Genomic DNA, 144,179 nt, shown 5'->3' on the forward strand with positions numbered 1-144,179 from the left:
TTCATTGTGCAAGGGATCCTGCTGAAAATAATCACATGATTAGTATTTGAGAGAAGATGTGCTGAGGTTAAATGCGCACGTTGGTCTGGATGGAGGATGCTGCCAGTGAGCATGGGGTGGTCCAGGCTGCCTGCAGAGGCAGGAGACCTGATGATAGACTTGACTTGAGGAGATTTCTAGGATCCACACAGGCTGCTTGAGCCATTTGCTTAGGAGAACGGCTGGTTTACACCTGAAGCAGAGCAGCAGAAGAGAAATCCAAGTTAGAAGACCAAAAGACTATGGGTGGGTTTCATTCACACAGATAGGAGCAGAAAGCAGAGGACTAACCAAAAAGTTATTTAGAAAGGTTGCAATTGTCCTCAGTGAGGTTCAGTTTTGCAATAAAGGCTGGTGCATCTCAGTCACTTATGAGTTTCCCAATAACAGACTTTGCCCGAGTGAGAAGACATGAAGATGGGGCATCATTCAGCCTTCCTCTTGGGGAGCAGTGTTTTTTTTGTTTGTTTCTTTGTTTTTGTACTACCTTGGAATTAACTACAGTGGGTTATGTCTTCAGAAAAACTAATTTATATGCCTCAAGTAGAAAGTGGATCTTAAGTGCTCTCTCTTTTTATACAGAGCCACTGCTATCAGCCCACAAGGCAAATCTAGGGAGGTTTCTGTTTTCCATTTATCGTACTTTTCAATTGATTGGTCAGTGGTGTGTATCCTTTTTCAGTTTCTTTATTCCCTCTCTTTCAGACTTGGAATATCACTGCCTGAAATCCTGAGGGTAACATTATAGATTTCTTTTTCTTTCACACAGAGAACTTTAAACACACAACATACCTGAATTGCCATTCCATCTGGCTTTAATTCAGTCTGGGTGTGTAGCCCAAATCACAAATTGAACACTGTAATATTGCTTCTTTATGCAATTTAAAAGGATACACTAAAAAGGAAACAATCCTCATCATAGATGTGCATAATAAATATAGCATGACAAGAGATGTAAGAATGGGAAAATATATTGATATAAGGTGTTATAAGCAAGTTAGATTTATAATTAAAAATTTCATGAAGAAAGAAAAACTATATAAAGCAAGAGGATCGTGGCAAGGTATATGGGAAAATAAAATTGGAGTATTCAAATATAAAGTTTTGTAGCTGGAGAATTATACCCGGTATACCAAAGATATTTATTTGGGATAAATATAAGAGCAGTTGAAACTGTTGAAGTGCATGTATCAATCATCTGTAAAATAAAGCTGGTTGGGAAGATTGAAAGATTAGAGAACAAAGTGAAGGGTGTAAGCAAAAAGGTACAAAATAAGTCTGTGCAAAGGGGTAGGATAAAAGATTTTCTGAATACAAAAAGAAACAAAGTGAACGGAGAAAGCAGCAGAGTTTCAAACATAACAAAGGTAACTTACAGAAATGTATTTCAGATGTTAAACATTTTGACTCAGTTTTCTCAATGAAGATAAGGATAATACAAATAAAGGAGACACAGAAACAGAAAAAGAATAAGGAGTTATTCTAGTTTCTGAATACTGACAAAATCCAGGACATTAAAAGATCAACTCAGATTTCTGGGAGAAGTTAAAACATGCAGGGGGAGACATGAAGATGCTGAGCATGTCATGGGAAACAGTGGCTTGCTAGAAATGCCTGATGACTTGAAATATAGTTGAAGTCTTCTAATTCTTGGCAGATTTTAAGTCATGACGTGTTTCATATAGTCTGTGGTTACAAGAGCATAGTTATGCCTCCTCAGTTTTGGACAAAGCAGTTGCCATTATCCTTGTGCACTATGTGCTTTTTCCTAGTTTGTTGTAGAGAGAAGGGCACAAAAATGGGACTGAGTTACGGCTGGTGCAGAGGTGTATTGAGGGAGAGGACACGTCCTCATTGCTTCTAAGTGGAATACTTAACGACAAATTTAACAAGTCAAGCAGTCCAAAAGGAGAAAGATTCTGCCAAAGAAGATCACCCAGTGCTTTGTTAGTGCTCATAGTGTTGTGTTCATTGCGTTCATTGTGCCATACATAATCTAGCCCAAATTCTTCCATTGTAAAAAAAAAAAAAAATAAAAAAATAAATAAATAAATAAATCAGACATATGGAATTTCTGTACAGGCAATTTTGGATTGTATAAACTGTTTATTGATTTATATCCTATGATCCCGTACAGTTTTCCATACAGTCGATATATGTTAATCTTCCCTAAGAAAGAACATAAAGATATGTACAATTACTTTTTTTTTTTTTTATGAGTAATTTTCAGAAGCTGAAAGAAGACACGCTGAACAGTACTTTAGAGAACAGAAAAGACCATGACCTCACAATTAAGTAAAGAAAGTATAAAAATATGTTTTCGGAGACTAGGCAAACCAACTGGCAGATGTAAGGCTGAATAATTCTTAACAACAATAAAAACAAATAATATAGAATCAGGGCAAATCATGAAATGCAAATAAAGAGGCTTCACCTCGTCTGTAGTTTGGTATCAGTGAGAAATGACAGTATTGTGATAATGCTCAAGAGGCCAGTCTCCTATTCTAGTTGTTAAAATATAAAAATAATAAATCGTACAAACAGCAAAGGTTCAAAACTGATACTAGTATGATACAAGGGCAGAGAGACCTTCGTTGTTTGTTGAAGTTAGAGAAAGCAGGTCTGTAAATTAAGAGGTCATCTCATTGAGTCGAAGATAATTCTGAAAGGAACTGGCAGAATAAATGCTACTAGGCTACTTGAACTCTTCTGAGATGCAAGAACAAGGGAGTGTGAACTAAGACATGTATGTCAAAAATATTTATTTGGAATTTCTTACACAAACAGGGAACAAGTACAGATATAAAATAATTCATTAATGACAGCAAGAGGAAGAAATAATTGAAGCAATACTTTAAAGGTTTAAGGTACCTACATTTTAAATATAATGACTTTTAACATTTGCAGTTCCAGTGAGCTGTTATCTTTGTAAATAATTATGCATGTATATATATATTTGCAGTACAGCTCTATTTTAAGAATTAGTAAAAGAAGAGAGAAAAACTTTGGGATAGGGATTTTAATTTAAAGGTGGTTATAATTCAGGATTTTGGACATTTTCCTGCCACAAATTCACTAGCCACACAAACGTGTTGCGTGGAAAGAGGGAGTAAAAATGGCTTTTTGCATCTACTATCTACCCTGCTTGAAAACATTTATAGCAAAAGGGATTATATGATGTCTGGGTCATCAGATTATTTATTTGTTCTTTTTAAATTTTAAGTCACACATCTGTGCATACAAGTACACAAATGCACACACCCACTAAAACACAACCCAGGAATTTGCCTGTTGTATCTCTGAGGAAAAATGTGCAAGCACTTCAGAGAGGGGTGCTTCCTGAGAGCCGCCCTGTTTAACACTTCGCTTCAGCTGTTGTTCTCTTTGGTAGCACAGTCCTTACTGGAAAAGTACTGACTGAGATTTGAAGTAAAAAGGGAGACATATGTTAATCATATAAGAGCAACAGACAAACTCCTGTTTAAATGACAAAACGGAGAATTCTGTCTGTATTTGCCACAGACTGATATGTGTGGTATTTGTTGTTACACTCAGGAGATGCTCAGAAGCTCAGATGAAGCAGTAGCATCTTGCCTGGCAATGGGAGCCTTTCCACCACACTGATGATGGATCATCAGATTCAGTTTATTAGAAATCTTGCTTTTGAATAACTGAAGCTCAGGTATCGTGGAAGACCACTTCTGTTCATCCAAAGATGACCATTGGCATAGAAGCTGTCAGCAGAGGTCCCTACGGTCTGCTGAAACCTGCATCTTCCATTTTTCTTGTCCTTGAGGATATGAAGATGGGCAAAAATGTAAGTTAACACCAAATTACAAAACAAACTGAAGAGTGGAGAGTGGCATGTTGTTGTAAAGATGAATTAATATTGAATTGTTTTACATTGATGTAGTTTGGAGCAATGATTACTGTTGGTTTTAAATGTTAGAGGGAGGGGCATCCAGTACTCAGGACCTGTGCTTCTAGTATGTTTGCCTGAAAAATGAAATAAATGTGCATAACCCTAGAAAACAAAACAAAATGAAAAACATAGACTCAAAGCCATTCCTGAAGCATGCGTGGACTGGGTTCTGCTCCACTAAACTCAAAGAAAAGATAGGGTTCTCCCTCCTCTTGCTTCTCAGGCAAAGTGGGCCCCAAATTGGTTCAAATCCTGGGAATCCAGCCTGAAGAACTAAATATTCCTGAAAAAAATGGGTATGTTGCCTACAGTGCAGTGCTATCCCAGGGGCTGCCGCTTGTACAGGCACATCCAAGCTGGCTTTAAATTAGGTTGCTCAGCCAGTAATGTAGCCACAGCAGCACAGAGCCAGTACAGGGCAAGCTGTTTACCCAGTTTTTCAGCCATGGAACAACATTCACATCAGTGAATGCAGCGAAGACATACCCAGAATAAGAATGTGATTTATTCTTTCAATGTGAGAAGCAGCTATATGTTCAACAAAGGCTTTCCTGAGACTAATGGCCAAAGTAGGCCCCAGTGCAGCTCCTCTATAGAACGAGAAGAAAGGATTGTTTGTTGAGGCCCAACTGTCCCCAAAAAATAGTCTGCTTAGTGGATTCCGTCATGTATGAGTTCTCTGCTCGCTTCATTGTCAAGGGTGTTTCCGCAAGTCTGCCATGCACAGCATAACTGGGGAATTTACTATAGCAGTAGCTGATAGAGCAAATAATTCAAAGTCCTGTCACATCTTGAAAAGAACAGATGACTACTATAAACCAGTTTAATATATATAAGATATTGTTTACCGATAGAATACACTACAATGTGATTTTCTATAAAACCTCTCCTTCTCAAGGAATGGCAAAGCATTTAATGAAGGAGCGAGTTAGAGTTGTGGTTGTTCAGGCCACGGCATGGCTGGTTTAGCGTTTCAATGCAAAATCATTGTGTGCTCGGCAGTGGCTGTGGCTGGTAAGGGCCGTCGTGCTGAGCCAGGGGACACTGGCCCTGACACTGTCTTTGTCCTCTTGAACTGTTCGTGGTATTGCTTACCCTCTGCTTTGATGGGAACCAGAGAAAAGAAGGAAACTTTTGTTAATTCTTAGCATTTCCCTGATACTAGTGGTGGTAACTTTGTTAGTATAGCACCTTTAATGCTTAATTGCAAGGGCAGAAATCGGCTGAGCCCCACTTTCTGTGTAGGAACTCTGTTCTCCAGAACTATTTTCTTGGTCAGCATGTGCCTCCTGTATGTTTGTGAAACAAGTATGTGCTCTCCTGCTCCAGTGCAGGATGCTACCTTTCCTGTGTAGTTGAAGCAAAGAAGTGGTAATAGTACGCAATGTTTTTCCTGGGGGACCTGACTTCAGACAAATTTGAAAGGCATTTATGCATCTAATTCATGCAAACTAATGCTCCTGAAAATTGCTGCTTTTTAAACCAAGTTTATAATATCACTCATTTTGGACGCTAATCATTTCCAACCATTTGGAATGCTGTTTTTATTTGCATATCTCCATGTATGCATGCTGATCATGACTAGCATTGATTCTTGGATGTAATACTGCTGTGTTCTTTGCCTGCCTTAATATTCAGTTTACTGTTACAGAAAAGCCAGACCACTCTTCCGAGCAATGAGGTGTGTCTCACCGATGTAATGCAAGGACATTCAAGTAAGTGGTGCAGAGCAAGAGCTGTGCTTGCACAACCAGCTTGCATGTCTGAACTGCACATTTAACATGGTTTTGGTGCTTGCACAATCTGCAGTGTGCTTGTCTGCGGGTGTAGGATGGCAGTAATTTATCTAAAATAAGGGTGATCAGCTGAAGAAGGCAGCACAAATCTGGGAAGCTTGCAGAAGAGAAAAAATGCATGCACTGTTGTATTGGGTGAAGCCTGGTTCTAAAGCACAGGCAAGAACATAGCCCAGTGCAAAAAGGGGTAGAGTTGCTGAGCCAGATCACGCTGTTTATGTGTAACATGGAAAATGACTTTGCTCTCTTCTACTGCCTGCCATCTCTAAATAGCCCATGCAAGTTTTCCACTAGTGTGGAAACTTTATTTAGTTGGACTAACATTGTTATTCTTCTGTCTGTAAATAATATCAAGGTGGCACTGAAGTTATTGGGTTTAGCCTTTGGGATCTATGTGGCTTGAAAATAATGGAAATCGCTTTTTTCCTGTCCCCGGTATCAGGGACACTCAAATCACTCTCCTTAGCCTGTGATAGACTGGATAGTTTTTATAAGACTCTGGGAGACTGAACCACTGCAGTGTGGGTTCAGCAAAGCCTATCTAAGCCTGGCTGAGCAGATGCACAGCCTTGCATGTGGCAGGCAGTGTGGCAGAGTATCTGTGTGCATTTAGCCATGGGATGTCCCTGTAAGGGCAGCTTGGCTTTCTGTTGGCAGCATGCTGTAGGGAGGTGAATGTTGGGTTTCAAATGGAGGTGGCTGGAGGCAGAGTTTCAGTCCAGAATGCTCTGCAGCTTCTTGTAGTTGCTATGGTCTTAGTGAATTATTAATTAGTGCAGTATCAGTTTTCTGGTAATTGTTTAAATACAAATTAAAAAAAAAAAAAAAGAAAATGCTCCATTCCGCTTTTTCTAATGCTTCTACTCACTAATCTTTCAGGCAGTTTGCAGGTATCGTGGAGCTTTGTCTTGAACAAATACATAACAATATAGTATTTACAATATTCTTTTACTTGTTTAAATCATATATTGAGCTTGTAATAAAGCAAATGTGGGGGAGCTAATAGACTTCTCCTAAGAGCCCTGAATTTGTTCTGCCAGGAATGAAATTCTTTTTAAGCTCAACTTCCACAAATGCTTCAATGAGTAAGTTTGAGGACAGATACTAAACATGTAAATTTAAAGCTGCTTGTTAGAGAATATTCATCTAGAGTTTATTCTGAATGGCTAAATGTGAGACTTTGCAGAAGACAATCAATTGTTTCCACTTATTCCTCACAAAGAGGAGGTGACTACTGAAGTCATTAAAAGCCAACAAAATGAACCCAATCTAGGCTTTTCACGATAGTCATATGAATATTCACAATTTATAGGTCAACAAGGTCTCATACCTTCAGCACGAGTCACGTTAATGGATCCCCAGCTTTGCTCTCACCATCCCTGTGCACGTGTGCTGGTGGCTGGGACAGAGCCACAGCCCTGCTCCACTTGCAGGCCCACCTGTGCTAGCCCATGAGGTGGGGGCTCCAGGCTCCACAAACCAGAATTTCTCCTGGCTTCCACTAGCTCTCAGGGTTGGTGTGCAGGTTCTCTTCCTCCTCCTGGTTTGCCACGCAGGGCCTCACAGGTCAGGGTTTAGAAATGTGAGTGGTCTGGTTTCGATCCATGGGGGCAGATCCAGGTTTATTGAGGAGACCATACTTGTAAGTGCTCTGATGCAATCAAATGTTTGTGCATATCCCTCCCTTCAGCGATGTGGGCCATTTAGTTTTAATAATCCATACATAAAAAAAAAAAAAACACAAGCTGTTCATGACACTTCGTGAGCACAAAGTGAGGCAGTGTTCATCAACTGTTTTTCTGCTGGAAATTATTCATTTAGGTCAACCTTTTACAGTAAAAGTATGGGAACAGGCGAGCTGCTGAATCAGTAGAAGCATGGAGTTGCTCCATGGCATACAGAGCCTCTCCTGTGTAGTCCAGGGGAATGGCTGGGAGGAAATGAGCTGCTTCATCCTTGCAGCACGGAGTCCACATTAACATGCTCCCATTGCTGGCCTGGTGGAAGAGACTGACCTCACCGTACCTCTCTGACATTTTTGCCTGCCTTCCCTGTGCTGTCCCGTGACACCAGCAGCCCTCGGTGCTGCCCTGTGGGTATTGCAGGTGGAGCTGCCCTCCTCAGCCCCCTGCCCCACGCACTTCGCTGGGAGCAGAAGGGACATTTGTAGAGCTGAGGTCCTAATTGGCATGAAGGGTCTTGCAGCGTGCGTCAGCAGCTGGATGGATGTCATGGAAAGTGAGAAAAGGGGGGAAAAAAAAAGGCAAACAAGTTTTGGAAAAATCCTTGTCAAACAATACCTGTTGTGGGCACTGCTTTCAGTGAGATGCAAATGCGTTATCCTTTCATTTCTGCAACAGTTCTGAGTTGCATCATTAATAACAGACTTGTTTTAGAGAGTGACAAGATGGGAACCAGCACTATAATTACACACTGTTCTTTTTGCGAGGACTGCCACAAAAACAACTGTATGTTCTCATTACCTCCAAAGACAAGCAGTGAAACAAATTTCTAACACCTTGCCCTCCATTACAGCTGGACACTGTTCCACAATGACATGAATCATTCAAAAGTGAAAATGTAGCCCATAGAAATGTTATTCAGTAGACTTTCTACAAAAGACGGTATTTCTGCTTGCCTAATCAAAGGATAATGATTTTTTTTTTTTCCTGTAGTAGTTGTGGAAGTACATTACTTTTTTTCTCAAGTCAGATCATCATAGCACAAAGGTTTTACAAAGGAAAAATGCTTCCTTGTCTTGGAGGTGGGTAATTAAAAGCTTTTTTCCTGACCACTTCACTGAAGACAGAAGAAGACATTTTCCATGTCTCTTTAGTACCTGGAATTCCATTTTTTTTTTTCCAGTGGAAAAGCTGTAATATAGTGAACTAACACACACGCGACTTACCTGTGCTCTTTAAATAAAGCAATGATAATCTTTATCATCGCACTCTTGACTTTGTTTCAACATGCTTTTTAATGCAAATTTCCTAATCTAACTTGTAAAACATTTAATATTTAGAATATACTCCTTTAAAATCCATCAAAAGAGGCAAAGCTGCATAACAATGCCTGGTGCTGGCGCATTGTGAGCCTGCTACAAAGGAATGAGGTGATTCTTTCTTTCAGGTCAGAAGGTCAGGCTTCACTGCATTAATTTTGCTGAGTCTCTTTGTTATTTATAACAAACAAGGTCATTTATTTTCATTTCCTTGTTTCTAATTGCATGCATCTCCTTTGGAGTATGAACTCAGTAAACAGGTGGCTGAAATGCTGGGGAAAATGCTTGAAGCTGTTCCAGAAAAAAGGGCATGTCCCACACTGGTAAAGCAATTTGATGAGTTAGAGATTTAGTCATAGCAGGATGTGCACCTGCTTGAAAGCAAACACGCTTCTCTTTGGCACACACAGATACATGCAAATTAAAAGAGATTATTTCACTCTGAATAGTGGGTTGATATTTGATCAAATTTAACATTGTATATTTTAAATAAAGCCTTGGTGTATATTAGTGAAACACAATCTCTTTTCAGCCGCTTTTGATTTTTTTCCACTTCTCTTTGATGAGTATTACAAATGAATGATATTTCTTCACTAGCTGAGCCTACAAAAAGAGTACGTCTCCAGAGGAGAACTTTATCAGAGAATCTTTATGATGAGAACTAACTCTGTGCACTGAAAAACGGAATAATGAAAAGCTGCGATGTTTGACTGACAAGGAATAAACCAGACCTTAAATTTTTAATTCTAAAATGAATTCCCACAAATTAAAGGGCATTCTACTGGTGTGAAAGTAATATGTCTTTTTAATCCAGTAAGAGCTACGCTTCCCAAACAGAAACCCTAAATATATTCACGGGCAGCTTTTGCATAGGTAGTTACTGATTTGGCATTAGAAAATACAGGCCCTGTAGAGATAAACTCGTTCTGCTTTGTCCTGAAAGATGAGATAGATTATGGACTACCTTGATTTCAGCGGCAGTTGAGAATATAGCAGGAAGCAGTAATTGTCTGGCATGACTGAGCTTTTGTTGGTGGTAGTTGAAAATAGGACCAGGGCTGAATCCACAAGGGAAACAGAGGGAGCTTTTTTAGCAAGATCTGTTTCCCCAGAGAAGGGGGGGGCACTGTGCCCAATGTCCATAGGCTCTGCACAGAGCTCTGGGGCTTAAGAAACTCCCCCTGAGGAAGGGGAAAATGTGGGAGGAAAGCTGGAGAGGTGGACGTGCCACTCCATGGGACAATTGTTTTGTCCATTTTGCAAGATTGGGCATTGGGGGGGGGAGGGAGTTTGGAGGAGGCTCTGCAAGGTCACGAATCCCCCTGCTCTCCCTGTCATTTGTCTGCAGATTATTTCCTAAGAGTGGGGCAGGGAAGGCAATTTGGTTGTAAGGATTATGCTAGAGCTTTCATTGTTTAGGATGCATACTGTAGCCTTTCTATGAGAAGATTACTGTCCCGGGCTTCTCTTTCCATGCATATGAAAATACACTTTGTAATTTCAGGGAGAAAATGTCTTTAAAAGGTATGTTGAAGGAAGAAAAATATTTTGTATCTCTAAAAACAGATAAAAATCCCAAACCTTTCTTTGAGCAAAATATTTGTTTTTTGAATGTAATTATAAATGTCATTGTACATTCTTCCTGACTTCGATGCTTATCTTGAAGAGTTCAGTGAAAATAAATTGTTTTCATGAAAGCAGAGAAGCCATTTGATAAACACGCTGTCTCAGAAAATTGTTCCTGAAGCAGAGGTCGTTCTCTCACTTTAGAAGAAAGAGAATATGTTTTAGAAAACAAGCAAGGCAGCAGAAATAAACATTTTTTGTTTCAGTCAATTCATTTTAAAAAGCAATGTGTAAATCACATGGAAAATTCCGCATTGATTATTTCGACTGCTGTAGAACCCTGGAATAAATGGAGTTGAAATGGACTTATATTAAAGAACATTGTATTCAGCACCAAGTTGGAGTGTTATTTTAGTACTCCTTTGTAGATTTGGTTTTGTGATCAGATCTTTTATTAAATATTATTCATTCATGGCAATGAGGGCTGATTCTTTAAGAATCAGGTTGGTACACAGCATTTATGAGCTTGGGGAAATAGTCTAAAGAACTAGATGAAATCTGTTTTTCAGCCTTTGACTGCTGAAAACCCCATCCATGGAAGCATCAAAAAAGGGAGCTCAGCTCTGTAAACTGAGCTTAAGTCTCCTGAATAAAAGCATAGCAGTTCTTTTTGGAGATGATGTTGCGGTCCCTAGATCATACTTGTAGGAATCTGTTTGTTAATTTTTAATCTGATGAATTTATGTATGTGTCTATCATTAAGTCCCAAACTCTATTGTACAAGTACTTACAAAAATGTTTTATTTTCTAATTCTCAGCTAGAATCGTGCTGCTGTAAATACTGGAGTTACTAATGCACTCTCAGAACACTACATTAATTAGGAGACCTGGAGGACAACTTACAAGTCCTTTGAAAGACTAGTTCCAGTTATTGTATGAATCTGATCCATGCCAGGAAAGCTGTATGTCTGCAGTCCTATCAAATGTGGGTAAATGTTTGTATATCTTCACATGTTCTCTAGCACTGGTCACTAATTACTTTGTTATAACGTGTGCTGGTGAAAGGTGACATGAATATCATGATAAGGCAGTGTCACATTAGAAAGGGACATGAGATCAGCAGCCTTACATTTGTTGCTTCTTCCTACAACACAGGAAGGAAATAATTATATATTATTGGGGCAGGAAATAATTATGGGGAGAATGAGATGATAGCAAATGGCCATTCCTGCCTAAAAAAGTCCATGAAACATGTCACCCCTCTCTTTCCTAACAATGTTGGGGCTCAGCATCTCACAGCACCTCATTTTTACCTGCAGCACTCCCTACTTGCCTTTTAAAATAGTGACTTTTATTTTTAAGGAATGACCTCACCTTTTATGCTGAATCTGAGCAGTGTCTCATCGAGTCCCTCAGTGACTTCCAAGTGATGACCAAAAGCCCAACTCTTCCCCACCTATCAGTGAAAGATGTGAACTGTGGTCACTGAGAGTACATGCACCTGCTTCCAGGAGACAACCAGGGCACAAGCTTCTCACATCTCCCCAGTGTCCATGCAGGATCTTAAGGGTAAGTTTGCCCTCTTTTGGGGGCTACTGTATGGGAGTTATAGTATTTTTGCATCAAACTCACAAAAACACCAAAAGCTGTTTTCTCAGTTGCTCCAGGCACTCCAGCATCCTTGTTTAGTTGCTTTATAATGAAATGTGTACACCTGAAAATATATTTTGGGTCATATGCTGTATTTTTCAACTAATTACCTAATAGAACATTGGATGAAATTAAAACTGAAAAATACGTATGAGCAAATCTGGTGCAGAGACAAGGATTAAATGTAACCTTTCTCATTGGGAAATACTGTTCACAGTATCTCACCAAGACTTTTCAGATAAGATTCATTAAAATAATTCTTTCAGTAATTAGACTTGGTTCTACTGTCAAATGAAAGTTTCTGCCTGACAAATTCCTTTAGATTAATGCAGAAATTCAAAGAAGAATTTGGGTTGCTTTTGATGAGCATCTATATTTTTCTGTTGATGTTGTACTCGTATATTCCCTTTATAAAGTGGATGCCAGAAGCTTTTTTTCCCCTCTTTTAATAAATCTTTTAGTTTAAATTCAAAAAGTATATGAATGTGAAGTTGGCCAGAGGGGAAAAAAGAAACCAAACCACCCTCCCTCCCCTCCAAAAAAAAAAAACACAAAATAATAATAATAATAAAAAAACAACCACGCACACACACACACACAAAAAAAAAAGAGACACATACCAACAGCTTGATATCAACAGGTGATACAAATGCAAAACATACATACAGAACCATCTCTAACCATTTTTTTCCATCTTGCTTAAAAGTGGTATCCCAAAAAGAAAGAAATATTTTGCAGCGTTCTCTTAGTTTCAGTTAAAGCTTTTTTTCTTTAATACTTATTCTAGAAATTACACTGTTTCAGCCATTGTACTCTTAATTTTTATATTACTGGACAGTTCCTTTTCTGTTTTCAGTACTGCAATCAGTTTGTTTTTCAACGTGGTCTTTATCTCACAATAGCTGTATACTAGTATGTCAGGATACTGTAGCTCTGCAGTCAATAGCAACAGGATATTCATGCTGCCAAAAAGTAATCCTATATTATCCATTACACACAGGTTATTTTGGAGGGTTGAGGAATACTTTCTTTAAAGCGACAGAAGCCTTTTTGCTTTTGCAGTTCAGCAGCATTAGTGGTTGTCCTTGCTCTGTAAATGACTAATGAATTTAAATACTTATTTTTCTGTTAGAATAAGGTTAAATTTGTTAGATGTGAGTTGAGGTGGTAAAATACTTAAGGTAAAATGAGACATCAGTAATGCACAGAAATATCAAAACAGGTACATGTAAATGTCTGAAAAGCTTAATCATTTTGTTTTTCCCTTTTTCATAAAGTCCTGTGTTTCCTGACTTGGGCCCAAAAGAAATCGAATTTTCACAAACCAAGAACTTTCATTTTTGATGTTTTTTTTTTTTTTTTCTATTTTTTTTTTCTATTTTTTTTTTTTTCCCTGCAGCCCTCCATGTTTGTATTGTTAAATAATAATTTGTATTTTTAAGGAATGACTATAAAAATAGATTTTTCTTTGTTATTATTCTTTGATCTATAGTTTTCTAGCTGTGGCAACTGAGACAAAGAGAAGGTAAACGATCAGCTGGTAGACAAGTATGAAACTCCAGCTTCCCAGATTACTTGGCTGCTCCCATCTGCTGGCTGACATTCTCTCCTTTACTGCAGGAAACATGGTCAGTGACTAATAAGTATTTATTGATCTCTGCTGGAGATACTTGCTGAGAAATGTAGATATCAATGAATATTTGATCTGAATTAATGCTAACAACAACAGTTTTTCCTTTATTGCCTCATTTATGTAGGATATTCATGCCTGCATGATCACTTGTAAACAGTAGCTGACCCTACAATCTGAGGAGAAGGGTATATCAGTGGGATAAACTCTAATGAATTAAAATGCATTGTACTATTTCTTAGCCAAAAGTTACCATTGTAGTTGTTGTTTGAGGGGCAAGTCAAAATATTATTGATTCTCAGCAGCTGTACTTGATAAGTAGAATATAGGTCTAATTCAAAGCCCATTGCAATCAATTAAAGGGACTTCCTATTGATTGTAGGAGGCTTCAGATTCTTTTCTAAACCAGACCTGCTTGCTGCTCTATCTCTTTCTCCTTCTGTGTTCCATTCTTTTTGTTTCGTGCCCTTTCATTCTCCACAGCTGCTCTGGTGGGAAGGAACCAAGGCAGTGTTCCTTAGGAGGTAACATTAAGGATGCTGTGCTCTCCCACCTTCTCTTGTTCCTCCCAGGACTCCCAGGAGCCATCAGATGTGGAGCCTGCACCCTGAAAATGAGTGGTGGTGCTTTATTTGTGTTGATTCCTCTGACTGAAGGATCTCAGTCTAACCTTTGTTCATCCCACCACCTCTTCCCTTATTCCTCATTTTTCTGTCCCCTCTCATGTTTGTTGTCTGTGTCTGCCAGCGTTACTACTACTGGTTGCTGTTATACTAGTACTCGTGGCACACTTCAGGGGCTATCTGGATGTTTGGATGTAAGGGTGCTGGTGTGTCTGCTCTTCTCTCTAGGGTTACTTCCCAGCTCTGCTGTTTGGAGGAGTAAATATCATCCCAGTGCTTTTGGCTTCTCTGTAGTAAAAAGAAAGAAAATATTACTGAGTCTGTGGTGCTGTATCTGTATTACATCCTGGGAGCCTGACACAGGGTTTGCAAAATAGTTTGCAGAGGCTTTAAGGGTAATAGCTGAAGATCACTGGATAAAGCAATTCAACCATAACCATTGAACACATTCCCTTCCTATGTCCTGGTCCTTAGAAAAGGACATGCCAGGCCTGTATGGAAATCAGCGAGACCTGAAACGTTGGTATTTACCTATGCAAGTTGAAAGGTTTCTGGGCAGCAGTGAGAATTTGTGCATGCACATTTTCAAGTTTGTATATGACTGATTCACTCCAATACAATTTCTGCTCTTACATCAGAAAAGCAGCTTGAGTGTTCTTAATGGCTTTTAAAATTGAATTGTGATGATGACTCAGAAGAGAGTATAGCTGAAGATGGAACAAAGTCACAGTTTGTGTGTTACTGCCTGAATCATAATTGTTGGCATTAGTAGGCATACATTCAAATCCTTATGGAACAGAGCTTTTCAAAAAGTTTCTTCAAAATCAAGGCTACCAAGGAAACTATTGGAATACTGCATGTATAGTAGGTAGGTGCTTACTTTTATTAAATCAACAGAAAAGAAGGGAATACTTAAAGTTGCAAATACTTCGTTCTTCCAACTGCCCTGAAAAAAAAAACAAAAGTAGAATTCCAAAGCCATAGTTTTATTGAAAGATCTGCAAGTGAATAGCTTGAGAGAAGAATTTGTTGGATTCCTTTCAAGTGATATGTACAGAAAGATATACATACTTTGGCTCCTATTCCATCTTTAATGTACTCCTGAGATAAATACATTGTTATTAACAACCAGATTTGACGTCACGTATATGGATTTAAAGTGTAGCAGAGATTACTCAAGTTTACTGATTTAATAAACTACATTGAAGAGGTTTCAAGAAAAGAAAACATGCTTGCCTGATTTTTTAGATTGTAAAATTCCCTCTGGTGCATTATCACATCAAACACAATATTTTGTTTAAAAAGAAAAAAACAAATTAGCACATATATCCCCGTTTCACTGCTGTTCCTTTTCAAATCACTCTTTAATTTCACTGCAGTCTTATTACTTTTGCAAAAGACTGAATTTTGGCACTTGGCAGAGATCTCAATTTATTATGGTCAGGAGAAGGATTTTTTTTAGTTGGAAAAATCACTACATTTCTACATTTTAGTTTCATAATTGTAAATATAGCCAGTATTTCAAAGCCCTTCACCAAGTAATATTTTGGAGATACCATGCTGGAATTAGAAAAAAAAAAAAAAAAAAAAAAAAAGCAAATAAATACATCTTTTCTTCATTTCAATTTTATATGAACTCCCTGCTCCAGTGAGGACACGATGGAATATTTTGGGCTTTTCCTCCTGTGCTTGTTCTTTTAGTTTCTGAAGAAACTGTGCTGGGAACAGCATATTGCACTGCAATGCTTTGATTCATCCTTTACCATCATCTGCTTAGCTCCTGAACGAAGCCTTATAACCTGAAGGCCGCCTGCTGCCCTGTGTGCTCCTTTTTCTGCCTTCGTGTCGGGGGTATGGGATGGGAGAGAGGAGCTAAGCTGTTCAGACTGGGTAGCACCTTGGGGGGCACCCAAAGCACCCCTCACCAGCCACAGCTGGAGTCCTGCAGCAGCCTGAGTGCTTTGGAGGTTATGAGTAGCCCGGGAGCCATAGGCTGTGTAGGGCTGCAGCCCTTCAGGACCTCCTTTCAGTAAGACAACGGAATAAAGTCCTAAACTTGCAACCATTTGCTGTTTGTTCCTTGCTCAATTTCCCTGTGAATTCTAAGGGAGCGTGCTTTCAGATTGCATTAAAAGAGTAGAGAACCAGAGCAAGGCAGTCTGGAAATGCCTGTATTTATGTAGCGGAGCACATCAGGACTCAGTGCCAATAATCTCTTCCTGTACCCGAGAATCTGCTTATTCTAACTTGTACACTTGATTTCAGAAACGTTTGCCACCCAATGAATAAAACAAAGCAAGTATTACTTCATTAACCTCAGCTGGAATGGCAAAAGGAGTTTGCTGTGCCTGTACATTACCACTTTTCTGCCACTGCTGTTGGAGGAAAGCAAAGTTGTGTTCTGATATGGATTCGGTGCTGGGCTGTCTTTATTTCTGAACAATTTCTTTCTCTAAGAAGCATAAATAATTTTTGCCATAGGTATGGGATGTGCCCACAAGAATGCTCCGAAGTGTGCGCTTCTCAACTGTTCCCCTTCAAGCAACAGAGTTGATTTCTGCAGTTTTCCCCTTTGGTTAGAAATGGTTGACACTGAACGAATATGAAATTGGATTAAGTATCTGGCTGAATATGCCTGCTTTCTTTTCTACTTAGGCATTTACCAGTTCATACACATTTTTCTAGAAAGCTAGATTATAAATACTCCATGTAAATACAGATGTACATCCACGCTATGTTTAATTCTGCTCTTAGAGCAAAATGTCACTTTAGAGATCTTTCCTGGCTTCAAGCTACGACACTTGGGTACCAACACCCTGAACAAAGGCATTACTGATTCTGCGATCTGGCGCCTCCTGTGCCAGCAGGAACCTGCCACAATATTTGTGCCACAAAAATCTGCAAGACTTCTAGGAACGCAGTTGGGAAGATGTTCCCTTTCTCCACACATTGTGATTGTTGACTTGGAGTGTGCTCCCCCATCTACCTACCCAGTGCAAACTCTTGCGGGGCAGGGCAGTGTGGGGTGTTAAGCCCCTGGGGCAGGTTTTGGGCAGAGGTGGGACTGCAGCGTTGGTCCCTGACCCCTGGCCCCTGCTGCCACAGCAGAAATGTGGGCAAAAAGCCTTCGGAGAAGGTCTTGCTGGTGTTATTCAGCTAAACCTGGTATAGTTCTGTTGTCGTTGGTATTTTGGAGTAAACCAGAGACAGTCAAGGATGCTGGGACACAGCCCTGGGCCCAAAGGACAGGTCTCTCCCCAGCACAGAACTTTTGAAGCCTTGACTCAAGGGCGCTTCCATCCTTTTTCTCCCTCGCCCCTTGTTTGCGGGGCACGGGTGCGAGGCCAAACAGCCTTCCCTCCTGCCTTAGCGGTTCCCTCAAAAGTTCTGCCGCAAGATGCCGGGACTGGGCAGCCCGGCGGCTAAACAAACGTGGCTCCTCGGTGCATGTTTTGCACGGGCACCCACCGACTTGGCGCCTCCGGGACGGTGCCCGCAGCCCGCTACAAAGCTCTCCTCCGCGCCCCCCGCCCCGCCGGGCAGCGGGACCGATCGATAGGGCGCCTTACGGAGAGCCCGAAGGAGGGCAGGGAGCCGGCAGCGGGGCAAGTCCCCTCCTCACCGCCCGGCGAGGACGGCCATGGGCAGCGGCTCCGGGGCTCGGGGCTCCGGCACCGGCCGCGGGGGGCGGCAGCGGGCGGGCGGCGGGAGGGGCGGCGGCGGGGCGGGGAGGGGCGCGGGGCCCGGCCGCTCCTCCCGGGGAGCGCTGCCAGCGCCCAGCCGGCTCCTCCGGCACTTCGCACCCGCGCAGCCCCCGCTGCATCCAACTCCGGGGGCGCTGCCCCTCTTTCTCCCCCTCCTTTCCCCAGCCCGCATCGCGTTCCCTCTGTTCTCCCCCCGCCCCTCCCCGTTCCCCTCCGGTTGGAGCCGCTGGGGAGGTCGGTGTGGCTGGCTGGCTGTGTGTCTGTCCGGCCGGCCGTCGGTCGGTGCTGGGCGCGTGGCTCCTTTGTGTACGGCAGCTGCTCCTGAATGCGGAGGCAAAGCCTGTGGCTTGGCACCGGGCTCTCCCAAAGCAGCAGCCCTCCTCCCGGCCGCCCCGGCGGACGGGCACCCACCTGGGCTCCGCGCCCGCCACCCCTGCTCCCCGCTCCTCTCCTCTTCTTCCTCCTCCTCCTCCCCGTTTACCTGCACTTTGCCGCCGCCTCTCCCCCTCGCAGCCCCCTGCCGCCCCCCGTCCGTGCCCGCTGCCGGCGAAGGCACCTGAAGGTGGATCTATCAAAGCCCCCGGCGCTCTCTCCAAGTGCACTTCTGGGACCAAAGCACCGGCATGGATGTAAGATTTTACCCGGCTGCGGCGGGCAGCTCGCTTCCCGGAGACCCCTCCAACCTGGACTTTGCCCAGTGCTTGGGTTACTACAGCTACAACAAGGTGATTATACCCGCGGTTGTTAATTGCCCGCGTCCCGCCGGGCCGGGGATGCTCTGGGGGCTCCCGGCGGTGGGGAGGGCTCGGGGGGCGGCAGGGACCCTCCCGGGCGCCCCGCTGGGCTGCGGAGCCCGGCCCCGGCCCGCCGGCAACTTTGGGGTGCCGCAGCCCGGGGGACACGGGCAGGGGCTTCCCGAGCCGGGCATTGCACGGATTGTCCCGGGCTGCCACCCGGGTCCGGCAGAGCCCCGGCGGAGCTTGGGCGACCCCGGCAGGGATCGGAGGGAGCGGCTGCCCCCGCTCCGCACCTCCGGGTAGCTCCATCTCTGCCCTGGCCAGCCCCTAACCCCAGCGGAGCGGAGGGTGGGATGTCTGGAGGGGCACCGGCTGCTAGCACCCAAGGGTAACGAGCGCTTTAATTCCGCCAGGGCTGTCGAAGAAGTTGCAGTCCCACTTGTGTTTATTCACACCTTCTCTGCGGCGCGTGTAGTTTATGGAGCAAACGTTACAGTCAGGCGCTAGGCATTCCCCGGTGGCTACCTTCATTTACAGAAAATATGTTTTAATAATATGGAGATGATTTGTTCCACAAATTACCCAAATCTGGGAAAGGCGAAGTTAAGAATGACACTGTGACTCATGCTATTTTGAAAAAGCCTTAGCTGTTTGCACTGTGATGTGTCAATAGCACATTGAGCTATTAGCACTGGGCCCTCACACATGCACATAAAGATCCCTTTCACACTGTGTTTTTCCTGGTGCTATGTTTGTCCAACCTCTGGGGCCTTTTGTGAGGCACTGTATGAGATGCTGGGGAACAGAAGGGTGCTGCACAAAGTCTAAGCTTATGTTAAAATCAGTTTTGTTTTGTTTGTTTTTAAGAATCCTTTCCAAATACCTAGATAAAGTTTGCTGAAATGCAAAGATCATGTTCAGAGAGAGAAATAACGTGGGCTCAAGTAAAGAGGTTTAGTAGCTGAACAAAACTTTCTCCCAGATAAATTGTTTTCAAGTAGAAGTCACGAGTGTCCTTCCCTGTTGTTATTTGCGATCATCTTTATGATCATCTTGGTCTCAGCTGCTGCAACGTACAAGTTTGTCAGTAGTGACTTAGAGCTTGCCTCCCTTTCCAAAACGCACAGATCTACTCTCAGCAGAGATGCAGAGCCGTGCTCCCGTGGAGTGTGCACGGCCGAGCCCTGCGCATGCTCTATGAGGAGGCTATTAGCATGCTGCTTTGTTAGTAGTTAATATAGAAAGACACGGGAGCATGAATTAAAGATGAAATGTCAACCTTAACTTTGAATGCTGCTAAGGACTTCAAGAGCTCTAAAACATGCAGTAAATATTCACTGTTGTCTGATATGCCAACTAATTTAGGAAACTTACAACACTTACTGACAGACAGCATGCTTACTGTAAATTTCACTTATTCGGTAACTTTATTGTTATGCATGGTATGTATTTATTTCAGGAGCTGTTACAGTTTGCTGTACAAGTTCTTTCTGATTTTCTTTTTTACGTCCAAAATGTGAATGGTTGCAAAACCAGAAGTTTATTTTGACCACTAACTTGCAGCAAATGCACAGAGTTAGATATAACCTTTTGACTTTATTTCCCTTCCTCATACAATGAGAACAGAGCGCACATTCAGAAGTCAGAAGTAACTAACTTTTGACCTATTCAAAAATGCAATTCAGTTTCTGTGCTCCTGAACATAATTTTGGCAAGTATCTTGTAGGCCAGGCTTCCAGTGTGTGGCAGAAAATATTTTAATTAACAGAGTACAGCTCATAATGCATGTGGCTTATAATAGATGTCTTTGCATGTGGAAGGCCTGATCCTGAGCAGGCTGCCACAGGCGAAGCTGTGTTGCTGTTGCTGTGCTCAGTCAGGAAAGCAGAGCGTGGTGTACAGGTGTTTCAAGGACAGAAGGGGAATCTGCAAGTGAGTTCCTAGAATGATTTTCAGCTACGTTGATCTAACCTCTTCTTCTGTATTGTTTATAATCTGTAACTGTAGCAATTATTGTTAGGTTTGTTTTTTTATCCACAAAAAGAAGAATACATTTATTTTGAAATAATCTTCCCTCTCTCCCTGCTTTCTTCCCTCCCTCCCTTTCCATCCATTCTCTCCTTTTCCTATGCTCCTAAGAAAAATAAATGATTACTCTGGTCAGCACTGAGACGACCAGAAGGCACAGAAAAAAGAGCTGAAATATTTACTCCACTGAAGTAAATGGGAGAACTGTTATTGATTTCACTGGGGACAGTATTTCACCTCAAGTCTTTCTGAAACTCATTTGAGTATCCTGCCCGCTCATCCATGCCCGCCTCATCGTTACGCTCCGAATCCATATTCTTCTTGTGACAGTGACATCGCCTGTGACGAGTGCTGGGCAGTAGGAAGCGTGATGGCACGAGTAAACGTGTTGCCTGTTTGTGTATATATGCAAAACCACAATTGTTTATCTGAAAACATTCTTGGGATCATCAAGGCGTAGAGTTGATGGCACGTGGCCTACCTCTGGAAAACTGCATGCTATATTCAATTGTCTAAAAATACTGAATGTGAGGCCTTTTGATATCACTGCCCTGCACCCTATGGATCAATTCTGCCTTCCAGCTGCCTTCTGGTTTTCCTAGGACTGCCCCATTTGTGCTTTAGGGGTTGCAGCCGCCCAGTAAGGTGCAGTCCCACCTGGGCACCCCGGCCAGGCCTGGCCTCTGACAGTACTGGGATGGGAACAGGCCCAGTGACCGCAGGACCTGGGGACCTGTCCCAGCCCTTGTGCAGGTATCCTGCAGCCGGGGTCCCTTCCCAATGCATGTTCTTAAACTCAAAGTTATGATTTTGAGGTCTGTTGTCCGTACTGGATAAGTACACCTAAGGGTAGGGGATGTCATTGTGATTTTGGGGGGAAACGTTACTTCCAAGCATGTGGTAAGCAGTTGAAAAGGGGCCAAAAGGAAGTATTCCTGACATTATTTGCAGCACAGCATTTTCCAGAAGATTCCAGATTGGGATTATTTTTGTCTAGATAGTGTGCGATGCCGTAAACATGCAGAAAGTGCGAAAGAGGAAATAGAAAGACAGCGATTTGTCCAAGGTTACGCAGTCGGTCACTGACATAATCAGGGCCGCAACCAAGGTATTCTGAGACTCAGCCCAGTGGTTTATGCTGAATCTCATTTGCTCTAATAGGATTACTTACATGTTTAAAGTAAAGCATGTGCTTAAGTGCTTTGCTGGATCAGGGCCATATTTGATAAGTTTTCAGAGCTGGTGTGAGAGTACAGAACTTGACTCCGCGTGTGTCTGGATGGTGGTGGTTTGGGATAGCAGCGATCCACCTCTGTTTCAGAGTTGCATGAGTGAGATCACGGTCTGCCTGTTTCTAGAACTGCCTGCTGTTCTGTATACAAAACAAACAACAAAAAAAGCCACCATCAAGAAGTAGCTATACAAATTACAGAAAGTTGAAAGAGAGCAGCTGTTGTAAAACATCCTGCTTCTGTTTTGAGCCCTTCTATGGTTCTGCTGATTTTGGACATTTGCTATAGTTTAGTAGTGGTGTGTTGTTTTTTTTTTTTTTTTTTTCCCTAAACAAACTTTTTCACTTATTGAGTAAATTACTTGTCTTGTACTAAAAATATTTGGGAACTTCTATTCATCATAGCAAATACATTTCTTTTTTGTTAGAGTAACCATCATTTTCATAATGCAATTTGCAAAAGGAAAAAGAAACCTCCAAACCCTAAACACATACAGCTCAGTGCTTGAGTTATCATTATATTAAATTCCAGAATCTTTACTTCATTATTTAGCTGTCTACATTTTATAATGTTTATCTCTTCTGCACAGATTGTCCTTGAAGGATACAAATTTCAAACATCCATACCTTAATTTAGGCACCAGCATACATATGTGAATGTCAGAGCTTGATGTTTTTGACTGAAATATTTTGCATTTTACAAAGGAAGCTCCGGAAGGTTATCTTGTTCTTCCAGAGGTAAAGCATAGATAGCAGTAGTTTAGTAGTATGCTAAACTGGGCTATAAGCCATTCCTATTAGTGTGTGTTAGTAGGAAAAATGGATTAGAGTTATGCAAAGGATTGAGAATTACTCTTCTTGCAAATTTAGAGTGGCTATATATGCATAGGTTTTTCTTTCATATAGCAGATGGTGAGAGACAATGGGTGCATGTATGCTGTTAAGACAGAAAACTGCGCACTCACTCATCATCTGCTCTGCATATATGCTGCTTCACATCTGGGCTCTGCTGTGGTGCAGACGGGGTGGTTTTTCTTCTGATGAAACCAGGCTGTGAGCTGGAAGCTGATGCATGTACCTCCAGTCTGACCCTGGCAAGGCTGGCCCTCGGAGTTAGGGTTCTTGCTGGAGGCAGTGTAACCAAGGGATTGGGAACTTGCTGTTGTTTTGAGTATCAGCTTAGTAAATGCCATTTTACCTTCGCTATTTCCCATTGATCTTCTGGCACACGTGACAAGTGTGCTGACCTGTTTCTTTCTCAGAGCTGCCCTCCCCTGCCTCTCGTATCTCAGAACCTCAGGACAATACAAGCAACTACTGCTGGCAGAGGAAAAAGCTCTCCAAACATTTGGCTGTCCAGTCCAGCACTAAAAATGTTGGATATGTGATTCCCTGTGCTTGCAAGAGGAAGTGTAATGATGCGATGACTATATCTGCAAGAACACAAATTACCCTTTGTATCATCATCACTGCTTGCGTTATGCTGTTTTACAGGAGCAGTCATCCCACAGGTTTTGTGACGTAGCTCTCTTGAAGAGCTTGCTTTGAAAGGAAACCCATGTATGCCAAGGGCAGGGATCGTGCAAGAACCCACATTGTCTAGAATGAGCTCATATAATGGAAATACAAATTGGATTGTGCAGTGCAACTTGTCCGTTGTTCTAATACTGCAGATCTGGTCCTGATTGCACCTTTTTGTTATCAAGATGTGAGGAGAAATTGGATGTGTACGAAGTTTACTTAGGGGAAGCCATTTCATCCTGGTGATTAAAAAAAAAAAAATCAGCTGCTTTCTTTACGATGGATTATAATTGTATTAGGGAGATACTTGTACTAATATACAGCAATAGCAGTATATTGGAAGAGTTTGAGCTTAATGCTTAGAGGTAATCTAAGCATTCGTACTTTTGGTAGGTGTGGAAATAAGTGTGGGTATTCTTAAAATAATGATAACTTTTAGCAACAGCAATTCTGAAGCATGCATGTCAGGGACAGGGGCACCTGCTCACACCTCTGGCTCTAGAGCAATAAAATACTCAGCAAATCCTCTGGGATGAGCAGAGCCTCATTCCCACAGCTCTGCCTGCACCCAGCACAGTGCATTGTATGAGGTACCACGTCCAGCCTGAGCCTATAATGAATTATCATGAATTTGTAATAAAATCTAAAATAGAAACAGGGGAAATAACAGCTTACATTCTTTGGCAGATACTTGAAGTGAGAGTAGCTCACATAGACTCCAAGTTCTCTGTGACTCATTTGTCATAGTTTCGTACAGTGTCTAGCAAAGCGAGGCCCATCAAATTGTGACCTTTGGGTTGTGCTGCAGGCTTTTATTAAATTTACGGTTAATACATGCCTATGTATTTGTCGAATTCCAACACTCCCAAAATACCTAACTAATGCTATTGAGTGATGATAATCTAATTTAAGAGGAAAAGAATTTGTACAGCACTAATCCTACCTTTTTATCTGTAATCACATTTCTCCTGCCATAAAATTGAGTACTGTTATACAGACCTAATGGCAGGGTTGAATTCTCAAATGCTTCAAACTCTTATCTGATAGCCGTCTTCTATACTGTTACCTGTCTGTATGATGTATTTATAGAGTGCCAGTCACCATAGTATCTTTGCGATGATTGCTACCAAAATTGAGAACTCTGAGGTGAAAATCTAATCAGGACTTTAGATAACAATGTCACACAAGAGCCTTCTGGTCTTTGCCACTGTGCTGTGTTAAGATGAAGACTTTGATGAGATCATGCTTGCAGCCACGTTTTTCATTATTTATTTTAGTAACAAGATTACTATTTCATATCTTCTCCACTGCGTGTTAGCACCTGTCAAACCGATCTAAATTCTGTTTCGAGTGCATTCTCTGTTTGTACCTGAAACAATATATTGAAAACCATAAGTGTTTACAGGACTGCTGAACTGGCAGAAACAAAAGGGGAGGCTGTCATTTCTGAGTGGCTTCTGAAATATGCACCTTGGGTATCTGAATAGCTGTTTTCATGAACTTTTTCAGATGTGTCATGCTAATGGGCAAGCAGGCTGAAAATATGGACTGTTTTCATCACATTAAAAATAGCTGAGTTTTCTGAGCAGAGTACTGTAGATACGACTGACCATGGCTGCAGCCTCGGTTCTGTTTGAAAAGGTGCTCTACTGAAAGTAGCAAATATTGGTTTGTTATTGAAAATGAGAAATGTTTTAAACAAACAGTTCTTTTGGTTTGTTGTTTGTTTGTGTAGTTCATGTGCCAGCTATTGACATCGATGTTCTCCGTTTCCTCCTCCATGGCCGGTTTGCCCAGCAGCCTGTGTTCTGTTGAAAATCCCTGTATAAATATCAAGAGGGAAAAGAAAAAAAATCTTTAGAAAGATGAAGAAGCCTCCAAATTGTCATCTATACTTGAGGATATGCTATCAAAACAAAACAAGATTTTTAAAGCAAGCCATTCTCAAAAACAGACACTTGAGAGTATGTCTTAATGTCTTCTAAGCTTGATTTAAAAAATAAAAATCTTGGATAGAAATTGCTCTTTCTTTCTTTCTGTCACTTGTTTCTCGGTTTTGTTTATGCTCATTGGAGATTGATTCAATGTGGACATCTTTCATTTACTTATATGGACATTAGATCAGGCCAACCCTTGGCATTTAATGGGGGAAACTGTTAGCAATTCAACACTTTATTTTTGCTATTGTAAAGTTGTAATCATTCTTACTGTCTGGGTCACTGTGACCATATATTATCACTCCTGGCCACAGGCTTGTGAGAGCTAAGACTAAATCTTAAGCAGAGGAGTGAGTTGTGACATAGTGAAGGCAAAAATGAAGAGTGTGTTTGGATGAAAGGCCAGGATTAGGACTGGCAACCTCTGAAGCAAGGGATCTGATTGTCTTCATTTTTTTTTTTTTTGCCATGACCTTGTTTATTACAGGCAAAGAAACTGGAAATGAGTGAAAGCTGCAGAAGCACAGCTATCTCCTCAGTTTCATGTTTGGTTTTATGAAGTATGCAATTGGTGATGATGAAATAAATCATTAGTTAAAGCGGAATATTGCTTTCAGAGAGACACTTGCATTTGAATTTTCTGTAGATTTAGCATTGTAATGAGTTCAGATCAACTGGACAACCTAATAAGAGCTTGTAAGTATGTAAAATTACCAATACGGTAGGATTTATGGAAGATGAAGACTACATTTAGATGATTTGGGTCACTTGAAGTAAGTTGCCTTCATCTGTATGTAAAAGATCAACCCCCAGATTTTGGAATGATTACCTTCTAATTTTTCAAGAGTCCTTCAGCACTGAACTTTGTTGGAGTTGTTACTGTGATTCGGTAGACTTGAGTTCCACAAAATTTATAGCAATAAAAGTAAGGTGCAGTTTTCAATCTGAAAAAATCTTTTCCACAGCTTCATTGAGATATTGCCTTCTGAGAACTGATGCCAAGGTGACATCTCCCCATTTCATTTTCTGAACAAAAATGGTCAAGAGAAACTTTTTTGCATTTAGCATTGAAAACAACATAATTTACACTACAATTCTGTAAGCAGGAAATACTGGAGAAATCAGCTGGGATTAAAGAATGAAATAGTTTGTTAGATATGGAAATTATTATTGGCTTCTTGAGGTTTGTTTTGTTTTGTTATTGCAAGGAACCCATGCATGGAAACAACCTGAGCTGTGTGAAGCATCCTTTCTGTCCCAATGGGGCAACTCTTATATTTAGTCAGTGAATTATGTAAAGGTTTGTAGGTTCAGGACATATTTAAACACCTCCGTATTGATTAGCTGTCTAATTTTGATATGAAAAATTGTGTTAAAACCATGCAAAAATCAATTGCTGCATAGTGGAGTAGCTTATTTTCAGAGCAGATCATATTTATCTCCAGTTCTGCTTTTTATACTACTCTTCATAGTCTTTAGGCTTATACAAATAGATGAATTTTGAATGGCTTAGGGGACTGTATTTCGGTATTATTGTTATTCACAGAAGTGCATTTTTTTTAAGCTGTACTTTTATCAAACTGATTAAGGGTTAGCAATCCTCTATTTTTTTTTTTTTGAGCAATTTGTTTTATTAAATAAATAAAATTTTGATTAGGCATAGGAAAATAGTCATTCTGTTTGCTTTAGTAGGTTACTACAGTTACTTTTGTGGGTTCTTAGTAAATGTGTGGATGAAATGATTATATTAGGTGGCCATGTAAATATGGGGATATCATACTGTTGATTTGTTCTAGTGAAAAACTTTGATAGCTGTGGTTTCTTACCACAACCCAATGGGGCTCTTTTTCTTCTCTTGTTTTTCTTGATATGGTTAGAAATACACTAACCTTACAGTTAAAAAAAAAAAAAAACAAAACAAACAAACAAAAAAAAAAAAACGGGGGGGGAGCGGGTGGTGGTGGAGGAGGGCAACTCTAAACATGAGGGAAAATAAATAGAATTTTACAATGATTTTTCTGCACTTCTTCCACAGGGGAGCTATAGGTAAAAATAAGGTTGGTTTGAAGGCTGTACACTGAATGTACCACAAAGCTAAGCATATTATGAGGTGCAAACATGAGAAGTTCATTTAGATGCACAAGTGAAAACATTTGTACTAAAAGTAATCGTTGAACCAAACAATGTGTTTGTGTGCATGACTTCACGTTTGTGATTTTCTAAGTGTCCAGTAACTGTATTTCACATGATAAATCGATACAAGTTGCTTCATTTTATTCTGTTCTGCCAAATAATTTACAAGTGCAAGATTTTTTATTTTTTTTCTTTAAATAAACGTATTGATCAGATGCTTTGTGCTGAGGTCTTGGATGCTGCTGCTGTAATGTGCACAGGTATAGTATGGCTTGTTGAAAATAGGTAATTGTTGTTTCATGGATTTGACAAGCCATATGGACATACTTTCTCTGTGCTCAGTTTTGGATGGTTTTCATACTTTGGTCTTTTAAAAATGTTTGAGTCAAATGTGCGCATCGGTGGCTTCCATGAAGTGTGATAGTACCCCATGCTCTGCCACTCCATGCTCTCCATGTTATACCATGAGATGACGACTTGCTTCAGAGATTTGGCCTTTGTGGGATCAGCTTTGTGGGTGCCTTTTCTGTGAGAGCATCCCTGGAGCTTGCTCAGTCAGCACATTCCTGGGGCTGCTTTCTTGTGCCCCCTTGGCTCTGCTGCCTGCTTTGGCTTGGACTGGCTTGCTGAAGTCATTGGAGCCACCCACAACAGCTGACATGCAGTGAAAGGTAGGCAGTGTAATCTAGGGCTAAACATAGCTCAATGAAAGGAAAACATCAGTTCTGTTCATTAAATGCATGCTTGAGTAGACAAAACAATAGTGCTTCAGAATTTTGCATATACAGATTTGTGTTATGCCCAGTGTACAGTTTAGTGATGAATATTGCTCTTTTTACCTGTAATTCTGCTTAAAAAAAAGGCAAAACAACAACAACAACAACAAAAAAACACTAAAAAAACCAAACAGCTATTAACTTGTATTGTAAGATCCTGTGTATATTTTGTCTCAATCTGCAGCCATAGTTTACCCACTTTAAGTAGCAAATTGTTTTTTCTAAATTTAGTCAGCAAACAACTTGTGGTAGGATAGCAGCCTTTTTTTGTCTTCTCTGTTAGAAAATGTTTGAGAAAGGATGGCGAGGCTTGGCTTAGAATTCTATCAGCACAAATATATTACTGGCGATAACATATCATGCAAGTGTGCTGCCTATCTTCCTGTATTCTCATCTCTAGTAAATAGCAGCTTTTTCAGGGAAGGTCTGAGAATTTGCCCTTTTGTTAATAGTCTGGTGGAGAGTTTACATACCAGAAAATAATCCTGATTCTTTACTTGATAATGTAGTAAAGAGGTTTTGTGAGCTTTGTATTGTTTTTTGTAAAGAAAATTTGGCAGCTGTTACTTGTCATACATATAACTAATAAACATTGAATCGAAAATGTGACTCTTGTACAGTCACACACTTTTAAAACATAGACAACAAGTATTGGTCTGAATCAGTTGTAACAGTCTTCCACTGCTAGAAAAAAGGTGGGAAGAGGCTTTTTGTTACTGTCCAGGATGTATACATCAGGATACGTGCCATGCTTCTACTGTTGAGGTCATGGGTCTCCTTGTCATTGCTTCTGCTTTCACTAATTAACTGAATTCTGCTATCGCCATCTCTGCATCGTGTACCATGTTGTTTGACTGTATGCTTATGCAAAATTACTTATAAACAAATTTTTTTAAGGTTATCCTATCACAAGAAGTGAGAGACAGTGATGATAAAGAGCTTGATTCATATTATGACTAACTGGAGGTGAACATTATGTTGTTATGCCTCACTCTGCTTCTGTGACTCAAAAATGATATTAAACTCCATTAAAATCTCATGACATCAATAGAGTAATTAAAATGCATAGGAAAGGATAAAGTCTAGAAATCATAAGAACATAATAGCTTTCTATAAAATTTTAGACTATATCAAGTATTTATAGGGCTTTTGAGTTTCATTTATTCTCTGCATGGGAAGGAACTGATACCAAGCATACACCTTGCTCTCTGCCCCCCAGGTGTAACCTTTTTCTTTTAAAATAAATGTGAAAGTAAAAAAGACAGAAGAATTTCCATGGAGGAAAATCAGTCCTGGTCCTTCAGAATCATGAACTCAGGTTGATACTTTGTAGCTGCATTGAGTACGAGCAATGCACAGCATAGCCCTGGCACAGAATTTTTAACAGTGAAAAATCGTCCATCTCCTACTTCATTTTAACTACATCTTTTCAATTTATTCTTATTTAGATGAATCTTCATCCCACGCTGCTATGGTAGGAAGCAGTCATTGCATTCTCTGGTGCCAGAGGAAGTAACCGTTTGTTAATTTAGGCAGTGAAGAGGGAAGAAATGCATGCTCTTTCATTTAAAGATTTCCTAAAAGCTTTGGAGAACTGATCTTTGGTCCTCATTTGATCAAAAAAGTGAGATTCTTCTCTTACTTTCCCCTTCCACTGCCTTATGGTAGCCAAGTGAAGGATCTATCTCCTATCTGCAACCTTTTTCTGACACTCCAGTTGCCTGGGATCTTTGAATGTAGAAAGAAGAAATAACAAGATTTTAGATGATGAATCTCAGTATGAATGCTAGAAAGAGGGCAGTTGCTTTATTGATCTCAGCTGCTGAAATTTTCCCTGTGAAGATGATTTATGTTTATCTTAAATAAATAAATAAATAAAAATCAATGAGAAAAACAAACAAACTGAACTTCATATAAGAACTGATTTGAAACATACTCAACATTTTCTTTCTCATCCTACTTTCCAAAACCTTCTATAGATTCAAAGAAGTGGGTGCAGTCCTGCTCTTGCACATACCCTCTTTGAAGAAGAGAGATGTTTCTGCTTCTCAGTTGAGCTTCATAAACTTGCTGGAGAAAATTCAGCTTAGTGGATGTGTTTTGAAGTGGTAGTTTCTTGGGCACTGAACCATTCATTTCCTAAAAGGATAAAGTCAATTCTTTGTACCTGCTGACAAAACAAAAGAAGCAATTCTAATAATATGTTATGTGTGGATGGGCTGTAGCATTGGTAAGTGTTCCTCTGGCTGCTAAAAAGCACCAGCTTTATCCAGCCTCTCGTCTTTACCAGAAGAAGCATCTGCCTCACTAGAAAGCATAAAAATGGTCTCCAGTTGGTTTTGTCTGCATTTTTACTAAACAAATGAATCATCATGATGTTTTCCTCCAGCTTAGATACCGACCGAAAATGAAGCTACATTCAGCTGCCTCAAGTTGGGAAGGTGTAGATAATCTTCATCTCTGAAGTGTGAAAGAACTGACACATAAAATTGCAGGTCTGGCAGCAAAGATTTATTTATTTATTTTTTAAATAAATACCTTACAGTTGGAAAATCGATTTTCCTTAAGAAAAGAAGACATAAGAGACCCAAAGTATCAATGCTTTAACAGTAATACTGGTAACATAGCAAAGTGAGAGGGAAGACAGTGTTATTACAGGCATGCCTGTAAAAATGCCGGCTGTGAGCTTAGGCTGGGAATGAGGGGAAAAAAAACCTTTCACTTCTGGAGTACGATGGTAAAGCACCCTTCCCATCTGAGTGGGGATAGATAAAGGAATGGCAGGCACTTCTAAAGCTCTGAGTTAATGCTAAATGTTATGTGGTGTGGTTGGCTGAAAGAAAGAGGGACCCTGAGGTTGTCTGTACTTTCAACCTTGTTCAACATGGTTCTTTTAGATTCCCTGCTTATGTTCTTGACCATATGATATAGAAGTTTTGTTATGCACTCTGATCTGAAGTGTGCCTCTGAGTTGGACAAAGCAGCCATAGATGTGATGGTTAGAGTCAGCAAAGATTTTGGAGTAATGCATGACGGCTAAATAATACTTGTCTGAAATCTAATTTGGCAGTGGAAAAGTGTTATTTCTGAGATTTAGATAATTATCCAGTATCTGTGAGCATGGGGGAACCACTTGTTTATTCCATGAGGATTCGCCTGCTTTTCCTTGGTGGTGGTAGGGATGCTGTGTAGGGGAGGAAAAGGCCTTTATGCATCTGGAAGAGGTGATGGAAAACTCACATCTAAAAGTTTGACAGACTGTACAAACGTGATATCAAGTTATTGGATGATTTGTCTCAGTGTGAGTGTTTGCAAAGCATGTATCAGATAATCATCTCCTTCCTTACCTCCATGCTCTGGTAACTGCTGCACTTCCACGGTTCTGAAAAATAATCTGGTCTCAGGGGTCTGAGTGAGAACTTTATTGTCGTTTGGACAATGGGGCTAAGCAGCCCTTCAGATAGGTATGCAGAATGCTGGCAAAAATTTGCAGCCTGTCTTAGCATCCAGTTGTGTTCACGAACAAGTCTGTTTCTCTTCTCTAGAGGGCATAAAAACTGAGACTGATCATAGTTGGTATCTGTGGTTTTCCTCTAGACTGTGAATGAAGCCAAGGTATGGCTTCTTGTCTGCATAAACAGTGCCATCTGCTATCACCATTGTAAATATTCCAGCCTTGCAAGAACAGCTAGTACAACCAAGGGGTTCTTCGAAGCTCTGCTCCTTCCTGTCCACCCCACAAGTTGGGACACTGAATTCCTCATAACCTGACCTGGCTGGTTTGTGTGGCAAAGGCTCAGATTCCCTAATATAGTCAGTAGTTTCTGCCATTGCAGAACATAGCCTCTACATTTTTAAAATGAAGCAAAACTGTTGACAGTACCAGATGTTTTTACTGTAATTCCACTTTTATCATATCTATAGAGTAAATAAAGGATTAGAGGTAAATTATCTTTGGTTAATATCAAAGGTACATAGGAGCAGCATAATTCCATTCTTTTGATCTTTCCTTGAAAAGTCCAGTTTATAATCCTATTTAGGTAGGAAATTGATGCATTTTATATGACTCTTTATATCATTTTATAGAGTATTTGTGCTTGCAACCGTAGTGTTGAAATGCATGTTTTTGGCTGGAGTTGCAAGTTGCAAGGGTCCTTCTATCTTAGTTTGATTTCACTAAATAAGTATGTTAACTGAAAAGGAATTCAGTTCAAGAAGAGCCCTTGTATCATTTTTCTGCAAGCAAATCTGAAGTTTTTCAGAGTGCAGCATTCTCATGAAATATGCTTTATCCTATAATGTTCATTTGCATCTGTTTTTAGTACAGTGTACAAAAATAACATAATTTCTTACCTACCCATATAGGAAAATTTCTTCTGTCCTCTGTGGTTATTAATATGTCCTTCTAATCATTCTTATGGATTTTTTTTGGCATATTTCCATTCCTGGCCCATTATATGATAGAAAAATGTAGGTGGCATATTTGTTCATTTTAAACTGAGATTATGTGATGACTTCCTGAGAGGGTCACCTGGTTGGAGTATATAAAATGAACTTCTTCCAGTAACTTTCTTTGAAAAGATGCACTAAATAAAGGTACAGTTGAGCTGAACTTCAGTGTTCAAAAAAAGTATCGTGACAATTCACCAGGGGTGGGATTAGTTTAGTTATTGTTTAGAAAAAAGGTGGTTTGAATGTCTGGTACAATAGTCTACAACACAGGTAAAAGGCCTGGTAAATCATAGTTCTCTTGACAGCCTCTTACCTGTAGCACTGCATTCGGTAGCTATTTTATTTTATTTTATTTTATTTTGTACACAAACATTTGTTTTTAACTGTTTTTGGGTCTCAGACTCTAGAATTCTGGAGAGAAATTTAAAAAGTCCAGAACAATTTAAACAGCAGCACATATCCACTAGCTCTGAGTTTTTAAGGATTGGCTGGTCTTCTAGTAGCCTAGTTTTTCAGGGTGCTGATTATTTGCAGCTGCAACACGATTTCCTGGGAGTTACTGAACTCTGAAATGTACTTTGATGATCTGTTGTTATAAGTCAGTTTGGGTGTAAAAGTCTTATTTTCAAGTTTTATTGCTGTTATTTCTTAATATGTCTTGGGACAGGTACATAATTTTGTGCAATTAAAGTGTCAGTAAGTATAATTTTTAAAAATAGGGTTCCAGGTTTGTCACTTGTATGAATTGTGTTGTTCGTTTGTTGTTGGAGTTAAGCTTAGAAGCAGGTGGCTATAGCTAGCGTAAAAGTTTTCTTCAAAGCCTCAATTACCCAAAGTAATGGTTCTTCCTACTTTTGTTGCTTAATAATAACAGTATGATTTTATTTGCTTACTCTCGCATGTCAAATTGGGAATTAAGTATTTTCTATGGAGGAAAAACCAATTTGTTTCTTTTTCTTGTAAGGCAGACCTTAAAAAACAAACAAAACCAAAAAAGGCCTGTGAGATCTGTGAGATCTCTTGAGGGTTGTAGAATACTAAGGTCCTGTGTCAGTGCTTCCCTTCTCTTTGTTGATTATGTAGGGTGATTGTACTCCAAAATTATGTCCTCTGCTTCGCAAGTACATTAAATGCCCAAGGAAATGTCTGTCAATGGTGGTATTACCCCTCATAGGCTTGCACGTTTATCCTTGGCCTAATGTATCTAAACCCTTCCATGGTATATTGGTTTGATATGGGCTGGGGTCTGACTGGCTGGGGAGCAGACCTGTTGAGGAGTGCAGGCAGGTGCTAGTGGCTAGTTGGCTGAATAAACTGTCCAGAGCAAGTTCGTGGAGGGCCAGCAACATGGGCAGTGTCTGGAGCACTTGCTCTGCAAGGAGAAGCTCAGGGATTGGGACTGAATTCAGTGCTGCCTGTGCTCTGAGCAGAGGTTGGATTGGAGATCTCCCTATTTCCTTTCCAACTTGAATGACTCAAAAATTGCACAAAGTGAATAGGTAGGTGAGATTAACTTGCTCCTCCCTGTACTGTTTTAGCAGGAAAACATAGATCTGGAAGAGTGGTAATGTTTCAGCCTTCAATGGGAAGGTCCATGCAGTGTGGAACCAGTGCTTGGTTTTCTCATTCTGGATAGCTATCCAAACGCTGTTGGTAAAAGAGTTGGTTTCCAAGTTAAAGAATGAGGATGGGAATCCCATTCTACAGGTTTTGCACGTATTGGTGCGAGCGAGTCCATAATTATGACCTGTCTAAAGCATATGGATTTAATACAGCCAGCTGGATAGCACTGCCTTTGTAGTTGTGTCTTAACTTGTGACATCCTAAAAGCAATGATTTTTGTTTAGCTCCACGTCATCTTGGTTTAAGGGATTGCTAGTTGGAGCCCATCAGTTTGAGCTGGCAGATGTAACAGTGTAGAAAATGACAACGTGTAAAGCCTGTATCTGTCAAACTCCAATCTGGAATGCATGTCCCTGGTACCTGTTAACTGTTTGTATGTGACTGTTGCTTCTGTAATTAAGTTTTAGAGTTTCTTCCTTCTTTTTCAGAATTGTAGTCATGTAGTAATGCAATTTTAATTCTCATAGTACTCTTTAGAAAATTTCATCCAGAGCAAGGCAGTTCAAGCAACAAATTTTTCTGAAAACCCTATTACTTTTTACACACAGAAGAATAAATCACAGTGGTTTAGCAAAAATGTTGAGATGTAAAGTAGTTCTAGAAAATAAAACTGTTTGTTGTGCACAACATTTGTGGAAGAAAGTGTTCTGAATGGAGCTTTGAACTTACATGAGCACTAATTACTGCATTCTTCTTCTCTAATTTGGTGCCAGTTTCTGGTCGCATAGAGGCTTAAGTGCCCTTGGGTGAGAGGAATGGGGAGTATGGTGACCTTTCAAATTAGTGACTGAATAAATTGATACCTTTTCACGTCCTAATTCAAAATTAAATCTTTGTGGTACCTAATGCTACTGAGGTGTGGTACCCCAAATGACTGCATATGTTAGGGTATTTTGGATTCTGTGTTTACAACACTAGGAATTTATCTGATTTTTCAGAGAACTAGCTGTTACAGTTATGAAAGTGAAACACTTGAAAATGAAAAATGTCTGTGGCCCACTCCTCCCCAGCCTCTACTCACCCTCTCTATGGTAATAAACTAAACATTGACCATTTAGTGAAGCCTGTAAATAGGAGGTGGTAGTGATTCAGGTCCCTTATTGCAAGAGTGTAACCATGTTGCTTTATTTGGGCGAGGGGGAACCCAAACAGTAAAACTGAAAAGAAATCATCATTTGTCTTCCAAAACCGAAGTCATGGAAATCTACTTCAAACATTTAAAGGAGCAGTAGGTTTGAAAGAAACTATTACCACTTTTATTTCTTAGTATGTTTCAAATCAGCTTCTTAATTCTTACTGAAGTATTTTATAGTCACATCCATTTAATCAGAAATAATGAGCATTTCCAGATATAATAGACTTCAGTTACAGAAGTCCTATATGTATCAGGTTTTCTTACATCTGGCAGAAACATGCCACTACCTTTCTGGAAACGGAGCTTTCCTTGTGTTCTTTTGTATTAGTTAATAGAAACCCTCCTTGAAAAAGGATACTCATCAAAGAATGTTTTATGAAACAGAAAACAGTACTCATAAACCCCATTGGATTCCAAGAGTTATTACATTTTACATCATATACAGTTTATTTTTCCAGATGCCACAGTTCAAAATAATGTATTTTTAATACTACTTGCAGAATTCTACAGATTCATAATAGCACATGACATGTTAATATCCTCTGTGACATCCTACTGGTCATATCCAACTGTGATAAACAGTTGTATATGCTGTAAAAATGACATCTATTATAAAAATAAAGATAATGCAAAAGGATACAAACAATCCCTTAAATTTGTAAAGACTGTTACAAATCTTGAATGTTAATTTGAAGAAAAAAAGTACATGCTAATGCTAAGTTTATGCCTTCAGTTAATAGTCCTTTATTCCTTCAGGAAAAAAAAATCAAGCAGCTATGCTTTAAATGAATTTAATGAACTGCAAAGACTGACATTTTCACTATAAAAGTCACACTTCATTTAATGAAGTAGTTAAATATTGATGCTATATTAAAATACAGGCTGAATAAAAATGGCAATATGGTTTTCAAAATAGGAATGTGAACTGTTTTTTTTTTTTTTCTTGTTATATTGAAAATTTCATGAACTGAGAAAAGGGAAATATAGCAGAATATTTCCATAATAAACACAAAGCACTGTTGAAATAACATTAAAGTTGAAAGACATAAACCCATAAAAGCAAGGAAATTAAGTCACTCTTACCTCAGTGGTCTTTGTGCTTAAGCACTGAATCTCTTAAATGAATGGAACCAACACTCAGTGTTCAATATTTCCTAAAATTCACGAAAATGAAGACAGATTGTAACCCTGTAGTACAGGTGGCACATAAAAGAGTTAGCCAAGTGTCCACCTAGGGTGACTACTTATGCCATGGTATTGTGTGACCTTAATTCAAGTAATTGTGTTTTAAATACTGTGATTTTGCTGGCAGTATTCTGGCGTGTTGACTGTGGTTTGCATATACTTCCATTGATATCATTTGGATTTTTAACTTCCTTTCTATTCCTGCACTGTAACTGTAACAATATAATATTGATAATGGATAAAGGAACATGGTGATGAACATGCCTGAGGTTTTTCTCAGGTCAAACACCTATGTGATAATGATGGGAAAATAAAGCAAGCATCTTATAGATGTGGGTGGGAGCCACAACTGAGTGATGGCATGATCGGCTTCCCTGTGATGAATTGAATTATGTTGTATTGTACTTTGTAAAGCTGTACTAATTCTGACATCAGGCCTCCGTGTATAGTAAAATACTGAGAATGACATCTTTGGCCCATTGAAGTCAATGGCAAAACTCACATTAATTTCAGCAGTCTGTGATTTCATCCTCAGTGGCTGACTTGTAAAACAATGGTAAATTGATTTAGCACATATTTTTTTTCCCTTGGGAAAGATCTCTGCTTCATGTAAAATGACTTGTCTTATGACTTATATGCTCTTACTGTGAAAATGTGAATTTTAATTCAAGATAAATATAGTCTGATTTTTTTTCCCCACACCTATCATTATTTAAGTATCAAAAAAATGGGAGAAAATGGAGCTACTTTGAAAGTGGTAGGTTGTATGCACAGTTCTATACACAATTACTAGCAGAAACCAAAGATAAGGAATGCAGACTTCTTAATGAAGACTAATGAATCACTTCTGTAAGTATCAGCTGTCAAGTATGGTCTCTGTGTGCATCATTCGAAATGTGTTTTTTTTTTTCTCATGCAAAGAGTGTCTCTTTAAAGCAAACAACAACAACAAAAAAAAACACATTGGAATCTGAAGAAATAATTGTATAATGTATATATGCATTTAGAAGACATGTCATATTCATAGTGGTCCTCCAAATTCTGTATAACGTGGCAAGATCACCATCTTTTTGTGTAGTCATGTCTCCTGGTATTTTGCCACAGTAAGCATGAAAATGATCTACTTAGTAGAACATACAATTTCGTAGGGTGTTATGGAGGCTCACCAGAATTTATCTAGAATTAATAGAGCGTTGAAGAATTTCTTCCTTTCCCTGCCGTCAGAAGTAAGAAAATGGATGCCAAGTCTATGTTCATGCTAACTGTGGTCTGAAGTGAGTTCTGGTTGCACAATGGCAGTGGCCCCATTGCCTACAAAGGATCAGGGGTAACCCTAGAGAAACTGTTGGTGGCATGTTTAGCTATATGTGCCCTCAAGTGGGTTCATCTTTAAACAATTACAAAAGGTACCTGAAAAGGTATTTGTATACTTGTAACATTCAGTAGTTAGATATCAGAATGCCAGACCAATGTTCCCAATCAGAATTGAAACCATAGCAGTGCTGCTATCTCCAACAGTAGTATAGGGAAAAATGTTTTATTAAACACTAATTTCACTTGTTATTTAAGAAGTAGCTGGCTTTGCACACATTAATCTCTTTTTCTTTTTAATTCAAGGTTGATGGTCTAGGTCTTAGACATTGTATTTATGAATAGGGCACTCAATAACTATGCAAAATATCTATTTCTCCCATGGGAATTTGTGCTTTGATATATTCTGATCCTTATTAAATTTAAACAGGATCAAATTTATACAGCTTTGGCAGAGATTTATTAAAATACACTGAGTGGACAGCTTGTGGGAGTGCAGTGTGCTGTAATAACATATGCCTCTTACCAGAGAATAGTAATTATTGAGAATCAAATAAATCTGTAGGAGGTTAAGTATATATGGAAAAGATATCAATTGTAGTTTTCTACAGCTAGACAGAAGTACTGTCTGAAGATTTGTTGCTGTATAAAGAAATGAACCACATCCTTTTAAAACCCTAAATATTCAATGTCCTTTACTAACAAAGCCAATATTCATTCAGTCTTCAATAAAAAAAAAAAAAGGCATTTGCTCAGTAACATTAAATTAATTGTTTAGTGCTTTTCATCTACATAAGGACTTATTTACATTTATACCAAAGGTTTAATAAAAATAGATGAATTTATTAAATGAAAAATGTTTGCTTTAAAGTTTTGTAAATTAATCAGAATCATCCTATCCTTGGAAAGGACAACCCAAGTAATGCATGCAGATTAAACAGAGAATTTTTCTAAAATTACAAATAGACTGTATAACATCCATTATTCATCCAAGTTTCAGCAGCGGTCTGTGGTGGTTCAGCAGTGGCCTTTAACCTTTTAGTTGATTGTATGTAGTAATTTCACTAGGATAAGAATTGAAAAAATGATGGTTGAGTCAGTAAAAGCCATACCTTCTGGAATAGTTGTGGTTTGGATGAAGCTTCTGTATTTTGTGATAAAATTCTTTGGGCTTTCAAAGCTTGAGACATGTAAAAATGGTAATTTTGTCACTGAACACAGAATAAGGACAAACAGTATGTATCTTATCCCTTTCTTCACTGCTCCTGGTAAAAAGATTCAAAGTTATTTGTTAAGACAGGAGGACTTAAAGGCAAGTGTTCAAGTTTGTAAGTCTTGAGGTTGTCCTATGCCCTCAGGGAACTTATCAGAAACATTGAGGTGGTTTGGGGTCTTTAATGGTTTGGATATTTCACGTTTTCTTTGGAAAGCCAAAAGACACCATAGTATTTTTTTTTTCCAGTTGTGTGGATTTCACTGCCTTGTTTTTCCATGTGAGTCTTCCCTACTAACAATGTCAACGTAGAACAGATTTCTTTGAAAAGTAGTAGTTGAAAATCTGTAATTTTGCTTCTGCAGTAATATGTAATAAGCCATTATTACCATTTTTAAGGGTTAAGAATCTTTGAAAATTAGTAGTATCCATGTAGACTACGTGGTATGTGTATGATTCAGCACTGATGTGACCTTCGGGCTCTGGCTTTGCTGGAGACTGTAAGCAGAACAAGGAGGACTATATGATATGCATTTCTCCTTGTCTTACGAAAGGAACAAGTCATTTCAGCAGGAAATGTATTTCTCAGGGCTTCTTATATTAAGAAAATGATCTTTATTTTTAAAAAGAAAATGTGTTTAGATTATGATTGTAGTTAACTTAAAATTAGTATCAGAATATGTCTGCATTTTATCATGAATATCTCATGAAAGCTGTCTCCTTTTTGCTAAGCAGTGTAGAAGATATTTATTTTGGTGCTAATGCTTAGGCAATTATATCCTTAATTAAAAAAAAAAATGCACTGATTCACATTGCTCTGAATGTGATTCAAATCCATTTCACTCTTTATCACTTTGGTGGTGGATTGACTTTATTAGTAGCCTCAACCTTCTTTTACCCTACAGTTCTAAAATAGTTCTAGATTTTTTTTTTGAAATAAACTAATATAACCTGATTATTTCAAGTTAGCAAGAGTATTCTCTTAAAATAATAGATGTTCTTAAAATAATAGATGTTCTGTTTCTGTCCTTTATTCTAACAGAAGAAACACTTTGTATTTGTTAAAATAAAAGTCAGAGTGTTTGGGTTCCAATCCCATTTTGGTTATTACACTTCTGTATGACCTTGGGCAAGTCGTTTATTGTGCATGTCCCTTGCTGATTTTTTTTTCTATGAAAATAGAGATGATAATATATAGGGACCTCTTGGTAATGCTCAACCTTAATTCATTGCTGTCTGTGGAGGGCTCTGGGAGACCTGTCTAAGGCACTACTGCAGACGTTTCTATCCATACGTGCATATTATGACAGCTCATAATATGTATTTTTAGATATGAAGTAGATATGAATATATAATGTGTATCAGCATGTTTGACTACTCTCCTGTATAATTACAGTTTATATTAATGAGTCATGCTGTGACACTACTGATGATTTTGTTCCCATTCATGACTGTAGTAGAAAGAGATGTTCAAAGCAGGAGCTAATTCTTTTCTTTAGGATCACAGGTGTTTTAACTCAGAATGTCTATTTCTGTGGGGTTTCAGGATCTCTTTTGGTACATGTAAAAATATATACATAGATCTTAATGTATACTGGGTTAATAAAAACTGACTAATTTTGCTGAAAAGAAGAATTGCAAAGTAAAATCACTAGAGTAAGTCTACTTACAATGTGATATTATTTACATGTAGATAACAAAGCTATCTAGGTAGGTATCTGCCCAGGTACCCTACATTTTTGGATTTAGGGCTGTGTAGAATCAAGTAATTGGAATGAAACTCAGATTATGACGTGCTGCAGTTCAAAGAAAATCTTCATCTCATCTGTTAAATATTTCTAGGTCATACTTCTCATTTTCTCTGAAGCAATTCAAGAAAATCCAGTGTTTTGCAACTGATTTCTGTTTCTGTGTTTTCTTGGAAATAGACTAATTTTCTTTGGTGTAATATAGATTAAGGAGTCCTTTGCTTATAAACAGACATAAAACAGTTCCTAGTTTAAGCATGGAAAATTTATCATTAAGTAGATAGCTTTATTTGTTGATGCAGACTACGTAATGTGTCTGCATTATGCTGTTTTGTATTTACTTTTATTAATTCTTTTATTCTTATTTTATTATTTAATTCTTCTTTAATTTTAATTATTATTTTTATTACTTTTATTACTCTTAATATTTTATTACTGTTAATTATTCTGAGTAATAGTACAATTGTATATATTTGTGTTTTTTAAAGTATTTAATAAGGACACATCTTTTGAAATTATTTTCTCTTTTAACTTCTCATATCAAGTGTTGTGACAAGCTATTAGGTAACAAATTTATTCATCCATCACAGCAAATCAAGTTGGCACAGTGGCTTATAAACGATCATCATCTGTACTGATATCTTCAGGGTAAAGCAGTCAGATCACTTCTTACCTTTAGCTGGTGCTACTGCTTGTGAACTTTGCTACAGGCCCTCATAGAAGAATATTCTTGAGTGTATCGAGGGAATTATTAAGGATTTTATAAAATACCTATACATTTGCTCTTTCACTATTTTTTTCTTTACTGACGTACTTTGATATTTTTGTGTAGGGCAAGGAAAAATTGTTTTAGATGCAAAAGCATGTTTGTAATATTTTATTTATTTATTTATTTATTTTTGTGCAAGAACAGTGTAAGCTGAAGGTAATAGCCATGTATTACTTCAAGGAAGCTAAATAACTGCTCTAAAATGTCAGTGGCTGTGACATTCTAAAAACACTGACTTTCTCTTGAATGATGTCTGTTCCCTCTTAGAGCTGCATTGATTAATTAATATGGCTCACACAGTAAAAGTTTTAATTTGAAGATAACATATGAGGTACAAGATATTAATTGCACCAAAGATAACATGCTAATTAAAAGGTTCATGCACAGTTGTCTAAGGTTAACAGCATGTATTGAAATACTTGGAACAGAAACCTAATTATAATCTAGTATCTGAATGCTGTATTTTTGCAAAGGTAACATCTTTTGTATTTCTCAATTCTCTTTTTCCAGGGAAGAATTCTTTGTGTGATGTTCCTTTTGTAGTGAAGCTAGATCAGTAAGAAAACAAGCATTGTAAGCCAGTGATTTAGAGCAATGTAAATAATTCTGCATTGAGCGGTAGTTCCAAATGCTGTTCCAAAGATTGTGTCAAAACAAATGCATTTGAGCTTTAGAGGAGAAACAAAATGCAAACTTCTCACCTCTATAAAACGAGGAAGCTGTTTTTACCTATTAAGTATTCTTTTTTTAGGTGGGCGAATAGTACGTGGTGCCAGGAAGCTTGTTGATAAAAGTCTTAGATATTAGTGCCTACAGTTTATGTGGCAATCTGGAGTCAGTCTCCTGGGCCAACCTCTGTCGCATTCTCTTAGCAAAAATGGAAAGGAGAAAAATGCAACTCCTGTGGCTCTCCTATGATTTATTCTGTTGCAGTGTAATTTTCCAGCACAGCAGTTTCTACATTTCCTTCCTCTGTCCTCAGCAACCTTTTGGAAGTTTCAGTGTCACCTTATCTAGCTCACAGGAGTGAAGCAAAAGCTTCTAGCTCTGGAAAGCATTGGCTTTCATCTACAAGAAGGCTGCATGTCAGTGCTGGCTTCAGGTTCAATGAGATGTCTGCTACTTCTGTTGTGTGTAATATAAATAAATAGAGTACGTAATGCAAATGTCATAGTTTAAGATACAAAGATTATCTCACATTGAAAATTCATGACTTTTCTTATGTGTTCTCGACTCAGGGCAATGCAGAGGAAATGCACCTTTATGTACTCCCTAGATTAAAATAAAAACAACTTCACACCATAATGAAACTCGATTAAATGGTAGTGAAGTGGCTTCTGAATCTTTACCTATGTGAAGGAATGGCTTCAGACATTGACTGTGATCTCACACCAGTATTAGCATCGATTGTTTGTTGGCTCTGAGGGAGCAGCCGTTCTTCAGCTTTATAAACCGTTCATAACATTCATTAAGTTAAAATGCAGAGGAACTACAACTTATATTTTAAATCATCAAAGGGGGGCGGGGGGGAGGGGGGGAACACTGCCTCTCTGTGAAGTATAATTAAGCAAATATTTAAAGAACATTGGTCTTAAGTCTTGTTTCGGTGCTGCCATAGAGAGCAGCAGTTGCTGCTCAGTGTAGTTATGTGCATATGTAGGGGGAGGTATTGAGTTGCACAAGAATAGTATGTGTACAGCTGAAATAGCTTCGTAACACTAATATTCTGCATTGTACAGTCATTCTTGTGCTAGGAAAAAATAAGTCTTTAAATTATTTGACTCAGCCAGCTGAGTTACCAGAATAAAATCCATCAGTCACTTCTTAGGAGTGGTTGTTTCATTATGTGGTTCTGCAGGACCAAGAACTAATTCAACAAGTAATATTTCTGTCATTTTGAAACCTAAATAGTTTAGAAGCCTATAGCCTGGTGCATAGGTCTAAGGTCTAGACAGAAAATGTCTAAATCCTGGAGGTTTAAAAATGCCTGCTTCGGTGTTCGTTTCCATAAAGCCTGTATGAACCTGAGCTTTTCTCAGAAGTGTTAAATACACAGAAAAAAATTCCCTTGTTTCTGCAGGTAGCCAACAATACCAAAATTTTGCAGAGAGCCTGGAAAAGAGAAGACCATAGGTTGATAAGACCTAGATCAAAGATAAACTTTAAGATTCTGAATCCTGGCTTCGTTCAGGGCTGCAGCCTCTGCTCTTGACTCAAACGCCTAAAAGCTATGTGCAGGCAAGATTCAAAGCACAATCCTTTGGTGATCTATCCCTCAGCCAATAAATGGGGACCAAATGTTTTTAATTTGGCACTGTTACACTTAAAGAGCTAACAAATGCCAGGATATCTCCAAAGGAAGACCACTATGTATTGTCTCAGGCTGTGTCTGGACTTCTGTTGTTATTTTTGGTTGCTTAACAAACTCTAGGAGGAGGTAGAAGCAAATACAAAGAATTTGTTTGTAACCATCAATTTTCTCTAAATTGAGGCAGGATGAATATTATTGCTTTTTTTTTTTTTTTCTCCCTAATTTAATACTCAACTGGATATTAGCATATGGCCTGATGATTAAATTTTGAAGCCCGATGTAGCCTTTATCCTTACAGGTTTTCCTGCTTTCGGAGCAACAATCCTTTAAATTTTCTTGTTTACACTCTTGTGTTACCTAAAAATCTATCCCCTGTGAGGCAACATGCTTTTTACTCTCATTAGATGCTCAGAACTAAGAGCTCCAACGTTAAGTAACTTAACCAAGGTCACACAGACTGAACTTGCGGAATTGTCTTGCATGTGTTTTCTCTTGTCTGTAATGCCATAGAACGGGTTGGGTTGGAAGGAACCTTAAAGATTATCTACTTCCAACTCCTCTGCCATCCTTCCTTTCCTAGTAAGTGTTTCCTAGCAAGATGCAGAAGCCTGTAGGTAACTCCCATGGGACTGTTCCATGCGCATCAGTGGCTGCTAGGAAAGAAGTTGAAAAGCTGCATTGGACTGGAATCAGGAAGCCTCCCAGGCTGGTTTCAGTTCTCTTGGCACATGGCATTGCACTGTGGCATCAAAAACAATTCCCCTCCACCCCTTTGGCACAGGTCGGGTTTTCCTGGGATATCCCATTTGTGTGACTGAGGCCTCCCTAACTCTTTGGGGAATTAAGCTAACGAAATAAGTGACAGAGTCTGTCTTCCCAGAGTAGTGTTTCCAAATCAACTAGCAGATGTGAAGATAACTTCTTGTGCCAGAAAAATAAAGAATTCAGGAATATGTTCCAACAGGAATATGTTCCTGTTGGTTATTGCTCAGGGATAGACACTTTCAGATTTGATCTCAACTTAAATGACACATACCATTGTTCAAAAAAAAAGCTCAAAATGAAGATTTTGGCTTTCAGCTATGAGTTCAACCAAAGCTCCTGCACAGAGCATACACAGATACAAGTTAGCAGTTTTTTGTTTGTTTGTTGTCCATAGGGTATTTGTACTTTTAGTAATGTGCTTTTACTTGAACTGGGCATTGTCTCAGTGCTTTTCATCTTCTTTTTTCTTCTATTTTCAAGAACAGACCTTACCATCCACTAAGATGCAAATTAATTTATTTCAAAATAAAAAGATATCTGAACTACCAGTTATTTACCTAAGTAGTGAAAGACCCTTTGGAAATCCATGTTTTTGCTCATGTGTTTTCTTATGTATATTTTAAAATACACTAAGCTCTTTCTTTATAAATAAATAAATAAATAAAATATTTTCCTGAAAAGTACTGAAATACGTGTTCTGCATCACACAAAATTCAATCATTTTCTTATCATTCCAAATACTGGTTTTGGTTTTCTTTTCCAAGACAGTTGATTTGTAGTGCTGGGGTTTTTGAACATAAAGAATCTATAGGCAATAACATCACAGGCCTCACCAGCCTGTAGATAAGTGGGTAGCAAAAACATGGTGAGGCTTGTGCTTCATTTCAGCAGCTGCCAGAATTCTTCACTGCTCATGATTTATTTATTTATTTTTAATTATTGTCATTCATTGTATGAAGGTGCTCTTCTGTAGAGAGTGCTTACCATCTTCCCTACAGAATGGAGTTTAACATTCTTTGAAAGAGACTTCAGAAAGAGTTTATTTGAGCGTAAGAGGCCAACTTGTCCTATCATATCTAGCAAGTGATGTTCAGCATGTTTCCCAATGGTGTGACAACTTGAAGGCTTAGAAAAGACAGCCTTTAGGGCAGTTTGTCTAACTGCGGTAACAGCAGCAGTTAAGGCAGTTATCTAAAAGCTCTGTCTTTAAATATTTCACAGAGGTTATTATTTTGCCATCATTGCTATTATTCCAGAGATCATCATTTCGTTATAACAGAGGTTCACATCAGCAAATTTGAAAGAAGATACTTCCAGCAGTTCTGATCCTGGCAAGTCATAAATGGATGTTTCATTTCAAAGCTGGTGAGACACCAGTCAAACTTCACGTGAGAGAATATTGAGGGGGCAACAGAAAAAGGACCTTTTGCAGCACCTTTTGATCAGCTGCCTCTGAAAAGAAATGTTGTTACAAGTACTACTGAAAACAATGTGTCCTAGAAGTGGTCATCAGCAACTCCTAGCACAGCAAATTATGTCAGAAGTAATACAGACAGTGTAGTAGGTATTAGCTACAAAAACTGTCTGAGAACAGTTTAAACAAGCTGTAACAACAACAGCAGATAAAGCTACTACACCAAATGGGAAAGAGGTGCTGAATGAAATCCTGAGGACATTGGGGTCAGATGCAAATATATTACTGTCTCTAAAGGAAAGCAGATTTATTTTATTTCAGTTTTAAAATTTGCATAACTGTTATATAAATTTGACATAACTAACTGGATCGGCAATTCAAGGCTGATTATTGGGGTGAGGAAAAGAACTTGAACTGTAGTATCCAACTTGTAACACAGCTGCACAGAAGACAGAAGCTGCATCATCTGTGTCTGATGCAGTCATTGCTCCTCTTGGGGGTACAGCACTGCTCCCCTGGAAGTGGCTGAAACAGTGGACAAACACTTGTCAAAATCTGGGCTTGTCTAACAAAATCTGGGCTTGTCTAAATGGTACCTGTGAACAAGGCTGATGCAGACCACTTGAAGGTCAGGAGAAGTCCTTTTCCTCCATAGCCAAAGTTGTTCCAAGCATACTGAATGTAACTTGGAAAGAATTCCTCCTTCTGAAGGAACTGGAGGTGTACACTTCTGCTAGTAAAGCTCTCAAAGAAGTCAGTGAGTTTCTAGGTATGATGTTGTGAAGTGTGTAAATTTTGAACCTAGGCATTGAGTCTTTTCTTGCAGGCTCTTCTATTGATGCACATTTCATAACTGAATGGGTTCAGTGTCACAATTCAGTGTCATTGGATTTGGTAAAAGAGTTGGTGTGTAAAAGTCCAATTTTGAACAAGGGAAGGCTGTAGCTGTGCATGCATAATGGTTTGAAAGTCCAAGCCTGCATTGTATGTGCAGTCTACTCTGACAGCAAGTGTTATTGTTCACTGAATAATTAGTCAGCCTTATACCTTGCATGTACTACTTATTCTTTTTAATGTTATAGTTACTATTAAATGTACTCCTGATCAGTATTTTTTGATGCCCTGCTAATATAGCACTAGTATATTCAATTTAAATTATAAATGTATTTCTTTTTATTTTTCTCCTGTAATATCACCTGGTGTGCCACAAAGTGGGGGGGAGAGAAGAGAAAAGCTGTGATAGCTTATATTTTCTACTACTTTGTATTGTACAGTGTTTAAAAAGTATTCCAAAAAGGACAAAAAAAAAGGCGTTGCAATGAAAACATGCTCCTCTATATTTATATGTTTGAATTTCTATTGAAATAAGTGCATCAAGAGGGAAGATTAAGGGTCTTAATTTTTAATATATTTTCCAATGGTAAAAATACTTCTCTTCAGATTTTCTGAAGTTATTGTAATATCTTCAGACACTGCATTAAATTTCAGATTTTTCCCATTGTTATAAGCTCTGCTAATGAAAATGTCCATTAAAGTGCCACGAATATTTTAAATACATATTCATGCTGTGCTTGGAATCTTGCACATCATTTTCTAAGCTAAGCCATTAGCATCGAGATAGATACTGTTATTTTGCAAGTCTTCACTTCAGCAATTTGTACATGTCAAATTTAACCACTGCACAATACCTATATAGAGTAATAAAAACATTTGAGTTTAGTGCTGTCTGTACACACAGCTCTCACTATCTCTTTTGATGGTTGATAATAATCATGCTGCTAGATGTTTTTCACTGTATAATGCAGAACACAGGTCACTGTTGGTAAACCTATTCTAATCATGGCTTCTCAGAACACAAATCCATTAACCTGTGGCGATAACCCTGCTGCAGAGATTTGACACAAACAATGCTGCACTATAAATGATAGAGTTCATGACTGAACTGCATTTGAAAGAGCATTCTGAATAAAGTTAAGAAAGTAATGTAGAAGAAAAGTTAATGAAATTTAAGATGTCATCTTCTGTCTGTGTACAACTGCTCACTGAGGTTTCTGCTCAGAGGAAGGCTAATTCCAAATAGGATATTGCACTGATGTATGCATAGCCTAATTCAATCCATGTAGAGTTTTTTGTTGTTGTTTCGGTTGTTTGTTTTTTAAAGGTGCTTAGCAAATACTTCTTCTGGTTGCTTTGGAGTTGCTCAGTCTTGAAGAAGTGAAGAACTTCTATCATCAAGAGCTATAGAATAGTCCTGGCATGATAGATGATGGTGGTGGTAAAGCTGACATTATCGTAACACATCGTCATCACTTTTGATGAAACATTTCACAGCAAACATCAGCTAGCTGAGGTGAAAATCTGCATCTCTTCTTGTGTGACACCACTTCTTGGAATATCTATTGTTTGCTTGTCTTTTTCCTCTTAGCTGTAGCATATAGGGCTATAGAGATATTCTTTCTCTAATATGGCTTCTTGGAAGCAGGGGAAATTACTTTTTTTTTTTTTTTTTTTCTTTTTTCTTCCCCCTTAGTCAGGTCTCCTGAAACCTGAGGGTGGTTTCCCTGACATACCTTCTTAGACCTGTAACGTTAGATCTCTTGCTATGCATAGGATCATCTCTGGAGCTGTGCTGAGATCTTTAACACCTTAACACTTGAGATCCTTAACACCACCCCCCTCCCCCCCAAGCTCCTTGAAAACTGCCTCAGGCCTCTCTTTTTTATTGTGTAGTGTTTTCTCACTTTAGACCTTGGCAAAACTCTTGTTTTAATCTTGTTGGAATCAGGTTTCATTCACAAACTGAATTTTGTATAACACTAAAAAGTCTTTGTCATATTGTATCTGGAAATTCAGTTTAGGGCAGTTTGTTTCATTATTAACTTAGGTATTAATCTTATGGGAGAAGTCAGCTCAGACAAACTGAAGTGGTAGATGATGGACATGTGGCCTATTTTGAGGACCACTGGATCCAAAAGCTGATCTTTAGAGGATGCTTTATGTTGAGAATAAACTGTCTGCTGCAGCTGTAGACTGACCCACACCTGAAAACCACTTGTGAGGTTTTTTATTCTCTCTGTCATCGCAGAGATATTCATTCATTCTTGAGAAGAATCCCTTTGTATGAAGAAAATGGCCAAGGCCTGTGTTGTCAGCAGTGAAGAAAACATGACACACTTTGAACTTGGAATCAGTGCAGAGGGCCTGAAATCTTCAGCATCTCAGACAAGCAAGTAAGAGAGAACCCATTTTGTTCACTTCCAGAAAGGCTCAGATACCAATGCAGATAATACTACTACAGCAAGATGCTGGATTGGCTCAGGTGAAACCTACTGCCACGGATGGCTTTCTTGTGAATCGCTCATTGTCTTGTAAAAGCCTGATGAAAATGTTGCCAGTGATTGTTATGTGATTGCTTTAATGCAGATGTGAGAACATATAATTATACGATTACAAAGAGAATTGGATCAACATTTAAGCTCATAGACCATCATTTATTGTGTTGTGCAGGAAAGCGCACCATGTTATTAGTTAATACTTCCTTACTACATGTAACAGTTGCTGTAGTCAAGAAATTATTCATCTATACCAGATCTTGATCTTAAATTTTATGTCATGTTAATAAATTTTCTTGTCCGTGCTTTCAGAAATGTACTCAGTATTTCAGCACAGTCTTTGATATTGCAGAGATCTGTAAAGTAATGACAGAAAACAAGATGTGTTCTTTGTTTTCCCTTGAAGTCAGTTGCAATCTGAATGCATTTAAACAGAAAAGTAAAAATTTTAGTGCAATAAATTTAGTCTAGCACAACGGAAATATCCATTCATGAAAGGACTGTTTGGTTTGCATAGAAGTCATCTCTGTTCATTTTCTGGTGATCACAGTGAAATTCATCTTACCTCTATCTATCATACTTTCATGTTTTCTGTTTGACTCTGCAGTCTTTACTTGCATTCAGTGATGTTTTCCTGGATGAGTAAGTCCCTGGTGTGCTTAGCAGCTGTATGGAACCACTCATGTAAGACCTGATCAACATGAAAAAGGGTTGAAGAACTTAATGCCTAAAAGGAATCTATGTGGGTGTATTTTAATTGCTACATTACCATGACAGTCTGCACTATTTATAATTCTAAAGACTTCTTTAAAAAAGAAAGATAAGAGGCTTGTGTGCTATAGAAAAACATAGTTAATACATCAGATGTTTGTCAGATAAGCATTGTAGATCTACCCTAACTAAGGTATTGCAACTGCATGAATGCTTGAGATGGTTTTAATGTCAAAAGCTTAACGCTTTTTGGTGCCTTCAGCCTTTCTGATTTCCCTAAGTGATCATAAAGTTATAAACAGTCTTTCTAGGAGGTCTCTAAGAATCCTGTTAGGAGCTTTTTATTATACTGGCAAATTCATATTGAATTGGTATTCATTTTCACTATTACAGAATAATCAAATCAGTGCTGCTATTATTGTACTGTTGAAAAAGAAAATAATGGGAATGTAATGTAAAACTGCTAATGTGATGAAATGCTCTTATTATGGTAGGTTAGGAATGCTATGGCTGCTTGTTCCAGCTTGCTTCAAACAGTGATTGAGTGAGGAAATGGAGGGTGTTTCATTTGTGGCAAGAGGTTATGTACAGGCTCATTTGAATGTGTAATTGTCTTTCGATGGCCAAAAGAGTGATTTGCTTTTGCCTATTTGTGGTTTCTTCTAGGCTGTGCATTGGTTTTGGACTTCTAAGAACACTACTGTGCATACTGTCGCATGTACAGTCCTGTGATTTCTTTTTTTAAATCATGACTAACATCTGATGGTTCTCTCTCCAGAAAAAAAATGGCTCTCATACTCTTTCATGTTCATCTGAGCCTTTTTTCCAAAAGGGAACGGAGCTTTTAGAGTACATTGTTAGAAAGTACAACCAGCCCCCTGAAGGTTCAAATTTGACAGGGATGTTAGGAGGCAGGTCAAGTGACTGCCTAATGAAGATGAATGGAGAAAATTGCTGGTACAAGAATCACGTGGTGGGCGCTTAGCCCAGGTTGCTGAAAGTGTGATGGAATCTCACAGCTTCATTTATCAGTGTCATATTTGGGCTAAAAGTGAGCAGTATTGTTCTCATTTCTTCCAGATGGATAGGTCAACTTTAATATTTATTGCTCTTGTAGAACATTTGTTTGATGTATTTCCATTAGCTAGGCAATAATAGAAAAGCAGTGGAGAGAAACATAAAGCAGCTCCCTTCCTCTTCAGCTAAAATATGGCGTACAGTAACGTGTAAATATTTCTAAGACTGTCACTGATTTTTTTCCTTTTTTAATTTGATGACACGATCACATATATTAAAAGAGTTTTGTAGAAATAATGGGAAACATCATCAAGGAAATATAAAATATTTGGCTTCTGGTGTGTAATTTTTAATCTTTTCATAAGCTTGTTGTGCCTTTCAGGAGTGGCTTTTGCATAAGAATGTCAACTTTTACTGTGATACACTATGACACAGTAACACTGTATTTGAATGACTGTTAAAGGAAGAGAAGCACATTTTAGCAAAATCAACATACTGTTCTGGATTGCTTAAGTGGAATATAATGATGGTTGTTTCTGTCATCTTTTTTTTCCTTCAGTTCTGTTGTTGCCAATTACTTTTACTATGATGGGAAAAGACAAGTTGATGTGGTTTGATGTTAAAACTTAAAATAAATAAGGGACCTAGCCATTACAGAATGGTGGCTTTGAGCTAATAGTGGTAACCTCTGGTTAATGTTTATTAACTGATTTTTCCCATTTATAGGAATCAGATTTAAGGTGTTTGACATGTATTATTTTATACTGTGGAAGGAAATTTAGCTGTTTGTGAAGCAGGTGTTGTGTTAAGTGCAGTGCAAACATCCTAGCCATATGTTTCTATAATTTAAATTAATTTGGTACAGTCATACTGTTAATCTTTAGTGACTTGTTGATTGGCATTTTGCAGACATATTTCTGGAAGGCACCCAATACCATTTTCTGTAGCCTTTCTGGCAGTAGCAGAGAGTAACATTTCCACAAATTGGAATCTTGTACAGCTCTGGGAAGTGAGCCAAGATTTAAATTAGACAATAACCTCTGCTCTGTATATAGCTTCTATTCTTCAGCTGTAGGGAAAGTGATTTGTTTAATACAGTCAGCTCTGTAGCATATAATAGACTGATATATGAGTCACTCCTTGGCAATGTGTGTTTCTTAAATTTATATAGATTGAACAACTAGTTGGTAATGTACTTAGTTACAGTTGTGCAAACAATAACTATTAGCAGAGCTGAGCAGACCTAAAAAAAAAAACAACAACCTGCATTTGGTTGGTGTTTGTTAAGGATTCTGCAGAGTTTTAGAACAATACTTCTCTTCAGGTGCAGAAGAAAATTTTGTAAACATGACTACTCTTAGAGTCTTAGAAAATCAATAATAGCACTTTCATATCATAGCTTAATATTTATTATGCTTTGCACATGGACGTACATGTAGGTACACAATGTTCCTTAAAAATTAACCTTAGCATCAATCTGTGTTGTAGCTACACAATTAAGTTGCAGCTCTTTTTGTTTTGCCCTTGTATATTTTTTTTCTCTCTTCATGTTAAAATGTGTTGCTGTCAATTGATATCTGTGAACGTGAAGAATGCTTTTCTTTCCAAACTGCAAAGATCTTTTCTTAAAAGGGAGCTCTTTACACCATTTGGTTCATGTTTATTTAAAAGCTTAAAATCATTAGACCAAATCTCACTTTTTGTCCAACAGAAAATTGATTTTGCTAGCAAAAATGGTGTGGGCCTGAAAGAGAATATTCAGAAATATGCAAATAAGCAGAGATAGAAATCTGTTTGAGCAGCTGAACAAAGCAATCAATTTTTTTCCATTGAAAGTTTATTTAGCTTCACCGTGAACATTTTTGAACAGAATTATCAACTGCTGTTAGTGAAATACTTCTTTTTATAGGGAAAAGGGGATTCTTTTTAAACAGAACTATTTTAATACTCAACTTTTTTACTTTTTTTTTTTTTTTTTTTTTGGCCAGGTCTTATATTTACAAAATAAAGCACACTGTAAATATTGAACAATACACAGATATATTTCCTAACAGTTTCTAGTACGCTGCATATTCTGGATGAGTTCCAAGCAGTAGTTAGTATAAATGATATGCCAATCAAAATTATTTTTGCAACTATAACCTGTTATAATGCAGTCTCTTATCTGAAGCGTCAACTTGATATAAGCCAGATCTCTTTTCTTAAGCTTTAACTCTTACGTGTATAATTTTCCTTGTCCTGAACTAATCCTGCTTCTGTTCCATAAGCTTCTCGGTAGTGCATGATAGCAAAGGATAATTTATCTACTTGTTACATAAATTTTAATCATTGCTGCTTCCATTAGGCCATATGCATTTTATTCCTTAGTAGGAGTGAATGGTGTATAGAATATCTGATATATTTTAATGAGTGAATAAGTTTTGTAATTTTCCAGCATCTTCCTTCAAGGCAAGTTTTCTCATAATTCAGCTTCTGTATAGAAGCTGACTTTTTCAAAAAACCTCCATGTAGTAAGCAAGTTGGTTACTAAAAATTTGACCATTTGCATCGGTAAGTAAATATGTGGTTTCATGATACAAAAGATTTGTCTTTATAGCTCGCCTAAGCTAAGGAGTTTGTTCCTCAGCTCTTTATTCATGCTGTATGTTAAATCACATTTACCCCCAAATCCCAATGAGTTCAGTGTTTCATTTTGCAGTGAGACCTCAGCAAAAGTTGTAATGGCATAAGCAAGGGTTTATGAATTACAGAGAGAACAGAAAATGCACAGGAGGTTTGAAGCATGATGCAAGATGTGAACCTCTTGGAACCTGGGTTCACTTAACAACATGGTAGCAGGTTCCAGCGCTGACATTGTAGTCACTGGAATGTCCTTTAGTCTGGTCATCATTGCTGCTGATAGCTGAAATCAAACCTCACATATAACCAGTTTCTGGAAGGTGGAGATAGGTTGTAAATCTCATTCACTGTTGTTGATGCTGAGTTTAAATGTTGAAGGTTGTTTAGATGACTTGGGAACTTCTGGTGTGAGAGGGGTGTGTGAAAATGCCAGTTTTTAAGATCCTGATAATAAAAGTATCCATTAATGAGGCTGAAGTACTGTGAGATTCACAAACTGATTACCATTCTCTATGTCTGAAGAAGACAGGTTATGGAGCCAGCAACATGGGTCTTGCTTCAGAGAGGAGGAAGAGAGCAGAAAGGGGTCTGACTTCCCCAAATCTGTATTTATGGAGCAAAACATAAGAAGAGTGAACACAGCAGAAAGAGAATTAGCATTTGAGAATGCTGCAGGGTTTATATAGGGAGTGTAAGACTTGCCGTATAACAGAGACAGGCTTTCAATTTAGCATTCTTTTTATGAAGCATTTAGTGTATACGTCTATAAGGAATGTAATCAATACATGCACACTCACTCCTCATCCCCCTTTCACACATGCATAGTTAAATATTACAACATGGCAGAAACTTATCCTTTTCCCAGAAGGTAAAATATTTATATGTCAACATGAAAATTGATAGCCCTTTTATTTTTCTTATAGTAGCTAGTTAGATACAGATGATATTCCACTTACTGGAATATAGTGCACAACCACCAACATCTGAATCAAATGGAAAAGCCCGATTCATGCTGGCAAATAACCTTTCACCATTTTTCTCCCTGGTGAAGTACCACTACAGAGCTCTTGTTTTCCTACTGTTCCTTGGTTTCCTAGATAACCCTTACACAAATTTTTGTTTGCTTAAAAACAAACAAACAAAAACTTCACCGTAATGTTGTACAACACAAACGATGAGGGTTAATTTATATCGAATGGAGAGAGCCTGCTCTTGTCAAATATCCCAGGGGTACACAGCATAGAAGTGGAGGTGTTTCTTATAACCAATAGTTTGTATATGTGATTGGATGAAAGTGAGATTATAGCACTGAAAGATGTTCCTGTGTCCCTTGTAACCTACCTGGTCTGGGTTCAGTATTAGTAAGGACAGGTCAGCAGAGAGAGATGTATGAAGGACTATCATGGATATGCTACCCAGAATTTTCTTTGTGCTTGAGCACAAGGTTCCAAGGTTGCAAGGAGGTGAAAATATATAATGTATGTACAGGTACATGTATAAATCAGATATATGTACTGGAGATGAAAGAAAAACACATTTTTCTTTACAAGTTCTAGTTGTCTGGAATTAGCAGATTAGTTTAGGTTTCTATTCACTGTTACAAGCTGTACATTCGTTCAAATTATAAAAAAAAATACATTCATATGAAAGTGTATGAATGCTTTGAATTGCTTCTTAATGCTTTCAAAATCATTTCTTTTACAACATATCACGAACTGCTGTTTTTCTTTTAATTTTGAATGCTGAACTGTCCTTTGCTGTGAATTAATTTCCTCAAAGTTTTTCATTCCTTTGTTCTTACTATTTTCAAGTTTCTTTTCTTATCTTCCTGCTAAGCTAATTTTTATTAACCTGTTTTGATAACCATTGTCTCACTGTACCTTTGTGTGCCTCTCTTCCAACCTTTGTCTGCTTTCAGCACTTGTACAGCATCTTATAGCAGTGCTGTAACATTCCTCTCAAAAGCAGGCTATATATGTGTGTGTGTATGTGTATATATATATATATATATATATATATAAATATTTCACAACTCAGTTCTCCCATTAAAAATATGTTTATATTTTATGTTATTCTTAACAAATTCTGGAAGAACCACTGAGAAATCTTGTTTTGATCAGCAAAGGAAATGTCTTACTGGAGAACTGTACTGATGATTCCAGGACAGATCAGGCAAAGCAATTAGCTTGAGGATGTTTTTTTTTTTTTTTTTTTTAATTATTTTATAAGACATTTTGTGTGTGTGTGTGTGTGGTGGTGGTGTTTTAAGTTTTAAGATCACTGGACAATGATATTACCAGAAATGATTGTAGATGCTTGTACAAAATAAGAGAAAATAATTATTTATAATAATACTTGTTTTTTACTGTGACCAGATAGGTGTTCCTTGGTTGGTGTTGTCTTCTTTTAGTGGTGAGAGAACTACCAGAACATCATATACTATTCCCCTGCTTCTGCCTTTTCCTTTGCATTCGTACTGATGCTGTACAGTGTCTTTCAAGTCAGGTCAAAACCAACCAAACAAATAACAACAAAAACTGGGTAGTGCAAAATCTCCCCAGTTTTACAGACAAGGAAGCAACCAACCTTTGTGGATTTACTGTGATTTGTTCTTACTGTGAACTCATTAAGCAGTGTTTATGTTTCATGCTCCCTTGCATTGTTTAGCATTATTTCACTTGCTCACCAGAACTGGATGTTGGAATAGTAGTTCTCAACTCTCATGCAAGGTAAGAGTTTGATATCAGGGAAACATAATCTGACTATATGACTTCTGACTGTCAAAAAAAAAGAGGGTGGGGGTGGGGGTTAAAGTTATTATATGAGGCAAAATATAATAAGGTAATGAGACAGTTTTTGCCATGGGGAAAAAAAAAAGAAAAAAGTTATATGTAGGACTCTTCCAGGAGTGCACTGAGAGCAAGTCTCCTTTTCCTTTACAAAATTTTCTGATGTCTGGGCAATTGAAAGTGGGATCAAAATGGAAGAGAAATGTGAGAGAACTCCTGGTCTTTTTTAGCTAGTTGCAGCAGACTACTGTCTGCCAGAAGCATGCTGTTATGGCACAAAGTATTTTTCTGTTCTCATCAGAATGTGAAGAAGATACTGTCTTGGAGACACCATAACAAATGTTTTTGTAGAGTTCAGATCACCATCAGCTAATGAGGAACAGTGAGGAGTGCTACGTGAATATAAGCTTGGGAGTTCTCCCTTTTGACCTCCAGTTATTTGACCTGACATGTATTTAACAGGTATTCCTAGGAATATTTGTCATAATTTCAACATTCAGACAAGGCAGGTTCATATAAATCTCATGGCAAGATTTCAGCTAATTTCGTAGATACAGTTTGAATTCATACTAAAGTTAAATCTGATGATTTTAAATTCAACTAAGAAATATTCAACTTTTTTCACATCTTTAGTGTGAATAGCATAAGACACTGAAATGTCTCAGTCCGCTAAACTAGGAGAATATTTTCAGAGCATGAGTTGTGAGCTGAGGAACAACTCTGCAGAGGAAATGCCACTGTGATCTGGTGTCTCTTATACTTTAAGAAAAGAAACTCAAAAATATACATGTATCGAAGTTCAGATTTACTTATATCAAGACATGAAGAGGAACACTTGACTGTTCAAGAGAGCTTTTATTACCATTTTTGGTCTTATATAAAAAACAATGTTTTTTCTCTGGCATCTGAGAATTATGAGGCCAAATTACATTACTCAGATGCCTGGTGTGCTACTTAATATGCTCTTTAATGCTAATTAGTGGTTAGCATTCTGAAACACTGGAGCTGAGTATCACCTGAAACCTCGCAAGGCCTAGCTTTTGTGTGGTGCAGCACACTCCTGGCCTGTGTGGGTGAGGCCATCAGTCAGGATGCATTTTAGATAAGATTATAAACAGAATCACCTGAATTTTCCTAACTGGCATTGACCTGTATAATATATACTGTTAATATTTCAATGTTAGGAATCTTCATGTTCGTTTCATTCGTTTGGTTGTTTGTTTATTCTTTATTATTACCGGAAGTGAAGGCTTTGAGGGAAAGTGGAATCTTTTCACAAGTCATAAATGGAGTTTGCAGTGTACCCTTTGTGTGTCCTCATCTCTCAGCAGAACCTCGGGGGCTGCAATCAATATCAGAAGTAATTTCTGTGCCCACTTATAAGAAGAAATACAGTGACCCAATTAAGTGAAGAAAATGCTAGACTTTAGTAGTGGATGAAAATGCAATTAAAGTAGGTTACTCACCTACAAAATAAGTTTGTGCTGCCCAAAACATTGCCTTTAGGATGGAATGGAACAGTGGGAAGCTAAAGATAGATAAATTAAGCCTGATTAGTCTCAGTGGCATAAATTAAGAATACAAGCTAGCATGAGGGATTATTCCACTCTTAAATTTAATTCTCCTCTACTGTTATTGCAGAGCATTGCATCCAATTCAATCTTGCATGTTTAAATAAAGTTAGTTGTTGCTGAAGACTCTCCAGAGGCCTCCCTGCTGTGGGATTTGTAATCCAGCCCCAACTAAAAGCAGTGGAGAGATCTACCAGGTTTAAGGTTGATGTAAGATGAAGAAACAGGAGCAAGTGATGTTATATGCCTGTTTCAAACATGCACCTATTTCGATATTATATTGACACATAATTTTTGCAAAACTGGAAAACCTCTTTACCTCAGCAAAATTCCTGAATCTTTTGACTGGCATTCCGTTTCTTGTACAGCCACTTCATGCTTTCTCTTATGAGATTATCATAGGAAATCATTGGGCCTCATCTGTGCTTTTCTGTTTGTTCCACATAGAGGGGCACTGTTATTGCATGCTTCAGTTTAGAGGGGTGACACCCCCACTAGTTTTAACACAGCTTGGCCTGGGTATTGCAAGCAGCCGAGTTATCACTGAGCAGAGCTTCACAAGAGATGACAACCTGGTGTTTCCCAGGTCTGCCTGGTAAACGGAACAGGCTTTATGTACTTATTATTATTTTATTATATATACTTTTTTTTTTCAGTTGTTTCTTCTTCTTTTTCCTGTATCTGCTTGTGAGATGATTCTTAATTTATGAGGCCTACAAAATGGATCAGAGCTTGGAAAACATTTGTCATGTAAAGAATGCTTTGGAAATCAGTAACAAATAATCAAGTGAGAAATCTCCCTTAGGAAGCTTATGAAGGGACAAAGAAACAAAGTGTAAAATTCCCTTGCTGCCACCAACCCCATCTTGGCTGGGGGTAACAACCACCGGAACAATTGGTTGGAACCACTGGTGTATTTCTGGGTGGCTTTTCTCCAGTTCTCATTCAGAGAGTGAGAGCAATATTGCATTTTTCAGGCTGTCTTTGCAATAGATGGTATTGCTTTGTACAGCCTGGCATATAATGAGTAGAATTAATACTTGTTAAAATGCTTTTTGTGTGTGCGTGTGCTGTTTGATTTTAGTTATATTTTCTAAAGTGGAAAGTGTTTAGTCTCAGAAAAAAATGCTTGAACCAGGGGTATCAACATGGCTGCAAGTTGAGATACTTATGAATTCATGCATGTACTGACTTTATCCTGGAAGTGTCTTGACTAATCCTCCATTATGATTATTATAAAATGTCTGCATCTGCTTCACCCTTTCTCTATCAATTTTATATTTAAAACCTGATATAATTTGCTAGTGTAGTAGAGCTGAATCACAGTCTAGAATGGAATTTATGATTTTTGCTGGAGTGAGTGAAATTTGATATAAGATTCAAAGAAAAGCTACTTATAGCCCAATTGCAGTATAATCACATCACTTTAAATTTCGTGTGAGAAAATGTTACAGTAATCTTGAATATAGTGATATAAAACTATTTCTTAGGATTCTAAGAATAAAATGTTGTCATTATGTTAAGAAATGCTTAGATTCAATGCTTAGACAGCTTATATGAAATAAATATGGGGGTAGACATGATTAACACATTGGCTGTATGAATTCAATGCCTGAAAGAAGAAGGTGAAACAGAAATGTTCATATGGCAAAACCATTTTTGTATTTGTGAATTCTCCATCCCCTCTCCCCCTATAAATGTATTCCTTACAGCAGTTAAACTCAAGCTGTTGGGTAGAGAAAGGGACTCAGTGGTGTAGCATGGTCTCATATCCCTGCTGGGGGGAGTTAAAGAAGGACCCTTAATGTTGTGTATTGGGACAGGAGGAGGATGCTCTCCCTTCAGTCCCCAGTGTGCCAGTGGGCTCCTGTCCCTTAAAAGGACACAAGGTATGGGCCTCTATCCATGAACCAGGAGCCAGCACCAGTGCTGCTATTGCAGTCTTGGGGCATGTGGGAAGGTAGTCTGGCGGGAAAGTCCCAAAATCTGGTTCACAGATTTCATTTGGGTTTTCCTGGCAGGCTATTTTGTCCACGTTTGAGGCCATTCTGAGAGGCTGTTGATCTCCTCCCATTTGGTAAATGTCATGGAATATAGAGACATTTCAACTGTCTCACAGGGCCGTGGAAGGGGAGCAATTATGCTTTAATCTTGCTGTGGTTCTTTAGAACAGTTGTGGAAAAAAATGTAATTCATCTTCCTTCTAGCCTCTGATGTTATCAGAAATGAGATCTTATGTATAATGTGAGCTGTTTAGATAATTGTAACTCATAAAATACATACATTGAATAGATGCTCTGAAACTGCATGTTTGATGAGACCTTTTTCATTTGAAATCTAAATTGCTACAAAGTTGTAAAAAATAAAAAAAAAAATACACATATATATGTAGAAGCAAGAGACATATCTCTATAAGTAAGTTCTTTTTGCATTTTAGCAATATATTCCTTCCATGGTATTTGCATCTGATCTGGTTTAATTCAGCAACATGTATGCGATCATGAAAATAATTTCATAGCTTACCACCACAAACAACTCTAGGTTAAAAAGCAAAGAAAAAAATTAATATAGTTTTTAGAAAATACTTAAAATTACATTTGCCTCTCCTTGCCTTTGTTAATGGTTGTAGTTATCTTAACATTCGGTCTCTTGTATTTTTAACCTTCAGGCAACAACAGGGTACGGTGATAGTGATTGCACATCAGAACTCTTTGAAGTAACATCTGTAGATCTTATGGAGCTCTTTTTTTTTTTTTTTTTTTTCCAATGAAAATTAGTGGGTTGATCTAAACTTGATATTTTTATTAGCCTTCTACAGAGGAAAAATAGTCTGAATATATGTAGGTGGATACAGAGAGATACCCAGAATCCATGTATAATTCTCAGTTTTACTTTCTTTGAACCAAGGTGGGTGGAATGGAAAATACATCCTTGTCTACAACTTGCTAACATGGTAAATTGGAGCTCGGAACATGTGACAGCAAAGCATTTGGTATGTTTGTCTTGGAGAGAAATGTCAAGATTCAAACTAATTTTATAACACCTTAATCTTGTATGAATATTAGGGCCAGTACTGCACTTTAGACCACCTTTTAATATTTATGCATTTAAATATGGAATAAGTAGCATTAAGAGTCTGGAATACATTGAATTACCCTGACTGTCAGTCAACAGAATAATATCGTGTATATTCATACAAAGTTATTTCTTGCATATAAAAACTTTTATAGACTGTATCCTTCTTAAGAGATCTGAAAATGTCTAACATGAGACCATTAAATATTCCTTTCATTACTGTTCCTAAGATTGCACAGTATCACACTTGGCAAAATATCATTCAGTTACTGCTTTTGGCCATGGAATTCACTGAAGGAATTCATATTAAAGAGTTTGGCTGGAATTAGAGAGATTAAGTCAGTGCTTTTTATTGTTATTGTTGAAGTTTTTATTTGTTGGCTGAAAGCTTTTAAAGTAATTTCAAATATTTTCATTCTAATTGCTTTCCTAAAACTTTTAAATCTGTAATATTTGCAAACAGTGTGTGTGATGGAGATTTGAGGATATATGAATAAAATATAAATGGCTGTTTTCTTTAGGATCTTGCTCAAGTATTTCATCCCACTGTTTTTTTTTTTTTATATATATATTTTTTTTTCCGGTGGTAAGCAAACAGTACAAGTGTGTGTATACATACATACATATGTTTATGTGTAAAAACACACATATATAAAAATTAGTGTGGCAGGTGTTTAAGACTCAAATCAAATTTGGATGGTTGCCTGAATTAAAGGTTTTTAAGAATTAAATATCAAAAGACTGTCAAATACATGATGGTACAAACACATATATAGAGATTCAATAATTAACGAACCACTAATGAGATTATTCATTTGCCCAAAATTCAACATTGGAGATGTGATTGCAAAACTGGATACTAAAAATACTCATTCTAATATTTTGTGTTCCTGTTTGTTGTTGGTTGCTCATCAGCAATGTGTTTGTAAGCAAACGAAGCTTCTAGAAACACTGTAGGAACTCCTTTTGTTTTCAGTGGGATCTGCGTTTCCTCATAAGTATTAAGCAGTTGATTAAAGGTTAGGAATCTGATGTGGTGTTTTAGGGAATCTTTAGGTGTAGGAAAATAATAGAAATATCTATAGTGTAGTAAGTTCTGGTGGGTGAAGTCACTAAACCTAGCACTTCCCAGGTAGTTTTTCACACATGCACTAGGAACTTTCCTAGAAAATTTATAGCAGAATGTAGCAGGAATTGAGCCTACTTCCAGAAGGTACTTCTGGAAATCTTCTGAAAAAGTCTGGAAATAAGCAGAATGTAGTAAGCTGATTTTTATTGTGCTATTTACAGTAATCACTGATCATAATTTTGCTGTAAGAATATGAATGCAAAGGCTCAAGTATGAATGTGGCATATTAACAAGTGGCCCACTACATCATGATATTCATCTGAAAGTGTAGCTTTTATGTATTGTGTCTGTGCATATATAAATACCCTATGCACACACATCTAGTGACTTGTTCTTTAATGTAGTTGTGATACCTCATCTACTTAGGTATTTTGTCAAACACTAACCCAAATGCAAGGCCTTTTGGCTGAATCTGGTCAAACTGGCCATCTCCTTTCAACTCAGTGAATCAACACTTAACCTCCAATGCCTACAACTCCAGTAGCTACTTGTTGTCTGTGGTAAATTATACATTTTGTAATTGACAGAAACTGGTGTTCAAAAAGATTAGAATTGTGCCGGAGAAGTTCAGATGTTTCTAAGCATAGCTATGTAGCATCAAAATTGAGGATACCATTTTGTATCCCTTCTGAGGTAAAATCAGTTCTCATCTATTTACAAGGTTTTAAATTTCATGTTTTAAGAGATGCTTCATTCATTTATGAGTATAAATCCCTAATATATTTAGTGATGTTACATCTGTGAACCAGCCTTATAGTTACTAGTAGCAAGAATAAAATAGAGTACTTGTATCTTATAAAATAATATGAATGCCACCTACTGTTTCTGAAGTATTGAAACTGTCATGAAGGACTTGCTCTTCCAGAAAAGAACACTCTGCTCCTGCTATGAACACATCACAGTTAAAAGTAAAGCCTCTACAGAGATTAGCTGGAAATCTATCCAGAATAGAAATGTTATTTTTACTTTCACTAAGAAAATAAATTTTGTTTCCTGAGGACAAAAACCAGTATTTAATGTAATGCATCTGATGAAACACTTGTTTGTAGATGCTGATAGCTGATGATTTAACCCCTCCCCCCCCCCCCAAAAAAAAAAAAAAAAAAAAAAAGCTTCCTCCCACTCCATCTACTTCTGTTGCCAGAATAATTTTAGTGTATATTGTTTTGTTTGGAGTAATCAGGCTGAAGTAGCATTAGTCCAGCTTCTCATCTTTTAATTACAGACAGTTTATTGTCTATGCTGTCCCACTTTCTGCATGGTTCCCCACCAGTCAGCTAGACTTAGCAATCTCCATTAATTTAATTTGGCATTTCATTCAATCAGACGGGCTGTGAACATGATGATTTTTTTTTTTTTTTTTTAAATAACACAATGCTCATTCTTAATTGATGTCCTTATCAGGCATTGTATTTGCCAGAGCTGTAATTATTGGTCAGGCAGCAAAATCAAATCTGCCCAAATGCAGTGAGGATGTTCTCTGGTGAAATTATTAAGATACAGTACTTAGACCTGCAAAGTAATTTAGTTTTGGTCTGTAATTACATCTTTTGGGATCGTTATCTTTCTTTTCACTCATAAGGATAGTGTAACCTCTGAGGAATTAATTTGCCAAATCTGAAGATAGAACTGAGATTCTTGCCATAATATATATTTGTGCAAGTAGATATTATTCTATATAAAATATATATGTTCACACCATAAAAGAATGATTTGTATTAATGGCTGTATTTAAAAAACAAAAAATATGTCTCTTAATATTATTGCAGAACTGCTGGAAATGTGATCAGTTGAGGCTCCTGTTTTCCTTAAGCAATAAATTGACATTAAAAATGATAGAATTCGGGTGTGCAACTATCTAAAATACATATCCATGTGAATATGTAGTGCTGTGACATAACTAATTTAGCACTAGTTCTTCAAGCAGGAGTTGAACATCAAGCCACTGAGAATTTTTGTCTGAAGATACTATCCTGAGAAACTTCAAAATATGTGTTTTGACTAAACATTAACTAATAATTATGTAAGGATTCTTAGAGTCATGGTAGCCAAGTCTGAGTTCTGTTTTGAAGTAAGTGTTTATTAAGATAAGGCTTTATTTAAAAAACAAAACAAAACCCAAAAACTTCCAGGGGAGGAGAGGAAATCTGTAATCATTTATAATGAATCTTTCACTTTTTCTCAGATTTATGATTTGTAATCTTTGAGTAAGGAATTACAATCTCAATATTGAGTAAGGAATTTAATCTCAATATTTTATAAATCTCCTGGTATGTTCTGAGAAGAAAAAATGTGTTTCATTTGTGTGTTCTGTAAATATTGTAATATTTTGGTTGTTTTTTTTTTTTTTTTTTTTTTTTTTTTTCATTTGGAACATTTATTCACATTTTATGGTTTTGCTCTTATTCTGTGCTGGAACAATAACCCATCCAATGGTTTCTTTTTGATTGCATTATTAAAATAACTAGCATTATTATGAAAGGAGTTATTTATAAAATGTGTTGTAGTTGCCCAATGAATCTAATTTTACTGTGAAGCATAAAATAGCAGTTCTATAAAAATTCTTGTTTGTTCCATTGAGATGCTCTGGGCTCCTGTATGTTTTAAGTTCTGTAGGTATTTCTCTATTTGCCTTGTTTTGGTAATGAGTAGCGGGGCTCTAATGTTTTTCAAAGTAGGGTAGCATCACAATTGGGTTGACTTAAAGACAGAAATGTACAAAGCTTAAACAAACAATACTGATTAAATATTGCAAGTAAAATAATCCCTCCATTAAAATTAGTGGCAAAATTCCCATTAACTTTTATAGGTTCATAATGTTATTCTGTGTGTCCATAACATCTTCAGAATTAGTTATTAGCTTTAGTCTTCTGTTTATTGTGGTTTTGAGTTGTAAACTTCTGTTGCCTATTTCTTGCTGTGGCTTTTGACTCATCAAAGTTGCAAAAGGACAAGAACTCAGATAGTAGCTCCTATTTAACCTTTTGGGATTTGTCTGAAGATATTTTTTGGTAGTCATTAAATGTCCACAGTCTGAGTTCCTGATCTGTATCTCCAGCTGCCAAGGCTTTTTTTAATGAAGCCCACCATCAGGTTTCTTTCTTAAAACATTGGTTCCTTGATTCATGTGAATTCATTAGTCTCAGAGCTTTCATAACCAAACAATTTTTATGCTCTAGTAGCTACAGAGGGTAGCTTGGAAACCCAAGTAACATTCTACTTTGATTAAACATACTTAATTCCTTGATTCACAAACAGGAGTCATAATGTCTGGCCTCTGTTTGGTCAAAGAAAATGTGCAGTTTGCTGAAGTGGGGCAGTGATGTGCTTTTTAAAGCTTGGCCAGAAGTTGTTTTGGTCTTCATTTGGGCACGTGATAGAATAGAGGGCATGAATTCTCTTTTGGCATTACAAATACAGATCCTTCCTACAAAAGAGATCTAGATGTTGGACTTTGGTTTGGGTAGTCAAAGCTAAGAGAAGAGCTTCAACAAGTGATTTTAGAATCAATCAGCTTTCTTGACATTCTTTATACAAGGTGTTAGTAAGCAAACACTTGGTCTCTCATAACAGCCTTCTTGTTAGTGCTTACATATTTCAGCAGAGACAGTTCAAGGGCCTTTCAAAGAGTATAGGACTGAACTGTCATACTTTTAGTGCAACAATTTTCACGAACAGCAAAAGCTGTATATCAGAACAAGTTCAAAAGAGTATTCATTTGTTTGCAGTCAGCATGTGTGTATTTGTGCAATCAGCATTTGTACAATCAGCATGTGTGTATGGTTCGCATTGATTTGCTGCAGCAGAAAGTTATGGTACTCAGGTTTAATATGTTTATTGAAACTTAAGATGGAGTCTGTTGAATTCCTAGAAACAAAGGAAACGAGTAGTTTCTTAGCGCCTCATTTTTGTTGATGTTGCAGATATTACTTGAAAGGCCAAAGCTACTTTTGTATAAATGGGTTGATGGTATATGTTACCACAGGAAGACGGAAAAAAAAAGTCTGCTTTTGTAGTTACAGACCTGGGGTGCTCTAGGATCTTTAGATGCAAAAGTTTATGCAAAACCTTGCTCATAGCTATGGCTAACTCATTTGCAAAACATCACAAAGCCAGCATGAAATTAAAAGATAGCTGGACTACCTACTGCATCTTAATCTTGTTCTGTCCCAAGGAAACACAAGAGATGGGACCCCACAGGACTGTACCTGGGCAGACCTAATTGGGGGATCTAGCCTTTAATTTGGATGTCCGCTGTCAAGTGTCGGAATGCTCCGTCATGTTTATGAGGGGTCTGGGCAAGTGATCCTTCAGAAAATAAATGGAGAAAAGTGTTGATTGTAACAAGAGTCATTTCACAGAAAACATCTTTCCCAAATTATTTTACTAAAATAGACAAGAACCCCTTGTTCTATTTAGAATGATTTATAACTGTTCCCAGCTGATCACAAAGTGTTTCTAAATTAAAAGCCATTAATTATAGCCTTATATAGATACAAAGATATGCAAGGGGTGCTTTGTAATTCCAGCTCCGCACTTCAGGTGAGAGCTTTTTAAATTACTTGGACCATTGGAGCCACCTGCTTGACTAAATGCTGAGGGCCCTGTGTTTCAGTACTCATCAGTGCATTGCAGTGTTAACATTGTTACTGATTTTTCTCATTTCTCCAGGGCAAATACTAATTAATGGATACAATTCACAGCTGATTAGCTGTAGTTTCTTCAGTAATTACATTCGCAGACTAACTGTTCAGAAGAGGATTTCTAACCCAGTTCTTATTTCACTCTAAGCTTAATTTGTTTTTTGAATTGTTTAGGTCCTTAAGATAATAACCATTTTATTTTCTTTTGTTGTTATAGGTACCATTAGATAATAAGGAAGTTTAATCTTAGCAATACTCACTGATAATTGTTGTGTGCCTTAAATGGATTTCTAGTTCAGAGAGAAAAAATAAATTTCAGCAATATTAGTTGGGACCCACGCTAACAAAAGCTTAAATGTGCCAGGTTCTGACATCAGTGCCTGAGTCATATACAATAGAGTCCTAAATATTGTACTCCGATAACAGAGTGAATCTAAGGGCATATAGTTGCAACTTCTAGCTATGACATTCCTCATTATATAATTTGCCTCCACAGCCTTAATAAAATGGAAAAGTATGTTGTCACAAGGAAAAAATGGTTGGCATTCAAACCAGCAGCAGTTGTGATGTGAGGAACACATGTAGATCAAAACATTATGGAAGTTTACCCTCTGAGGTAAAAAAATAAAAAATAAATAAAAATCAGCTGCATTCCCATTTTGAGGTTCTGGAGTCTCTAAGACTCTAAGCTCATGGATTGGGTTTGTTCCAACTTATTTATCCAGTATTAGAGCTAGTGCAGGTTATGCCTTTGCATTTGGGTATTATTTGAAAAAATAATATATGTTTCTTGTTACTGTAGAAAGAACAGCTCTACTGGAACCATTGGTGTGCCGTCATATAAATCCTTCTTAGTTTGCCACTGTCTGACATGAAAAAATCTATCCTGTCAACCTCTGTGTTGAGCTGACGTAGTATATCTTTGTGCCCCAAATCCACGCACACACATCCTTCCATGCCAAGACAGTAACTTCAATATGCAATTTCTCTTTTTTTTTTTTTAATTCTGCCCCAAATGGGTGACATCTGGGCTTTTAAAGGTGGATGACATTATTTCAGTAGCTGAGGATAACAGTTTAAATAATTATGAGGCAGCCTACTTATCGTTTTAAGGCCTCTGTTGCTTTAATGCGTGATACAGGTTGAAAGAATCAGCATTTTAAGTATATATTAAGTATGGAATTTGATACAACTTGATCTCTTCGGTTTTGTTGATCAGGACTCAAAGACAGTATATTCGCAAGGGACGTGAGGCTCCAGTTCTTCGTGTCCATGTTCCTTTTTTCATCCTCTGTCATTACAGTTTCCTCAACTTCTCTTTTTTTATTCATTTGGCTTTTGGTCTTATTTTGTGAAATGGATTTTGGAGTTTTCAGGGAAAGAACCTCTGTTGAAAGGATCACTCTCTGGCCCCCCACTGCTCCAGGATGCTGCAGGAACTGGAGAGAGTCACGGTCTGAAACATTTCCCTGCTAAAAACAGTCAGGCATCAAGCACTACAAGAGCAAATTGAGCTGGAGCAAAGTGGTTTTCCTTTCAGGACAGGTTCACCTGCTCTGGGAGCACAACAGGGTTTCTTGCTTGGAAAGAAAAACAATCTGTGCAAGTGTATGGTTACCAATCATCAAGTACTTGTTGCAGAGCTTCTGCTGCTGCTGGTACTGTTTGCTGTTGTACTTAGTTGTTGTCTTTTGTTTGGTTTGGGTGGGGGGAGTTGTGATTTTTTGTGATTGGTATTGTTTTCTCTGGCAAGGGCTGGCAAGATAAAAAACCTCCAAAAAAGTTTGCTTTACAGAAGTAAAAAATGGGAGCTTAGGGAAGAATGCTTAGTATGGCTCAGCAGCAGTAAAACACGGTAGGGCACTGTAGCAGCAGCACTTTGCTCTCATTTGATGCTCTTGCAATGTGCCTGACACTAGAAATTTGAAAATGCAAAAAATTTAATTTAGTGTCTTATATGGTAGCTGCATGACATGCATGGTGTCTGTTCCTTGAAGCAAGGACTCGAGGCACCTGCTTGCCTTTGGAAGTGCCGTTTAAGGGAATAAGGCACGCTAACTACCAATTAACCAAATGCTGATAATCTCTTCCTTTCTGTGCTCAGTCTGTAGAAGAAAAAGTACTTATCTACATCCACAAATGTTCATACTTGGGTGTTTGGAGGAGATGACTTAATGGCATCTGTGAGGATCCTTTCTGATCACTCATTTGGGAGAGGAGTTGCACCCCAGCAGGAGCAAGCGGTCACCCAGCCCGGGTAGATCTCGGAGTCTCCATGTGATGCTGTTCCTCTGATGTGAAAAATCCTCTGCAAAGTCTTCTGGCCTTAAAGATCAGTGGGGGTGGGAGCTCAACTGGAATGAAGGATAGACAAAGGGGGATTGTTTGGCTTTTTAATTTTATGGAAAGAATGGGATTTTAAAAGCAATGCTGCAGATGCTCTTTCTTCTCCTTCTTACCTTCATCTCTTTTAAGCCAGCTCTGCTTGGAACAGTAATACAAAAGCTACTTCTAGCTACAGCTGTCCCCAAGATCAAGATCATCTGCAGAAATATAATTATGTGTGTCAGGAGAAGTGTAGCAGATTTGAAATGCCTTTTCTGGGAAATGGTCTATTTGTAATGGGCACTTAATTTCCAAAGACATCCCTAGGCCTGTGGGATGGCTTTGTGACACAGAAAGTTGAAAAGGTGTGCTTGGAGATCGTCCATGTACAGACCTGGGGATGCAGAAGATATAATAATAATAATGTTAAATAATAATGTTCTGACTTCAAAGAACACCTGCAAAATCACATCTTATCTGTTTTGCTTTTCTTAAACTTTTCTATGCTGGTGAAGAAAAGTTTATTGTGGCATGCATTAAAATCCAAATATTTATTTTTCTTTCAGTTTGGAAACAATAACAACTACATGAACATGGCAGAGGCAAATAATGCATTTCTTGCTGCAAATGAGGTAGATGTTTTTCTTTTTTTTTTTATCTATGCTCATATTCTGCTGTTTGCTTTGATAATTTAACAGACTTGGAATGGATGAAGAGTGAAGTGCTGAATTTCTGTGTGTTTTATGGAGCACAAAATAAAGACTTTAATGAGAAAGAAAATAACCTGACAGCTCTCCATTACTAGTCAATTTAGCTGTCCATAAGGCTGTTACTTACATAGCATGTCAATAGAAACAAATCTGCTTTATGTATGAAAAAAAAGTCATAAACAGAAGGAAACAAATAAAAGGCACAGTAGGTGTACATTTTCAAAACAAGCTTAGTAATAGTCAATAGCAGCTAATGTGCTAATTTCTATTATAGATACAAATATTTTGATTTGGGTTCTTAATGCTCATATAAGTTAGAAAAACAAAGCCAACTTTGTTGCCTAAAGTGTGCTGGGAGAGGGAAATGTCTGATCGGGATTAAGAGCAAACCTGGGCGTTGGGCTGGTGGAGGCTGGCTGGGCTGTAGAGGTGATGGATTTGAGCACTGGCTTTTCAAAGGGAAACAGGATAAAGGTACGGCAGCTGCAATCTGTGTATATGTTGTTACAGTGGTGCCTCTTTCCAGCCAGTTAATGGACTATCAACATGCTAATATTGACCCCAGCTCCAGTTAGAAACACCTTTTGCTTGTCACTAAAAATCAACAGCTTTTATTCCAAAGGGAGTGGGAAGGATGGAAAATGCATGATGCACTGCCTAGCAGTGTGTGTGGCAATATAAAGAAAAAGATCTCAATATTTATATCAGGTGTATGCCATAAATGATCTTCTAGACGTAAGAAAAGGTTAAAACCTGGGCAGCTTTGCCTTTACATATTGTAAGTGGTGATTCAGCCAGAGGTATTCTTATGCACTTTTAAAAAAATGATCTTGGAGAAAATAAGTAGAAAGGTGTAACAATAAATATGAAGGTTAGAATTAGGAGTCATATTTTATGAATCATTTATACAATGGTCACCATCTCTTTTTACCCAGCAAGACTGCTTAGATAAGGGAATATTGTTTGGCACTAGCTCCAGTGTTATTTGTGATAATGAACACAAACCCCATCTGTAATGACAACATGATGTTTCTTTCTGTAGAATTTCTTTCCTACATTTGAATCAAACATTGATGAAAGCTCTGCTGCCAGCAGCTGTTCAGAGACAATTTAATTCCAGCTGTGATAATTCACCGTGTCAGACATTGGCTGTTATATGTTGATACAACAGTTCTCCAGATTTGCATTTTTATCAAAAGGAACAAATGTTTTGAACATTTCAGTACAGATGGCATTTAACTGTGCACACAGTTTTTTTTTGTTTTTTTTTTTTTTAAACATGTAAGATATAAATATTTGAAAAGTTAATAACTTAAAAAAAATATATGATTGGTAAGATAAATCCCACAAATGTTAGACCATCTCTTGGTCATAACAGCACCTTTCTGCAATCCCAAATTGCATACTATTCAGACCATTTCTGCAGGCTGAATAGCTCAGTGATTTGGATTTAAGACTACTTCACTAAGGGGCTTTCTTTCTTCTTAGATTACATCTATTTCATCTTCATTCTTAGGCCCTTGATATGTTTTTAAAAAAGATATATACACACTTGGAAAAGTTATATTGTAAGAATTAAATCTACATTTAAAAAATGTTACGTTATACATCAATTTGCTCTTCCATTTGTAGAAAGCCATGACTATTAAGATGAGTGGGGCTTCTCTAAATAAAATATTGTATTATCGTGTAACTGTGTTATGTATTTATACAGATGTCCTAGATTTATTGTTAGATGAGGAAAGAAGATCCAATTCTTTTAATTACTACTATCTTATAAACACAAGTAAAGAGAGGTTGAAACGCACTGTAATAATACTGATTTCACTGACCCCCTTTGCTTGAACAAGCAATAGAAATATCATTAAGTGTTATTGCTTGCATTAAAGCATGAACCTAACTTTGCAATTACTGCATTACAATGTATTTAATTATAGTGTTTTTACATTAACACGAATGTAGCTTTCCTGCTAGGATTTTGGGCATGATCACTGCTGAGCTAGAAGCCCATTTTATTCCTGTAAATAATGCCTTAAGAGTGTAATCCTAGAGCACATTCAGGCTAAGAAGCCACACATTTGCTTTATGTTTTCTGTCTCTATGTCATGATTACCACGACCCATTTTAAAGCACCTTAAATATTTATTGAAATAATATTTCAAGTGTTAATTACAGTGGTAATGAAAACAGCCAAATGCCACATATCAAGAATGAGTGTTTATCCGTATTGTTAATGTGATATGTTAGATTTCATTAAGCAGTAATGGGGTAGCAAATGAGTCACAAATTACAGTTGCATCTGTTACTAGACCACATTAGTGCCAAAATAACTGCAAATGCAGCCATAGGGTTATGTTCATTAGCCAACCACTTCTCGTGGCCAATCCATCCTTTGTGTTTGTGAACTAAGGGATACACAGGAATCAAAATTTACACCTTTTGTGATATAGCAGAGGAGAAGTCAAATGGCTCCCTGTCACTGGCCCAGCTTTCAGGTCCAGAATTAAGTTACAGTATTGCACCTCGTGTCTCGGCAGACTGACAGTAGTGCAGACTGCAGCAGTCTGGGACCTCATCATTTCTGGTGTGAGACCAATAATGACAGCTGACAGGTTCTATATGCAAGCAAAGGTTTTACTTGTGTTTCAGTTTCCATCTTTTCTCAAGCGGTTATTAATTTGTATCATCATTAACAGTTTGAAGGATGACAATTTGCAGCAGTTAATGAGATCTTTCACTGAACATATCATTTTTAAATTAACTGGCATTAAGTCACTCTTTCAAACAATGTAAATAATACATAAAACAATTTCCCCTGCTCTCAACTAGGATCCTGAACTAATGCAAACAAACAAATCCCAGAGCAGTGTTGCATGTCCAGAACAAGACAGAGTGCCTATTTTGGGATTGCCAACTGCCTGACTTGATCAAGACTGTCCTGATTTGGGTACATTTAAAATGGCCTAATTTCAAGCACTGGATTTCTATTATTAAGTAGCAGTGGAGCCGAAATAATATATGAAAGTTAATTTGACTCACAAGAAATTTGAATCAGCACAGCTCATTTGTTTCCCAAATAAATATCGGCAGTGTTGAAGCCAGATACAGACTCTACTTGAATAAAGATCTTCTCTGACAGACACATGCACACGTACAAACACGCACAGACCCTGAAGATAACTGGCAGTAAACGTTTTGCTCAAGGCATCTTAACAGGTGTTTAGTTCGTAACAAACCTACTGTTCAAACAAAGCTGGCTGGCTTTAAAAAGCACTGGAAGCTGCTGTAATCATCCACACTCCTTTGTACATTTCTCTTCTCCAAATTATAACGCCTATATAGAAGGATGTGCTGTACTTTGGGGGTGGAAAAGAAAAGAAATAAAGACCAGAATTACAGTATTTCATGTTTATTAGTGGATAAAAAGGAAACAAAAGATGTGAAATGGTCAGTGCTGAATTAATGTTGTGTGTGTGCTACAAAATTGTCAGTATTTTATGAAGCATGAGAGTAATATAAGCTGTTTGTGCTATTTTACTAACATATCAATAAAGTGGTAATTTGTTATACAGCCAAATCCAATGTAGCTGATATTCAGACTAACAACAAAGACAGATGTTGCTAATTAAGTACGCATTAAAAAACTGTTAATACTGATACTCCATTAAAGCCATATGATAATGAGACTTAAATCTTTAATCAGTATTTATCAGTATACAAACTCCTTTAGTATATGAAACTTTTTTTTTTTTATTAATATATAGAGTTTGCATTTGAGAACAAAGTGAGATTTGGATGGCAGGTCCAAAGATGGCTTTGGAGAACAGTGTGCCCTAACGTGGTGCATGTTGTCCTGTCCTTTTTTAGCAGACGTTCCACACACCGAGCCTTGGGGATGAGGAGTTTGAAATCCCACCCATTACGCCCCCACCGGAATCAGACCCTGCACTAGGGATGGCAGATATACTGCTGCCCTTTCAGGGCCTTGGCGACCAGCTGCCTGCACAAGGAAATGAATTTACGCCTCAGTTTCCCCCACAGAGCTTGGATCTTCCCTCTATTACGATATCCCGAAATCTTGTGGAGCAAGATGGCATCATCCACAACAATGGATTGCATATGGTAGGTGCAGTTCTTTTTGTGTTTTGGTTGCAAAAGATCGTTTGTCAAAGCATAGTAATGTAGATTTGTGTCGTGTATCAGTTTTAATTGACTTCTCCAAAGATGTGTGCCATTTCCTGGTATTATGATCCGACCAAGCATTTGCCAATGTTCTGCATTATGTGCAGCCATGTTCTGTTTGAGTGATGACACATGTTGTCAGTGTTGCACAGCGAACAATGATATGTTATTATTTAGTTCCCTAAGGCAGTTGGCAAATGTTTAAGGGTTTAATATTGGTGGATTTAGGAAGATAAACATGGTTGTTAATGTACAGTGCAATGCTATACTGTGTGTAAACAGATCTCTTGTAAAAAAGCAGTCAGGCTTTATAAACATAGAATTTTAATTTTGGGAACAGAGTTGGAAGCCCATGTCATTGGCATCACGTGAATCCTGACTGGTGTTAGATTTCAAGAAATTGTTGTGATAATGGGCAGCATGAGTTGAAGCACCATGGTGTTGGCCAGGGTGAACTATGGCATTTAGGAGGAATTGTTTGACCACATTTCACGTATAGGATCCACACTTGACGGCCTGCAGGATATTCTGAAAGCACATTATTGAAAGTAGTTCAGAAAGGGATCCAGACACCTTATACCAGCAGTAATATACATATATATTTCTGTTTTCTTTATACTTCATGGGCTAGATCTTTATAATTATTATTATTTTTTAACTACTAACAGAGTGGTGGGGATGAATTAACTGGACATATACTCAGAAATACAGGGCCATAAAAAGACTTGTCCAGTGCTCCTGTTGACCCGAGTCTGTGGCAGGTTGAGCCTCACTTCTGTGTTCCTGTGACATTTTGGAGCCCTCCAGAAAGGGGAGGATTGATCTGATTGTGGGGAAGAGATGAGGGATGGGGCTACTAGGCCAGTTTCAGTGATAGTTCCTGGCAATTAGAGCACTAAAAACCAAGGCTGTATTAAGTCATCTCCAGAATCTGTTCACACTGTGGCTGCGATTGTGGTGGGAGAATATATGGGGGCAGTTTCCACTTTCTTGGTGCATTCCCCTTTCAGCTTTGGAGGGTCTCCCCACCTTTGGAGAGTCTTCTTGTGTGAGTTTCTCTAAGGTTCGTGCAGTAACATTCCTACTCCCAAGCGTGAGATGTAGCTGTGTCACTTTATCATACTTAGCATTTTAAACTCAGTGGTTGCCATTAGAATTAGTTTCTGTACTGCATATTAAAGCCAGGGTGGATGTTTAGCTTCAACAGTTATATCAGCTTTAGTTATTCTGATCAGCTTTTTCATAGACCTTTTGCTAAACTTGTTGAAGTGAAAATACAAATTTACTGCTGGACTATAGTAAAGCCCACTATGTTATTATAATTTCATGTACTTTTTTTTTTTCCTTCCTTTTTATTATTCTGGTGAGTGACAATTAATTAAAGAATTACAAATCAACACACAGCAAATTTCTCAGGATTTTTCCAGGCTTCTGGCTCCATCACAAAGTTTAATGTTTCATCTGAGGTAATGCAGAGTAGCTAGCCCTAATACAGAAATAAACACAAACTGCTCACTCTTTAGGAGGTACAGAGTTCAGTAACTCCACAGGCACAAAGCAGGGACTGCCTGAAACAAGCCTTGAAGGATATGATACTTCTTTTCAGATCTCGTTATGCATGGGCTTTTGTATGCCCTGGCCATGTTGGGTGATGTACTGAGTGCCAAACACAGAAAAAAAAATAATAAAACTTTAGAGTCGGGAATGTATTGCCTGAAAACTAAAGCATGGAGTGCATGTGTGCTGAATGCAAAGGAACTTGTTCAGAAATATGTAATAAATACCATAAGCTGGATCAGTCTTGTGTTACATGTGAGAGAGTCCCCCCAGTGTTACCAAGTGGTTTGTAACCTGACCTCGAGTTGCCTTGTCATTTTGCATATTTTCACTGAATGCCATTCTTCCATTAAGTCAAGGTTTACATTAACTGCAATGTTAAGGATTTCTTCCCATATCGGTCAAAGGGAAGATGCTCCTGCCTTCATATCCCAATAATCCAGTGATATTTTCGAGGGTGACTGCCAATTCAAAACTGTGGGTTTGGGACTTGTGTGCAGTTTTGTCAAAGAGAATTGATGAGGAATGGGGGGATTTGATACAGAGGAGCCACGCGGGGAGGTTCATGTGTCAGACACTTCCTGACAACTGCTAGATTTGTTTTGTACTGTGAGATGGAGTGACCCCTACCACTGCATTTTAGTCAGTGATCTTTTTCTCCTCTGCTCATAAATGCTGGGTGACATCAGGAACTTTAAAAATACTAACAGAGGGTCCATGCATAGGTTTCCCCTGAACTCATATAATGCTCCTTAGTTCTCAAATTTTCCAGCCATTAATCTGTATTTTAAAAATAGAAAATGAAAACAGTACATCATATTTTAGGTGAAAAATGTGCACTTTATTAGACTGGTAAATATTTATTAATAATATTAGAATTCATCTTTAAATTAGACATTTCATGAATTACCTTGCCTTGGAGCTATAAAAACTTTATTGCAGCAATAAAAAAAATGTAAAGGAGGCATTTTGACTATGAAATTTCATTTCATGGTCAATTGAATTTACTATATCAGAAAGAACTAAAGATGAGGCTGTAAAATAATTATGATGTTCGTATACACTTATAGAACAATGTTCTTATCCAGCGATACTAGGATAGTCTTATTTAAAGGCTGTATTAATAATGTATTGCTAATCACTAAAGCTTCTTTAGCTGAATACAAACTTAATTTTTTTTTTTAATATGAACTGCATTGAGTTTATTGGTTATCTTGTGAAGCATTAGAGAGCTTTACTGTAAGCCATATTTAATTTAGATAAATGTAGTCCTACCCTGTTGAAAAGTCCAGTAGAAGAATTTCACCTTGAAGAAATGTCATGAGATTTTAAATCACAAATGTTGAAAAAATAAAATGGGCTCGGACAGAATTATGATTAATACTGTGTGTCTTTGGCTTTTTGCTATGTACTACCTGACATGTTCACCTATAAACTTGAATGCAGAATCACCAGAGGCATGGTTAAAAATAGGTTATGTCAAGGTTTTCCTATGTCTCCCTTAGGGTATGGAGTTGGCTAGCTACTTCATAATACTTCTGCAAGTATCTCACATATTTCCCACAGGAAGACAGACAAAAAAAAAATAATTCTTTTTTAACATATTCTTTGTGCATTGTTATATTGAAAAATTCATTCACAGTGCAAGGAAGATATTTATTCACTGTATAAAAATGTGTCCTAGCAATTATTAAAAGCTTGTATTGATGAATTAACAATTGCTCATACTGTTAAGAACAAGGCAGTTCTGGACACAGAGAAGCTGGATCCAGGCATGCTGAATTACACTGTGGAAGGAATGTCAATTTGTCACAATGCTGATTAACTTCATTATTATTGGCAACAAACACAACACATTTATCTTACTTAACATCATTTTTTTTTTACATTTAAAAACAGACAACAGCAAGAAAAAGAAAGGGGGAAAATGGAGGAAGGTAGATTCGTTTTCATATTTTAATAACATACAAAAAAATCCTTATATTCAAAAAAAATCACTGAAAAGTGAAGTGCTGATGTACGTTTGACTCCAAAGAACATACGGATTTAAATGATGCAAATATTATTCTTGTAAATGCTTGAATATAAGTAAATAGAAATCAACAGGAATATCCTCATTAAAAATCAACCCCCAGTATTTTATATTAATGCTCTGTTTTCTGTTGAGCTGACCATAGAAAAATTATTTTAATCTGCAAACTGTGGCAATTCTATATAACTACAACTTGTGCTCCTGAGGGTTCCTTTTTTTTAACACCTCTCTATAATCTGCCCAGCCTGCTGAGTAGCATTGACATCAGTAGTACATCAATTTCAGAAAGTGGATTATTTTTACTAGACAGCTATTGTGACATATTGGGTCAGTCATAAATGAAAGATATTCATGCAAGCATGCAATACTTGTAATGAAGTCTCACTCTGACCTTCTGTATGATTGATTCTGTAATTTAGTTTTCTCAGGCAGTGCCTGAAATGAAATGAAATCATGTTGAACAAGTTTTGAATACCCACAGTGCACCAGGAGAAGAAAAATCTGCAGCCCCAGAGGCTTGAGAGAGAGCAGCTGAACGATTTATCTCCATGCTATTATAGCCTTTGCCAGCATTCAACATTTCTTTTTTTTTTTTCTTTTTTTTTTTTTTTTTTTTTTCTTATTTGGCTTAAGTACTTAATTCTGCAGGTAGCTGTAAATGGGAAAATAAAATGCTGTTCAGATTTAAAATGACAGGACAGGAGTATGTGCAGGGGACTGATAAAATATCTTGAATAGAACTGACCTTTCATGTAGCTGAAAGTTACTGGGGGATTCATCCTCATAATTACCATATAGATTATTTTTATTTCTTTCCTGCAATGAAACATTTCAGAGAGCAGTAGTGCTGATTGAATGAAAATTGAACTTGTTAACATTCTTTTCAGCTTAGCCTGTTGTACATAACAGAAGGTTAGCTTTGATGAATTTCAAAATTCTCTTTCTGGTATCTAAGAAACAGACAGTAAAATAATTGTCTCTTTTCAGTCTGATTTTTCTCTTTTATTCAAAAAGTACAGATGTTACAAAAACAGACTGATAATTTTACGTGTATTGCTCCCTATATTCCTTATGCTGCTGGAGAAAATGTGTTTCCTATTTGATGAAGATTTGAGCCTGTTTATATTTTATAATTGTTGCAATGCTTTCAGGGCATTCAAGATTCTGCACAGATAAGGCTAATTCATAGTGGAATAAGCTCATCTTTAATTACATTACTACTTAAGAGTGGCGCTGTGCTCAAACTAAAGGCATGATGGTGGCTATTGCTTTTATTTCAAGAAGACTTTTTAAGTAAACAGCGCAATGATGTGGCTTTAAAGATCCAAGTTGCAAATTTCAGCTTATTAAAGGCTGCATAAAACAGAAATATTATTAATGTTTCAAAATAGTGGTACCTTTTATGTAAAGGTCAAAATCTTACAGAGTTTATTCCCAGATTATTAATTTAACTTTTCAAGGAACAGATTAACAGAAGATTAAAAATTGCTTTCCAGATAATTATTTCACTACTCACCTTCATGGCTTTAATTTATATGTTTAATTTTCCTATTACAAACAAACTAGTTTGTAAATCTCTCTTCTAATATCCAGTCTGTAATCTTATATTTAGAGAGAATGCAGTTGGTTTTCAATTAATACAACATTATAACAACATTGTTTAATGTGTTGCAGATGAAGCAGTTGTTTCATGGGTCATTAATGTGTTTAAGGCCTGGAACAGTCTTTTAAAACAAGCGCTTGTTATTGTTATGAACGTGTTTATTGTCATCCCTAATCCAAAACATACAACTGATTCTGGGAGGTTAAAATTATTCATTTATAGGAATAGCAGCTATTCTTACTAGGAATTATCTTCAGTTTTCTCATCTGTGTTTGTCCTTTGAGAAAGGTGGGCTACTGAACTTAAGTTCCAGATTAACATCATAAATCTGGTTTGCATTGGACTTTGTGGATGTTTAATAATTTGTGGTACCAGGAAAAAATAATCTCAAAACTAGGTAATCATAAATTAAATGATGTTCTCATGGCTCAGATAGGTGACATTTGGTCATATACAGAATCTTTCAAATGGTGGCTCATGCTTCATGAAATTAGGTTGTTAGGGCTCATTTGGGATTTTGTAACTCCGGTGCCTGTTACCAGGCAGGAAGTGTGTCCCTCTGTCTTCTGCCTGCAGATCTGGGCTATGGGCATCACTGATTGAGCTTTCAAGTCTTTACAGAGATTTTTATTAATTTATTTATTTATTAAAATTTGTATGTGGTTAAATATTTTGTGTCTAATGACATAGCTGTGCATTTTTAGTCACCGTTCAGAGAGCATGTATGCCCACTTCACAGGGCCCCGGGGGAGGTGGACAATGGGCTGCAGCCCCGGAGGCCGTAGGCAGCAGTTGTTTCTGTACAGAAACTGCTACAACTTCCATGGGATATGAAGACAGCACAGCCTAATGATATACTGAATAATAGAGTTTTTAATAGTGTGTAGATTCTTATGTCCTCGGTGACATTGTAATGCTTAGAGTAGATAATATAGTCACTTTTCTGTGAGACGTGCTCTTTCCTCCTTTCTCATCGATACGGAGACAATAGACCATCTGTTAATGAGCTGCCATGGTTGGAGAAGGAAACGGATTCTCGCGTTCATTTCAGAAGTTGGTAATTCAAAGCAGAACAAAATCCTTAACCGAATCTTTATTCATCGTCTGTTGGTCTGTGTAAACTATTTCCTGTCCGAGTAACCACGAGAAAGGACCTGTCCGTAGGAAACAGCGGCAGCCATTCCCAAAGACACCTGTTTGAATAGCAGGTGCTACGGATGCTGGGGGGAAAAGTAATGGAAGCAGGTTATTAACCTACCCAGCTAAGAGGGACTTCCACGTGGAAATAGAAAAATACACAAATATTGGCAGAAGAGTCTGGGGAAAAAAGACTATGCCTGCGTGATTTTCATAATACCTACATCAGGATCCATTAACTCCACAAGATACTGGGAGGTGCCAAATGAAGGCGTGGAAAGTGCTGCATCCACCAGGAAGCAGTCAGGAACTGGCGATATGCCTAAGAAGTGAGCTCAGAAGGAGTGTGGACATACCTGACTGTGGGCACCAGCTGTGTTTTAAGCCTGGGCAATGGCTTTGAACTCTTCTGCCTCCCGAGTTTCAGTCAGGTGTGAGCAAACCCTGACCTGCTGCTTCCTGAAGTCAACCAGATGAGGCAGGTGCTGGTGCTGCTCTGCTGCATGTGGACAAAGGCTGCATTGGGTCCAGCTGCCCTCATTCTTGGGTCAGTTGAAAACTGCCTTTGCAATTCCTCCTGCAATTCCTGTCCTGCTCCCTGGCCTGTTACCGGCCACGCTTTCTCGTGGACAGCTTACCCAATCCTCAGCTTTCATCTCCAGTTCTCAAGCCATAAAGAAATATGGAGTCTTTTTAGAGTTTTAGACTGTATTCTGTGCTGCCAGGTAGCTGGAAAAAAACAGGGGAAAGAAAAGAAAAAGCTTGGTTCTGATAATATGGAAGATAATGAGACCTACTTTTATGATTTGCTTAAAAAAAAACAAAAACACCAACAAACAGAAGACAAAAAAATCCCAAAGACAAAAGCACAACACATCAGTACCAGCACTTGCGGCAGTGTTAAACAAATGTCACCTAACACCTGAGTGTGTCATTTGTCCCTCCCTGCCCCCCTCCCCACCCCACATTTCTCGCACAATTTATGTTACCTTTGGTAATGCTTTGGTAATGTTTGTTGGTTGTCATGCTTCCTTGCAGTCTTTCCCGATGATGCTTTCTGCATAATAAGGACCTTTGAAGTCTGCCTTTGATTTGGTAGCTGAAGCACCTGGAGTTGCAGGGGTTGTAACAAAACTGCTACAGCATTTATCTGACATTGCAGGACTTCATTTCAACTCTCCAGTGTTTGTTTGCAATGTGCCTGCACTGTTTGCATACAGCAGACCTAAGCTTGTACTACTAATTTGGATAGAAGCTCCTTGTGCCAACAGACTGATCAGATCAGAGCCCAGATCTGTGATCTGAGTCACATGCGCCTTGTGATCATGCTGTTGGATCCCCTGTCCAAAAAGAGTGTGATTCAGAATGGCTTAAAGAATGGTAGGCAGCTGGGGGGGGAGGGGATGAGGGGGAAGCAGCAGGGAACCTGCTTTTAAAAGTGTCTGCAAAGTGGTGTAAAACTTGAACTATAAGTAAGTTGTGAATGAGGTGATGCTAAACCATCAGTCAGTGGTGGCCGCTGTGGGTGGATTCAGGGCTATAGCAAGCCCAAGGTGTCAGCCATCTGCAGGAGCAGAGGCCCTTTCAGAACAGAAAGGCTCAACATTGAGCTGAGACAACCAAGAAGAATTGGTCCCCTTCAGCCCACTTTGGGGACTGTAAGAGGAACATTTCAGGTCATTTTCAGACAGATGTGGTTTGACAGGAAAGTAGATGGGTGAGAACAAGTCTCCCGAACCACAAGAGCTCTGTGCCAGGCTGGCTGGGTGACCTGCTTAAGCATTATGAGCATTATGAGGAAAGTTTTTTATCGCTTGCTTTGGTTGTGTGATTTTGCCCAGCTGTGAGCGTTTAGTGATTCCTCGCCAGGTAATGCAGCATTACATTAGAGATACCTGAGGCTGTTGTGAACAAGCTGGTACTGGTGGGGGCACAGAGCAGCAGGGCAGGGGGAGCCAGAGCTGGGGCTCAGGGCCATGTCGGTGTGGCGGGCGCCCAGGCTGCTTGGCTCCATCTCTTGGCACCAGCCGCATCTCTGAGGTGGTGCTGCACCACCTGGCATAGGTGTGCTCCTCCTGCCTGCTCCCTGAACATCATTCCATAGAAGGAATCATTTTAACTTGTCATTTGGTGGTCTCTCAGCATTGTAACCACCCGACACCATGGGTCAGGCTGTCTGCTGAGAAAGAAGTTCTGCAGTGCCCAGGGGTAGAGCAAACACCAGCCACAGGAGAGGTCACTGACCTGAAAGAAAAACAAGGGGGGGGGGGGGGGGGGCGGGGAAGAAAATCAAGGGACAGTAGATGAGAAAGATTCAAAGAAAACATGGTAAATTAGCTTGGAGGTGGTAGCTATAGAAGAAAATCATATAGGAAAAATTTATTTCTAGACAGAGGAATTTCTACAGACATCTGAGACTCACAGAAAAAAGGAGATAGTTGCTCAGTTTTGAGGAATGAATCAGTGGGCCCTAATGTTATTATTTTTTTTTTTATCTTTCGTGCCCCTTCTCTGGGTTATGTGCTCTTTCTGTGTGTACAGAACACAGTAATTTCTGATGTATTGGGACTGAGGGAGCGCACAGACCAGGAGATTGCATGCTCTTCATGTCTTTCAAGCAGCAGAATGTGCGTAAGCCTCCTGTCACCAACCAATCTTTCAGATCCATCTGCAGACATCATTTTTTTTTCTCTGACATGTACTGTGTGTTGTTGTAGCCTTTATTTGGGAATTAAATTAGGTAAGGTTTACTTTACTACAGAGACACAAAGGAAAACCTAGTAGTGTTCTCATTGCTAGAAAAAAAGAAGCTGCTGCTTGTAGTGGATCTCCTGATAACTGTAGTTTGACAAATCATCACTGATCACAGTATCTGAAGGGGGGAGAAGAAGGACACTTCTGCAGTGGTGGCGTTACCAAGTGCAACTGTTTTATACTCTATTAAGTAAGGATTTAATCTCTGACAGAGAAAAGCATCCTGTTAGTTTGATTTGTTTTGACTGGCAGTGAATTCCAATCTTGTAAAAATTTAGATTAATGGATTCTTTTATCTCTATTTTGCTCGTGGAGAAAAAGAGTATTGAGGATTTCTTCTGGAGATATGCTGACTTGCCCAAAACTAAAGGGAGAAATTTACAGACAAGCACAACTGAGGATTCCACTCTTTACATTGAAGTGCATTTGCTTCAACTCGAATACTTCAAAGTATTACATCAGCTTATGTTACATTGACAGTGACAAATTCCTAAGGCAAAAGAATATATAATGTTTTAAGTCAACTTCCAAAACCAGGGCACAGTGAGCATAAACATAAATGTTAGCTTTTGCGTAGTTATTTTTATTGGCAGATTTACCACAGACTTGACCACTTTTCTTAAAAACCTGGCTCATCTAGTATAGGGTCAGATCGCAGCCCTACGTCTTGGTGGAGGTGTTGCCTATTTGCGTGATTGAATATTGTAGACATTGATTTTAATTGAGACACCATTATTACACAAAATGGTCTAAAAAAGACATTTTTCTATTTATATTTCATATATCCTGTTGAATGTTTGTGGAGTTCAAAATTTTGTCGGTGTAGAAATTATCTGCAAACAATTCTCAAAATGCAGGAAAAGTGGAAATTATGTCATCTCTAGAAGTCATGGCTGGACCTCTGTACCATTTATCTATCAAAATAAATACTAGCTCTGTTAGTGGCTCTATTATCTACTGGATGCCTAATGACTTGGTATCAGAAGAAGTAACTATCCTTTATTACCATAGTTTTTTCCTTTATTCTCAGGGGTATGCTTCACTTTGGCTGGATGAGGTACAGAATTTATTGAAAAACACCTTTAACTGTATACACTGTATAAATTAAAGTACTAGAGTTCACACCTTAATTTAAAGTCTCATTATTCTGTTTGCTTTCTTGGCTGTAGAGGAATTGATTTTTATCAAATTTCGAGAACCTAATATTTCTGCAGATCAAACTAAAATAATCTACATATTTTGCATATGCTGTGAGATGTCCTTTGGCATGACTTCTAAATAGACTAAATAGGACTTCTTTGACATGACTCTAAATAGATTAGAATAGTTGAAAGTAGGATAATTTGTTGGATAGGTAACCTCACGATGCCTTTGATGTCTTCAACACATCAAATGATAAAACTCTTCGTAATGGGTGCTATTGGAGCTATTCAGGAGTGATGACAGAAAGCCAATTAATTTTCAGAGGGGAAAATGTTTTGGACCATATTTTGCTTTTATTTAATAAATTTATCTAAACCATATTTTTTGCAGCACTATGTAGGATGACAATAGAGATCTGAGACAGTCACTTCAGTCTGTAGGGGAATCACACAAGTCATTTCTCTCTGGTTTTCCATTTCATCCATTAAGTCCTTTTTTGATTGTTAAACTGAATAAACCAGTGGTTGAGTTGTGCCTGACTGTATGTTAACATCACCAAGTTTTGCATAACTTCAGTCCAAAACAGTACAGCATATCAGGTTCACTCAACACTTCCTTCTGTTCACTTGAGGAGTCCATGATTTTTTATTTTTTTTCAGAACTAATCTGTCATTTCTGCATTATGTGATGAAAATCCTGAATGCTTATGATGCTCATAATGCTTAAACACTGCTTCTACTTCTAGTTAAGTTTATATAAGAAATGAGCATGTGTTACTCTCTAAAATTTTCACAGTATTCTCAGTGGATTATTTTGAATGCACAAGCTTTGCCTTTTCAATTTTTATGTAGTAATATAATTAGGGTGTCTTGTGGATGTTTTACTGTAATAGTACTTCCATGGATTCTCTTGATATAAGATGTTTTTTGTTGTTGTTAAACATTTCTTTGTTTAACATTTCATGCATAATGAAATGTTGATCCTTTTGTTTCAATACTGGTCTTCATAAAATACGGGAAAAAAATAAGAGGTGAGATAACTGATGGAAAACTTGCTTTCTTGAGTATATACTCCTCCTTAGATAGATTTTGTTTACTCAGAATTTATATACAAATGCTGCGAACCTCATTGTTACTATTGACCACCCTGCTTTCTTGCTACACACCAAACCACTGTACAGCCATAAACAATGGCTTATGCTTCCTTGTCTGAAAGCTCCTCTGCAGATACCAGAGGCTATTGAGGCCCACAACACCAAACCGCAAAATAAAAATGAGTTTCCCATTCCATTTTTTTTATTAATTAGCCACATAACTTTAATTCTAAGTGCAGAAAACAGATGAAATCCTGGTTGTCATATGCACATAGGATGTAATGAGAATTGATTGGAAATGTTATAAAATATCTTCTTTTATATAGTAAGTCTTACCTGCTTGGTGCTAGAGAGCCAGTTACAAGATATTGTTGTTCCTAATTCTAGCTTCTAGTGAAGTTTATAAATATTAAAAATTGGGAAGAGGTATAGAAGAGAAAAACAGGAATTAAATAAGTTGATGAAAAAACACAGAAGCATCAAATAGCCTCAGAAGTAGTCTCAGAAGAAGTGACAGTTAAGAATTCATGGGCTTTTGTATAAAATTAGATTCTGGGTCAATGCAAGTCAAGAGAATTTAGTCTCAATAAAATCGTACATGCAACTGAAATGACAAGACTTAGAGTAAATCGTTTGTAACCCATGTCATCATATTTCGTTGCCTTGGTGTAAAGGCCCAAAAGGCCTGTTTTGTGTAACAATAGAGAGAGAGCAAAGGCTAGCCTTTTAGGCCATAGAACAGCCCTACGAAAGTACTGCCTGCAATATAATGAAGAAAGTTGCTTTTTATGAGAGAAGGTAATTCTGAAGATCTCCACCTTTGCTTTAACAACACATTTTTTCTTCTTAATGCAATAAAGCAATGTCTGTAAACTAGAAAGGAATGGAGTAATATGCAGAAAGTGATATCCTTTTAAAAAGACTTCATACGACTTCCAGATGCCGCTGCCCATACAATTGAATCAAATCTGAATCAAAATGACCCTCTAGTTAACGGTCGTAAATTTTCACAGAATGGTGCCCTGAAGCAAATGGGTATTTCAGTCAGTAAGTCTGATGTTTTGATCTTTCTGTATCAGTGCTTCACTTTTGGCACACGCATTCATCTCTAAGGAACTATGCTCCTTTACTGAAAATATTAAAAGACCCTAAGAGGTAGGAAAAGCAGCATGGTCCAGTGTGGATGATGAACTGAGGGGCAATGGCTTGGCAAGTAGGGAGAAAATGAAGATGAGACCTAGCAGATAGGACCTGGATCATGAGCATGTGGAGTTAACTTCATCTGTATTGGGTCCAGGTGCAACACAATACGCGTGCTTTTATGCTACAAAGGCTTTCTTTTCTATATCTGGGTTTCAGCAGAAAGACACAGGCATGCCAAATTCAGAATTAATAAGTTATTGCTATAAGGAAGTGATGTGCTGCAGCACTTATGCGTAAGATGGATGAGGCAGGGCAAGCTTCTTCTTTAAGAAGCGCATCGCTTCTTTGCACTTGTCCCAGATAAGAGGTTTCTAGAAGAACAGAGCCCACTGCCTCCACTGGGAAAGAGTAAGAGCAAAGTCACTTGGGATAAACCTCAGTGTTGATACAGATTTTTGAACACCGATCTGAGCTTATACAAACTTAATAAGAGAGCACTGGAAAAGTCGAAATCTGCTGTGGAAGTTAGGTGGGCTCTATGCTGGGCTCTCAAGCATTGCAGTTTTGCTCAGTGGCATTTCATTAAAGATCATTGTACCTGCTACTAATTAGGTTATTAATAATGTGGGTTATTAATAATGAAGGAGTTTTCAAAATCTAGTGTACTTGTCATGGTTGTGTCTGTTTGAACAATGGCTATAGATTGGTCAAGTTGCTAAATCAATTTGTGAGCTATTTATTTTCTTCACTTACTAATTGGTTTTAAAATCTTCTATTTAAATGTTCCCTTATTGGTCTGTGTATGGTTAAAAAAATAACAAAACTGAGTTGTTCATAGTCAGATTCTAGTTGACTTTTACCTTTGGGGTCTGACTTCCTTTTATTTACAACTGTGATAAGTGTTGTGTAGATGAAGAAGGCGACTTAGTTTTTGCCCTCAAGAAACAGTAGAGACAAAAACATGCAAGCACTTGAGTTTCCAAGACATGAAGTACAAGAAAAATAAACTGGTGATTGGTGCATAGCTTGCTACTTCCACATGTATATGATTGTTGGATTAAAGATAAAAATGTATCATTTTGTATGTTGTTGGCAAAAAAAGGATTTTTAGGAGTGATTAGGATTACTTGAACAGTTTTCTAGAGTGCTGCTGCGTCTGCACTCAAGATGTGGCAGGGCGATGTTCTTTGTCTGAAGGGGATTTAAAAGTTATTTTAAACAGGGTTGTTTTATACCTACTGCTGTTACTGGTAACAGCTATGAATAATTGAATGTCAGTATAGGAAGATGCTTTTCTCTCCACACTCCCTCTCTGTTTTGTTTGCTTTCTGCATTTGACAGCAGTTTGTCTACTCAGTTGCAATGTTTTCCCTGTGTCATCAGTCAGCCAGTTGTTTATGTGGGTATTTCACATGGCATCAAGAGAAAAAATGTTTAAAAATGGGAAAATACAATTTTTATTACCCCCAAAAATGACTGGGGGAGAAGCAAAGTCTGAAGCAAGTGTGGTAACCGTTGATGTGTTTCATTTATTAAAAATATATTTAATTTGTTAAAAGAAACAAAACAAACCACAAGCAGACAGTTTCAGTTGTGTGAGCCTGTAAAAATAACTGTACTTGCTAATGCTATAATGGTCTCTGTTAATGACTAAATACTGTTTCAATCTCTTTCAGGATCAGAGTCACACACAAGTTTCTCAGTACCGCCAAGACCATTCTTTGATTATGAGATCCATTGTCCACATGACTGATGCTCATTCAGGAATTATGCCTCCCTCTCAGCTTACCACCATTAACCAGTCTCAGCTAAGCGCACAGCTGGGGCTAAATTTAGGAGGCACTAACTTGCCACACACTTCTCCCTCCCCTCCTGCAAGTAAATCAGCCACTCCTTCCCCATCCAGCTCTATAAACGAAGAAGATGCAGATGAATCAAATAGAGTAAGTTATTCTCTGCTTTGTAGTGAGTAAGCTTTACATGTCTATATTCCGTGTTTTCATGAATGTGGCGATGTCATCCCTGCTGCAGTGTGGTCATATAAAACACACACTTTATTGTATTGTGGGATATGTGACCCATTTGCTGTTTAGCTTCTTAGGAAGTTTCCATGACACCTCCAAGATAGCAGAGGTCAGAATATGCTTATCTATCTATTTTCAGCCGAATACATTAATAATCCATTTTAGATTTATAGATCTGGTGAATCTCTTTGCTCATCAGCTTTGGACAGTTTTGTCATATCACTGTTCACTGGAGTCATTTAAAATATGGTGTGTTCAGAAGGAAATAAAATAAGCTTTCTTCTATCTGAAAGTGTAGTTAATTTAGTTTAACTTATTAGAAATGGAAAAAAAAATATCAACAAAATAGAGCAAAGTCTTATTATAGCAGTATATTTAAATGGTTAACTTAGACTGTTCTGTGATAGGTTTTCTCATTAAGTTAATGGAAAGAGTATTGTACAGTATCCTGAAAATATCAAAGTAAAAGGACTGTGAGAGGTATATTTAGAGCCACAATATCCATTTGCTGCCATAAGTCATTCACTGGAATTGGGTATGGGACATGAGGTGCAATGGGACTGGAGGTACCCCCATCCTTGGGGTGCTACTCCAGGTTCCTGTGCTCCTTGGGCAGGAGGAGGTGTTAGGTGTGGGGGACCCCCCTGCTGGGGGTGGGTGGTGGGCACAGGGCGTGTTCGCTGCAGGTGGAAAGAAAGTGCAGAGCTGCTGCTACTGTTTCTTGCCTCAAGGGTAAGGTTTTTTTAACCCCTGACCTGTGTCAAAGCTGGCAGCCATAGGTCTGGAAGCCAGGAAATGCCTCCAAGCTCTTGTCTTTTGAGTCTGTGCTGCAGGAATTGCATCTTAGTGGAAAAACATAGATCACCTATTCAAAGCACACTATAAATATATATATATATATATTTTAAATAGAAATTCAGGATGTCAGGGTGTACTTTTTCAGGTCAAGCTTGTATGATTGATTCTGAGCCATGCTTATGATAGGTGGTAGCTCTTTAGGCATTTAGTTCCAGTACATCTGATGAGAATAACTGAGAGTAATGCTATTTGGTAGGAGAAAGGCTTGCACAACAGGACTCTCCAAAACGTTGCCTACACAGTAGTTTTATCCATATACTATTAAGCCAGACCATCAATAATTTTTCAGTATTCTTATATTTCATGCATATATAGACTGTTATTGTTATTGCTGTTTCTCAGGCTGCTGGAGAAAAAAGAGCTGCCCCAGATTCTGGCAAGAAGCCCAAGACTCCAAAGAAGAAGAAAAAGAAAGATCCCAACGAGCCACAAAAGCCAGTGTCAGCATATGCCCTTTTCTTCAGAGATACGCAAGCTGCAATTAAAGGGCAGAACCCGAATGCTACGTTTGGAGAGGTTTCAAAAATAGTGGCATCAATGTGGGACAGTTTAGGAGAAGAACAAAAACAGGTAAAAACAAACAAAACAAACAAACAAAAAAACAGGTGCAGGGATGTCTTACAAGAAGTAATATAGTAATCCTTGGAAAGAATCCTTCTACCTCTGCTCTGAGGGAAAGACTGCTTGCTGATGTAGACCTCTTACTCTATAGAGCTGCATTGATTTTTTTGAACCTGCTGAAGATCTCGCATCTAAAAAGCATTTTGTTATAAGAGCAAGTAGGTAATATCGAATGGATGCATTTGTCTTTAAATTTTAAAAGGCAGTTTGTAAAAAGCTCAGGTGATACTGTCCTGGAGTCCTGTTAAGACAATCTTTTGATGATTCCTATTTCAAAGCTCTTGTTTCCTATTAATCAGACGTTAGAATAGGAAAGGGGAAGGTACAGCACATTTACCTTTTCCTTTGATCTGCCTTATGAATTTGTTACAAAGCGTGTTGATTTCAAACCTTTGAAGCCAATCCTCTGTGCCTCATTACAATGTCGTGTGTGAAATGTTATCTCCAACTCAAACTTGGTACAGAATGATGAGTTTTGTTCTTCCTTGAGGGTTATTCTTCTTACTATACACATATAACTCCTACACATGGATTGGAAAAAAAAATCCTTTGGGGCTCTTTGCCTGTTGATATGCAGCTCCTAGTCATACTTAATAGTCTGACAGATGATGATCATTTAACAGATGATGATCATGATTTAAGGATGAACTTTAAATTTTCTGATGATCAGAGATATAGATTTATTCAATTTTTGCTTAACTGTTTTTCTTAAGCTCTGTGGGATTCTCTAATACTGACTTTGGGGAAAGTGAATTGTCAAAACTCTGTGAACCACATTTTCTAAATGTATGACTTTTTAAAGTGCAGTTTGAATACTTTTCAAACAAAATTACTGCTTAGGTGCCCCTTTTTTTTTTTTATACTTTATACTACTGTAGATACTTTTCAGCATCTGAAACACTCAGTGTCAGTAAAATATCATTTCCTAGGGAGGTGAAGTGTGCATAGCTGGTCTTGTCAAACAGTCAGCTGCTTGAGCAGGTTTTTTCCTTCATGATAAATTGACATAAATTGTGGTGAAAGTCCAGCAAATGGACCTGGAAGTCTGTGGCCACCTGCAAAAATATTTAATATTACATGGGCTTTTTCTTCCCATGGAGCATTTTCTGTTTTTTAACCTGAGCTGTTTGTTTATTTGCAAGTGATTCTGGGAAGATTCTGGCAAAAATTTCTTAATAACTGAAGTTGGTGAAATTGTGGTCTCTTTTAATAGGTTTATAAAAGAAAAACTGAAGCTGCCAAAAAAGAATACCTAAAGGCACTTGCAGCCTATAGAGCAAGCCTTGTTTCCAAGGTAAGCCTAATAATGTCTTCAATATAATGCAAGTTAGCTTTTGGCAATCTTGTTTTAAATATGGAGGCAGGGGTGTGCTGTTATGCAGAACAAAAGTAGAATCCTAGGATTTCTGTAATACAGTTCTGAAACTCATTGTGCTGCTGCTTGAACCCTGCAACAGAAATTTAATCTCTCTAATGGCACAATAATGATTACCAAACAATAAGTTTGCAAATGTACATCATCCATTATCTTTGGAAGCAAAATAATGCACTTCACAATAGAAGTAAAATTTAGTCATGAAAAATACAGCGACCTTTTGACATTAAGATTTACAGGGTATTCACAGAGGTTTTTTTTCCTTTCCTCAAGTGCTACTTCTCCAAAGACAAACTTGTTTGGCACGGACTTGGAGAGCAGTTACTGTATGACAAAGCTTAAGTATTTCTTGCAGGTGAGGGGGAAAAATAATAAGTCTTGTGGCTCTGAATTTGGAGAGTACTTACAAATGGACTAGCTGGCAGTGAGCCACACTAAATATTGCAGCGAATCCCTAGTTAATATAAAACTCATGTGAAAAAAAACAAAGCTCTGTTGTCTTATTTGACAATTTACCTTTTTAGCTGCCAGCACTAGGTTGATTGTATATCTGTTGCTTCTGAATATTGTAAATAGAAGTATGTTTATGTCCATCTGATATATGTATGGAAATCAAGATGGCTATTTCTCATGTAATACTTTGTAAAGATCAACTACAAAAATATCCTTGATCACTGGAAAGCAATAAACTAAACTGATGAGATCCACCTTCTGAGAATGAAGAATACTTATTTGAATACACAGCTGCAGAGCATTAGTAAATTGTATAGAAAGTTGCTGTGTATTTTAATTAATGCTTAGAAATACAACAACAGAAATTAGGCATACATAGCTGTGTTTTTCTGTTGTCTCTAGGACTTAGATAATATCCACAAAGTTTTTAATAATGCAATGCTGAGTAAAATGACAGCTGGAATTCTAAATACCTTTGAGGGAATTTATCTTGTCAGTCCTAAAGTCACTTTTAAAAAACATTTGAAATCGTATTTTCTCCTTAAATCTGCGAAACCTGGGTTGCTGAGTGACTTGCAAGAAGATCGGGTGGAAAGTCCAGAATTCATCTCTCCTTACTTATGACATCCTTGCTATAGCTTTGCTACCGAAGGTTCTTGTTGAGAGTAAGGATAGTACAGGCATTTCTGAGGCAAGTTTTGGCACATTCTAAGGTAAATGTCTAAAATAGATCAATTAAATGTACTGGAAGAGAGTTTTTCTCTCCATTGTCTTTAAAGGGATTCTAGGCAACTAGGTTACATGTTGTGTACAATGCAGATGTATAAAACTGTGCAAGATGAATCCTACTTGTTGGAGCTTTAGTCTGTAAGCAGTATTTTGAGAAGTTGGGTGTTTGTACACTGTTCTTATACCATGATAATTGGTGCATTGGGATATGCTTCTGTTCGGATTTGTCTCCCAAAGAACAGCGTTGTTTTGTTGTTGTTGTTTTTAAGCATATAGAGAGTGTTGGGCTCTTTCAGCCCAAAGATCTACTGTGAATTTCTGGTGTTGAACCAGGGCGTATATACTTTTTTTTTTTTTTTTTTGTCCGATAAAGAATTGGCATTCAGGTAAGAACTGGAGGTACTGTGTACAGAGACAGACGAAGGTGTGATGTAATGGATCAGTGGATCAGTGGCCTTTCTCAGACTGCTGATTAATGCTTCCTGATAGAAAACAGAAGATGAAAAAGTCTCCCTGAGTAGCTGTAGCTTTTCTTTCCCTGTAACTGTTTACTTTCTGTAAACAGAAACAAAGTTTTCTCTTTAAAAAGGCAGGATAACTTAAACTGATCAGGTCATACTGAGCCAGGATCTGTACCTTTCTAAATACCTTAAGTGCAAGCAGATAGATTTAAGTATTGAAAGAGGACAAGCAAGAAACAAGGTGGTAAAGGCTTGTAATGGATGAATAAAGTGGGCAACTCAGAGGATGTTCTGAACTGTGTTTCCTAAATGGACCATTACAATAATTGGATAAACTCTCGAGGGCAAAGTCTTCCCCCTTCCCACTGAACTACGTACATTGAAGGAAGAAAGAGCAGGAGGGGATTTTGATAATTTTTTTAAGTTTGATAGGGGATGATGTCTGTTTTTACCAATACAAGTTTTTGAATTCCTCTTCCAAACACAGGCTGCTGCAGAGTCTGCTGAGGCCCAGACAATTCGTTCTGTCCAGCAAACGTTGGCATCCACAAATTTGTCTTCCTCCCTTATTCTGAATACTTCCCTCTCTCAACATGCAACAGTATCGGCATCTCCTCAAAGTCTTCAACAGTCCCTTCCCAGAGCAATTGCTCCAAAACCTCTAACCATGAGACTGCCAATGAATCAGATTGTAGCATCTGTTACCATTGCACCAAACATGCCAACAAACATTGCAGCTCCATTGATAAGCTCTATGGGAACAAATATGGTGGCAACACCATCTTCATCTCAAGTAAGTCCCTCAATGCAAAGCCAGCAGCACCAGATACAGCAGCTGCAGCAGCAACAGATGCAGCAGATGCAGCAACAGCAGCTACATCAGCATCAAATGCATCAGCAAATACAACAACAAATGCAACAGCAGCATTTCCAGCACCACATGCAACAACATTTGCAGCAGCAGCAGCAGCATCTTCAGCAGCAAATTAATCAACAGCAAATGCAACAGCAGCTTCAGCACATACAGCTTCAGCAAATGCAGCAGCAGCAAATGCAGCATATGCAACACCAGTCACAGCCTTCTCCTCAGCAGCACTCTCCAGTAGCCTCTCAGATCACATCTCCAATCCCTGCCATTGGGAGCCCTCAGCCAGCACCTCAGCAGCACCAGTCACAAATACAATCCCAGACACAGACTCAAGTATTATCACAGGTCAGTATTTTCTGAAGATAAATGATCTTGCAGCATTGCTTTGTGTTGATGGAGGGGGTAGGGGTAAACCACATTTGGCTGAAAACTGTAAATTGTTGATGGTAGTTATGCAGGGATGCATAACAGATCAAATGATCCTCTAAAGTGTCTATTAGATAGGCAATAAAGAACTACAATGTAGCTGTGTATCATCTTTTAGCTGACTATAAATCATTTTGTTTAAAAAAAAAAAAAAAAAAGCTGTGCTCTTTTTCATGTGATGCCTTTTTAATTTATTTAAGCTTTACCTACAATATGTGAATCAAATGGCCTGATACATACCTGGACCTTATGACTGCAAAATGGCCTTTCAGAGTTATATGATACAACCCTTCTTTCTCTAAAAGTGAATAATGCACTTCAAGGCAGTACGAACTCATGAAGCCCTTAAAGCACAGTTGTAACTACCTGTAAAATGATGATGATTGGTTTTCATACAATCATACTTGTATGACATGAGTTAGGTGATGGCATTTTTTGTCATGAAAAGAAATAGAGTAAATCACAGATTTTTTGCCAAAGCTCTTAATTTTCTGTCCTAAATATCTTCAGAAAAACAAATGCAAGTAACTGAACTTAAATGTTTGATCCATCTTTTCACTACATTTCTCCAAATAAACGTACCATAGTTTGTAACAAAAAATATATATTGACAGTTACCCTATTACGTTAATTCCAATTACAGAACAAATGTGAATATTATATTCTGTGTCGAAGTGATGAGTTTCAGATTTAATACACTGTATTTTTAAAAGGGAAATGCACTTAAATAAAACTGTTATTACAAAAAGCTAAGATGAAAAATGCAAGAGTTTTTAATATGCTGTAAAACCGGTAGAATATTTAAAAGAAACTCCACAGCTGAATAATCAATGTAAATATTTTCTTTAAAAGTTGTAAGTTTTCATATCATGTGTTGTAAAGTTTTCATAAATGAGGCTTTAATGTAAACACTGGTAACATGAATTATTAATTGCTACATTGCTTATTGTGTTTTTATGCTGTTTTATACTTTTTTATGAGTTACGATAGCAGCAATTAAGTTGTTTGTATTTTGCTTATCTAAAATAAATGCTTTTATCTTGCTATAGAATAAACACATTTCAGTAAAACTGATGGGCCACAAGTCTTTGATAGAAAAAATAAAACCATCAATATTTCCTTATAAAAACACATACGTAGAAACTTTAGTTAACTTTTTGGATTTTTATTTTCTCAGCCATTGTGTGTAGATGGGTACTGATCTGGATCAGGGTTGCAATCAGCTCTTGTGTCCATAAATGCACAAGGCTGAAGAGTCCCACACAACTTCTTTGAGGTTTCTGTGACTTCAGAGAGAGAAAACGGGTGGTGGAGTTATAAAGCAATTGTCCTGCCCTGTGCTACGTGTCAGCAGGAACAGGATAGGGAACCTGTTTGAGCTGTGGTGGTCACAGATGAAAATAAACACAAATTGTGGTTTTCTTCAAATTACTTTTCAGTTGCAAACGTAGCCATTGCCCTGGGCCTCCTGCCTCTGAACCCCTGGCTCTGGCTGGTCCAGGCTATCTGATTTGTATTTTATTGTGGAGGTAGAAAGCGATGGAGAGGGAGATATTTCATGGGAAAGATTTGGTAACATTTGCATCCAGCATGTTGTCAAGATGTTAGTGCTGTTTGTACATTTTTACTCTTGACAGAGGGGAGAAATCCTTTTTCTTCTTTGCCTGCAATAGCTGTGCTGTGGGTGCAGTCTGACCACTATCCCCAGTTGTCTTGCATGATTAATTACAGCATCTGTCCTGTCAGAAGCTATAATGAAGAGGTCTTGATAAAAATTGCAAATTACCACTGGCAACAATCTTAAACTGCTTATGATAAAATGAAAATTAAAAACAGCAAGTGTCAAACCTGAGCAGAATCCTAATCCTGTTTCAGGCCGTGTCCATGGCTACCATGCTCGGGCCACAACCAAAAAATAATGGAATATAGATTCCCCAAAAGTTGCAGCCAGACTCGTGGGTGGAGGTACTATACAGTGTGGGTTTATTAATAATGAATTCAGCTTTCAATATTTCATAATCCTCAGGTACTGTTTATTATGTACAAATATTGAACAGCGAGAGATTCTAATTAGAAATGTATAGATTTCTTGGAGCAGAAAAAAACGTGTATAAATTGAAGCTTTTCATAATAGGTGTTAGTTGACAGCTACCCATGCTCATAATAGCCTTAGTATGATATCTAATCATGTCTGGGGTGGAGGGTGTTTATTCCAGGAGCGAGGAAGCCTGCGTGCATTAGAAATGGCACAGCAGAGGCTGGCTGTGAGGGATGGTTTTGTGTGTCAGTTTTAAGCAATGTTACATAACAAAAGGAACCATTTTATAGTCTTTTTGAAACCTTTAGACAACTGTCTTCAGAAATAATTGCTAAACTGCATGTGACAGTAATTGTGTATTAGTTCTGTAATTGTCATTTTGAAGACCTATGAAGTATCGTTGGAAAAATGTCACTAATGATAAGAGTTAATTACAACTGAAGTCTGTTTTCAACTATTTGCAGCGAGAAGCAGGTGTTATTACACTCATTTAACGATTTAATAAATCCTGAGTTTTATCACGTTTGATTAAGAGCTGCTGAACTACTGATGGTCAATTCCAGGAAAAATAGTTTTAATTACTCCAGCTAAAAAAAAATTAATCATTGAGCAGGACTACATTTTATATATCAAAATCTGAATCATGAAAAACTGCAGCATCCCCCTCCTTGCTACAAAATTATATTTTATATTACCCACAATAGCATATTGCAGAACATCTTGTGTTTCAAACTGTGCAAGTTGGTGTTCATATTCTCTACATCTAAGTGAATAACTTTGCTATCAGAGGTCATAAATAAAACTGTTAATTTAAATCACTTAATATGCAATTTATACAGGGAAAATGCAGTATCCGTATGATTTCAGTGTCATACACATTTTAGAGAACGTTTTCCTTCATATCATTTACAAGTACTTAACTGCTCCCTTCTTTTCCCAAGGTTTCAGATGCTTTATCACCCCGGTTAACCACATTCTACTTTCACATTAACCCAGGTTGACACATGATGAAAGAACATAAGGAGGTTTAATTTTTAGCTGACACAGGGTCATTAGTTTCTAACTTGGAGAACAAAGGCTTTAAATACCTCTATGCAACATAATCTCAATTTTATATTATCACCTGACCATTGTGGTTTGCAGGACAGATGGATTAAATATCTCAAGTTTAACCAGAAGTCTTGCACTGACTCTTTTCAATGGGGATTGGACGTTTGAATGGCTCCTTTTCCATTTCTCACTTCATGGAGTATTTTGCAGCACTGGACTTCATTCTAACCTTTCCCTCCCCCCTTTGTTTGGCTTTTGTTTTGCAACAGCTGTTATTATCGTTTTTGGTCAGCTGTGATTGCTGGAGGCAAAATAGGACCAGATGGTGTTTTGCTATGCATGAATGGAGAGTTAGAGGAGTTTAGATTGAATAGGCCAAGTTTGAATGGTGTCTATGCACCACCTGCCCTCTTCAGCAGCAGCATACACATCATAGGAGCATGATCTGTCTCAGACCTACTAGAATTGGATGGGAATGGAGAGAGCCTTGTTGGATTTTCTCCATATTTATTGATCTTCCATGCACTAACAGCATAATGCAGTACACAGTCAATTTGAGTTAATTGGATATGACACAGCATGTACATGTAATCTATCACTGTAGTCTCTGGGTACACTTTAGTTTTTGCTGCCACGAGAACATGCAGTATTAGCCTGCATTAATAGGCTAAGTGGATGGAAGTAAAACAGGATCATTGTGCCGTTTGATTTAAAAAAGTACCAGAATCCTAAAACAATGCCCTTAAAACTGCTGGAGATGCAGTGAGATACAAACGTTTCTGATTTGATAGGGCGGACTGGGTATTCTGGCACAGAAAAAAAAGGATACCTCATTCCCATACTTTTCTAAGAGGTTTGCCAGGGAAATTTAAATGAACAGTTCACTAAAAGGATAGCATCATTAAAGATGAGCCTGTGCAGCTCAGGAAGGGCTGTGTGTTTATGTGGAGGAATCTATTTCAGAGTAGAATAGACATTATATTAAGCCAATTCTGACTACCATCCCCTAAAACACAGAAAATAAAATGAGGCATCCAAATCAGCTTTAGCGCAGCAAAGGGCTTTTTTGGTGTCCTAAAACTGGCCATCGAAGTAGAATTTAAATGCTACAAAAATGTAAGATCTGTTGTACTTGCCATTAAGGTTGATTGAAAGACATCCGGTGCGCAAGAGCTGTGTTTGGATGTTTTGGGATAAAGGACATGGGCACTTGTACACATAAATTGCTTGAATTGTTGCAGCAATTGGAGGTTTAAAAGCTGACCTATGTATGTGACTGGGGGGAGATTGCGCTCTGCCGAAGTTGGCAGTAGCTGCTTGCTTGGTGTCTTTGTCTGTGGTGTCAGGTAGCCAAGTGAGCTACTTTATTATGAAAATTGCATTCAACTGAAAAAATGCTAAATATTTTCAAGTGCCTGTGGGAAAAGCTAGGTTTGTATTAAAGGATTTGGTTCTTAAAGTCACCAAGAAACTAATGCTTCTCAGGTGCATCTGAGGGAGAGAATTTTCGATTATAATACTAAAATCTTTCAGAAGAGAATGTATGACTTTGAATGAGCTGTTCTGACACTTCAATAGGCTACGCTGGAGATTTATAATGTACTCTGTTTACCACTGTTAAAAAGTAGAAGTGGTATTTTAAATCATGGTTTTATCCAAGTTCCTGCAGTGTTAACTTCTTTAGCTTCTACACAAACTGAAGTAGTGCGGAGTTTTGTTACAAGGTTTGAAATGAAATGCAGTTTAATCTTTTAGGAAAAAAAAGTTAAACTGATAATAGTATTTGATGTAGAGTAGTTATATGGGTGCTTAATACAGGTCTCATTTATTCTCCTTCCCTTCTGGAATATCTATATTGATACAGATACCTTTGGTCTGTTATTTTCTCCAAACTGGAGATGTTACATTACTTTAACTCTGCTGCTCTAATTGAAAAAGAAAGGCTTTGATCCAGCAAATCACTTAAAATGAGTGGATAATTCATGTATATAAGTAGTAATTTCATTAAAGTGACTACTCGTATGCTTACAGTTGTACAGTTGCTCAAGTGCTTTCATAGATCAGGGGTCTAATTGCAAAAATGTTGTATTTGTTTTCCAAGCAATTCCAAACAGCAGTAATGACAACCTAAAATTAACATAACCAAACTTACATTTTCTGCATTGCCTTTTATTAAATTCTACTCTGAACAAACCACAGGTCTGATTTTCAAGTACAGGTATCTAACCTTTGTGCTGGTTCACTGACTGCACATCATCATAGATGTGTAAAGAATTAACCACCTGATTGGTAATTTGCGTACTCAGTCGTTTAGATGTGTTTCTACTGTGCACAGGTCTGAAAATGTGCACCTGGATCAGCAGTCACAGTTCTTGACTAAGCAGATGCCTTGACCAAATATTTGTATTTACAAAACAGAGAAGTAAATGCAGGCAAACAAAGCATCATTATACCTATTGGCAATATTTGTGAAACCTAAAGGGTATAGTTACTTGAGACTGGTTTATTTTTAATGCTAGATCCCAGAGTGTACTGATAACAAACGTACACATTGCATTAACACAAAGCAAATAAATAATAAATCCCATGTGTTGTACTTCTCTTACTGGTGGTTATAGGTACTTAATTTTGGAATTGCTGTTCTATGCATCATGATGACCACACAACATGGATATTTAAAATTGTAAGTAACATTGCTTAATTTCTTTCTTACTCCCGATTTCTGGGAATACTAAATATTCAGCATCTGAAAATCAGAGGTTCCTTTTGAAAATTCTGCCTCATCAGCTGTTGACCAGGTGATTCTCACTGCTGCACCATATGTATGTGTGCATATGTAAGCTGGATATGCAAGCAATCCATGGATGTGTTCCAGGCCCAAATGTGTGTTCCATTACTGACAAGTATTGTGCTATTGACTTCAGTGATACGGGACCAAACATCTGTGGAGCTGCACTGTGGCATCAACCAAATTGTATCCCCCCAGCCTTGTCTCTCTTATTGTCCCTTGCCACATTCCTCTCTGCTCTGCTAATCACAGGAGCAGCCAGTGGTGGAATCTCCTCCTGAAGAGCTTCTCCTCTTCCTCACCCCTTCTTGTCCCTCCTGTTCCTCATAGTCATGAGAAAATGAATAATAGGCAGCCCAAATGTGATAGGTGTTTAAATGGAGAGATGTCCAGATATGTACACATAATTTTATTTGGAAAATGTACATAACACATGTGAAAATTAGGCATACATTTAGGCATCTCGGGGGGTAATTTTCTAGGTGCTTTGTAGCAAGGGCTACTGTAGGATTTGGTTACTACTTAGCACACTGAGGCATTGGCAGAATATAGATGATGACAAATATAATTTTATAAACATAGTTTTCTTCTTTACAATGTTGTGGCAGATAAATCTAAGTGTTTGGGCCTTTTACAGCAGATAGTGTATTAAGGAAGCTCTTGAGCTTCAGGTGAAATCCATGTAATTCTGAGCGTCAATTTACAGATACTTGTGCTTCTATAAGGAATTAAGGAATCAGCAGGTTTTGTTTTTTGTGTGTGTGTGTGTGCTTTTTTGTTTTGTTTTGTTTTATCCTAATGCAAATAAAATCCTTATCCTTCACTGCAGAAAACAGACAGAGCTTGCTAGCAGCTTTGGACAAATTAAACTTCTTTGAACAAAAACAGTAGTGAAAATCTAGTCAAAATCATGTTCAGTACTGTTTAAGTCTGCTGAAGATGTACTTGGCTTTAAATCCAGGCTGAATTTGTTCAGATAAATTCGTTCCATTTTCAAAGCTGCTGATCAGCAAAAATTAATTGATCCATGATTGTGCATCTCTGGCAGTCCAGCTGCACTCACAGATACCCGCTGGGATCCTGTGCCAGGAGCAGCGTCCACTGGATGGCTGTGAGATGCTGCAGGTGGTGAGTGCAGCCCCATCAGCACAGGCTCCATTCTCAACTCACCTCTGTTTGGTGTTAAAAACCAATGCAAGATTTTTCCCGACAATTCCAAAGGGAGAAAGAGCAGCCAGTCTTGGACTACTGTATCTCCTCGGCCCTGTCACAGTTGGTGGCATGGCTGCAGTCACTTCAGTGGGACAGGATTTCACTTCTATGCTATTAGGCCAAATTCTCTGCATAAGCAACTCCACTGAGCAATTTTTAATATCCTATTAAAAATTAAAACCAGCTTTGTAGCAACCTTGGGGATAAATAAGAGGTCATGAAGTCAGGAGAAATAATCCCAGTGATTTGAGGGGACTTTGGGTCAGGGCTTAGCTGAAGATGGGCACAGAAATGCAGCTATCACAAGCAGGCTTATCATTTTCTCCAATGATGTTGGAATGAGTCTTGTACAAAGCGAGGTAATTCTAAGGAGAGGGAGGGACAGCAATTTTCCTCCTGAATTGAGAAAATGAAAACTGTTGGGTATGTGTTGCTATCACAGCAAAGTGTTTCTATCCACGCTCAGTGCTTCAGCATGTAAACAACTTCCACTGAAATCTGCAAAGTGACTGTGCAGAGCATCTGGGAGACCAGTCATGATTTAAATGCATTAAGAAAAATGATAATGTTATTTGACTTTGGTTAATCAATAACAGAGGAGAAATGTAACACTTTAGTTTGATTAACCTTCTGCCATACAACACAAAGTCAATGAAATCAGAAATACTTTTTCTTTTTTTAAAGTTTGCATCACTTACAGTAGGGGTTTCACTTCTGGGAGGGTCTTTTTTATTTCCTGACATTATCTGTATGTTTTATCTGAGGTTTGTTTGTTGCTTTAGAACAACATATTCGTCCTGTGTAGACAAAATATGCACTTTGTTCAATGCCTTACTCGAGGTCAAATTCTCTTGAGGAGAACAAGTATAGCTGTCAAAAGAGGTTTTAGTGCTTGACCCTAAGAAGCATTGAAAGCCCGGATCTCTTTTTTTATTGCTTTTCATTTTCATTGTTTGCACTTTATACTTAAGATGGGGCCTCTGCAGAGGGAAAAGACCCTGCTTTGGTATTCACTGCGAGCAGCCTTCTGCTGAAACAACTCAAAAGCACTGCAAGAATTTGGAAACTATCACCCTGTACCTACCTCAGGTGCACTATTGTAACTGTGCACTGAGGGTGCGGGCAGAGCATGGTGGGGCAGGTACAGAATGGAGCCAAGGGAAGACCCCATGGAAGCAGGGTCACAGACACGAGGTATCTGCACGGAGCATTGTGCAGCGAGAAGTCCTTCAGGTGAGTAAGCACGAATGCAAAGAAGCAGGACCTTGAATAGAAAAGGGTAAGTTGTTGAATGAAGGTAGTCTAGAGGAAGATGCAACCAATAACTTTAACTGGGTGCTCACTGGAAAGTTGGTGATACAGTTTTACATAGCTGTGCCTTACATTTCCTACAGATGGTGTTTATACAGTGAATGCAAACTCAGTGTTAGAACGAGCCATAAAAAAGCCTGAGATTTTTGTTTAATTATTCACAATTTCTATTGTGTAATTGGAAAGTGCAAGTACTATATTACATTTTATTTTATAGAATTACAGTGCAATTATCCTTGGTAACAGTTGTTAACAATATGAGGTGCCTCTTTTGTAAAAAATGCAAGATGCATGTAGTGTTCTAACTGAATGTGAGTTTCATCTAACATACATCCGTAGTAAAGATGGATTTCAAGTCCTTTCCATCCCACTTGGCAAGACTGCTGGCCTTATCTGCTTTATCTCCAGCAGTAGCTCCTAGCTCTCCAGGGCCATTCCAGGGGAGCCAGGAGCACAAGAGGACAGCACAAACAGATGGGCTGCGATAACACAGACCCAGGCAGCAGAGGAAGGTCACCTCTTGGAAGTTACACAGCCCTTGGTCCAGCCTTCCCATGATAGGGGTTGCTCTGGGCACTGCCTGCATGGGGCTCGAGGGCATCATGGGGAGGGGACGACACCAGCCCTTACCCCTGCTGGTGAGGGCACAGCACAGGAGTGAACCCAGGAGAAAGAAACAAGTGTGTATTGCCACCTCTACATGTCTTGGGATAGACTATGTACAGTACATTTTCTGGGATAGACTGCACCCTTAAGGGACCCTAGCATGCCTGGCTTTAATTACACAAATCACCAGCTAGGGTTCAGTAGCCAAGGAAATGTAAGGGTAGCACGCTGTGGCAGCATCGTCTGGTTTAACAAACCAGAAGCATTTCACATGGCAGCATCTCAGCTGAGCACTCAGGCAAATAAAAGTTGAATAAGCCAAGAAACCATGTAGAGAAGTAGCTTTCGGGTTCCTTGAAAATACCAAAAACCCAAACTTTCCTTTTGCTCTCAAAATTATGAGCTTTTATGTGCAGCAAGAATTCCTCCAGAATTGTGTTTGGTGCTCATAAAACTCAGAATAAACATGACAGACTCAAGGAGTCCCTGCAGGGTGCAACGCACATGTAGGCACTATCCAAACTACGTTCTTGGGGGCAAATGTTACTTTGTGGTTATTCCTGTTGGTTCAGCACTCTCATTCTTTATGCAGACTTGAGGCCATATCATCAGTCTCTGATGCCTGTTCTCAGCAAGCAGACGGTCCCAGCCAGGCAATGTGGATGGCAAAATGATTTTCAAGATCATCCCAGGAAGTCCCTGAGACACAAACAACCCTCACCTGTGAAACAGGGAGGGTAGGCTGCATGCTGGCCCTGCTCTGGGTCAGTCCTGGTGGCATGTTGGCTGCTGGCTGCATCAGGTGTGCAAAAGTAGGAAGGAGCTGGGAGCTGCACCTGCTTTGCAGGTCTCCACTGAGCACTTCAGCTTGGGAGCTCATTTAAAAGTTCCTGTCCATCTGTCCATCTGCTTGGAAGTGTCATGTGAGCAGGGTAATATAGGGAGAAAAGAAGAAAAAAAAAAAAAAAAAAAAAAAAAAAAAAAAAAAAAAAGAGCTGTCCTGAGTTGGAAGGCTGTGTGTTGAGCTGCTGCTTGAAGTGTTTGCAGCCTCTGGGGACCGTCATTTGAGGAGGGGAGCTGGCTGTGGCTGTGAGCCCAACCCAAGGCAGCAAAGCGCCACAAAGCATGTAAGCTGCATGGCAGCATCCTTGGGCAAGCAGAAAACCAGGTGGTGGCTGGCTGATTTTTGCCTTCAGACATGTTCACTGGAGGATCCAGATCTATGAATTTATTGGAAAGGTCTAGTTCAATGCACATGCAAAAAAATAGTTTTTGTCTTCTTCAGGATTAAAAGCCTTGGGAGGAGAAGGAAGGGACAGGAGAGGTGTGCTGTTTAGCCTGGAATCCTGCACTCTTGAAAACGTGGGCTGTTTGATGTTTTTTCTATTTCTGTTGCAGATCGTTAGCTGTTTGAATTGCAGTGTCTTTGGGTCATGGGCAGTATTTTCTGGAGATGGTGGGTACTGTGGTGTGGCACAGATCTGTCCCGGGACCTTTGGATGTTACTGAAAAAATAAAGGGAAACAAATGTGGAAAAAGGCAGCTACTGAGTGTAATTGATTGGAAATGCCTAGAAAAAGGCAAGAGATCACAGCCAACTTCCCTGGTGGTGTATTTGGATCAGTGAGAAGAAGGGTGTAGCTAGCAGGCACGTTCTGCTGGCTGATTTTGTGACGGAAGTGGGGATTGGGGTTGAGGATGGGACGCTAACCTCTGCAGGGTGGTGTAATTACAGCTGAGCCCTTTTTGTACAGTGCAAAAGCATATGTTCAGGCCTATTGATATTGATTTGACATGAGTTTGTGAGTACAAGTCTGCTTGAATTTCATAGACTTTATTGAAGAAAAACGGCAGAAATTAATAAAAGCCTACATCTAAATATTTCACGGGCACCAGTGGCCTCAGGTGCTTTTTCAACCTGGAGAGAAGCGAATGCTGTCTGTAGCTCACTAAGAGACCATTTCTGGTGTCCCGCATCCTGACCCTACCTTCTGCTTCTTGGATTCAATGATTCTTAAGTACGTGCTTAAAGTTAAGCTGCTTATAAAGTATGTTCCTGAACAGGAAAGATAATTAAGATTTGGGAACAGTAGAGAAGCCTGTAACTGCTCATAATCCATCACATCTTCCTTCAGGCCTTGGGAACAGAAATAATGAGAATTCCCAAAGGATTTATGTTTTATTTAGGTTTTTGATACTGCTAAAGATTTTGCTCCATGAAAGTGAAGTGTGAAGGCAAGTTTGTTGATTTTTTTTTTTTTTTGTTAAAACTGAAGCAGCAGATTGAACAGGTGACTTCATGAACAGCTGAACCAGGTTGCTGTTATTCTTGGTGATTAATTAGAGTTTGGGGTGTTTATGTGCTGATAACTCCACCTGTTTCTTTAAAAATGCCCTCCTGGGTTTCATGTGGGGAAAAGCAGAGGGTGAATGGTGAATCCCCTGCAGCTTGGGCAGGTATAGCTGGGAGTGAGATCTGCTGGTCAGGTATGGAGAGGAACTCAGTCCTTGAAGCAGTTCTGCTAACGTGAAACATTGATAGATGATTCCTCTGGGAGTTAAACAGCAAGTGAATAAAGATTCATTAACTCGTTATGGTGTCACATAGAGCATTTCTGTCTTATGGTTGTAGTTTAGCCCCAGTGGCATTTTAGCCCTCACCTCCTGATATTCAGTGTAAAGCCCTCAGTGGCTCTGGTGCTACCGGACCAAATCCTGACAGAGGGGCTCTGCTATCTTTATGAAATAGAAGAATTACCCTAACTTGGAGCTGTGCCTCAGTAAGGCTCAGGCTCCTCTGGCTGTGAGCCTGATGCTGTCTGGGGATGTGTTAGGAGGGCTTGGGTGCTCCTGCCCTGCTCTGCACCCACTGCGTGCAGCACCGCAGCCCTGCACCTTTGCAGCTCTGCTTAGCCTTGCAGCCCTGCATGGATGGTAGTTAGCAATGTTGGACATGGAGAAAATGTGGGGATGTGGTTGGTGCTGAAAGAGCTGATGTCTCAACATTGTTTCCTCTTGAAGCATGGTTTGATTCACATCTTGGTATGCGTGGTGCCTCATGTTCTGAGGCAGTTAAGCAGCTATTTGTTACAAAAAGGACACTGTCCCAGTATTTGGTCACAAAGCCAAATCAATCTTGCTATGTTTTTGTCCAGTGAACCCCTCTCTTCCTCCTGGTGACATTGCCCCAGCACACCTAGTGCTGTAGAGTCCTTCCTGTGCCTCTTCACGTTGCTGTGGCATTCAGCTTTCCCTACTCCTGTTCTTACTTTTAGTCCACATTCAGCTCTCTAAAGCAATACAGGTTTGCTTAAAAACAAAACAAAACAAAAAACTAAAACCACCAGCAGCATGAAACAAAAACAACTGTGTTCATTGAAGTGTTTTGTACATCATAGCTGCTGCTTACCATTTTTATTCAACTTGCATTTATAGAGAAAACCTATCTTGGTATCTTGAAGGCACTTTTAATGAGTACACATCATGAATTTTCCAACTGCTTTTAGATTGAGAATGATTTGCCTTCTATTCGTCACAGAATCGTGTTACTTTACATTTAAAAAGGTTCTTGCACACCTCCCTGGCACCTGGGTTGTAAGTGATTATTGTAAGTGATTATTGGCCATTGTAGTTTCAAGATGGAAGTTGGCAGAATTTGCCTCAAGCCTGTTGAACTAAAAAAAAAAAAAGTTAACTTCTGCTCAAAAAAAAAAAAAAAAAAAGGCAAGAAAGAGAAGAAAACTGCCAAATAGCTACTCGTACTCTCAACTGAAGACCTGTAATGACATATTTATGAGCAAGGTCAAATCCTGCACTACTTGTCTGTAAAGCACCTCTGACTGCCATCCCATTGTGCTTTGCAGAATATGTTCTTAAACTGCCGGACTCCTCCTGCACGATGCTGGAAGTGTATGTGGGTTCAAAGGGTGTACTGGTCAGACTTCTCAAGGAAAAGACTTGTTTCCTCATTCAATACAAAGACGAAATTTCTGGCTTGGGAAGCCTCTAGAAGAGGTTTGTTGCGTTCTGGAAGGCAATCTGGTAAAATGTCATGTTGTGATTGTCTTCTGCTTCCCACACTGTCGCAGCCTGTTTTGGACACTGGAGAATGGGCCAGGTAAACCTTTGCCATGACTATTTGTAGATCTGAAGTTTGAAGGACTCAATTTAAAACCACTGCAAAATTTAAATGAACTGAAGCACAACAACTGAAATGACAATGACCAAAATCCTTTTGCGTATCTCGTAGCTCACGCTGGGATAGGCCTTGGGTAGTTATTGATACTTTTATGATATCTTCCTCTTCATCTTCCTGTTTGTATGATGGCCCAGCCACTGTGGAGTAGCTATCTTGTCATCATCTTCCTCCCCCATCTGAGTAGGAGTTCCTCTGCGTCCTAAACAACCTGACTTTCTCATCCATTGTTTTGCCTTGGTTACAGGGACAGCTTGCACTGCTACAGTTGCAGGGCCTGTCACCGGGGTTGCAACAGCCACAGGTCCTGTCACATGTGTTGGAACAACCGCAGGTCCTGTCACGGAGTTGGAACAGACACAGGGCCAGACACAGGTGTAGGCAGTGCCAAAGTGCTCATCAAAGGGGTTAGAACAGCCACAGGGCCTGTCACACGGGTTGGAAGGGCTACTGGGCCTCTCACAGGGGTTGCAACAGCCACAGGCCCTGTCACAGGGGCTGGAATGACCATTGAGTATGTCACAGAGGTTGGAACTGCTGTAGGGCCTGTCACAGGGGTTGGAACAGCCGCAGGGCCCATCATGGCATAGAACAGCCACAGGGCCCAATACAGGGGTTGTAACAGCCGCAGGGCCTATCACAGAGTTTGGAACAGGCACAGGGCCTGTCACAGGGGTTGGAACAGCCACTGGGACGGTCACAGGGGTCGGAACAGCCATAGAGTCCAACACAGGGTTTGGAACAGCCACAGGGCCCAATACAGGGGTTGTAATAGCCGCACGGCCTGTCACAGGGTTTGGAACAGGCAGAGGGGTTGGAAGAGCCGCAGGGCCTGTCACAGGGGTTGGAATGACCACTGGGACCGTTACAGTGGTCAGAACAGCCACTGGAACCGTCACAGGGGCTGGAGTGACTGCAGGGTCCATGGTAGGGGTTGGAGTGGCCATTGGACCTATCACAGGACTTGTAGTGCGTGCAGGATCTGTCACTAGGGTTATAGTGCCATCGATTGCAGCTCGATAAGCATAGGCCAGTCTCCGGCACATTGCAGTGTCTCTCTGGTATTGCCAGGTTGATGATACACCTTTTTCAAGCATTCTAACAGTTTTTTTTTTTTTTTTTTTCAGTTGTTCAGGGGTGAATTTTCAAAGCACTGGAGGTGCCCACAGCTCTATATGCCTGCCCATATCCTCCCACACTCCCTGCCACTCGTAACTATCCTGCCTCAGGACAGATCTCTGGATGGCATTCCTAAGTAGTTGTATAACCTTAAACAAAATCAGAAGTGCAGTCAGGAGACATAGCAATAACAACATGCTGCTGAAACCACGACATGAACAAATTCTATAGGCAAAATCTGTGAAAATGGGAGTTGAAGAAGATGTGAAAATGTACTCATCTGAATTACATTAGTCTCTTCTGAACAAGTCCAATTGCCAATCACTGACCAGCAGCTAGTCACCTCGAATTGGATGATTTTAGTGACCTTCACACATCAGAGTAAGACAATTTTGGTCATAACCCTGTAAAATTTTAGTTGTATTTTAAAATATTTGGAGTCAATTATTCCAAGAACAGGAATAATTGACTTCTGCTATCCACATTAAATAGATAATTAGGAATATGAATATTAAGAAAACAAGTTTAATGTGCTGCTGACGGATTTGTTGCAAGTTACTGTGAATAAGCTCTGCAAGGAGGAAAACAAGCTTACAATGTAAACATTATAATTAAATGGGTTAGAATTTGTACCGTTTCCCATTCTCATTACATTAGCAGGAATAAAGGACTTCTGTCACACATTCTTTAACAATTAACTAGGGTAAAAGACTTATTTTTTCAGTTGATGATATTCTGATGATCATACAATCAAAGACAGAAAGCAGCCAAAGCTTTATTATTATTATTATTATTATTATTATTATTATTATTATTATTATTATTATTATTATTATTATTATTATTATTATTATTATTATTATTTAATGTAGGTTAATGGCATGCTTTATTGTCTAGACATGTATATTGTCATATACATGGCATACAGTTGTAAGAACCACGTCCCGTGGATGGGTATGTGATGGATATATGAAACGAAAACTCTCTTAAATGATATATGGAAATTAAGGAAGAAATCTTCTGGATGCTTCCCACCACAAGCCTGGGGAAGGCAAATACTTGCAGCATGGTGGGGCTGACATGATTAATGGCTCCTGGGTTTCTGTGGTGTGGTTCTCCACAATTTGAGCACTTCTCAGGCGTTCCCACTCTGAATCAATTTGGGCGGATTTGTGGTCAGACCACTAACAGTGGCCTTTGAATGGGTTCCTTGAAATCGGGGGCTTGGCAGACTGCTGGCTGTTCTTTGGTCTTAGGCAATGCAAGCCTGACGCCTGATGCCCAGGATCTAATGTGCAGTCTGCTCTGTGTTCATATTTAAGGACAAATGTGCAGACAGGGAGCAGTGAAATGACTTGTTTTTTAGCTAGCTATCACATATGGCTGTTCAGTTTTTGTGTGAGGTCTTTGCACAGAGATCTAAGACTTGTTTTCCAAAACTCACCAGCTGAGAATATGATGGCAGTTCTTATTAGGAAACAAACACAGCTCTATTTATGCAGAAAAGCTGTCTGTTCGTTAATGATCTTATGTAGGTAATAGCTAGCAGTAGTGATGGTAATTTATTGCTTGGAACACATTTACCCAACATACTTATATTTATTTTCAGAGAGGATGACATATACTGACTTGTTCAATACAGCTATAAAGAAATATCTGTTGTGTTTTACAGAACAACTGTCTTTATTCTCTCTTCTCCTTTGTCCCTTGAGCTTTAGAGTATGACTATTTAATTAAAGATTGAATGAGAGACCAAGTTTAATTTTTTTCTAAACAATAAACTCCAACATATTCAACAATGTCTCATGCCTTCCTGGCATTTTGACGTACGCCTGCAGCAGAGAGTCTATTGAATTTGGTATGTGACTAAAATCTAACAAAGAACACTGTCTACTGAACTCTAAATCTGCTTGGTTAAATCATTCAGTGTGCTGTACAAGTTGTACAGCTGAAACTGAAAATAAGCAGAGCCCTTACAACACACAGCCAAGAAGAAGCTTGGCTAAAATTCTCTAGACATGAGTTAAAAGCTTTGGGGTAGTTTTGACAGGACCAAAACAAACTGAAGTTGTTACTTTATATGAATTCATCTTCTTTCTTTTCCTTTTTGCTTTCCACTACTTAAATTAAAACTGGGAGAAATATGTTTTGTTGGATGCTTGCAACCGATTTCCACAGCAGTTGTAATCTTGGTAAGTACATTATTGTAGTAAGAACCTTGTTTGAGTGAGACATGGAATTAGCCCAGTATTGACATCTGTGCAGTTGGACAATAAATCTTTATTGTGCAAGATGTAAATAAATAAAAGGAAAAAGAAAAAAGGAAAAAGAAAGAAAGCTCTACTGAAAAATAAAGTCTTTTTTTTTTTTTTTCACCTCCAGTACATCTGTCCGACTGTACTTTGCAGGGAACACATTTCCATACATTGACACAACGTAAATAATACATAAAAAATACAATAGGATTGTATGTTATCACATTTAAATAGTAAAAAAAGAAAACAGGAAGAAAAATCCACGAAACTTTGAGAGATCTATAAAGACTGCATTTCATGCTAAATAGGGCCTAAAGGAATTGGAAGCAAAGAAACAAATACAAAAGGAGATGAATCTTCTAGTAACATGGTGAAACACTTTGTTATAAATCCTGAGCTAAGTATTCTTTGGTCAAACTCTGTTGGAATCAGTCATTGGAAATAAAAGGCGAGGACATTTATGAGCTGTTTAATATGATAATCTGAAGCCATGTTAAACCTAAATGACCAGTTCCACATAGAGATTGCACCCTGAATTATTTTGGGGCAGTTATAATGAAAATAGCAGGTGTCATACTGTTTTTTTGGTCAATTACCATAGTTAATGAATGAAGCGATTTTTTTTTTATTACAATTTAATTACCCAAGATTGTTCAGCTCACTTTCAGCATCTGTTTTTCTGCAAGGGCCTACTTTTGACCCCCCTCCTTTTTTTTTTTTTTTGCAAGTAGGTCATCTAGAGCACAAAGAGTTTGCTCAAGCACAGTGCATATGAACTTCTGTCCCTAGGAGGATAGGAGATGAGCCCAGAGATCAGTGGCTGCATTTTCCATGTTTCAGGCTGAGACTATTGCATCCCCCTTAGAGCTGAAGTCTGAAGTCTTCCTACCTCCTCATTTTTGCCAAAGCTGTTTCTCAGAAGCGTTTCTTTCCGCCAATGACCATGACTATGACGGGACATGGGATTAATATAAGTATGATCTGTGGTTTCTGGCATTTGTCTTAACCCGAAGTTTCCTCTTAACCACTCTTTTTTTTTTTTTTTTTTTCTCTTTTCCAGAATAACTCTCCTCACCACTGTCTGTGCTGCTGCACCCCATCTGAAATGCTGAAGCAAAGCTATGAGCCTGAGGGTTCCCAACCTGTTGTGACCCATCCCAAACCCAAGGAATCCAGAACTTAAAACAGGACACCTGAATACCACAAAAGTGCTTCACTGTCTTGTGTAGCCTTGACATATGCATTGCAAAGTATTCTTTGGGCTCACTGTGCAGTAAATACCTGTGGCACAGAGATGCACTCCTGTGAAGAGAAGGCATCAGCTTGATAAATGAATTATTGAGTAAAACTATGATCAGACTAGATAATCACAGTGATCCCTTCTGGCCTTAAAATCTATTATCTTAATTCTCATTTACCCTGAGGCTGTTTTACCTCGCTCTAGCTATATAAATGGACCTTAAGGTTTGAATATTTATATCCCCTTTGAGGTATCTTTATGTTGCCAGAGTGATGCCTCGGTAACCTTTGTGTGAATGAGAATGAGGAGCTCCACGGCCCTGGATTGCCAGGGTGGAAACTGGCTCAGGGGCTGGGGTTCTGCTCATTTCTGTGGTTTTCCTTGTATGATCAATACATGTAGACTGTTTGGGAGTCCTTGTTTTAATATTTTATTAACATCGATTCACTTTGCTTATGCCTTTTGTGCTGAGGATTGACTAATTACTGACATAAGCCAATCCACCTGCATCTGGCTAAAATCAGGGTGTACACATTTCTCAGGTGTTATATGATATAGTACCCACCTCAGGAGTGAAAAGAAGTCATAGAGTAAACTGGTAAGGGCTATAAGCTTGGAAATGAGCTCTAATGACCCACAGCTGGACATCAGTCAGCATCAGAGGACCATGTGCTGGGAGGTTGTTCCCAAAAAGTCTGTCCAGTCCAGTCAAGGCTGCAGTACATTGTAAGGCTTATGTAACAGTAATCTGGCCCTTGTGTGATGGAAACCACACTTCGTAGTGACAGTAGTGAAATATATGACTCTGTAGTGCTAGTGACTCTCAGCTGGTGCACCAGGAGCTTGCTATGAAGGTAGAACAGCTTGATCCAGCGACTACCTTTTAATGGCATCGTGGCTGTGTTGCCAAGGTTGGATTTTCTGCACTAGACCCTGCAGCAGGATGGCCCTGATGAGCAGCACAAGTGTGCACACTCTCATCACAGCTTCGTGGTGTAAACATCGTCTAATAATAAACAAAAATCATGGTGGGTACTTGGTTTAGAAGAACATCTGCTCACTAATCTGTTTTTAAACTGTGTAGTGGTTCTTCCCCATAAGCCTTTCATTTGGATGAAAAGATAGTAAAGGAGGAAAAAAACAAAACAAAACACAAAAGAGAACTTCAGATGCTCCAGATTCCTGCTGGATAAACACTGGCATTCATCGCTTCCTGGAGCACAGCACACTGCTCCCTGCATGGAGCCCTTCACACTGTTAAAGTTGACCCAAATGCCTCCTACAGAGAGGGACTCTTTTTGTTTTGTTGGGTATTGAATGCAACGTTACAAGCCATGACTTATGGCAGGAGAAAAGCAGACACCCGAGGACAGATTCCTCTGTTGCATAATTCCGCAGCTGAGAAATGTGCCAGGGAATGCAGAATTATGACCGAGACTTTTCCAGCTTTCCTCCTTGTTGTCTTCATGGCCCAGCAGAAAATTGTGACAGCTGTAAGTGAGGAAAAATGGAGCTTTATTGCTTTCTGGACTAGTCAGATGGCCCTTCTACAATTGTTGTAAGAAGTGAGAACTGGTCCTCTTAATGGATCTATAGCAAAGCCATTGACTTGGTCAGCCTATCTATAGCCTAGAAGTGCTCCCTGCGGCTCTCTGTAAATGCCTCTAGCATCTTCCCACTTGCAAATCAACAGTTGCTGTGCCTTCCTGCAGAAGTCCAGACCATCGCTATGCCTTGTCAGTGCAAGTGAAAACAAATGGGACAAGCTAAACTTAAAACTACACGTCTGGTAAAGCACCAACCCAACAGGCAGAATTTATTCAAAGCAAACAGCAGGGAATAACTTCTGTTGGTGCTATTAAATTATTATTTTGAAATATGAGAATTGCCAGCCAGACCATGACAGGGCATGTGCCCATGGTGCTCCCTCCAGTCCCCCTGCCCAGGACTGCTGGGGAAAGTGTTTGCAGTGTATTCTGGCCACCTTGTTTTGGAGACTGGTGCTGGGTCCGTGCTGTCCCTTCCCAAATCAGGGTGCAGGGCTCTGCAGACCAGGATTATCGGTCGTGGCAGCACCCACTTCTGCTGCACAAGCACCTTAGTGAAGTGGTGGGCTTCTTCGAGCTTATTCCTTTGGATGTCGCCTCCTACTATGCTGTATGGAGCCCTAATGTGGTGTAACTTGATGTGGGATGACGTTACACGATGCACTGTGTGAGAAAAGCCAACTTGGCCTCTCCTGGCATCAACCACTTGCTGGCGGTTCCCACTGTGATGTCACGGGTCGGCTTTTGGATGGCGAGCAGCAGCATGGGTGTTTGGAAGAACCAGGAAATGTTCATTAAGCAAGTCTAAATCCCATTAGCAAATTTTCATAAAGTGGTAACACAGGGGCAATATTAGCCTTATTAATCCAATATGAGAGTCATTCTTATGACAGAGAAAAGTGCCAATAAAGTCTTTTATTTTGTACAGGCTACGTTCACTTGTGTGCCCTTAGTGACGGGATGCAGAATTCTGTTCTCACAGAGTCAGTTCAAAGGTTTGGAGTACAGGGGATGAACATGAAGGCCATGGGCCTTGCTGACAAACCAGGGATCAGGGCTGTGGGGGTGGGCTCGGCCAGTCTTCAATCTGAATAGAAAAATGGGCTGCCACCTATTTCTGATTTCATCTTCAGATCTTAAAGCTTTTTATAAGGAGATATATTATGAAATAATTTGTACATTTTGCAAGCTACTGGCTTTCCTCTTGCTTGATTGCTTTGCTTGTGGTATAAAACTTGTTCTGTAGGCTGCACCACACGATCCCAGCTGAAATGGGAAGCCTCGCCTGGACAGACAGTGGGTTGCTGGAGTAGAGGGACTGCGTGTGGGGCAGCTCCCTCCCTGCCTATGTCTCACCACTGGCCCCATCCCAGTGGGTCACAGCAAGGGATCCAGCCCTGCCAGCAAGGAGCTGAACCCTCTGCCACTGTGTGCTTCCCCCCATACTGATTCCCTGCCATAAATTCAAGCTCGTGTACAAGCAGACACCTTGAGGAAGGCATACAATGAACAGTATTCGAGGCTCCAACCCACATCTTGCCCATGCACAGAGCATCAGCTGGTGCCAAGGCAGGGTTTGCTTTTTATTTTCTTTTATTTTCTTTTCAAAACCCAACTGCTGCAGTCATTAATTCCAGCAGTAGGTATTGCTGTGGAGGAGGACTTGTTAAATCCCAACAAATTTAATTAGGTCCTGGTTTCTCTTCACTGTTTCATCAATTAGTGCAAGCACATACTGGTTTGTAAAACAATCAATAGGGTGGGGTTTTAATCACTTAAGAACATTATTTATCCCATGGTCAGCCAGGTGGCTTGTGTTTATAAAAGGGACTTGAAAGCTGTAGGACTGCTTCTATAGAGCAGTGTGGCTGGTTCACCATGTGTCATGTAAGTAATGCTGCTCACGTGAGGACGTGCTATGCAGTTTTGTCAAGAGATGTAGATAAATGCTTCATAGAAGTAATCAGTTTCCTTAGTTTTGTTCTGCATAAAGAGTTTCCAACTTTAAAGACTCTTTTCATGAACGGGAAAATATGAAATCAATTCCATTTATCTGAATGAATCTTTCAGCAAGCTCTGGATTTAGTGTGGGGGCACCGCAGGCAAAATGTAAAAAATGCAGTAGCATAAAAATGATTAAAACATGATGAGCAAGGTTATAGAGATAAAAAATGAGATGGAAGGAGTTAGAGAAGTGAAAACAAGAAATCTGTTTGATACTAAAGGGTTTGTCTATTTTTCATGTTTACTTCTTCTGTGTTCATAATTTCTTCTCCATCATCAATCATTGTCAATTTGAAAAAGTACTATACTTAGGGTCATTTATCCAGGGCTATTGGAGGCTAAAATTATGCAGTTTCAGTCAAATATACATGAATAAAGACTGTCATTTCTGATTAATGACATGTGACTTCAGTGTCTTACAGAATCATCTTGCCATCCAAGCTTTACAAAAAGGTTATTATGTAAGGCCTTTCCCATAATATTTCTACTTTTCCTCTAAGAACACTGAAAAAGCCATTTTGTTCATGTTAAAATCAGTGTTGATATCCCTTATTATTCTGGCAGTAATTGTTCCTCAGGCTTTGAGATTTATGCCAGTGTAAGTGTATTTTTGTGGGGCTTTAAATTACATTACTGAGGATGGTCACCAAGCCTGTGCTGTTTCATAGTTTACTTTTATTTTAGTTATGAGAGATAGCTTGGTCTCTTGTTTGAGGGGAAAAAAATAATCCCTATAAGACACTGAATTCATGTAATGTGCTTAAAAAAAAAAAAAGTACTGCATGTAACATTTTCACATTAATTGCTGTTTTTTGTGATTCGCCATTTTCCTCACCCCCCTGTGCATACTGGTGCCCTAGCATGTGCTCATCTAAGAGAGGAGCAGGAATGTGAGTTTAGAAACTTGAAGGAAATGTCACAAAGGTGAAGAAACAGGGAGAAAAAGGGGCAAGGTGCTCTTGCCAGGGCTGCAAGTGCCTGTGCCCAGGGAGCTGTGTGCGTGTTGGAGTTGCAGGGAGCACTTCGAGGTGCTGAGCATGCTGCAGCCTCTCATCTCCCTCCTGCTTCGTAAGAGGACTGTGTAGCAGCCATTGTACCGGCTCCCTCATTTCCAAGCAGTTTGTGCGCTGTAAGACAGACCATCCCTCTCACATGAGGGCTTTGCTTTGAAGAAAAAGGAGAGCTTCTCTTTACTGTTTTGATACCCATAGCAGGAGAAAGGTTTATGGTTATGCTGGGGGCCCTGACGTCTCTAGGCACCCCCAGATGATGCTGCAGAGATCCCTCTGTACTGCTGCATTGCTGTGAGGCCCCTTCTTCAGCTCCTCCTGTTCCTATGAGTAGTGTTAGTGACTGCGGCCCTCCAAACTCCCAGTTCTGGAGCAGCTGTGATAGTGGTCAGGATGCAGCTGTATTTATTAGCCATTGAAACCTCTTTTGTTTTTTCATGGTGCTGTTGCTGGTAACAAGTGCTGCAATATCAAAATATATAAGGGTTTCTTTTTTATTCTTTGAGTGCTGTTAGCAAGATGCACTCCTTCACTTGGGAAGCCAGAGAACAGGGGAAGGCTGGGTGCAGGACAGAGGCGGTACCACAGGCACTGAGGTGCTTGCTCTCCCCCATTGCCCATGCAGCTGAAAACCCTTTAGAATGACCTTTTGTGCTCCCTGGTCCTCAGAGGAAAAAGTTCACTGAGGAAATACTCCTGTCCAGCACCTTCCCCTTGCCCTTCTTTTATCTCTATACCCTGACAGAGATGACTCAATGCTAGCCAATGGTATGATCCCAGGGTCTCTGGATTTGGGCTTGCATCTTCTAGAAGAATTTTCTGGTCTTAAGCCTCCAGTATCAAAGCCCAGCAGAGCTGCAGGGGGCAGGCTCATAGGGCCCCTGATTGTGCTGCTGCCCCAGCTGCAACCTCTGCCCTGGGAGCCCAGGCTGCTCCTGTGTCCAACCTGCTGCTTGCTACCTGCTTGTGCGCACAGCAATAAAAATAGGCTTGGGATAATCCTGTAGAAAGGCCTAACAGCCAGGTGAATCAATATTTATCATATCATGGCTGAACAGAGCTATTGGCCCAGGTTTTTTCCCTTGAAATCTTTTTTTTTTTTTAACTACTTATTGCACTTTTTACTGTGGTTTATAAGACTGGAATTTGTAATTCATGTGAATTCCACGTGTCAAATGCAAGGAATGACAAAAGCAGGGATTATAAAAGTAACTAACATGTGGAAAATAATAATAAAAAAAATCTCTAAGGCATAAAATTATATCTATATTTCTCAAGAAGATTAAGGCAGAGCTTGGTGTTATATAGATAGACAATAGATTTTACACTTGTATCCTTGTATTTTGTTTGTTCAGATTACTTCAGCTTTATGGGAAACTCTTTTACTACAGCTAGGAATCGTCAATGAGCTAATTCAATAATCTCTTGCCATCTGAGTGGGATGTTACGAGAATTTGTTCATCCAGGTCCTATACCATGTCACTCCATGATGTGTTGCTCTGCTGGTACATGTCTGTATCTATCTGTATAAGTGGACATGTGTTTCAGGAGATGGGCTACGTGGGAACTGCCTTGAGAGTTTGGATGCTGTCAACACAAATTTATGATTTCCTTGCAAATTAGCCTATGTGATGTACATAGAATCGCCACTTATTAATACATACACCTATATTAGCATCTGAAATGTGTATGCATGCACATACAAAATGTCTATTATGTGCATTAGCATTAAATTACAAGCGGTATTAATGCACAAATTTACCTGGTGGGAAAAAAACATAGTGCTTTAAATGTGAAGGTCTTGCTAGAAAAACAGATTACACAAAGGAAGAGAAAATAAAAACAAGGGGGAAAGGAGGAGGAAAACAGATCACGGGGCAAGGGAAAAAGATTTTGGTGATCAATAGACAACAATGGTAAGAGCAGTAAGGAATGTGCAAAACCTCCTATTTGCATTGCATAGTGCATCATTGTCCTATTTTATGTGACTTTTTTTCTCTGCAAATCAAATGTTATCCAGAATCATGGCGTGATATAGTTGAACCATCTCTCATCCATTATGTTTAAAGACCACAGCACAGGGCATCTGTAATATAAGGCTGTACATATTTCTTGTGGTTCTGATACTATTAAAGCTACTTAAGTGTCATGACGTGTTTATTTATGAGATCATCAAAGCCACTTAATAACTTTCTCTTGGTTACTTGTTTACATCTGTGTAATACAGAGCCAGATTGTGCAGCCCACAGTCACATCAGTGAGCACTTAGTCATGCAAGTTGTGCCACTGACATAAGGGTTTCCCAATCTGGCCCATAATGTATCAAAATACATGAGGCCAAGATCTTATCACTTACAATCATGTAAATCTGGCTTTAATCCATTTAAGCTCTGAGTTAGGCACCTAGATATAAATCAGTGAAATTTCATTGGCTTCAGTATTTGATTCACTGGAGCTATTCTGATTTACGCTGAGAAGATCAGGCCCATTAGATTTGCAATTTAGAAACGCATTTGCTCTGCTGCATGTATAAACGTTAGGATAGCTGAAATTAACATCACCACAAAGAAGATTATTTTCAATACTAGCTATTTAAAATACCTCTTTGCACAATATAAACAAAGAATTGTGTTAGAGTTAGAAGCAAGGAGGTTTAAGAGTCACATATGTTTTAACCTTTACATTGGCTATGAGTACATCAGTTCCTACAAGATGAACTGCATTATAAAGTAAATAGATCTGCTTTAAAGAAAGGTCAGGACACATGTTCTGCTAAAATCTAATTTCAGTCTATTGCCCTATAACCTACTGCTCTCTGGAATACAACAGATATAATAGTAAAGAGACTGCATTTAATTATCTGTGATATAAAGCCTTGTTATGCCCCTGAGAATATTCACAAGAATAATAGAAGGTATTCTCAAAATACTGTATTTACTTCAGTATAATGATTGCATTCTGTTTTAACTTTCTTCTGTCTTTCCTGCTTTCTGCAAATATTATTCTAGCATCCCTTGCATCCTTAATCCAATATTCTATTACTTTTATGCTATAAAAAAGTGGATTGTTTTACAGAACCAAGCAAACTGCTTTGCATGCTATTAGCTGGTGGTAGATTTCTGGGAGCTTATTAAGAGCAAGCATTGCTCGTCATACCTATGTATTAATTGTTCGCTGCTGTCTCTTTTTAAGAGGAATTATGTTAAGATTCAGCAACTCAATAATAACATTGTTTTTGCTTGATAAAATCCAGAACTTTAAACTGAAGGATACTTGCCACAATCTGTGTTAACCTGACAGAGAAACAACTAATGATAATTTGTAGACTTAAATAAAAGAATAATTAAGACAGGCTCAGTCATGTCACTAATGTGCATGCAGTACTAAATCAACATGTCATTTAGAAAGGAGATAAATGGTAAGTTAGCTTTTAATGGCAATCATTCAAGCACCTGCCTGAAATATTTAAACAATTTTTGGGACATGAGACAAACACCTGTCTAGGGCTCACATCTAAATGTGTAAATTTTTGTCTTGTGTCTGACGCAGCATATATCATGGGAAACAGGCATGTACAAGCTATATTATGAACTGATATCAGCTGGCCTAATTACTGAAGAAATTAGAGCAACTCCCCCAAAGCACAATATGTGAGAATCAGGCCTGAACTTGCTGTAGCAATCTATCTCACATGGTTCCCAGGCAGGGGTGTACTGGAGGATGTACAGAAAGTAAACTTGACCTCAGAATTAACATGTTAGCAGAGTTTAACTTGACTTCTGTGGATAGGAAAGGATCAATTCCCTATAGTTTGGCTCCAGAAAATGACCAAGCTGACCGCAATCATATCAGACACTTCCACTTTTGCCCTTTGTTCATCACTAACTCCATTATCTTTAGGTGATTTTTCAGTATGTAGTTGAATTGAAACTTCATTTATTTATAAATATACTTCCCTGGAGTCTTTCCTGTGGAAGACAGCAATGGTCATTTAATGTAGTGTTCTGTCATCATTTGAAACCTGTCCTCCACGTTCAAGTCCAGGGTGTTCTGTGAAGAGAAGGAAAATGATGGGAAAGGAAGAGAAGAAAGAAGGAAAGAAAACAAGATGGCTCCTAAAGCTGTCCCAGGAAAATGAAGAGTCTGATTTTGTACACCTGTGAGTAACTTGAGAAAAGGATTGGACATGCCTACAGAAGTGTTGCACAAATTACATGAAATTCTTTCCCTGTGAAACTTTTCACTGTACTGTTGACTCATTGGAACATGCTGCTTTGGTGTAGTTTATGGCAGAAACTCATGCAAAGGAGCCCTTTGCCTTTGCTACCATTGTGCAAATAGCGGATGTTAGATCCATTAAATTTGTCCCTCCTGCTGATCCCCCAGCAGCTGGAGCAGTTGGAAAGTCTTGCAGGAACCCAAATGACTAAGTATTTTGCTACAGGTTCTGCCAGGCAAATGGTGATGAGCTCAATAGCTCTCTTAGAATTTTTCAAGGCATAGGAAAAAAAAATCACAAAATAGTAAATACTTACCTTACATCAACTGTTTCAGCCTTGCTGCCTTTGATAGCTTATTGAATTCCTGGCCACATCTCCAGAAGAACTTTACACTTGGTGAAATGCTGTACTACACACTGAGTTACTGGCCCACTTAAGATTTTTTTAAAAATTTTTTGGGATCACCATGGGGCACACTTCCAGCCTGGCACAGCTCTAGCATGACTCCTTTATGGAACAAATGGGCTGAGATGATCTGGGGGAGGGATATGGGTGGGGGGGGCTCTGAGTGACAGCCTCCCCTCCCCCCCCCCCCCCCCCCCATACCAAACAAAACAAGAGAATGCCCACAAGTGTAAGTCCATAAAGCTGTTGCAATCTGATGCACTTTAGACATATAAAAGATGTTAAGACATATGACTGTACTGGTGAAGCTGGTTTAATCGTACCCAGAGGAGAACAATCAATTCCACCTAGAAGCAAGAAAAATGCCTCTAATTCTCCTTTAGGGAGCATCTCTATAACTAACTTTCCTATTTCAGAGCAATGAGACCTAGAAGTCTCTGCAGAGACTCATGGTTTTACTGTTCCAAGTTTTCTTAGAAACCTTAATGCTTCCACTCAGGAGAGTTCCTTCTGGGACACAAAAACACAGATCCCTAGGACCTATCTTCTGTTTCTTGCAAAATTAATAGTAATTACCAAGAATGATTAGCAGGTTCAGTGCTTATTAGTCATCTTAAAATTCTGAAACATTTGTTTTTTCTTGCACTGTAACGGATCATTTTAATTTTCCTTCTTTGTCTGTAATAAAAATTGACGTTAAAAGATGCCTGAGGCAGTGTAATGAGAAAATGAAATTAGTTTTTCAGTTGACTGGTCAAAAGCATTTTATACATGATAATAAACAGTTTATTTTACTCTTTTGCTTATGACATAATAAATGATAAAAACATTTTCTTGAAATAGATATCGCCCACTCTGCTACAGAGAACTCAAGCTGGGATCTTTTCCATTCATGAGGTCATGTAACTCTGAGGAATGCTTGCTTTCTTCATCTGTTTTTCTCACTCTCTTTTTGGGTTCTTTGCAACAGTGGATCTCCAGACTGAATCAAAATTTTTAGTTTTTTCTTCCTTCCTGAAGTACTTGGAAACATAAGGTCAATTAAGCTGTGTAAACTAGGAACAAATCTGTGTCAAGGCATTTCTGAAGAGGTGCTCAGAATGTATATCATACCCTTGAAGCCAAACTAAACCCTGTATTTAAAGCAAATCATGCTGTTTCATACATTCAGTATGGGTGTGAGCCTGAACAGGAATGCTGCTCTCAGCCAAGAAATCCCACTATGATGGATGAGCCTGTTTCTTCCCCTCTGTCTTTAACTATGAGTGAAATCTGTGATTGCCAATGTTTTGCATAGATTTATTTTCAAACTATCTACTGATTTCAGAGACCACATTGGAAATGTTTGCTGATAAGGGGGAGAAAAGATGCTCAGATGGTTATTCTGAAGAACTGTTCAGGATTCAGGGAAAGTCTATAACCACTTAGGTAACTGGAACCAGGCAAATCTACCCCTGCATTCATGTTTTGTTTGAATTTTGAAAACTGTTTCTTCACAGAAGCTCTTTCTGAAGTGAACATATGAGACACTGAATTGTTTAGATTGGTTTAGATTGATTATAGCAGCTTCTTCAAAGCAAGAAATCAAAATAGGCTAGTGGTGAGATGAACACATAACATATTGATAAATGTAGTTACATATATGAACCGGGCAAGAAAAGGAAAAAAGTGGAGGTTTTTACGTATGATTCTTACAGTTCTTGACAGCTCAAACTCCCACATGCTTGACTAGTTCAATACTGGATTAGTGTGATGGCTGCTTGGCAGATCCTGTGGGGCATAGACTCAGCAAGAAACACATAATTCAGGATTTTGGGGACAGCTTGTAAACTATCCAACACTACTGGCAATCCCATTCCAATCAAAGTCAAACTTGAAGATGGAACAAGGGAGGAAAAGAGAAGCTCTCTTAAATTATAGGAGTATAAATATATTCTAAATCAAGTTTAGTCCATTTCTCTAGAATAGTGCTGCTGAAAGATGGCTTAGTAAAATAATATCAACAGTATTGAGCAAGCTATAACATGCTTAATTACAAAAGCAAGAAGGAAAATCAGAACGGACGTGTAAGGACTGGACTGGAATTGTGATTATTTTTTGCTGAAGCCCATTGCAAAACTAACATTGTCTTTAGTAAAGCCAGGGCATCAGCTATTAACATCAGGGCCTGATTTTTTTTTTTTCCGTGCTTAGAGAAAAGGAATATATACAAGTACATACACAGCTTGTAAATGGCAGGCAGTTATTTCCTTTTGGTGGAGAAAACATTGTTTTTATTAGTGTTAGTAATACTAATATTCCTATTAACATGTTTATAGTACTACTTTTAATATCTGCTAAGTTAGTTTTCATTGGAATAATCAGGGTTTAAGAGCAAAGAACCTGTTTGCATAATCTTGTGGAAACTCTCTCATTGATACTGCTAGGGCTGTTCATGAAAGTGAGGAGTGTTTTTGGTAAGAGTACCCTAAGGTAAGGAATGCTGTAACTGTATGATTTTTGAAAGTTTAAAACGTAATATAGGTGTCAGTATATCAACAGAGACCTGACACTATAAGGCTCACACAACCAGCAAACCAAACCAAGACATCCGGCAACAGCTGAACGCCAAAATTTAAAATGAAGCATGACACAAGTTCATAGTGGAAAGATCCCTGAAGTGGTCACCTGGTCCAGTTATAAGGGCAGACACATAAGGCCAAGGATTTAGTTTTTTCTTTCCCAACAGATGTTTTTGAATCTGTCCACAAAAACATTATCAGGGAGAGCCATTGCATATTACTCTTAAGAGGCTAATTTTCCTTCTTGGAGTGAGTGGAATTTAAACCCAGCTGAGATGCCACATCTCAGCAGGATATAATAGGGATAATTAAAGAGCAGAAATGATTAACAAGACGCAGTAATCTGTCCATTCTTTAATGTCCTTAAATCACAGCATATCTCCAAGTATAGATGCAAACTGTGAATTACTGGGTGAGATTTGGTGGTCTCTGTTCTGCTCACAATTACAAAAATGAGTTTAGAAACCTAGGCTATAGCTGTTTCACAGCTTTTAGGAAGTAGTTTGCTTATTATCCAGATAACTGTGTCACTCTTCAGATATATGTGTGTATATATATATGAGGAATCCCAAAGAACATGAAAAGGAATATGACTCTTATGCCCGAGGTCCCTTTTCCATCTTGATAATGGGTATTCTGTTTTTTTGGTATATCTTTTGGTATATCTGTGCTGGGATGAGGCTGTGCAGAGTGGGACAACAGTTTTACTTCCTCTGCTCTAAATCCAAACCCGAACTGGTGATTCTTTGTCTTGGGCTCAGCATAGACCTAGAGATGGTGAAGGAAGTCAGGAACATGAAATATCAAGTCAAACTAATGCAGTAAAGAAGGCTGATTACCTAACTTATGCCTTCAAACTTACTCCATTAAACTACAAATTAATTATATTTTGTCATTACAGATGTTTCCTGAGAGTGGTCTAATTTTGGAGGCAGTGAATTATCCCTATTCTATTTCTGATAGCATAGACCACATAATTATTCAGAAGTTTCCTTTGGATAGTCAAAAAAATATTTTAGCAAATGAACATGGCAGCAATAGCAACCTTGAACCCATACAGGGCTACAATTTAAATAGGGGTTGTTCCATAGCTATTTTATTTTTTTCACCAGTGGTGAAAGCTGAGTGGATTTCTGAAGGAAATATCATTCATGCTCTGTATTCTTTCTTTTTGTAAGACTTTAAGTAAATCCCAAATTACTGAAGATCTTTTTCTAGGCAAAAAAAAGAAGGCTAATTTTCCTGAAAATGATCAAATTGATATTGTTGGTAAAATAACATCTACCTATGCTAACCATTTAATATAAAAATATCGTTACAGATATCCCCAAAATATTTTATTTCAGATGTTTGTTATAAGTGTCAGATGGAAAATTGAGTTAAGAATTGTACCTGGTTGCCCCCTCATAGGGTGTCTGAAAGAGGTCACACATCTCTGACTTTCAATAATTTTCCAGGATGCCTAAGGATGAGCAGAGTAACCTCCCTTTCATTTTGAAACTCAATTATAGGAAATAGAAATGTGGGAGGAAAAACCCAACTTTTTTGGATGGGGATCAGCCACTTTTCAGCTCCTTTTCTGGATCAAGCCCCATGTGTGTGCGGTGTCCATATGGATGAGGTTTAAGGGTATATATGCTCTTCTAACATATCAAAATATTTACCTTGTGCATTTCAGTACAACATCATTCATTTTACTAACCTCCCGTTCTCTGTAAGTGCCAGCTGTCTTTGGGTTTCCAAGGCACTCAGATCTGATAAGTGAGCTCTTGTGTTAGCGCTGTGACGGTCAAAGGTCCATGTCAGGTCAAGACCTCTGCACTGTGGGAGAGAGAAACTGATTTAAAACTACTAGAGGAAACAGCTAAAGGGAAAAATGGAATTTATAAAGCTTATGAAATGTCATGAGACATGTTGCAGCCTTTCGGACAAATGCTGTATGCAGCCAACCTGGAAGAAAGAGGTGGAGATCAAAAGATCGCCTACTACTAGGAAAAGACCTGGTCCTAGAGATGTAATGAGATCTTTTTCAGCTGTATCAGCAATGATGCTTCGATTTCCTTGTAAGAGACTGGAAAGGTATAATTAGGAACATATTTTTCCTCTACAAGTGTATCTTGTGAGCTTTATTTTGTACAATAAAAAAATCCAGAGGAATAAAACTATCTTATTTGAGTTTACTGTTTAATATTTATTAATATTTGTCTTTTTTTTGGTTAAGTGGATAAATCATACAACTATTAAATACACATGATATAAGCCACAGTCAATTAAATGATTGACAAGGTACTGTGGCAGACCTGATTAAATTGGTGTGTTATTAAGATGATATACACACCATCTGTGGAACACCACAGGTATGGGCTGTGAAAGTGAAGAGGATGTTTGCAGAGGTCCCAGACACCCAGACGTGGCTCCCCTATGTCAAATAAGGGCACTGCACCCTGGAACTACCTGGTCTGGTCTGAAGGGGTCTGCAAGTTATCCCACCAACCAACTGAGATGATCGGCATCTCCTTGTCATTATTTGTACCAGTTGCCACCAAGGGGAAGGGCAGGAAACCCAATTGCACCAAGCTTAGGTGCAGCTATTCCCCTTTCCTTCTCAAATGCAGCCAGATGTGGCCCTGGGAAAATGCTCACTGAAGTCAGGGAGAAGATGAACCTTTAAAAGCAGTGCTTGCCTTATTGCAGAGCGAGATTTAGCCCTAGATGTTCAGGGGTTCACAAGCATGAGCACTGCTTCATCTCTTCTCTATTTTCCCAAACAGGAAGCTTTCACAATAGAAGTTCAAATATAACTTTTAAAATCCTTACTCAAGTCCTGTACTTAAGGTACAATGGAAAGATTTATGCTGGTAATAGTGGATTTAATTTTTTTTTCAAACTGTCAAATCTGGAACAATATTAAATGTCTCACAGCAGAAATAGTATTATCTCTTCTCAAATTCTTTTCCTAAGGTTTTCTTGATGTGAACTAATGAAGATAGTGGGGAAAAGTGAAGTAATTAAGAAGAATCTAACTAAATTGTGGATAAATATTTGAATCAGAAATAAATTTTACACATCATAATAATAAATTCATAGCACCTTGTTCCAGTTTTGCACTTTGAGACTTCTGTTAACATCAGTAGGAGGCATTATAATTTGGTGTGGTATATCATTCTTGCGGGGTTTTGTCCACCAGAAAAAATGGATAAGAATAACATCATGCTTTCTTTTTGTCCTTTCCTAATAAAATTTTATGTATTTGGATTAGTAGGAGACTGATTCTACAGAACCCAAGCTAATCAAATCTAAACAAAATGCTTTTGTTTGAAGTTGTAACTAGATTGAGTGATATCATCAATTGCTTAGTCTTCAAGCATGTTCTGAGACGTTTGAATATGGTATTATAAACTTTAGAATATTTTCTTGAGTGAAAAAAGATTTTGATAGGTCCTTTGCCCTTCCTAAGACATTTGCACGGGAGTAAAATTTCTGGAATAGTGGGAAATCTGCCCCAAGATTTCCGTACCTCACCATTTCCAAAGCAGAAACAAGAGCATCAGAGTTGCAGCATCTCCCCAGGTACAACATGCACGGATGGCTTTTGTTTCTGCTTTGCCAGCCTTTCCAGCATATACAAAGTAAAATTGCATTATCTTGGCACTTCCTATCTTAATTTCTGCATGGCTAGATTGCTTTTCTCCTCCATTTTTGTTAAGAGGGGATAGAATGGTGTAGAGTTCTGCTAAGCTTTGCCAGGAGATGTTTCTTGACTATCAAGAAAATTGGGCACAAGCGTGATCAGACAAGTGTGTTCATTTGCCATCTTGCTCTGCTCTTGCAGTGCTCACTGCTTTGTCAGTGATGATAACATCAGGGAGATGACCTTACAAGGTATGCCACACATTTATTTAGTCTCCAAGCTTTGCTAGCATGTTGGTTGAGGTATGATCTTTGTCAAGCTCAGAGATGTAGTTACTCTGAGAGCTAATGTTAATTGTTTTATTGAGTTTAATTGGACATAATTAAAAATACTGTTTTAATGCAGGAACTAAGACAATATATTTTTAAAGGAAGAATGATTATTGTAACTTTTTCATTTGTATATAACTTTTTTATTTATTTATTATTTTCCCTCATGTCCTGTATCTTGAATGAATACAGTCTACCACTAAGGTTATTTTATGTGGTCAAGCTCTATTTTTAGTTCTGCCTACTATTCTTGACCTTTTCTAAAGTTTTGGGTGAAGAACTTGATAAAATGTTTGATGATATCGCTAAGGTTAATTACAATTTCAGCTATGGCAAGAGACATGCTGTAAATGATTTAAAGAATAATAAAACTGTAGAGGTCAAAAGAGCTGATAAAGGAGGTTTCAGTAGTCATAATGAATAATGAGTTGGAATAATTAGACAGTTTTAGTGATGATTATCAGAAATTAACATGTGATCTCACTGAAGAGTTTCAACTGCTCTTAGATGGGATTACTGATAAGGTTTTGAAAAAGGGGCAGTTAACAATTAATAAGGATATTTTTTTGACATTTGTGGGACTGCTGTTCAGTGTGGTATATATGACTTAAGGACACAAATATAGGTTGTCCTAGATAAAGCTGGAGACAGTTTTGGTTTGGGATGTGTAAAGTAGGAAAGTGCCACCATTAGGGGGCCACTTTTTTGGAATTAAGACATCTATTAAAAAGGTGTAATACTTTTTTGGGGGCTGAGTAAAAATAAATAAATAAAGTTAATTTTCTAAAGCAGCAGGATCATATCTCAGGCAAATGGTTAGTTAGACAGCTACATTATGGCTGGGGAACTGAGATTCTGGGGAATTGTCCACAAAGTCCAACTCCTCTGCGCCAAGGAGAAAGACTTCGAAACAACCTATACTTTGTTCTGTTACTCTAATAGAAGGGAAAGAGTGACCTGCATGTCAATTTATTTTGTTTCAGATAGGACAGGGCTAGACCAGAATCCTAAACCCCAGCTTTGCCCCAGGCTGCATTAGGGAAGACACCAGCGACTTCTTGCAGAGCGCTCACTGCATTGGACTGCTTCTGCTGATTTCAAGTAATCTTCAGCCCTTTGGGGAATAAAATTTTGCAGGATTGGGTCCTAGTGTGGTAACCAGTGGAAGATGGGACATACTGAGCTTCCTCATTTTTCAGAATATATGATGCTGTAGCATAATAAAGATAAGGATCACAGAGTGTAAATCCTTTATAAAACTTAATTTAAGCTTTCTATTTAATATTAAAATTTTATTAGTATTTCATTCCTCTCTAAGGCCTGTATAGTTGGTTCTTTTTAGTTCCTCTGACTTGCAGTTACTAAGGCAACTCTGGCCTTGGAGGACTACAGTAGAACATTTGTTATTTATTTAAATTTAAAGACATTTGTTTTTAAAAGATATTTATTGATATTAAAGATACTTATTGCACTTTAGTTATAAAATTTATATAAAAAATAATTAATTATGCAAAACACAATGATGGTGTTAATCCTGGTTTAGTGTTTAAACCAAAGACAACATTACACAGATTTTCTCCCAGATGTGTGGGACAAAGAGAATCCATGTAAGGAGAAGCAAGTGTTTAATAGCAGAATTTAGCATGAGTTTTAAAAGCAGCTGTGTGGGAATGCCTTTGTGCCTTATCCACATCACCAGCTGTACATAAACCTCTGTCCTAAGGCAAACTCTGGTATAACCGCCCTCTGCTAGGCCATCACGGTTACAGTTGAGCAGAGCCTGTGCTGCTCAGAGTGGGGCTGCCCCTCTGCTGCCTGGGGAGGTGCTGGCAAAGGCAGTAGAAATCAGCTGAGTCTTACTTTGACTTCAGCTGAGCTTGACTGATGGAAAGTTATAAAGAAGTTCATCATAAAGCAGCAGTAAGGGCTTCACTGTTAAGCTTGTTTTCCCACTTTCTAGCTGGAAGTTGGAGGGATTTGAAACTCATCCAGAGATTTAAAACTTCAGCAATTTCTCTTCTTCTGATACACTTGAACCAGGCAAAGGAAATTTTCAGGCTGTACTATGACCTTAATACTTCCATGCAGCCCATTATCTGCTCATTATTGAGCTATAATAAACATGGAGTCCTTGAAGTACTTTTTTCTTCCCAAATCACTTTAAGAAAGAACACTCGCAATATCGAATCAAGGACATATTGTCAAACGGAATCATTTCAGGGTAAGCAGAGAGTTTTCTTTGAGTTATGGCTGGCATCTTGGCTAGATGGATGTAATTTAAAAAAGCAAGGCTGGAGTTTTTGCCTGTGAGTGAGCTTCGAGGGGTTTTCCCATCAGTCATTAGCTCTGCTTTTTATGTGTATCTTGCACCAAAAGTAGCCAAAACAGCATTGTATGATTTCCTGGGTAATATGAAGTATGATAAATTAGATTGCACAAGTTAAGTAGCTATGTATGACCACCAGCAGCAAAGAAGTAACATAAATAAAACAAAGTTAATTAAAATGTTAGCAAATATAAATAATCTAAGGTTCATGAACATTGTTTCATTTTAAATTAATAAATATGCAAAGGTAATGTTTATAATTAAAGCTATAATTTATCTTCATGCTCTGCTTGTTTAATAACAGTGGTAACATAATGTTACATGCAGAAATGTAGTAATAGATTTGTTTAGCACTGACATTATAAACAAATGTCTCAGTCTATTTATTCTAAGTTATGATACAGATTCTTTTCACATGCATCTGATGGCCTTTAAACCATTTAAAATGAACTACATTAATGTAATCTAATCTTGATACTGAACATAACATTTCAGTTTGAATTATCCAGAATCCATGATCCATTTTATTACTCACAAAGCACTTTATACATTTATGATAATGGCAAACCTTGCTCTGTTATTTAAATCCCATTTCAGATGGGATTTTTTATTATTTTATTTTTTAAAACATTTTTGGTAGTAAAATACAAATAAAGAAAAGTCAATGCTCAGTAAGCCCTTTAACAAAGCAAACAATTCAGCTTTTTATGACATTAGCAAATAATAAAGAAAAGATCTGACATTTACACTTGATGAAATTTTACGCTATAACAGAGATGAAGAAAATGGAATGGAAATCACACATGATAAAACTTGTCCATGAAATTCAGATGGGTCTGAAGAATAACTGCTGCTAAATATTTTGGGAGTTCTCTTACTTAAGAGAGGCCCATATTTTACTGGAAAAATTGGTCCTTAAAAATCTGTTCTTCGACACAGACTAAATATCCTATTTAGTTTGAGTCATTCTAGCAAAGTAATAATGAGGGTCTTTGGGGGATTTATTCATGCAAGGAAGAAAGCAAAGGAACGTGGTATAGCAATAGTCAAATAATGGTTTGTAGGATTTAGAATCGATTCAATATAGCAGACAGGAAATAGATTTAGTTTTCTTGAAAACTTCTGGTAAATGTTCTTGGAATTTGCGTTTAATCAACTGGATTTTGAACTCAAAGTATTTTATATTTAGTGTTGGTCTGAAGTTTCAGCTCATGTGCCTGTGGCTGTGTTTTCTGGTGTTGGAATATTACATATATTGCTAAGAGAAGTTATGCATATTAACTTATTGTGGTGAACTATATTTAAAGTTAATTCACCCCTTTCCACAGATGAGATCACTAAATATAAATATAAAAACTGCATATAAATAGCACAGACAAGACCTAAACCTGAGGTGAGCACCTTCATTTAAATAATAAATGAAATTTTTTAAATATCAGATTTATTTGACTAGACTTTTGAGCAGAGTTCAGGCTGGCTTTCCTCATCTGCTTTGTTAGTATCATGATGACACAGAGTCGCAGAACCAGGTATCCAGCTCATACATAAAGCAGTACCGAGCATATTAAAGGAAGATAACTGCTAGTCTGATATCATGAATCAGAGCTTATCTGATCAACTCACCAGTCTAAAATAAAAAAAAAAAAAAACAATAAAACATATTCAGTACTGGAATACTAAAGAATAAATGAAATGAACATTCTGGACAATCTTATTTTATTTGCTTGCTTTACTTCTGATATGTCACAAAAATCAGTTCCATGGTAATTGTGTATGCATAAGGTTACACAATTGTGTACGGTAACTGTGTATGCATAATGTATGCATTAATGTGCAAATTATTAATAAATTGCCATTTTAAGAACATTTCTAAAATTGTCATTCTCTCCTGTGGGAAAGTTTATCTTTTCAAAACTTCCCCTTCAATGTCAAACCCAACAGAATTTAGTCCTTAATAGAAATGATGCATGGATATTTTTTCTCTTTGTATCTGCATATTGACAGGGGACAATATGGACATAAAAGACTGAAATGTGGGTGATGTGTGAAAAAAACAAACAAACAAACAAAGACCAACAAAAAATCTCCATCACAAAGCTAAATTTACTCTAAAAGTGTTTTGTTATAGTACAAAAATAGCAAATAACCAAAAACAAACTAGCGGAGTATATGTATAGCATGTATGGTGTTTCTCAAAGTTGTCATCAATTAAAAAAAAAAAAGGTTATAAGCAGATAAATGTGATGTTTAAAAACAAATGTATGTGAAAGTAATGGGAGGTAGAAGGGTCAGAGATGATATGGTTTACATTGCAGAACTCATTAAGATTTTGGTGTCTAGCATGGTGTGCCTCTGCCAGGTTCTCGAGGAATGCACATGATATTCGGCTGGGAAAAGACATTAGATTTAGCCATGGAGAAAAATTATGGGCCAGGAGCTCCTGGCTCTTAATTTTTAGCCCTGACACTGGCTCCTTCAGTTATGCTGGACAACTCATAACTGCTCAGATGCATTTTTCTTATTATTTGAAGGCAGTAACAGGTTACTTAATTATCTTTACAGAGATTGGATCTTTAAAATAAATCATGCAGTTGGTCCAACTTGTCATTGTTAGGACAGAGCAGAGAATATTTAGACCACTAGTTTTTAGAAGTCTTCCTATGCAAAAAAGGAATACCTCCAAAAAGGTTATTTTTAATTGTGTATTTAAGGACAAAAAAAAAAAGAGAATATTTTTGAGAAGTTAAACAGCAGGTTTCAGCTGTATCATTCTCTTTAAATGATCCTTTTAAAATAGGAGACAAAACAAGAAAGGTATCCTGGGAAGTGGTACCACACTATTTTCATGTTGATTGCAATAAGTGCTGAGAGTAGAGTGCATTCTGTGTAAAAATCAATGTCTGTCAGGGAAAAAAAAAAAAAAAAAAAAAAGAGGAGGGGAAAAAAGCAGCACAAAGACGTAGAGATTTATCCTTTAAGTGCCTCTCCGGGAACAAAGACATGCCCAGCAAGGGCAGGAGCAGAGGCTGCAGAGGAAGGAGGTGGACAATAGCAAGGCTATCGCAGGGTGAAAGGGGAATGCACCAGGAAGAGCATCGGGAGGGAACATCTTCATTAATTTTATCATGTATTTACTTTCCTAAATCTTCTTGTGTGTTCATTCAACCTTGATCCCATTCTGTGATACCTGTGCAGATTTATAGCAAACATCTCCCTTCAGGATGGTGAAAAAGAGATAAGTCTGAATTGTAAAAGGAAAAAAAAAAAAAAAAGGAGATAAAACCCAAAACAAACAGGGGAAAAAAAAAAGAACAACACAAAGGAATGAAGCAAGGCTTGGTACAGAGCTATCATCATTGGTACAGCCTGATAGTACCTGAAACTGATATTCACAAAACCCAGGTACAATATAACCAAATTACTCCAATACTCTCTCACTAGAGAAATCTTTTCCCTTTCTTCTTCAGAAAAACCTTTCCTCAGAATAATTATTAAGGCAGGCCCAGGGAACTGTGTTCATTTCAGAGCTTTCATTTTTAGAAAGGCTGTTTAATATTTATATAAAGCTCATGTTAAGTTTATGCACCTGTCAAAATACTAAATTATATGATAGTGATTGCAAAATGAGCTATTTATCAGACAGATGTCTCTACCAAACCTGGAGTACGTAGACACGGAGGGGCAGAGCCTCTCTCACTGTATTTACAGCCTGCCTGGGACGGGATGTGGTTAACCCTGCTGGCTCCAATGGCTGGGTAGGGTGAATGAGCCCCACTGAATGAGGAGATATCACACTAAAAATTGGTTGATCTTATTATCATTATTATTATTATTATTTTTTTTTGAGTAACAGGTTGTGAAGCACAAGTAGCTGTTCTATTGTGTGGCTTACCTTTGTGTTTCCTGCAATGCTCTTCAAAAGTTGCCTTGTTCTGACACAGCGTGGCTCCTTTCCCCTTTCTCCAGCTGTGGCCTTAAGAGGGAAATAATGACAGGATACATTTTAAGTGGAAGACAGATGTTCTCACAAAATAAATCTATAATCAACAGCATTGTAAAATAATGCTTGGAGATGTTAAAGTCTGACCCCAGCCAGCTGTAAATCACAACTGAAATGTGTTGTTTGTCACTGCTGGCATGGGTCAAGGTGTCAGGAGCACATGTGCAGGGGCAGAGCTGAAGTGAAAGGTCATAGCAGGACAGGATGGAGACATGACACGTTGAGGAACACAGGGCAGGCGTAATACCACTACCAGCGTGAGGTTGAAGTAGTTTGCTGTAGTTTTCCCCACATATCTCTTGTGTTTGCTGTTTTTTTGCATGATCTCCAATTGCCTTGGAGCCACCCAGGCTTGTGTTTTCCTCTGAGCAGTGGCTGCTGGGCTGTGCTGCTAAGAAACATACAGTGCCTTGCTTTCATCTGTAATGGGCAGTTCCTGTGCATCAGAAACCCTGCCTATAAGAAATCTGGGTATATGGTAAATAAACAAGCAAACAAAAAAAAAAATGTTGGTCCCAGAACGTAGCACCTTGGCTGCAGAGGGCCAGACTTCTCTTACAAGAAGAAGAAAGGTTCGACATCTTTGTGGTCAAAATAATCTTGTGCTGCTTTCTGAAATAAATAAATGAAAGTATGAAGAATAAGCTGCATGGTCTTTATTCTGCTTTGGAGAGAAATGTTGTGTTAGTACAACTAGGACTCTCTAATCCCTGATATAATGAACTCCACTGATCTGAACAGGTGGATATCACAGTTGCTGCTTTTCAGCAACACTGCACTTCCTGCAACATCAAAGGAACAAAATTTCATTTACTGGAGTAAAAAATAAGGAAAGAGAGGAGGTAAACTAACTGAATTCCTCCCTCAAATGTTTGCTACTAGCTTCCTTGAAAATTCATGCACTCAGTAACCAAGAAGGGAACCAGCAGCCACTATCTGGCTGGCAGATCATCATCCACGTTAGTTAACTAATATGGATGGCAAAAACTGGTAAAACTTGGAACCATGCGTTGTTTTTTTTTTTTTTTGTTTGTTTGTTTTTGAGTTCTTTCATTCAAAAGCCATTACTGAATTTTCTACAAAGTATTAAAATATCACCACAATAGGTAAAATGCTCTGCATTTCACTTGTGCTTTGTACTCACTCCAGTTACTTAACACATAAATTAGGTACGCTGGGGAGAAAAATAGTTTTTTTACTCAGTTTGCATTTGTTTTGATTTTGTGTGATGGATTATGAATTACCATGCTACTGATATACCTATGCAAAAATATAATGCAATAGATGTCTAATTATGACCTGAAATGAAAATGAGTTATAACTCCTCATGATACTTCTTACGATTTGCTGCATTATAAATAACAGTGATTTATTATTGTTTCACCTACTGCTCTGCTAGTGATGGATCATAATAGTAGATCATCATAATTTTGAAATCAGAACAGAGCTGTTTTTTCTTCCATATAATTCAATTTTAACTCCACTACAGAGGTTGTTGAGTATCACAATCCATCTACTTTATGTTACGTTTTATTAGAAAGAAGATATGTTAATATATTTGGTAGCTGTTCATTACTAACATCTGTTTATTAGACTTCTCTATTAAACTGTCCAACATACCTTTTGATATGCTCATTATGTTTTCAGCACGACCCACATGACAACTACTGAGAAAAACAGATGACCCTGGACCAATGTTGAAATGAAGACTTCTTCTGTATGTGCTTTTTGTTTAAAGCAAAACTGCTGTAGTGCTATTGTAAGTTTGCAAGTCAGCATGCTCTTAGCTCCATAGTATTCTGTGGTTTGACGAGACCTTTCATTTTGTAGTCACATTGGGTTGCTGGTACCACTTTACATTCTTTTATTCCCTGTTTTGTCCCCCTGTTAATGAGGTTTTGATGGTTCCACAGCCTGCACTCCCTTCTCCTGACAGGCTCCAGCACAGGATGGCAGCGGGCCTACCGCAGCCGATGGGTGGCTGAAGCAAAAATATCCCTGGCAGCTAATAAAGAGCTCATGTTTGCAACCAAGTCCATTCCACAGGGAGCAAACAGCCCCACCAGGAGAAGAGCAGGAGCTGGCAGGTGTTTCCAGGGAACAGATCAGGTGCCACAGCACACAACTCTCACCAGTGACAGACTCTTTTTCAACATTTCCTCCATCTACAAATACGAGGCTCTGTCCTTCAAAAATCTCTTTCATTTTAATTACCTCATTCATTCAGCTCACGGCTGTGTCCCCAGGCCCTCCTGTGCCTCTGCAGCTCCACAGAGAGCAGGGCACCCACTGTGTACACCCCACCCTGCCTCTGGTGGCAAAGACAAGGAGTGAGCTTTTGGAAGCACGCCTGTAAGGGTGTCCACAGGGTGTGGGCCATGTGTGCACATCCTTCTGTGAGTGTTGAAACCTCAGCTGATGTTAGAAAAAGGAGAGAAATACAGACAGCCTGTGGTGAAGGAATGTTTGGTTTTTAGTGTGTGTACAATTACTTAAAAAGAAAAAAAAAAAGTGTTTAGGGGATCTCTGACACGTGGGTTTACACCATTGGTGAATAAATTCAATGTCAGGTGATAACCTTCCTCATAATTCCAGCCTCTAGCTGACGTTGCTGGATGCTGCAGAAGGGGGATCTCTGCATCTAGGGTTATCTTCTTTCCCTACCCTGTGCTTGTCCACAAGCCTTTTTTTTTTTTTTTTTTTTTTTTTTTGGGTGTGTGTGTTTTGGTTTTGTTTTGCTTGTTTGTTTGAAATCATTTCTGCAAGCATATTGCAGTCTATAAAATGTTTTAAAATTCTTTCCTGGTTGTTTGCATTTCTAAACTGGAGGTCTTCTGCCTGGACGTAACACCACCTACAATTCCCTAACACCCTCTGTGGAGTAGTTACTTCTTAAATAGGGATGCATGAATATTTATGATGCAAAGTGCATTTTCTCTGAATATTCTGCAACATCAGTTAAAAGTATTTTTATGACTGTTTCTACCATCGACTTGTAAATGTATGGAAAGCAGGCACAAAGTAATTGTTTGGCTGCATTCACTCATCCTCTTTTGTAACAGTTCCTGTCACCTAATAGCTGGTAGGAGACTGCAAAGAGACAGAGGGGGACAGAACCAAGCTATCGAGGTCCACTGGCAACCCACATGTGAGAATAGAAACCAAATTGCAGCTTTGTGAGAGCCTAAGAAAAGGGATGGGAGCAGGGTGGGACGGGGTGTCCCCCCTTTGTCACAAGGTGACCCCTTCTAATTACACCTGGATAAGACATTAGGGCAAAAGAAATCATTCTGTATTGTGGTTGTCCAATTTATGTACTCTCAAGAGGATTAGCTGTCCATCTCTACAGCTATTTTTGGCATATTCCACAGCTGCTAATTTCATTAAATAGCCCTGAGAAGGGAGTGTGTTAGCGGTCAATATAGTTTCACATTTTTCTTTCCCATTATTATTTTTCTTAGACTTATCCTTTGCACAGAAAGGAAATGCACGTGAAGCTTATCCAGTTCTTGGTTATTGAGGAATAAATAATTTTGAGCATTGAAAAACTTTCACAGAAGACCAACTTTAATGGACCTTAGAAATCCGGGAAGAAATTAATAAGTAAAATGAAAAAAAAAAAAAAACACAAAACAAAACAAACAAAAAAACAGAAAAGCCTAGAAGCATGATTAAAATGTGTGTGTGTATATATATATATATATTCAGTCTTAAAGCTCCTGCTTTACAACTGAATAAATAACTCCTTGAGCAATAATTTATTTGCATGCTGTTAATTAGAAGCATAATTAATTTTTGTAGATTATAAATAATGGTGTGCAAAATGTCATTCCCAGCAGATCAAATGGAAATAATATAAACATTCTTAAAAACCCAAGAATAGCTTGCAATGAAACTGATTTAAATTAGTTATGATTTTTTGTAATATCTTGTACTAATGAAAACTATAAATTTCTGTCTGAAGTTGGTAATTTATTGGCAAAATGCACGGGTTCATTAATCATTCTGCTTTCTCTTATACTTGGCACATATGGAAGGAAAATCTCTATGTTTATCACTGCTTCAAATAAACAGTAGCATAAGTAGATTATTCCCAACAGAAAGATTTTTCCCACACCCTAATCTCAGAGCAATCATTCACTGATCTAAATGAGCAGTTACTTAAACCGCTAAGAAGGGATGCTAATTAGCTAAGGAAAACTAGGCAAGAGTATTTAATTTAAAAAAAAAAAAAATCCATTTGTTTTCCTGCTATCTTGTTTCTAATGTATTATTTACTTTCATTTTGCTTGGATGCTGTCTCCATGACAATATCATACTTAGTTGTGTCTTCTCAGGAGGACAAGTTCTTACAAACTCCTCCACTCTGAAGCTTGTTTTTTGTAGCCTCCGCTCAACTGTGGCTACACCTCTCACCTCCCAGTTAATTTACTTATGTATCAGTGCAAAAATGGGAATGAACGTGAGCTTACTTTGCTCTCTGCAAGGAGGGAGGTTGGATTTGGGTCTACCTGGACTCTAAAGGCTTTAAGATTTGTGAACAGTTTAGTTTTTCTTTAGATGTTTCATGCCTCCAGGTCCGAATACCATTTGGACAAGCTATGCACCTAAAACGAAATATCCTTCAGATTTTAATGCAAAACAGAAATCTGCAGTGTGTGGTGCACAAATGACATCAATGCTCTGCTGTTCTTGTAGGTAATGTTGGATTTCTGGCTAAAGAAAACAAAAGCTGCTATAAGGCTGGATGATTCAGATTTATTAGATCTTCTCTGATGAGGTGTCTCAGCAGCCTGTGAGGGATGTCCCACAGACCTGCCCAGCTGTTCACCATCAGATCCTGGCAGCTTCCTCTGTGATCTGGTCAGTGGTAATAATGAGGGCACTCAAGGGACATAAGGAAGGACTTTTTCCCCAATCCATGGGCATCCTTGTTCCTATGGTCTGTCCAGGGCAGAATGGTGCCCCTCTTTCACACCTCCAGCAAAGCTGGTGTTAGAAGGTTTTGGGTTTTGGTTGCTGATGCCACACAATTGATGCTTATGTGTTAACCCTTGGTGAAGTACATCTGTGTGTAAGTAAAACAGTCGTAACAGCTTCTGCCATAAGATTTCTGACGTTCCTGGTTGGCCATAACAGTAGATTTTGGTGCCTGAGGTGTTGCTCCACACCAGCTTTGCACTGCTAGCTGCTTTGCTGCTGTCATGGAGTCAAGCTGGCGTGCAACTGGAGCTGTATCCTGCAGAGGCTGGTCATCTCATTTGCTGCTGGCTGTTGTCCTCAGTACTGGGAGGCTCTGATAGTAGATATCATATGAAAAAGGGACAATAATCAACAGAAAGTAAAGGCAACCCAACATTTTCATGGTTTAGGGACTTGTTTTCAGCTTTTGGCTTCATTTTATCCTGCCCTTTGACTTTTCAGTGTTAAGAGATGTAAGGAAGGATATTTCATGGAAAATATATGGCTATTGTCAATAGTCAGCTAATGGCTGTAGGCAAGCTTTCAGATTTTAAATTTATGTATTTATTCCATTAAAAATGAAATGATCCTACAGAAGGGAGAGGCACTGAACAACAACAACACCACTCCTGCATGGATGGAGCATATTGGATATGGATGAAATTCTTGAACTGTCTTACATGCCATCTCAAGCTTTCATCCTTGCCTCTGATTCTAGCAGATATGCAATACTATATAGAGCTGATGCCATTTAAGATATGGCTTATTTCCACTTAGTACATTGTTTTCCCAATATATGCTCTTTTGCAAATAAAAGAATCCAAATCTCTCATTCTCTCTCTCTCTCAGCATTAATTTTTCAGCTAGAATTTTAATATGTTATTTAAAGACATTTTCAGGATTGTTGTCATAGACAAAGTTCTAACAGACCTAACTGTTAGAAATCTTGCTGATATTTCTAGATGGCTGCAAAAACTGTGCCTGAACAGTAGAAGCACAGCTGAATACTGTTGAACCCAGTAAAATACATCAAGTGTATTCCTGTGTGCAGAGATTAAAAATTGCACATACGTAAAATGTTTAGACTGGTCTTTGTTTTGTCTGAGAGATGCGATTCACCAGTTTGGCATTCTGTTGAGCATCATTGTGGAGCTTTGATGTATTCCCCATTAAAATGCATGTGCTTTACTTCTGGAGGATTGATGAGAGGTGGAAAAATTGAAGACATAGTAGAAAGAAAACAGAAAAAGAAAGAATTCTCGTAGGCTACATAGACACAATTCATGTCAACATGTGAATAAATACTTCATGTACCTATGGCTAGACACAAAACACCGACACTTCAGTGCTCTGCTGCATTTTGTCTATAAAATGACTAGCTTAGAAAATTGTTCCAAACAAGATGTATTCAAAAATAATGCTTTTGTGTTCAGAGCAACGTGTTTGGTTATCTCTGATTATGGGTTCTGTTCTTAACTCTGCCATAGGCTTATTGTAAGATTTTTTTTAAAAATGGAAAAAAACAAAAACAAAAACACAACAAAAACAAACAAACAAACACCACCACCACCAACAAAAAAACTATTATTCTCTATTGGTAAAATGAGAATAAAAATACGATTAGACATGAAAACAAGTGCTATTTAATAAAGATTAAATAAATAATTAGGCATGGGACCTGAATACACAGACACTAAGAATAAATTGTTTTATGACACATACCTTCACCTACGTAGTAAAATTGCTATGAAAACTAGAAAAAAAAATAAGGATTGTATTGAGAAAGTATCCACACAACTTGTGTTTTAGCAGGAGTATTATTTTAAATCCTGACCTCCAGATTAAATTTGTCATTGGATAGATGCACAGTTTTATTTAGTAATATACAGAAATAATTGAGAAAGGGAAGATTCAGAGCCATGTGACTGAAAGCATGAAAAGCCCCCAAAGCCTTTCATGTTATCATCTTTGAATAGTGCTTTGGTCTTTTGTTCCTCTTATGATAGATGATGCTTTAGTATTGCAATGACAGTGAAGCTTTTACCCTAAATTGCAGGGGGAAAAAAAAGTTAACAGAGATTAAATATATGTTCACTTACCCACAAAATCTTTTTATAATGCTAGATACCACTGATAGTCTCTTCATCTGCTACTGATGATGTATTACTTATGTATGACTGCTTTCCCTCATGTCACAGTTAAATATCATGAGCTGTGTACTATGGGGAGGGGAAAAAAAAAAGTTAAACTTGTTTTAGGAAAATAATTAGATTTGGAAAATATCACAAAATAGCACCATAATGAACTATTTCAGTAAAATGTGGACAATGGATTCTTATAGAGATATATTTATCAGCTCTGATTTATTTATTTTTATTCTGAATTATAGTTATTTTTTAGTATTCTCTGCCTGACTCTACAAATTTTATTCTACATTCAAGAAGCTTTAGTGAATCCAAACTTTTATACAAGTTAAAAATCACTGAATCTGGCCTATGCTACAGGGTTACACTTTATTAAACTGCACTGGAGAATATTCTGCATTGGCTATGTGTTTCGCTGGGGTAACCACTGCAGTCACCCAGATGTTACTTAGGTTGAATCAAATGCAGGGTGTTAACAATTTGATTTTTTTTCATTGATTTTACAGACTTTCTGCTACTTCTTATAGATACATTCTTTTTTGTTTGTTTGTTTTTCTTGTCTGTTATTTATTTATTTTTTTAAATAAAATGAGGGAGGCATATACTGCTAAGTGCTGTCAGCTGTTGTAGGTGGGCTATGTGCCCTAATCTGAAAGAACCACAAAAGGAAAGTCTTTAAAAGCAGGGAATTCAGCTGCAGTCTATTCCCTGATGGCAAACTGGTATGTTCTTGTAGGTGGTTGTCACCTTTTGACCATGATGTTTAAAAATTACAGAGAAGTAGAAGAAAACAGGGTTTAACAGGCTCATATTGGAGAAATGTTTTATAAGAATGATGAGCTTGTTTGATTTGTACATAATAAGCACCAGGTGCCACACCATATGTGTAAGCTGTGTTACTCATGATCCTGAGTTTCAGGAAAATCATTGTGCCTGGCCTCTTGTTTTCCTGAATTAGTTTAGTCTAAGCTTCAGATGGATGACAAAACCTCCAAAATATTTCAGATTCAACCATAACCACTGCCCAGGAAAAGATAATATAGATACAGGTAATAATGCATTCAAAGCAAAATCCCTGAAGCTTGTGGATCTGCTTAAATCTGGGGATTTATATTTTGTTTGTGTTTAAGGCATTATATGAATGATATAATCCACTATATGAATAGCAAATTATGTTTATGGAAATATTTGTATTTTATATATATTAGAGCATCTTTCGTGGCATCTAAATGCAAAACAACTTCATTTTTACTGAGATGACATGGTCATGAATAGGAGATATTGAGCAATAGAATAGGTAATGACCCAAATGTAATAGTTGCCTTTAGATATACGGCCATGTTTACAGAGATTATGAGAAGACTTCATGCACTTCAGTGCAATTTACTAAATACAATGTGGGATGAAATTGCTGTTGTTGGAGCACAGGACAGTTTTAGAAATGAGTAGCTTAGGGGGAAAAAGCCTTATGTATTCACCTGGAACAGAAAGCATTAGTATATTTAGATGATTGTTCTCTTGAAATAATTTACAAAACTGTAATACCTTCAACAGTGAATTCCAGTTAATTGCTTTACCATAAAAGAACACTTGTTTTTCCAGGAACAAGTCCCTTATGAACCTTCCCTAATGAAGTTTTCTTGCAGACTTCTGTCCGGTTTCCTCATGCCTTCTGTTATCTCATCAACTTTATTTCTCCTCATTTTGTCTTTTATATGACAGTACCTAGAAGTCTTTTCCATATTCTCACCCTGCCTTCTATTGAAGGTGCATAATTTCATATTTCCTACTCTTTCCCCAACAGCTTCTAAGTTGTCATATATTTAGAGGGGCAAAAGTATATATCGCTGTGAAGTCAGGGTAAGCCTGTCCTCAGCGTATGCAGCCAGTAGTAATACTGAAAAAAACACGGACAAAGTCTTCTGAGCATCCCCTTAGTGGGGACTCTGGCCTCTAACCAACCCCTGGCTTTAACAAAATCTTCAGCAACAGTCTCTCCGGTAATGCTGCCTGTCTGTTGAGGGTAATAGAACAACAAATTCAAAGGGACAGAAAGAGTCACGATCACTGGAGACTCATTTATTTAGAAGAGAGGGCTAAAAATAATTTGGCCTTTAGATAGCTGCAATATATTCCAGATGTATAGTGCATTACCATACAACTCATTTTCTTCTCTTCTACCCCCTAATATATATGTTTGATTTTTTTTTTAGTATTTTAATTTTTATTGCAAAGTTTTAAAGGATTTCTAGATAACATCCAAAGCATGAACGAGTGCTGAACTAAAAACAAAGAAGCAAGCAAACAAAAAACCCCAACCAAAACCTGAATGCAAGTTAAATGCAAAAAGCTTGCAATTAATTTATGAAATGTGCCCTGAAATGGAAGAACACATCTTTCAGCAGAAGTTGTGAACACTTAATGGAGATAGCTAATAGGATTGGCCCAGCAAAGTTGCAACTAGTAGCATGCAGTGAGATTTTCAAAAGCACCAAAGGAAAAAACACTTTAATAGAACTCCCATACTTAATCTTCTTCTTCTAGGAATTACCTCGTTGCTAAGCTTCCACGACATGAACTTCTCTTCTAACTCATATTAGGAAACATTTTCCTTGCTAGACTTGTG

At 38.3% G+C, this 144,179-nt stretch overlaps 1 protein-coding gene and 1 long non-coding RNA gene across 3 annotated transcripts in view; both read left to right on the forward strand.

Moving 5' to 3' along the window:
- LOC137861985 (uncharacterized) overlaps window positions 1–2,033 on the forward strand; it is an 11,801-nt gene extending 9,768 nt beyond the window's left edge. Inside the window, exon 3 of the long non-coding RNA XR_011099984.1 lies at window positions 1–2,033. This exon is cut by the window's left edge and continues 449 nt beyond it. This is a non-coding gene — a long non-coding RNA (uncharacterized lncRNA).
- Window positions 2,034–17,925: 15,892 nt separating this feature from the next.
- Window positions 17,926–95,670, forward strand: TOX3 (TOX high mobility group box family member 3). 2 transcript variants are annotated; one of them, XM_068693551.1, is made up of 7 exons: window positions 17,926–18,656; window positions 69,998–70,063; window positions 74,012–74,263; window positions 88,462–88,728; window positions 90,010–90,237; window positions 91,502–91,582; window positions 93,794–95,670. In XM_068693551.1, the coding sequence occupies exons 1-7, from the start codon at window positions 18,555–18,557 to the stop codon at window positions 94,532–94,534; spliced, it is 1,737 nt and encodes a 578-aa protein (XP_068549652.1). In that variant the 5' UTR covers window positions 17,926–18,554; the 3' UTR covers window positions 94,535–95,670. The 2 variants fall into 2 exon arrangements, with proteins under 2 accessions (XP_068549652.1, XP_068549651.1); XM_068693550.1 differs by having other exon boundaries at window positions 17,927–18,656; window positions 74,009–74,263.
- Window positions 95,671–144,179: the final 48,509 nt, after the last annotated feature.

This window comes from Anas acuta, chromosome 10, assembly GCF_963932015.1.
Source record: "Anas acuta chromosome 10, bAnaAcu1.1, whole genome shotgun sequence".
Lineage (NCBI taxonomy): Eukaryota > Metazoa > Chordata > Aves > Anseriformes > Anatidae > Anas > Anas acuta.

Bases quoted from the DNA above. Each gene is read 5' to 3' on its own strand.
- TOX3 (XM_068693550.1), top strand. From the start codon at position 18,555: ATGGATGTAAGATTTTACCCGGCTGCGGCGGGCAGCTCGCTTCCCGGA. The intron at 70,064-74,008 runs GTAGATGTTTTT...GTCCTTTTTTAG, and splicing joins CATTTCTTGCTGCAAATGAG to CAGACGTTCCACACACCGAG. The intron at 91,583-93,793 runs GTAAGCCTAATA...TTCCAAACACAG, and splicing joins GAGCAAGCCTTGTTTCCAAG to GCTGCTGCAGAGTCTGCTGA.